At 35.5% G+C, this 144,179-nt stretch overlaps 1 protein-coding gene and 1 long non-coding RNA gene across 7 annotated transcripts; one reads left to right on the top strand and one right to left on the bottom strand.

Annotated features, from left to right (window-relative positions):
- The first annotated feature begins 44,197 nt into the window (after positions 1-44,197).
- Positions 44,198-50,939, top strand: LOC149807176 (uncharacterized). Its single transcript, XR_016414539.1, has 3 exons — positions 44,198-44,744; positions 47,619-47,879; positions 50,691-50,939. It is a non-coding gene; the product is annotated as an uncharacterized LOC149807176 (long non-coding RNA).
- Positions 50,940-62,602: 11,663 nt separating this feature from the next.
- LOC149807175 (uncharacterized) lies at positions 62,603-107,516 on the bottom strand. 6 transcript variants are annotated; one of them, XM_089963111.1, is made up of 20 exons: positions 107,310-107,516; positions 101,930-102,036; positions 100,000-100,066; positions 98,392-98,439; positions 94,438-94,698; positions 92,882-93,005; positions 92,214-92,328; positions 87,590-87,662; positions 82,628-82,767; positions 80,185-80,347; positions 79,039-79,133; positions 76,370-76,586; positions 75,750-75,913; positions 75,119-75,311; positions 73,492-73,653; positions 72,805-72,951; positions 69,501-69,527; positions 67,133-67,159; positions 65,412-65,478; positions 62,603-64,858 (listed from the first exon to the last, which is right to left on the bottom strand). In XM_089963111.1, exons 3-20 carry the CDS (start codon positions 100,034-100,036, stop codon positions 64,171-64,173), a joined length of 2,748 nt encoding a protein of 915 aa, XP_089819237.1. In that variant the 5' UTR covers positions 100,037-100,066; positions 101,930-102,036; positions 107,310-107,516; the 3' UTR covers positions 62,603-64,170. The 6 variants fall into 6 exon arrangements, with proteins under 6 accessions (XP_089819237.1, XP_089819225.1, XP_089819233.1 ...); XM_089963099.1 differs by having other exon boundaries at positions 62,604-64,858; positions 100,000-100,070; XM_089963107.1 differs by lacking the exon at positions 107,310-107,516 and adding an exon at positions 104,860-104,948 and having other exon boundaries at positions 62,604-64,858; positions 100,000-100,070.
- Between the last annotated feature and the right edge of the window lie 36,663 nt (positions 107,517-144,179).

The raw sequence follows: 144,179 nt of genomic DNA, 5'->3' as shown, positions 1-144,179 counted from the left end.
TCATGCTCATAATTATGAACGTAGCAGTTTGTTTTCAAATCACGTTTAATTTCAGAGCATTTTGACATTTCATCCTTTACCAAGACTGTTGCTCTATCATCTACTAAGACGTCCATCAACTGACGACTTGTCAAATGTTCTGCAGACACATATGAATGTACTTCGTGTTCCTCATTTCTATTTAGATTATGATGTCTCCAAGGTTCAACATCCATGGAAATGTGACCTGACGAGAGGCTTTCTCCAGCTTTCAACTCTTTGCATGGAAAATGTGATTCATAAAAGTTTGTAACGCTCCTTGACATCCCTCCATTTTTCTGTAAAGTAGATACCTCCAGTTTCTGATCACTGCGAAATTCATCTTGATTAATGGCCGATGGACCGAACAGAATGGCATCAACACTGCCTACAACAACGTGGCCATCTTGACCATCATCATACGCCTGATCTATGTTTAATCTTCTCTCCTTTTCTTTGGTGTCAATTGTCCTTGCTCTTGGTTCTATGTAGCTGTGATCCGCGTCCTCATCTTCGACTTCTCTGGATGTTACTTTGCCATCCGAAACCTCGATCATATTAGGAACTTTTAGCCGTGCCGTGTGTGGAACGTCAATTGGTGGCCCGCGGCATTTTTCCTTGCACGTTCTGTGCATATATATTCTGAAATGGAGCCAAATTCACAAAAGCAAGTCTATAAGAACCAAATCTTGGATTCAAATATTTGACTGTTCAATATTAAGTCAGACTTAAATTTGAACCAATCAGATTACTGGGTTCTAGACTACAGTTTAAATATGGAGTTAAGTTTGGTTAATGAAATCCAGGACTATTTTATTTTTATCTTTAATGAGGTTTCAGGTACATAAAACAAACAGAATCAGTTCAGCATACAGTTGGATGCGTCTACAGATTTTCCACCAATTACCCGTCTCATTCTTATAGTTTCAAAAGCAGTAATAACGAAAAGTAGTAACCATGAGGATAATTGAATATGTTAGAAAGATAGATCAATACTAAACGTCTACAAGGAGGAACTAGATAGATAGATAGATAGATAGATAGATAGGTAGGTAGGTAGGTAGGTAGATAGATCTTAAACTTACAAAAAGAGATTATATATATATATATATATATATATATATATATATATATATATATATATATATATATATATATATATATATATATATATATATATATATTGGACGTACAGGAAAAGAAAACCGAGCATGACGATGAGTATGGGCACAGTAATTCCTATGATGATGGCATATTTTGGATCTGCAAATAAGAAAATTGTGCCTTTTACAAATCAAATACAAGCGTTTTCTTGGTATATGTTGATAGAAGTCGTATGCCGCTTGAACATGCCCGCTCAAATATACCACTTGTACTGGCGTAACAACGAGAAAAATAGTACGTGGAAGTTAACAGACTTATGAATTTTGTACATATGAATATTCAGTGTGGATCAATACATTTGAATCTAGCGATATAGAAGTATATATGTTGATACAAACTCGACTATACTTATTCGCCCTTCTAGAATGCACACATGCAATATCGTTTACACCATAGTGGCATGGCAGGTACAACTTTATCGTCCTGCCGGTCGTATCCATTTAGTAGTCGATATGTTGCGAGTTGTGGCTCATAATGAAATTGAACATAGTACGATGTTTTCTCGCATGGTTTGTAAAAATATAAAAAATAAGTTGTGAAATTTTGAGAATTGCATATTCTAGTACGATCATTTTATACATTAGAGAAGCTGTAACGTATTAATATGTTATTTACAAGCTTACTGAGATAAGTGGAGATGATACAATCAGCAAACATGATAAAAGCAGTGATCATGCAGAGTACATGTACCTAAAATACAAATACCAGTAAAACACACTTCTCTACTCGTATAGATTCAACAACGCTAAAATAACAAATCGATTCTCATCGACATGATAATAATATGTACATTCTTACGGAATTCGATATTAATTCCAGGGTCTGCACAACTTGCTCAGAAAACCAGTTACCGCCCATTAATATGTACCATAGTGCTATTTGAAAAACTGAACCAATTAAATGAAGATTAAACCGTGCTACAGTTGTTGTCTTGAAAAACCAGCAAATATAAATTTATCGAAGTTATATTTAGTTTTAATTGTTAAAAGTATTTGAACTGCTTTTTAGATATTGGCCTCCAATGACAACGACGTGCGTCTCAATTTTACAGAAAACAATTTCACCTCTAGTAAGTACCGAACTGCTGTCTTTTCAGTCTGAATATTCGCACTAAACTCATAGACGACGAGGGCCTGGTTACTATGGAAAAAATGTATAAGCTTTACAGGAATACTGTAATTCAAATATCACGACAATAGAAGTACACGTCGTCTGCATAGTACTAAAGGCATTCATGCAGAGCACAGTATTAGAAGTACACGAGTCTGCATGGTACGAAAGATATGCATGAAGAGCACGATAATAGAATAAACCTGTCTGCATGCTACGAAAGGTATGCATGCAGAGCACGATAATTTCATTAAGCTGTCTTGATGGTACGAACGGTATGTATGCAGAGCATAATAATAGAATAAACGTGTCTACATGGTACGAAAGGTATCCGTGCAGAGCACGATCCTTCCACGTACGTAAAAGGGTGTGCAGCTTTTCAAACTGACGAATGCAATATTGATTCATCTTCATTTATTGAATTTTGATGTTAAAAGCACCATAATATGGCTCCGATTAAAGGTGTGCGACAATTGTCGCACGGAACAAATTTCCACATCGTCACATATTCTTGACTCTGAGAAATATAGTTTGAACAAGTAAAGGGCAACAGTAACACGTAATGCAAATGATATATTTATCTGCAGCTAGCAAACACACAATATGGAATCTTCAACAACAAACATTTCAAGTAGGTTATATGCGACAACTAGTGTATACCTTATAAAGAAAATAGTCCTTGTAAAATAATATTGTACTTTTAACCTTTTTTGGCAACATTGGGGATGGTACGGTAGGCATAGTTTACGACAGTTTATAAAAATGGTAACGGTACGAAGACGAAAGCGTACTATTAGGAGGTTTGATCCTGATCCCTTCCCACGCGTGAATCCGTGCCTGCACAGAGTCTTAGCGTTGGCGTCTGAAACGCATATTAAACATTAAAATTCTCGACTTCTTTAGTACATTCGTTTCTGTATTACTACAGAAACAACAAAACACAACCTAGTACCAACTGTGTTTAGTGATGGATACTTACCAGTGGGTGAGTGTGTCATCATCGCACCTGCAAAAGAAGAAAGAAGTTCACATATTAGAAAAACTTAAAAGTCGTAAATGAATGTAAAAAGTTATCAGTCTCTACCTTACAAAAATATGAAACACAAATCAAACCAATGTCTTTAATTACACAAGTCAGTGAGACAGATGAAGCATAATCTTAGACAAGCTTGCATAATGCTAATCATTTTATACAAAAATCCAGAGCCGGCCTGAGACCGACAGGACTGATCGGGACCCGCGCTTAAAAGGGTCCACTCGCGTTAGTAAGTTTTAAAAATATATCTATAGAGAGAATGTAATTTTAAAGCAATGAAAGAAACGTTTGAGTTAAATATCTCAGAAAACTTGTTTAATAGTTTATTTTTAAATGCCATGCTCATAGAGGGCCCCAAACCTGAATCCAGGGCCCCAGCTGAATACTGTGCCTGTTACAAATCAAATACAAGCGTTTTCTTGGTATATGTTGATAGAAGTCGTATGCCGCTTGAACATGCCCGCTCAAATATACCACTTGTACTGGCGTAACAACGAGAAAAATAGTAGGTGGAAGTTAACAGACTTATGAATTTTGTACATGTGAATATTCAGTGTGGATCAATACATTTGAATCTAGCGATATAGAAATGTATATGTTGATACAAACTCGACTATACTTATTCGCCCTTCTAGAATGCACACATGCAATATCGTTTACACCATAGTGGCATGGCAGGTACAACTTTATCGTCCTGCCGGTCGTATCCATTTAGTAGTCGATATGTTGCGAGTTGTGGCTCATAATGAAATTAAACATAGTACGATGTTTTCTCGCACGGTTTGTAAAAGTATAAAAAAATAAGTTGTGAAATTTTGAGAATTGCATATTCTAGTACGCTCATTATATACATTACTCTAGAGAAGCTGTAACGTATTAATATGTTATTTACAAGCTTACTGAGATAAGTGGAGATGATAAAATCAGAAAACATGATAAAAGCAGTGATCATGCAGAGTACATGTACCTAAAATACAAATACCAGTAAAACACACTTCTCTACTCGTATAGATTCAACAACGCTAAAATAACAAATCGATTCTCACCGACATGATAATAATATGTACATTCTTACGGAATTCGATATTACTTTCAGGGTCTGCACCAGTTGCCCAGAAAACCAGTTACCGCCCATTAATATGTACCATAGTGCTATTTGAAAAACTGAACCAATTAAATGAAGATTAAACCGTGCTACAGTTGTTGTCTTGAAAAACCAGCAAACATAAACTTATCGAAGTTATATTTAGTTTTAATTGTTAAAAGTATTTGAAATTCCTTTTATGTATTGACCACCAATGACAACGACGTGCGTCTCAATTTTACAGAAAACAATTTCACCTCTAGTAAGTACCGAACTGCTGTCTTTTCAGTCTGAATATTCGCACTAAACTCATAGACCATGAGGGCCTGGTTACTATGGAAAAAATGTAATAGGTTTACAAAAATACTGTAATTCAAATATCACGACAATAGAAGTACACGTCGTCTGCATAGTACTAAAGGCATTCATGCAGAGCATAATATTAGAAGTACACGAGTCTGCATGGTACGAAATATATGCATGAAGAGCACGATAATATAATAAACATGTCTGCATGCTACGAAAGGTATGCATGCAGAGCACGATAATTTCATTAGGCTGTCTCCATGGTACGAACGGTATGTATGCAGAGTACAATAATAGAATAAACATGTCTATATGGTACGAAAGGTATCCGTGCAGAGCACGATCCTTCGACGTACGTAAAAGGGTGTGCAGGTTTTCAAACTGACGAATATAGTATTGATTCATCTTCATTTATTGAATTTAGATGTTAAAAGCACCATAATATGGCTCCGATTAAAGGTGTACGACAATTGTCGCACGGAACAAATTTCCACATCGTCACTTATTCTTGACTCTGAGAAATATATTTTGAACAAGTAAAGGGAGACAGTAACACGTAATGCAAATGATATATTTGTCTGCAGCTAGCAAACACACAACATGGAATCTTCAACAACAAACCTTTCAAGTAGATTATATGCGACAACTAGTGTATACCTTATAAAGAAAATAGTCCTTGTAAAATAATATTGTACTTTTAACCTTTTTTGGCAACACTGGGGATGGTACGGTAGGCATAGTTTACGACAGTTTATAAAAATGGTAACGGTACGAAGACGAAAGCGTACTATTAGGAGGTTTGATCCTAATCCCTTCCCACGTGTGAATCAGCGCCTGCACAGAGTCTTAGCGTTGATGTCTGAAACGCATATTAAACATTAAAATTCTCGACATCTTTAGTACATTCGTTTCTGTATTACTACAGCAACAACAAAACACAACCTTGTACCAATTGTGTTCAGCGTGGATACTTACCAGTGGGTGGATGTGTCATCATCGCACCTGCAAAAGAAGAAAGAAGTTAAGATATTAGAAAAACTTAAAGTCGTAAATGAGCGTAAAATGCTACCAGTCTCTACCTTACAAAAATATCAAACAGAAATCAAACCGATGTCTTTAATTATGCAAGTCAGTGAGACGGTTGAAGCATAATCATAGACAAGCTTGCATAATGTTGATCATTTTATACAAAAATCCAGGGCCGGCCTTAAACCGACAGGACTGATTGGGACCCGCGCTTAAAAAGGGTCCACTCGCGTTAGTAAGTTTTAAAAATATATCTATAGAGAGAATGTAATTTTAAAGCAATGAAAGAAACGTTTGAGTTAAATATCACAGAAAACTTGTTTAATATTTTATTTTTAAATGCCATGCTCACAGGGGGCCCCAAGCGTAAATCGAGGGCTCCAGCTAAAATGATTTTAATCGGACCCCGTGTTGCTTAGGCCGTTACCGCAAAAATTATTTAAGTATCAAATATATTTGGTCAAAAATGAAAATTATAAGTGGTTTACTCTTTCAAATTTTACAGTGCTTCATATTATCTATATTTCTAACATACATTTTATTTAGTTCACTTTATCTCTTTTATAGTTATCATGTGTTTTTGGGAGCAAAGACAATGTAGCACATACATGAGAAAAGATACTCCCGAAACAGAACAAAACGGCAAAAATAACAGACGACAAATAACAAACCAACACATCGAAATAAACAATTCAACGCTTAAACGTATAGCAGTTCGGTATCTTTTAATCCAAGAGTCAATTGACATACAAGTAAAAACTGCGGTGCCTTTCAGGCCAATAGTATATTGACATATAAGAAAAAACAGTACGTTACCTATCAGGCCAATAGTCAATTGACATATAAATAAAAACAGTACGGTACCTATCAGGCCAATAGTCATTTGACATTGAAGAAAAAACAGTGAGGTATCTTTCATGCCAATAGTCAATTAACATATAAGTAAAAACAGTGCGGTATCTTTCGGGCCAATAATCAATTGACATATAAGTAAAAACAGTGCTGTACCTTTCAGGCCAATAATCAATTGACATATAAGTAAAAATAGCGGTATCTTTCAGGCCAATAGTCAGTTGACATATACATAGGTTGAATCTGTGCTTACAAAATGTTATAATAGTCTACGTGTGGATGAAGGTTAGCAATAAGAAACAGAGTAATACGGTGTAAAAAATGCAGCCTAAAAAGGTTAGTAAGATACAAGCTGCGTAATACATTGTTGCATATAAATAGTAAATGCAAGAACAGATACAGTCCATACAAATTTCAATGAATGTTCAGAGGACTACATTCCTCAACTACAATTTGAATAAATCTGGTAAGGTCACTTCAAACTACAAAAGGTCTCCACTTTACAAGTAAAATATTTCCTTATATCAAATAAAAGGGATTTTTTACATTATGTGCCAATAATTTACGGCTGTATTTCTACATTGTTAAACAGAAGTTCTGAAGTTTTACAATAAATTTAGGACGGCGACCTTTTATAAATTTAGCTTTTATATACTGACATATAAAAAGAAATATATAATGCATCAAATTGTGTATTTTGTCAATTTGATAACCGTTTTCCAAGATTTTGAAGGAAAAAAAATTTCGTTAACACATTTCTTGCGCGGATTGATACAATGAGTTGTTGGGGGTGCTGTAAAAACATCACAGAGCGTCGCATCTGACAGATTTCAGAGCGTAGCATCTTTAAGATAAATCTTTCAACAATTGTGGGTTTGCTTGTATGGATTTTAGTAGTTTATTTTGTTGATTTCTGAATTAATACGCGAGTAGTTGGACTTGGCAAGCTTGCAGTCTAGTTTGGTAATAAAAATAGAAATACATATTTGGAACAACATACACAAGGTCATATATATTTCCTAAATTAGAAAAGAAAGTTGTTCCGAAAGTGACCGAATAACTGCACATTGTTAAACTTTGATAAATAAGATATCGACTTTGCTATTACACTTTGCGTCATAACGACTCTTCTACCTGGCGATTTATATATCCAATTTTGGATATTTTGCGTCATAGCGACTCTTCTACCTGGCGATTTATATATCCAATTTTGAATATTATCCATTCGCCGGCCAACTCTGAGGTCACGTCTGTATGTTACGGGCAACAAAGTAGTTCCAAACGCGTGGCCCGATTAATTGGTAATTTTCTTGACCTACCGAAGTGAATCTAATACATCTATTGGAAGTAATTTGAAACTAAGCACAATTCGTTCCAAAAAAGTGTGCTAATGTGTGTTTTTGCGAAGCGTGAAATTGCCGATGCTTATTGCACAATATCCGTTGTAAAATCTTCATTTTCGGAGGTGTGTAATTTTGCAGTTTGTAAAGCTCTTCAATTTCGGAGTTAGGTAATTCTTGCTTGTAGTTCAAAATCCCATGATGCCTAATAAATAAGTGATCGGTTCTCAAAAGAAGTCTGCCTGCTACTATAGATAATGTTTAATGTGCATGATGCAACACAGCACACATTATTACCAATAATATAATTACTTTGTCCACGATTTGTATAAGAAATGACACGCATCCAAGTTCTACATACAGCATATAAAGGGAATATGCCTTTTTTAAATTTAATAAAAGATGCAACTAAATCGATGCGAAATCTGTATCATGACATGATTTTTAAATGCCAATAATTTGCACCCATGTATCAGTATTTATAATATCGTTTGGTCATAAACGTTTTAATTGACAATCTCTTAATAAATCTAAATTTGGAATTCTTTTCTTCAATAAAACTCAGGTCGTTAGCATGGTTAACGAAGTTTGTAATATATCTTCTAAATCTCTCGTTTCATTGAAAATACATTTTGAGGCACTTATTTTCATATACTGTTTCTGTTGACACATATTTTATTTGTGTGTTTAGTAATCAACAATACATATCACGTTTTTCTTCAGATTCCCACAAAGTTTACAAAATCACAAGACATGGTAAAGCATCTAACATTTGCTCCAAAGAAGAGATTATTGAACACGTGGAATAAACACAAAATTCCCACTTTGCAATACCTATCAAAATAGATATTTGTTTTAACAATCTGTTTTTAGAACATTGACAGCTACATGTTGTTGGCAGATGAAATCCCTCTGCAGTATACCTGTCTTTACATTGTATACGGTGCTCTTTTCACTTCTGAAGAACCTTCCTATTATTGCGAGGGAAATTGAGTATTCTGTGCTTGCTTCAAGACCATCGAGAAGGAAACTCTGCAACCAAGGCGTGGCAGTAAAATTTCTGACTTCAGCTGAAGAAAGAGGAGATTCAGACAGAATGAATACTTTTGCATTACTTATTTTTTATGATATGATCTACCAAAAGATGACACGTCGTCGTCTGGATTTCAGGGCTACATATTCTTCTTAAAATTGAATTTAAGACATTTTGCTTTCACGTTTTTACCTAGACATCGTCTTGGCACCTTCATGTTCTGTAGCAACCTAGAAATTCTCGAGAATTGGTTATTAATGAATGCAAATACACCGATCAATAACCACACACACAAAGACACACACACACACACACACACACACACACACACACACACACACATATATATATATATATATATATATATATATATATATATATATATATATATATATATATATATATATATATATACACACACACTGGCAAGACTTGTACGATTCACTGGGTATATATTATGATACAAAGAACAAAGATACAAAAAAAACGTTTCTTTACGTGATTTTAGGCAAAAGAATATGTCGCAAATATTATAAATAAAAGTTAAAGACATGAATATTGTATTTCTTTGTGATTTTTCAGAATGCATGTTGGGAACGCAAACTTACTTTTTGTGTCGGTGTCATTCTCTGATGACATATTTTTGCTGAAGAAAACTTGATATACAAAGGGCCTCATCTTTGAATTGCAGAAACTGACTAATAAAAATATCTCAACAACAGTTTCGTTTAGAGTGCTTGGTTGGACATTTATTTTTGGGACATCATCATCTGAAAAAGACATGATATAAGACAACACTTTCTGTGTATGTGGTAGACGTGTACAGGTGATGTGAAAATGACAATTCCAATATAAAAATGAAGTGAAGAGGACAAGTAGAACATTACGTTGCAGTGTCAACTTAATTTGCACTGAACAACAGCTCACTTTTTCAACGAGGGTCCCCCATCTCCAACCCGTTCTGTGTTAGGGTCGTTGTCTTAAATTTAGACTGACGTCATTCTTATTTGCTTACTGTTTTTGACGAGAATTATGAACTCATTTAATCGATTTCCTGCACAGTTGCTTGCCTTGATGTCTAATCAGTGTCATGGAACACTTGCAACACAGGTCAAGATAGAAAATTGAAGTCTGAGGTTTCGGTTGTTTGGTTGGTTTGCCTATTTGATAAAGTATGATTCGCGAGATGGGATATTCTACTGGCATAGTGTATAGGCTATGGAGTGACTAGCGAATGGTTTGTCGGGGAACGAATAATATATTAATTAGCCAATGAATAGATACTATAATATGCGTACTTTAAAATTTGCAGAGTATTTTGATATCTAAAAAAGTTGAGAATAGAATAATAAGAAAATAAAGGTAACTTATTTATTAATTTTAGTTTGCTCTACATGATCGTTGAGTAACTCAAATTTCATGTGCAGTCGAACATCAGTTTTGAAAGGGCGTTGCAAAAGAGGTCTTAGATTAACGTTCATTCTTGGTTCCAATCTGTCAAATTTACTAAAATGCAAAAGTACGCTGCATGTCTCTAAGAAGAAGCATTATGCTTCGACAGTATGGTGTCATCTACAGGGTCAATACTTCAACAGTATTGTTAAAAATACAATGTCAATGGTTCTACAATATAGTGGAATATAGTGCTTTGGCAGTATGGCATCATCTACAACAAAGGTCAAACTGATTATTGTATTGAAAACATGTCAAACAATTTTGTTCACACAGTGGTATATATGCTGTAAATCACTAATATTTCGTATTAGATTTCTCATCTTGTCTATTTGGGAGGTGCTTCAATTGTAAATTCGAATATTTGTTTAATGATGAAGTCAGGACAGAAATCGAATAGACTGATCACTAGAATTTCTCTTCAGCAATGCAATGGTGTAAAATAACTCTAATAACTAGTCTAGTTCCTGTAAATTTAAAAAAGAAATCATGTGAAAAATGCATAATTATTAACATAAATCAACATATATTCCGTGCAAGGCAATTCATTTCATTTGCAATGGCTTAAAAACCGCAAACGGATCTGCGCAACAATCTCCAGGATGTCATGCAATTTCACATAGCTTTCAAATGATGCAACGAGAAATCGGCTGCATTCAAGGTTTGCTTGTTTCACGTTACCCATTAAAGAAGTTTCAAGAACGAGGTCTATCTAGGCATGGTCTCTGCTTTGAGGACTTTCACTAATAGCTCCAAACATATTATGCTAAATCTAACTTACATTGACCATCATAAGGAAACACGCAGTCTGACCATGATATAGCAGTCTTTACACTATTCCAAGTTTCTATGGAAACTCCAAACTGCCAATTATTATTTTCTGTCAGATTTATCCACTTGCTGTCAGTCTGGGTAGCAACATCTCTGCACTTGCTGTCAATATGGGTGTCTACTTCTTCCCAATGAATATCAGTCTGTTGTTAACAAAATAAATATATTTAATTTGCACATTCAAGATGGCTGAGTTTATAAATGTAGCAAATCCTTATCAGTCTTGGCGCTATGTGTTGGGAAAACGTAGAATCCGGCTGCGGTCAAATCATACTTCATTACGAAATATACTATATGAAACATGCAATCAGATTTTAAATATTATTTATTACTTATCCTGGATGCTGTTCTGATTTTTGTTTCTTTTTAAAAAATAGTATTTTAGCGTCTTTCTGTTCGTTTTTGTTAAACCAATTACTAAGAAATTTTCATCAAGATTACTTGCAGCATGCAGAATTCTTTTACATTTTAAATCAAATTAGATTCCTATTTTAGAGATGTCTACTTTGCATTAATATATTTTTTTTTAACTGATCATGTTTTGTTTCCTTGTCGTTATAACGTACATATCTATTACATACCATATCGGCAGGTGGGCAGATTTGTTGATACATGTGGCAACACTGAGCCCAAAAATATGTAACCCTGGATATGGATTGATTCTGAGAAGATCTGGCAATCCACGTTACCAAATATTTACTTCCTTGATTTTGCTCGACGATAACTTTGTCCGGAGGGACAATGTCTGGAATGATACACATCACAACGAATGAAAAGTGCGGCCTGTCCGTGTTTCGATAGGGTGAATGGGTGAGTTATTGACTTTTTAAAAGGAGTTCATAACAATAGTACATATTCATAGCGAAAACATGTGTTTATGAAGTTAAATATGTACACGTATCTTGATAACAAAAAAGTATACATGTGGCATTTAATCATTTTTCTTTCAGTGATGAATACTTTTTTCGTCTTTTTCATCGAATTTATCAATGTTTCCAGTCACAGATTAAAACAAATACTATTTAGAAAATTAAGTTAATAAACATGACTCAATCTTAGGGAATATTTTCTATACAAATCACCAAAATAATTATGTTACCTTTCTAGAAATGAAACTTAAACTGGATCCATCGAATCTTCGCAACTATTCCTGCTTACAATTTTGAACAGAAAATCTATGAAGCAAAGGAAACAATATTACCTTCATGTACCTCGATTGTATTCATGTTTCTGGAGAAACCGTTATCGTTATATGATGAAATTGAAATCGTGTAGGGTTTTCTGATATCATCCTTTAGCGCAAATTTAGCCAAAGACTGGTTACCAGAAACATTTGTTTCTGTGACATTATAATTTCTGTCAAGCAACTTGATATTATACATCAAGTTCGGGGCATTCCATTCCCAAATTGGAAGCGGCTGAAAATATCAAGAAAAGTTAAGTCATACTTCAGGTATACTTCTTATATTACATTTTCTCACCTCGATGTTGTGAACAAATTATCAATGACATTACGATAATAAGAGAGCTAATAGAAGGTAAATCTAGCAGATGTTTCAGTGCAAATATTATGTTTCGGATATAATTACAAGGCCCGATTGTAATCAAATGTTCTAAGTAAAAACTAAAAATAATTATGTTTTGTGCCAGTAATCACTCATAACAAGTATTTGTCTCTTCTACTTACGTTTCACTAGTCCTTAACTTGGCACAGTATGCGATGATGACCATCAGTGTTCTGTTATCTCCAGTCAGAGGAGACAAGTTGGATCTTATCATTTGGATTATCTGTAATCTTATAAGCTGCCCAAAGAGGTAATTTCTTTTGACGGTTGACATTCATATCCTATAGTATTTTTGGGCCAAATCCCCACCCATTGGCCAAACATTATATCATTATTTGAAGCCATTTCTCTTAAACATTTTGGTTTTCTTATTCCAGATGTGTTGCTTAAAGCAGATGTAATTGTAAATGTTTTGTAACTGATCTTGTCCAAAACAAAATTCATGTTGTACCTGACCAGTGACATTATTTCTATAAACAACATAATACATAGCTAATTTCTGTATTAGTGTGGATTAAATATTCCACATGAGGTAAACATGTTTATTTTATTCTGAATCTAGGACATGGTTTGCACTTCTAAATTCCTTAACTTCCTGACAACGTTTAATGTTTTATGGAGGAGGCTGGTCTTAGTTATTCTTATATAATGTTGTTTGCTTGATTAATTACTCATTCTTGCCTTAACATTTTGATGCAGAATACGTCTTTTTGTTGTTTATTTTTTCACTTGGGTGGATTTATTTATTAAAATTATTATTCAATGGAATTACAACGTTGTCTAAAATATCCTTGGACTGGAACATTAATTTGGAATTATAGTTAATTCAGAGAAGAACATTTTTGATCATATTATTGTTTTACAATAAAAGACTCTGAGCACATCGCCACACTCCAGGCCATTTAAACATTAGAGATTACAGGCATCATTCAGTGTTGGAATTTCATTGGAATACCACTGGAATTCAGTTGGGACTTCTTAAATTTTGACTTGTGATAGAACATGTAGTACTATTTTGGATTTAATTCACAATAACGTAAGTTCTTTTTTAATTTTCACTTTGTATTCAATGAAATTGATTATTTGTTGAATTTTACAAAACTTGTTGGTTTTCACTCTTTTCTGTTTCATAGTTTAAGACCATAGAGAAGTAACACTGGCGATAGACTAGTAATAGCGCAGTCGTCTTGCGTCCATTGCTTCCTGGTGTTGTCATGTATGCAGGCATTATTGTATTGCAATCTATAGTGTGGAACTTTCTGTGGTTTAATCAAATGCCCAGTCACAAGGTACATCCCTCAATAAAGTGACAAAGCATGACGCATAAACTAACGGAGATGTCCCACGCCTTCAAAATGAATCATAATCATCCATCGTCTCTACTTGACACTATTTTACAGCTTTTGAATTGTCAAGGTGACGACAAAGGTCATCTAGAACATCTTTGGATTTTACTTGCTTAAGTAACTCATGGTCGTTTATCTGAGTCTAAAAAGACCCAGCGTATTTCAAACAATACAGAGACAACGTGCACGAAAATAGACAAACACGTGGTACAGTTGTGCCTCAATTAGCTGCCAAGAATTTATTAGTACAGTTTGTTTACTCTATACGAATAGCTGTCGGCTATCGGATTTATTAACCTGAAAAAGGCATTTTTTAAATAAAAGAGTATGGCATAGAATATAAGCAGCCATAGTTTTATTACGTATCCATTTTGTCTACAGTGGCTTCTCTGGCTATTGATACTATGTTTAATCCATATTTCCGTATAACAGATTATTACTTGGATTATATAGGCGAGTTCAGTGACGTCCGCGCGGCATTATTCTTCGACATGTTGGCACGAACTCTTGTAACAAACATTTCTTTTGACTTTTATGCACATTGCATAGCTAAAATAATGTAACAACATTAAATAGGTGTATTAATAAAAGCTGCGTTCGTGCTCGGAAAGAACGAGTTTTAAATTACATAGGAATACGTCTCAGCCTGGCAGCTTCGACGTATCAGTAAGCCATATAAAACCTGTTCCTTCCACCAACACTGAAATAAAGTCTGCTTTCTGTGTGTGTGTGTGTGTGTGTGTGTGTGTGTGTTTCAGACTGCAAGTGGGTCAACTCCTCAAAGTCAGCATTTCTTAGATATTTCATTTCAGTTCATAAGTGCTTACTTTCTGGTGTGTGTGTGTGTGTCTGTGTGTGTGCGTGTGTGTGTGTGTCTGTTTAAGACTGCAAATGGGTCGAACTCCTCAAAGTCAGCATTTGTTAGTGATTTCATTTCAGTTCATAAGTGCTTACTTTCCAGTAGACGTACAGGCAGCTTGTTATATTCTCCGTACATTTAGCCACTTCTGTGAAGGATCCATTAGTAATGTCTGGCGCTCTGTCGGGTGCTGTAAAATTTCAATCGGCAATAGAATACGCATTGCTCACAATTCTGTGGTGCAAATGTTAGAATTATAAGATTTGTCAAAATTTAACAGCAAAATGGATGATCTATTAAAGTTACATTAAAGTGACTACTTATGTTACAGCGACTGAATAATGAATCCGAATTATTTCATGCTGACAATAATTAACTAAGTGTGTGTGTGTGTGTGTCTGTGTGTGTCCATGTCTGCAGTGTGGCAGTTTTTTTAGTGATGTCTAGCACTGGGGCATCATGCCGCAGACATGTAGTATGATGTTCCACTCAGTCACATTATCCTGACACGAGGCCGACCAGTCCTAACACTGACGTCTTAATGCTGAGCGCCTAGCGAGGCAGCTATTAATACCATATTTTATAAGTCTTTAGTACGACTCGGCCGGGGTTAAAACCCGAGACCTCCCGCATACGAGGTGGACGTTTTAACCACTAGGCCATCGGAGCGGTCCCATTAACGTAAGAATGGGCGAAAAGATATTAAGTTGGCAACTGGTTTTAAAGTCTTTGCATTAAATTTTATAAAGAGATTTACAAGCTGTCCATATAGTTCTCCCGAGAAATCTTGTGACTTCCTTTGTTCCTGGACTTGGTGTTAAAGGCATTGACCTGAGTCCTGCATCGCCAAGCATCGGATATAATTGCTTTGTATTGATTATCATTAGAATGTTTTGTTCCAGAGATTTGGCCCAACCATTAATAAGTTGTTAATTTGACTGGTCATTCAGGCTTTAACTTCAGCCAGTTGGACCACTGACTTAATGTCTTAATTTTAAGTCCAGATTTTGCTTGGTGAAATCGAGGTTAGATTCTATTTGATTACCATATATACTCGCTTATTAATTCAGTCCCATAACGCGCCGGCATATCTGAGACTGTGCAGTTTGTCAGGAATAATCAAAACAAACACTTTAGACCATGATCTGCTGGCGCACTATGATACAGCAGATCAGGATCATTGTTGTTTGCAATTTATCTTGACTTATAAGTCTGTACATACGGTACTCAATTTTTACCTGTCGGACGAGTTTTCTTCCTTACAACAGTCGCTTTGCTCCAGTGATTGCTGCTGAAGAATCGACAGGATATGTTGACTGTGTAGCAGGTATTGCTCCTCAAATTGCTAATTGTGGTGGACATCTTTTCAATATCGCTTGTAAAATTCAGCAGCTTTGACTCCTGCATAAATGAATAAAATACCGTGATTCATGTGATATTAATTAATGTGTTATATTCATATATTTTATTTATTTATATATGCGTGGTCTTTGTAAGCTGCCTAATACAACGACATTATCTAAAATAAAATACAAAATTAGGCATTGTCACTTGCATGCTATTTGTAGGGACCCCAGTAATTTTATGACCTACAATATTAGTCGAAATTGAAAATTGAAAGATAAATCACAAACGAAAACTCATTATACATCGTGCAATTAAATGTATCATTTATTCGTGGCGGTAGATCAGTTAGGAAAATTATATATATATTGCTAAATCCTTATATATATATATATATATATATATATATATATATATATATATATATATATATATATATATATATGTTCCTTTTTGTCTCCGTTAACTTTACATTGTCAGAATCGTGCAATATTTTACGATATTTAACACCTTCATATTGCACAACATGTGTATCCAATAGTAGCATAGTGGATTAGGAACTACTTTGTAAACAAATCATGTACACTCATGTAGTTGACACTTTACATTTTGGTTGATTAAATTTCTTTCTGAATGAACTAAAACAGCTGTTTTGTGGACTGCCACATGCCAACTGTTTAGCAAAATTCCGCGTTAACTTTTTGATACAATGTCTCGGACTTAGGCAAGCGATAGACGCCAGATAGGTTATAAAATTGCTGGGGTCCCTACAAATAGCATGCAAGTGACCAGGCATAAATATGTCTTCTTTAGCTGGTAATAAGAATGATAAAAAATATACTTACAGTCTTACATCCTGAATTTCATCAAAATATACTTTCTTAGTTCTGCAAATCCGAATTACATGAGCTATATCATGGGTTCTAAACCTTGATTACACATTTAGAAATTGTACTGCAATTTCGACGACATTCATACATAAGTGCACTAGCATCTTCTTTACTTATATTCCACAGCGTCTTGTTGATAATTACAATTGAAAGACATGATATTTTTTCCACATTATGATTCAAAACATTCAATGATAGAAGAGAGACACACATGCAAATGAGTCAAGACGCTGCTCCCTCACTGCACAAATCAGATCTTACGCCATGTAAAATTGACATAGATAAAGCCAGTCCATAATCACGAACTTTAGTAGAATCGACACAAATACCAAAATCTGTTCATTCCAGACCAAAAGCTGCTATGCGCATTTATTCATGATATGACTCTAAATTTCAGTTTTAAGTAGACCCAAACGACAATTTCTTTTTAAAGTGATGTCGAACGCGCGACTAAGTTCAAATGTATCTGGGCTGAGTTATGTGCGCATTGATAATGTTGTTGTTGTGTGCTGATGAATCTGCACTTGTGTATTTAGTTTGGAATACAGCATAAATTCAGTTATTTTGCTTCTCGTAGTGTATATTTGTTTATATAATTAAGCCTTAGGTAGAATAAGAAAATGAGCATATAAAATAAAGGTTACTGTATTTGCATTGCAAAATATGAACTCGTTTTATCGGATGGATATACTTCACTCCCAAGGTCGTGCAGTATATCTATTAGTCCAAGTTTCCTCTGATCCTTACCACCCCATTTTTGATATTTGGACATTTATCAAAAATGGGGCGGCAAAGGTCAGAGGAAACTAGCTTTAAATATACATCCGAAAAATCCGTTCATATTTTCCCACGTAAATGCAGTAACCTATACATATATACACATAAGTATGTACCCTATCTTCGCACACACACACACACACACACACATCACTTGCTGTCATAAGCTGTTAGCACATATATACACACAGGTATTTACCCTATCTTCGCACACACACACACACACACACACACACACACATATATCACTTGCTGTGATAAGCTGTTAGTGCTGTGAAGTGATATATACACGTATCTTCAACGCACTATGCTCAAGAGTTTACCGCGAGAGTCGCTTTTAGTTATAATAATCACGTCGACGATTGCAGTCAATGATGGGCTCAGTCAGAAACGATATAATATTGAACCTTAGAATCTACAGGCATACGAAATGTCGCTGGCCATCCATTTGCTACTTTTGTTTTCCTATGATTATTCTTCCTTTCTCCACCAAAAAGACCAGAAGCATCTTCATCTCTTTCCTGGGCATATTGAGTGAGTTGGTAGGACAGTCTTTCAGATATGAATAATAAGTCTTCTACCCGTTTAAAGAGTTTGGTATTATGTAAAATAAAGATATGCAATGAGCATGTATTCTAGTACAAACCCAGAATGTAACCCATTGTGAATTCCAGGAAACCAGGCATGTATTGTTGTCGAAGTAACGGTTACTTGCTTTCCAGGAAATGTTTAGCTCGTTATTTTTTGATGCCTTTGCGTACTGGATTTCCACCGGATTCAGTTTGACTGTAAAAAAAAAAACAAAAAAACAAAAAACAAAACAAAACGGAGGGTGGTATGTTTGTTTTGGAGTGAATGGTGCTGCACTCTCAAGTACATGTGATTACATACAGAATCTATTTGTTAATAAGCGGTGTCATGCATCATACATAGTATGTAAATAAACAAAGGAAGCAATTTAGGAAAATTGCGAAACAATAATTTAACACAAATTCATTTTGCGACATCAAATGATATGATTGATTAGTAAATTTGTGTTTAAGGCACATCGGCACATGAAAGACATTTTTGTGCCGAGGCATTCTGAGTAAAGTATATTGCCCATAGACACGCCACGGCAGCCGACATAGGCTTGTCTGGGCAGTATTCAAACCCACGACCTAATAATTATTGGTCCAGCATGCTAACTCATGGGGTTCCACTCCACAGTTTCGTATATTGCAAAGGGGTAAATTTACAAATGAAAAGTCAACTCCAACTTTTGAACAAAGGGAGCATGTGTTATTCAAAGTGGACTCCAGGAATACATATGTTGACAGGAATCAGTTTTGTTTGACATTTGGATAAATGCCAGATGCAATGGGTATCTAGCCTCAATATGATTACTTCAGTATTCGAATGTGAAGCTATGCGCACGGAGTGAATGGCCATTTTTAAATCGCAAAAATATTTTAGATAAAATTAAAAATGATAACCGGTCATATTTTCTTCATATTTTGTCTATAGAAAGACTAATTAAGGTACTTCAAACTATGTGAGTATAATTAATGGGAAATCGTTTGTCTGAACATGGACAGGGCAAAATTAAAATTTCGTGTATTTCTGAAAGATGGTTGATTGCACACAATCTGGATTTATACGGATGCTGACTAATTCAGTTTTAAAAGTACAATTAAATAATACGCTAGACAGAAACACAATTTTATTTTGGATAGTTAGAGATTAAAAGTTCGGTATTGAGCAGTTTTCTCTTCAAAGACTGAACCTCATGCAGAAGACTTAACTCTGAGTCGACTCGTGGCTCATAAGTTGAAGCTGAGTACGAGTTTAGACAGGCTGACCTGCGTACGGATTCGAATACTGCGTCCAACCATTGTGTCTCCGGGTGAAACACTTACTTGCCTTTGCACGATCTAACGTTTATTTGCAAATGTGTAGAAACACTAAACAACCAAATCAAAGTAAACCTAATCTGGTCCTCGTAACTTCAAGTCACTAAAAGTCAACGTTACCCCTGGAACTGGGATGAATGAGTTGCATCTAGGACGCGCGATTATGAAAGTCCAGTAAAATTGAAACTTTAGCGCATAATTTTGAATATGTGCAAACACAATAGCGCAAAAAAATAAGGATTCAGCACATAGTTTCATGAATCACGCGCCTTTTATGTCTAAGAAATCTAGCAATTACCCATTTTGCTCCTGTGTAGTGTTACTACTGTTGACAGCACTTTCAGCTTTTTGAAGTGCGATGATAGCCAAGGAATGCCGAATTTGTTTGAACTAACGCTCACGTTTCTTTACCAAAAAGAATATGTTTATTTGGGTGAATATCATCAGACATATTGATTTCGTTAAAGAAAAGGTACATCTGGTTTAACCGCCCTCTACATTCATCTGCTACTCTTCAAACAACTGAAATGGAGGTAAACAGAGTTTGAAAGAAAAATGCTACCAAATGACTTCGTCTGGACTTTCCCTGATAAGAAAAAAGCTGTTACAGCAAGTATTGGACAAATAAAGTAAGTAGATTCTAAGCTGTACAACAGTACCAATGTGGGCGGCCAACTATAAGTGACATCCTTGAAAATTATACCACTGTCGACGCTGTCAGAACAGTGCCACACAACAATGATTGTTTTAGCAGTAAGATGTCTCCTCCCTCTCTATACATATCAGGGTCGACGTCTTACTTGTATGCCTAACGTCATATAATACATCAGCAGGTCTTGGTCCACGCCGTTTTGTTCTGTGCATGAATCTGAATTATTCTATGCTCATTTTTTTTCTCAGTTAACTTTACATTGTCAGAATCGTTCAGTATTTTACGATATAGCACACCTTCATATTTCACTCACGTTCAGGACAAGTGTGCCCAATAGGAACTACCTTGTAAACAAATCATGTAATCTCCTGTAGCAGACGCTTTACGTTTTGATTGATTAAATTTGTTTCTGAATGAACTGAAGCAGATGTTTTGTGGACTGCCACATACCAGCTGCTTTGTTACATTCCGCGTTAACAATTTTGATACAATGTTTCGGATTTTGGCGATAGACGCCAGATTTCATAAAATTGCTTGGTACCTACAAATAACATGCAAGATATAAAGGCGTAGGCTGTCTCGTTTAGCTAGCAATAAGAATGGCAAAAAATATGCTTAAAGTTTTACATTCTGATTTTCCTGAAAATGTACTTTCTAGGTTCTGCAAATCCGAATTACATGAGCCATGTCATGAGTTGTCAAGCTTGATTACACATTTCGAAATTGTACTGTAATTTCGACTATATTCCAAGTGCAATTACATCCTCCTTACTGCACTCAAAATGAAATAAACATTAAATTCAATAGCGTATTTTTGATAGTTGCAATCGAAACACTTCATATTTTCCCATATTATGATTTCAAATAGTCAATGACAGAACAAACACACTTGCAGATGTAAACACTCTTCTCTCGCTGTTTCAATCCGATGTATTTCATGTACAATTTGTACAGATGAATCCAGTCCATAATCACGAAATTTCGTAGATTCGACAAAAATACCAAAATCTATTCATTCCAGATCAAATGGAAACTTGTTGCAATGTGCATTCATTCACAATATGACTCCAAATTTCAATTTTAAGTAGACAAAAATGTCATTTTCTTTCGAAACTTATGTCTAGCGTGCGACAAGTTCAAATTTATCTGGGCGGAGTTATGTGCGCATTAATAATGTTGTTGTGTATTGATGAATATGCGCTTGTGTATTTAGTTTGGAATAAGTCATACATTCATTTATGTTGTTTCTTGAACTGTATTTTATTTATATAAATAAGCCTTTGCTAGAATAAGAAAATGAGCATATAATAAAAAGGTTACTGCATTTGTATGGGAAAATATGAACTCGTGTTGTCGGATGGATATACTGCACTCCCAAGGTCGTGCAGTATTCCATAAAAATAAAAATAAATCTCGTTCATATTTTCCCATACAAATGCAGCAGCCTATAATTATCGACATAGACACTAATGATGTCGGTGCATCACACTTAATGTTTAGTAGTATATTGATTCGCTGGCTATGAATAAATAATTATGTCATCAAAATTTATTTGTAAACTCATCTCACTCAGGCAGTGTGGTTTAGTGATAATAAAAACCTATACAGTTTTGTTTGTCATAAATATGTAACTATATAACGTCACCATCTTTGATTAATGTTTTACTTAATTTTCACTATAAACTCGATTTTCTCAACTCAGGTTGCCAACCAAACTACTTTGAGACAATAAAACTATTAAGGTTCGAGTTCCGCTAAAACATTTGCTGTCTGATCAATGATTTGAGTCTGAGTTTAAGCATAAGAATATTTGACCATGCGTCTCAGCTAATCGTCACCTGAGTGCCTGAAGTAACTGGTGCTACAGAATAAAATGATTTCGAAATACTGATAAGTGCAGCCTCCACTTGACTCTTCTGTTAATCATGGTTAGAAACCAGTAACTTAAACAGTACAAGAACCATTATTCGCCATGACAAGTTAAGTAGTCGGCTAGATTTGAGAATTACATTTTCGGTTGGAAATACGTCTTGTTTTATGCAAGCGACATGTATATGAATTCCTGATTAACAGAATAAGAATAACATTTAGCAATTTTCGTAGTGAACCTAACAAAACCAGCGAGCAACTGAAAACATACGTATTACGCGGTCTCCGTAAATGGCCAATGGTCGTGTGAAAATAAGGGAATTGCATTAAAATTGAATTTTGTATAGTCGCTACAGTTTATAAAGATATTTTTATCTATGTTTTTCTCGATGAGCAGAACGCTTCCATGTGCACTCCATCCCAACCACTTTTTGATGTTATAAAGTACTCGGGCGATTGTTAAGAAATGAAATTTCGCGTAATATTTTTTGTATTTTATAAAAAAATAAAATTGGACATTTTACAATGAAATTATACAAATATATGGTAACATCCATTAAACTAAATTATGTCTAATAAAACCGATAAGAAAGTGTGCTACCTTTAACGTAATGCAGATCGGGGCAATGTAGATGTGTAGTTATTACTCACGAAATGTTCAGATATCGTTGGGACATTGCCAAAGGGAGGTAATTCGGAAATTGAATATTGGTAGATTAATTATGCAGTCTCATACAACGCATACATCGTCAATGCTTAATACAACCGACTGAACATCAGTATATTGGACAAATACACACACACACACACACACTGTAAAATCGTTAGGCTTTTTCAAATAAGATATGCTAGATATTACCGAGGAGAACTGTGCATTGCCCAAAGAGAAGCAATTTTTTTTAGATAAACCGACTGCATAACCATCCATCTTAGGGACAATCCGACTTTCGCTCATGTTTGCAGTCGGAATGCAAGCAGAAAAAATAAAATCGCAGAATATTAAAAGTGATATATTATATATTATAATATTATTAAAAGACTGAATTTCAAACATAGAATTAGCAATACAAATTTTTAGAAAACATAAATATAAATATAAGCACCATCCAAAAATGTTTAACGCCCAAGTTTACTAGCGGAATTAGCATATTCCAAATGATGTTATCAAATATTGGTTGCTTACCTATTTGGGAGCCTGTATTCACGGTATAGTTCCACGTTTTCAAACCAAATACGTTCTTCCCCGTCAAATTCATCTGGAAGCATCAGTAGGCGATGGGTTATATGAAAAGTCTAAATTATTGGAGAAAGAATTACGATCCCAATCTTGAAGCTCACAAATTAATTAATTTCCTCTTTTACGAAATGTCTCCCATCAAAATTAGATGTCCCGTATCTTGATTCACTTGAACCATGTAATTTTACATCCACCCAACTTGTGACAAAGAAGAAATTTGTTAAGAATTTTAATGTTCGAGTCTTTTCAGGATCTATCTTTTTTTTATCAAACCTTCAAATATACCGCAGTAATTGCTGTCAGCATACATAGCTAGGCAAGAAGTTTTAGATTTATCAATATTTATAACATTTTATCTTTGTAAATAGTCATATTGTTTCTCCCAACAGCTAATTATAACATCTAATTATCAGGCACGTGATTTTGTGCAAGTGCCAGTAGGGTAAGTGATCAAAAGTTGAATTTATTGCATATGCATTCCTCTACTTGTAGTAAATGTCATTTCAAAAAAGTAAAGAATAGCTAAAACAGGAAAAAACATAGTTTTAGTTTAAAAGTTCATATAGAAAAAAGCACATTTTATGATGTGAAATTGATGTTTGTGGCTATAAATAAAACTGATCATGAAACAGACGATAACCACTCTGGTAAATTAAAAACTTTTGCCTACACGCTATATCTCTCTGACACAATCCACGTACTAACACGATCCGTGTACTGTCATATCAGTACATGCATGTATGTATGTATGTAAGTAGGTATTGGTATTTCAGATGGTCCATATTATTGACTTCTATTTAACTCTTAAAATTATATTTCAGTGTATTCGAGGGTTGGTTAACACTGTTTTCACGCAGATATGTATCGACAAGTGGAACAAAATCACTATCAATTTTAGCATCAATGGTTAGCCGATCCAAACCCCGGCATTAAATTCCGCATCCTCATCACCACGATCAGAATCCACTTATACCTAATACCAAGTCTTAAACACAGACGCAGTACTGTTAATACCACTTCAATCACGCAATCCAACCAAGGTATTTTTATTCCTTCATCTTTATTGATCTCAAATGAGTCTACAACCGAAAAAGGTTTAAGTGACTTGTCATGGGATCTGACCTAAATAAAGAATTGATAGATTTTAATATTTTAGCTTCAGTGGAATTGGGATTTTGTCCCAATGATTTTCTTTGTCCTACTGACTGAATGAAAAATAGACCCCTATGTGATAATAGACGTGTATGCTACACAGAAATAATATTCGGATCTATCAGTAGCAAGACTGAGGAGACCACTAAGGTAAAACCGTTTATATTTACATCTGATAAACCAAACATGCTAGCTACTAGTTTTGGTAACTCACTCACCGTTACAAGTTTGGACAATTCGGTTTTGCCAATCACGACCCTGATATCACTGACTTTTGCACCATATATGTTTCACTGCAGCCGCAGCTGCATCAAAGCAATTCTTGATGAATGCATTCGACTTATCAGAGTTTCTGAATCCCCCAATTTCGTTAATTTTAGCCATGATTTGCGCTAGGGCACATATCAGCTTCAAAGCAACATCATGAATGTCCACATTAGTCAACTTTTTTTCTTGTTTAATCTTCCAAAAAATCGCAAGCTCACCCGGGTCGACATCCACAGCAACCAGGCTGGTAAACGCAGTCAAACCAGGCAAACCTGGTGAGATCCATATCAGGACCTCGTCGACGGGTGTTTCAGCGTCCGTAAATATCAACAGACAATTTGCATAATATTAGACGTAGTTTCTAGGTGACTAAGAGACTAGGTAATCAATAAGCATGTCCGGGACTGGTGAGCGTTTGATGCATCCAACTCTTTAAAAACAAAATGTCCACATATCCGGTCGTCCAGCCGAGTTTATATCGACGGAGTAAAATAAATCAGGGGTTGTGTCTCACCACCTCTCAATAACTTCAAGTTGCGCTGCAAGCACTGGGCTTTTCCGGCGCGGAGAAGTCAATGCGGCGAAAGCATCTTCGATTTTTCTTTTTTATGATGCCATGTTAAAAGTAAATTGATGTATAGCACACACACACACACACACACACACACACACACACACACACATATATATATATATATATATATATATATATATATATATATATATATATATATATATATATATATATATATATATATATATATATATATATATATATATATATAAAGACAAAGTCTTCTCTCGGGTTGTGCGTGCATTTCTTTGAGATTTTAAGCACGCTGCCGCTTGTTAGTTATTAATCGCGAAGTTCTTGCGATCAAAATATGTGTGTAGTTAATGTAAATTACGTCGTTTTGAATTTGTAACCCCAGATGAGCCCTTAGAGTGCGAATGACAAACTAGTAGGCTCAGTAGCTGTTTCAAACCAAATTACGTCTAAAGAAAAGTATACGTGTCTCTTCATTATAATCGGCGGAAACCTTACTTAGTCAGATTTACTTTATTTTCATGCAAATCCAAATTATTACAGAAAAATATTATTTTCCGTGTGTGTGATTCAAACTTGCAATGTCCCAGTTAGAAGTATAAAACGGTAATTGATTAGCTCACCGAGAACAGGAAACAAGTAACTAAAAGAACTCATATATTTGAAGTTAATGGGTTTGTGGTGAGACATAGGTGCCCCCATAAGTCAGTGTGAAAACAACGGTAGTTTGAATTACTATTCCATAACTTATTAAATGCAATTCATGAATGGAATAACAATTCTAAGTCTCTCAGATATTGTAAGCCCTACCATTAGCAACAATTTAACTAGTTTTCATATTGACAACCATCAATTTTCCTGACTCTCGAATAAAGACATGAACCGTACAATGCCGTTTGGAAAGTATATATATATATATATATATATATATATATATATATATATATATATATATATATATATATATATATATATATATATATATATAGTCAAGAAATATCGATCTATTCTTTGAGATTTGAACAGCACACAGGAAATGTATTTAATACATCTGTATCCAAGATACAGCAACTACTGCACTGATGACTGAGAACTACGTCATTTGTGTGTAATGCTAATCCAGTAAAAGTGGTCGGTTTGTTTACCACATGAGCATTCATGGGAACCATGTAAATTCACGTATATTTTCGCATATGGATTCACATATGTATTCGCGTGTGTCGTCTTGTATGTACTTGTCAAGTATACCATGTTTATGTGACAATCTCATAGACTTGTATATAGTAGTATAGTAACAAGTATGATACACAATCGTGGGATTAAACAGTCAACCGTTGACATGGGCGTGGACCATGTACGTGCAGTACTCACGCCCAAACCAACACTTGTACTGCTGACATGGACGGACAGTTTCAGAAACGTATATATTAGTAGTACAATAAACTATTGTGGAGCAGGCGGCGATCAGAAAACGCGGGGGTGGACAGTGGATGATGCGTGGATATTGTAATTGTGAACAGCACAGTGGACTGTACATATATTTTTTTATTTATTTTATTTTATTTTTGTTCGTTCTACCTGTGATTGTGCGTTGTACTTGTACTTGTGCATTGCACTTGTACTTGTATTTTTTACTTGTAATGTCGCCGGACAATCTCATACACGTGTAATGGTTTTGTTAACTATTGATCTAAGTTGAGATCTTCTGCCCAATATAACCTAGCTCTGGCATGTACGCGTCATAGTAACTATCATGGGGTTTGTGGGTAACTTTAGTGGGTTCGCATATGTGCATGTGTGATATGAGCACGAAGTCATTGGAGGATAGAAGGCTTTGAGCTAGATCTGTAACAAAAATACAACAAATGCTATTATCGTTCTACTTGCGATCAAAATCGGCTATACCCGCTTGCTGATCTGTTACATTGATAACTGGGATCAGTGGATTGCTGCACCTGGATGATCATCGGCCTTTTCCTGCCAAGATGAATAACTAAAAACAACAAACCTCGAATGGAATTTGCTCCCTTTAAGAACTATATTGAGAACTACTTTTGTTCTCATGAAACAACAAGGCGGCGGTAGGAAACAAGCCTTTCTGTCGCAACGTTTGTGGTGGAAACCGCTGTTAACAAATGGTTAAGCGTATCAAAAATATACGTATTCCTACAACTATTTCCTTCGTTATTTCTCCACTTGAATGAAATTGCTAAGCGACGTTCCAGTTGCGATGTGCTCTTTTATTCTGCGACTGATTTAACTATTTCCTATGTGAAGCTTTGTTAATAATAGCGTATACACATCTATATGATATCAAATACTTGATGTGTCAGGAAGTGCTCTCAACCGACGTTTATAACCAGCACGTGTGCTAACCTAAGTTTAAATGGCAAATAATAAAGCTAATGCATGAAAACATTCACTGTTTTGTATGTGAGTACGTAGACACCAGACGAGCTTTTGTTGTATTGAAATTTAGCTTCAGTCTGTTTTTGTACAAGCCAAATTGAAAATAATTGCGTTACATACTCGGAATAAAATAGATCATCCAGAAGTCGTTGCCTGTTTCAGTTGGAGTACTAGTTCTTAGCATTGAGTGGTGGCAGTATATTATGATAAAAGTATATAATGATAAAGGAAACACTTGAGACAGCTGCACGTTTGACAATTTCCTTAACGCAAAATTCACCGTTTGTCTTTTAATCAAATAATTACTTTCAGACGTTTTAACACCTCAATTACAAATACTAACTTGATAATCCTCATACTGAATGAAATCCAGATAACTCGGAAAATCACACCTTGGCGAAGAAAGGAAGGAGCAGTCTCTGTTTTGCTGTGAATACGATGGACAGCACTTCCATTTTCTTTAACAAAATATACACAAAAATGTATGTCAGAAACTGGAAAGTCAAGAACTTAATTAAACTATGGTATATTTTGCATTAAGATATTAGGAGAGGCCTTTCATTTAGTCATCTTAATCAAAGTGTAATATCTACATGGGCCAAGGGCTCATCAGTGTTACTGCATAGACAAGAAATCAAGTTCTAATCAGGATATAATGGAGTGGAGGTGGTGCCCTTGATTAACAGACGGATACATCGATACATTATATTGTATATCTTTTCAAGATTTTTAACCCGAAGATTATTAACCCAACCTAGATGCGATGAAGGTGAACAAATGTGCTACTTCCTGTTTTGCAATCACAATTTCACGACACCTAGAGTTTGTCATTAACAGAATAAAAAGGAATAAATCAATCAGTCGTTTTATTTGCGGGAATAAAATTTTAACTGAAAAAGCAATGTGATAAAATAATTTATTAAAGGCTATTAGTAAATTTAGAACTCAGCATGTAGTGGAATTTATCGTGGCCGTACAAATTAAATTCATGAAAATGAAATCAAAATACCTACAACGATTTATTTATATTGTATTCAAGTTTCCATGAAGTTAAAGTGTCATTTGATATCCAACTGCACGACATGTTGAAGAAATTGAAAGAGATGCACTCGAAATCGACTGGCTGCTGCGGCAAATCTGGAATTAATAGAATTTTTAAAAAATGAAACCTGCTAGAGTCGACAGTGCAACTTGTACACATTGTTATGTTCATGTCGTCATCAAAAGTGGATGCGAGTTGTTTAAACTACACTAAATCCAATCTAAAAATCTGAGATCGCAACTGCAATGATTCCATGTTGAGCCTAGAGGGGACTACCATGTCCAATTTCATACTAACAGCTCCAGACTCTATTCTTGCTGATTGTAAGATACTGGTCATAACAACAGGGGCTGAACCAGGAATACCATGTGTTTTTGTATGTGTGATTTCTAATCAAGTAGTCATGGGATTTATAAGTTTTGATTGACTTCGAAACACCCAGTCCCACTCCCTCATCCCCCGCCTCGCCCAATGTGGCACAGAAATATAGGCATCTAGGTTGCCACTGCTACACGACCACTACATGATAGTAGCGAAATAATATCTTGTTTAAACAAGATATTATTTCTCTTAAGCAAGATATTATTTCATTTAAACAAGATAATATTTCATTTAAACAAGATAATATCTTTCTTATAATATTTTGTTAAAACGAGATATTATTTAATTTATGCAATATAATATCTTGGTTAAAAAGACATTATTTCATTTAAACACGATGATCTTGTGTTTAAGCGCTATTTTATCTGTTTCAAAGAAGATGTTATTTTTTGCGCTGGATGTGCGTTAAGATAGCTGTGTTCTATGTTATCCATTATTTGTCTCTTAGGCGGCGCTCTACACACATTTTGAATTTCTGTGAGAGTTCTCGGTGTAAGGTGAAGTTGTTTACAATTGCAACATTCCCAATGGAGAAAATGTATGTATACCTCGATATTATTTTCATGTACTGTGACTGAAATTTCTTTCGATATTGTGCTTATGGAAATTGTACATGATCTAAGCACGCTGCTTTTGCAGCCATTAAAATAGGGAAAATGAAATTTGCCAGACTAGAAAATACCAACTTCTAACAGTGCAAAGAATGAATTACCAAATATATGATGTTTAAAAAAAGTCCAGAAAGTGAAAATGACCAAGCAGTGCAAATAATATTTTGGAGAGATGCACATCTGAAGCAAGGTCATGATGTCTAATCCATAAGCCACATTAAACCCATCAATCAAACGGCAAAATAAAGGGAATTAAAGATTATTTCAACAATACCTAAGATATACAAGGTCTTTTTAAAAATAGCCATTATAAACAGTGAGGAAACTAGGGGAAATTGTTTTCCTCTTTTTATATTCTAACCCTACACAAAATATGGAACTATAGAGCGCCACCTTATGTGCAGATATGAATGGTTCTGATTTTTACTACCAATCAAATCTTTTTCCGAGAATATGTAACTGTGTTAAGGCAACCTTTGCAAATTGTTGTACAGTTGTCAAGGATATCATTCTACAAGAAAGATTTCAAATTTAAAATCATACACGGCTGATAGATACCTCCAACTTGAATTGTTTTCCAACTATCGAGTGATAACGTACAGTCGCCATGGTAACATTGATAAGTTCCACCATCTTCTTTTCGAGCATTTTTTACCAGAAGCTGGACCGTCGTACCGTTGACTGTGGAGGACGGTGAAAGGAATTGCCCCTCTTTTTTACGGAAGAACAAGTCTTTTGCATTTACAGAAGAATCCTTAGATGTACACGAGATGATGATGTCATCTCCCGATAAGTAGTATTTCTTTGTGGAGCCTAAAGCTGTGCATGGAAAAAAAATGTTTTTATCGCATTAACACCTTTCATCCTAATTTCAATGGATATTGTACAGTTATATTTATTTGGTATCTAAACTTTCGGGCGAATATCTTTAATCGGGTGTATGGGTCAATGCATATACATGGGTGGATAAGTGGGAAATTAAATTCAAATTCGAACATGTTACCAAAAACAGACGTTTGTATAATTATTGTAGTCAAATAATATTAACTGTAATTATTTTTTTTTAAAAAGACACTTATCTTTTCTCACAAACTTGCAGTATAGCACGAAGTTTGTATATAATGGAATTTGAGACAGTCAAATCGATTTCTGCCGCCAGGCCCAAAACGTCTTAGGGATTCCTCATAATTTGTTCCACTGCGGATTTTTGCACACGTGTGCATATGTGATTGTAGCCCATGTGAGGAAACGTGGAAGCTTTGCTTGTCATGGATTGGGAGCTGCAGTGCTGTGAGCTGTCGATATTTACTTGATTCCGTAATAATGGATTGCAATTGCATATTATGCAATATCATTACACACCAGTTTGATACATAAAGTGTGCTATGCGGGAACGGAATTACCAGTAGAACGGTATTTTTGTCACGTCACAAAACGATAAAATCACTATTTAGTTGAATGTGTCATATCGATTCGTCAAGTAGATCCAAGAGAAACAATATAATCTTTCAAAGACGTATCAGGAGCACATTGTTTCATTAACCGATATTGCTACCGACTGTATTTTTTAACCTGGAGCTTGGTGCTCCTGCGATAGAACTGGAGGTTTTCACCAAAGTGAACACCGGATGCATATTCTAGCGATTGCGGCTATGTCACAACGGATCGGAACCCCGAGGTGGATTTGCATTTCGAGGTTACATGCGGCATCGTTGTCGTTCCCAAATACAGATGTATTATTGTGATTCTCTCTTATAAGATACTGTTTTGGAAGAGTATTGACGGCGAGAAGAGAATGATTGACTCTCTTGTGCACATCCAGTACTTTAACACAAACGTGCAGCTGTTGTAATTAAACAGTATTATTAAAAATAATATCATATCACCAAGTTAATGCTGAACTTATTCAAAATAAGCTTGCGAAAATAAAGAACGCAATTAAAACCGATTGCGGACTCACACCGTGACTGACCCAAACAAAACTATATCATCTCAAGACGGTCAAAGAAAAATACACCTCGATGACAGCAAAGTTATTAAACTCAGTGATGACACAAATGCAAAACAATCGGTGGAATATTTCCAATTCTCACGGCGTTTCTAACCATGCTGGCAGCTGCGTTCGGGACCGTCGGAAATGCATCTAGCATGGCTCTGAAAAAGGTGGTTCGTGGATACATAGCGTCTCATAGACGAATATAAAAAGGAATACGTCTTAGATTTCCAGGGACGACTACAAAATGCCCTCACAGAAGTCTTTGTCTACCCGTGAACACTCCAAAATGTCTTCGGTTGTGGCTTTGCCGTTGACAGTAAGGAAAGCGAGTTCATAACCCAATTTAGATCCTCGCAATAACAAAAAAATCAAATTTCCGAGTTGTTTTTTTATGCAAGATGAGCATGCGTAGATGATCATCTGACCCAAGTGGGAAACCAGCGTCGTTAACCTGGATTCGACAATGTGACCTGGAAGTTACTGGGTCGAATAGATGATAACACTTCCACATCTTTGAAGTTTGACTCATACAGGCTTTCACTGCCACGTCTAGTTGTTGACTATTTACATAGACATTTCCGGAGCGACGGCACGCCACCTCTTTCTTATTTAACGCTACGGTTACAAACTCGGATGAAAGGCCCAATATGTACCGTCTAGTTGTTAAAGCACTGCATGCGCTCGCGGTCAGCCCGGAGCCGCAATCACTTATTGATGCATTGAACCATATACGAACCGTATGTTGATATATTTTCATACACGAAAGACCACCGACCCAACGAGGAAGCGTAGACCTGAATAGCTTCGCTACCAAAGCCGATTTGATTTAATTTACACGCCGTTTCTTTATTAATATCCAATAAGGTGAGCTTTGTGTATTTCACGACCAAATCGGTAAAGTGAAAATAGTCATCGAGGGCATCAACGATGTTGCTTGAAGTCGCAAGGAGCCATAACGAAACAATCTGGCCGAAATCACTGAAATGAGGAAATCAGAGGTGCCAGCCTGTCGGGTGCTTATATAAGTGATTAGCGTCGTTTCGGTTTATTGTGTACCAGTATGCCATATCGATCGAATCTGCATTTTTTCAGAATTATTCACATATATCATATCAGCATCAATGGAGTATCCAAAGTCTATCCGGAAGGATACTTAATCGTTCTTGGTTATTGTGTTTAACAGTTATTGTTACATATACGTCTTGGATTCTCAACACGCACGCGGTGACGATGTTGCGGAATTAACAGACAGATTGTTAGACCAGATGACAGTGGATGCTAACAATGATAGCAATTTTGTTCCACTTGTCGACGAATATATGCTATCTGCCAGGCTTAAAAACACCATTGTATTATTTCTACAATGATAGAGTGGAATTCACTAACCCCGTTACATTAACCGTCGATTACGTTAAAAAAACTCGCATTGACTCAACTAAGCAAAGAAAGATCTCGAATGTTATTAACAGTACGCTTGCTGGTATAATACTTCCTGAGGAATAACAAGAAGAATCGTTGCTCACAACAAAGACCGGAGTAATTTATTTGTTTCTAAATGAACGTTCGGCTAAACCCCAGAAACTCACAATTGCTGAAGACAACAATTTTCAGGAAGATGTTTTAACAATTGTATGGCAGTCATTCCAGTGAAGAAAGGCAATTAGTTATATGTGTATTACACCCGAACTAGGATAGCCTGTCAAACATTTGTACTTCACGATTACTGCAGGGCCGGCCCCAGACTATCTGGCGCCCTAAGCAAGGTTAGATTCTGGCGCCCCCACCCCGAAAATATCAATTTCAAAATTTATAAACAATATATTTTTAATTTTTTTCTTCAACATTTGAAATTTTCGTATACGCGCAATTTTCACTCACTCATTTTGCTTGTTCCGGTCAGCCTGGTGTTTCGATCAGGCTGAATCAACCCGATTATTTGTCCCTGTATAAAATAAGCCAGGATAAAAAATTACCCCCATTAAAACTGAAATTTATTTATTTATATTTCAAAACTATTGTTGATTTGGAGAAATGCGCACCCTGAAATCAGCGCCCTTGGTGGCTGCCTAGTTTGCCTATATGGTAGCGCCTGCCCTGGATAACTGTATAATAGAAGAAATGTGACGGACCATCAAAGTTACAGACACGATAAAAATAATCAAACCGGAACAACAGCTGGTAGATGAAATCACCAATAATAGAGATTTACTCTCGAAAGCAAAATAAATGTGTGTGATCGTGGGTATTATTTACGAAATCATCACCGCGATCACCACTTGACCGATGTGCTGCTGGAATTGTGACTACATCAACTATCATCGGTACACCAGTCGGATTTGCTTATATTGATAGTCACTGTTGACGCAATAATTTCCGGATGGCTGCATTGGCGAATAATCGTCTATTCAGAAATTCTCTCTGTGGAACAAACAGCTTCCGCACAATTGCAAAACTATATTTTGTGTCTTTTGAAGATAAAACGATTAGCATGGCTGCGTTCGAATTAGTACTTGTTGTAATGGAAAGTCACCGACAAATTCATGTGCAGATATTGAACCGGGGCGCTAACGACCCAAAACAGGTAACTGATTTACATACAGTGAAAATAGAATAAATGGTTGCCTCTGTATATCAAACTGTCTGCGAGCTCCCAACACTGCAGCTCAGCTCCCAATTCATAACAAGAAAACTTCACCGTGGACACACGTGGACTGCAATCATGAAAGCATAAATGTGCATAAAAGTCTCATTGTAAACGTTCTGGCGAATATGTAATACTGTAGAAATACAACTAAAACAGAACTTCACTGATGCGTAAATGAGACAAAGCATTACGGACACTATAGTTAATTAAATACTCTATTTGTTATTAAATAAAATAGTTTAGACACTTACATGTTCTGCAAAGTGTTCCGTTCGTCACGCCATTGACCGAGGCCAAAACTGATATAAAATAAAACAACCGAGATGGAGTTCATTTATCTCAACTCTCGCAAATGAATGCAACACAAATATGATTAAGGCCACCTCTATTTTACCAACAAAAATTCACGGAATTTTTTCCACGAACACGTAATTTAACATCAAGGAGGGAGAAGGGAGAGCGAGAGAGAGAGAGAGAGAAATCAGGAATAAAAAAGTGCTGTAACTGAATACACAATATTTCATGTTTTTTCTTTTCAAATTGTGACATCTAAATTTAACAATCTATCGAGCAGAAGGCAAAATGCTGATTACTTTCGGGACTAGTTTTATGCATCCTGGTGTTGTTTATGCACTTTACGCCATTTTCAGCGCAAGATATTATATACATGGCGGTCAGTATAATTGGTGGAGAAAGAACCCGGAAAAATGTCGGTAAGAACCACCGAACCGCAGGAACCTACCGACAACACTCTCACATGCCCACTCCAACCCATGCAGGAACCTACCGACAACACTCTCACATACCCACTCCAACCCATGCAGGAACCTACCGACAATACTCTCAAATACCCACTCAAACCCATCCATGCAGATTAAGATCAGATGGCAGTGATCGGTAATGGCAATCGTTTTAGACCAATCCACAGTCCTTGTATTCCTGCAGAATATTGATTACTTCCAGGTCTGGTTCTATGCATGCAGAGGGAAGAATACTGTTTTCTTCCAGAACTAGCTCTATGCATGCAGAAATCAGAAGATTGATTACTTCACGACTGGTTCGAACTCGAACAGACAGTTATATTTCCTTCATGCGACAAATATTGTGTCTAGGTTAGCTATTATCCATCTCTTCTCAATTTGTTTCCAAAGAATATACTTGAAGTCTTTCTGTTGTAAAGTGTAAGTACTGTAATTTTTATCAGCCTGATTTTTTTTCTTCTCACTTTATACAGAAGTTCATAAATAGTGCCGATGTCAAATTGAGCATGTATATTCAAAGACTCTTGAATTCAAAATACAGTAAAAAGAAAATAAATGCCTGTCGTTTTCTTTTGCTAAAAATGATTTCAAAGATTGCAAACAGCAATGTGTAGACTCGTTGCCTTTAGTGGTTGACCACAATCAGCGTGCAGACCAAAAACATAGCATTTGTATTAAGGAACAGAAAATAAGTAGATGTAAGGTGAGAGAGATGTGGTGGGATATTTAACAGCTCATAAAAATGTATATCGTTCCGAAGTAATTGGAGTTAGTTACCTTGTACACTCATTTGAGACAGACAGGTAGACAGGAAACAAGTGAAAATAATTACCTTGAGAGATACCATATAAAAGGAACTGTAATTTCATTTTATCCGTCGCTTTGGATTGCTTCAGTAACTGGCTTTGTCCATTTGCAAGAGATCATATCAATAAATAAATAAATAAATTCAATTGTATGTTGTACGCATGAAATGAAGAGAAATATTCGATTTCTTATAATTCAGTGCGATTATTCTTTCAGAGACAAATTCATGCAAGAACGTAATTATTATAACAAATAACAATAATATTATACAGTCGTTCTTTTAACGTAATTTGCTGTGTAACGATGTTAATTTATGTGAGCGCATGCGTAATTATATCGTTGTATTCATTCTTGAACATGTTTCATGTATTACAAGGTTCATGTTTTATATTTTTAGATGCCACTGGGAATTGTCGAACTCTGGGGTTTTGTGTAATGTCACTTGTGACGCTGATTCTAAAGACGGTATTGGTTTACTCAGTGTGATGGGCTAAAGGTCCTAGACCAACGTTTCTGCTGACCAATGATTTTCTCCATCAATCCTTCAGCAGTTTGTGAGGAAAGAACCAAACAAGGTCGTTCCTTAATCATTTGACAGGAGCTGTAGAGTTGGAAATATCTGATGAACATTGACATGATGACACGAGATACCTAAGGCTCAATGTCATTATATTTGTGAAAATCAATCAAATTCATGTCACTATATATGTGAAACTCAGTCATGCGTCCATCACAATTGTATATGAACCACACATTATTCAGTTTCATACACTGATAATGTCGGTTCACATGAGACCATGTGTGATTCCAAGATTTTCAACGTATTTATGTAATAAATGTATTGTTTTGTTCGATTCGTTGGATTTTGTTCGCATGAACAGTGTTAGATTCGTTAATCATTCAATTGTATTATACATAAACATCTCATTCAAGTAATCTTGTTGGGCGTTTTCGTTAGATCCAATCCCAGCTTGTGTCATACTGGTCTAAATTGTCAAATTTATTTGTAAGGGTATTTGCACTGTTTTAATTTTTCCTGCGTACGAAGTCTAAAGGCATACTTAAAATGAGCTCTAGTTTGGGCATCTGGTCCCTGTCATACGCCCTATAAGGTAAGCATTTAGTGGTATCACGCCCAATAAGATCATCTGACAGTTTCTATGACAGTCACTCCAACCCGGTATAAAAACAGTGACCAGGTTTGAATTTCCTCTCTAAGTACCAGAGCTGGACAAAGATGTTACTGTGAGTCAAATATATTTCATAGGCACGAGGTTAGTACGGCCATGGTCATTAAAGACTGCTACACATCATCAGATCTCAATCAATTTTAATAGTAATGCATATTTTTCATTTGGTATAACTCAGCTTTTGTCGGCAATGAGGTTTGACCCATTAATTTTATGCTTCAAAAGTAAGGGTTCATGTACGCATGAATCAAGACCGGGAAGTTGGTCAGCATTTCTAGTTATTAAAGCAGGGCGAACCGTACTAAGGTAGGAGTTACCATCTTATCACTTACAAGGCAATGAGCAGATTGTGTAGAGACATGAGTCAGTTATGTATGTGTGAGGCACTGAGAAAAGTAAACATTTCTTGTATGGCCAACTGTATTTATTGTATTTGTAAGTCCAATATGACATTACCAAACTTATCACACAATTAGAGATGCTCACCTGTAACGGGAGTGGATCTGAGAATATTGACATTCATATTTCCTGAGATATAAACATGTGGTGTACTAGTTTTCTAATATAGAGTTAATTTACCCAATTAATCGACAACACTTTTAACAAGATTACAAGGTAAATAGGCATTTACAAACAAGGCAAAGAGGAATTGCGCCTTAACAGTAACACCAAATGATCTGGGATCATCGTGGAGTTGTATTTATATAATCTTTGCAAGAGATCTACGATATAATACACCGAAAACCTTATTTAGTCTTACCTATGCGTATGTCTTTAAAAAACTGGATCGATGATACACCTGATTCATCAAAATCCTCATGCACTGATAAACGACTGTCTAACTCACTGTCCAACATCTACAACTCTTCCTAAAAACAAAAGATGTCAGATATATGGCATAAACCTCTTCCAACTTTGGATATTTTTAGCTATAGAACGGCAGTTATAGAAAAAATACTTACGATAGTCATTATGTATAGTTCAGTCCAATGAATGAAATTTCAAAAAAATAGGGTTTAGTTCTGACTCCGATATTAGTCTCTAATCGCAATGTATTTCTTGGTCAAGCAACCACATTCATTATCATAGGTGGTTTTGAAGCTGGCGCAAGTATATTATTTCATCCGTACATTCTCCGCCCTAGTTGACTTTAGTATCATATTTCGCCCGTACCTTCTATACCTTAGTTGACTTAAGTATTATATTTCGCCCGTACCTTCTCCACCTTGGTTAACTTCAGTATCATATTTCATCCATACCTTCTCCACCTTTGTTGACTTGAGTCCCATATCTCGGCCGTACTGTTTCCATTTGGTTGCTTGAGAAGAAATATCAAGTTCTAAAGTTTTATGGGGAAATCTTGTCATAATTATACATCTCTCTCAAATTGACTCACTGTACGCAAGGGAGAGTACGCTGCGTTTAGTACGTTACCGTTACAGCTACTTTGAAAATTTGGTACTTAATGGTAAATTTGCAGATTCATTAGTCCGTCGCCAACATAGATTTTTGTGCAATTGGTTGCAATTAGAGCTGGTTACCATGAAAGAGATTTGTACCGCGGTATACCGGGATATTTCTGAACATACCACAATGTGTACCACGGTATACAGCAATTATATTAGGGGACAACAATTTAAAGTTCTAAGACAGATGCTTGACACGTTTTTCAAGATTTTGTGAGTCAATATCCTGAAAAATATCTCGTTCCGATTCATAGCAAGATAATATCTTATTATAACCATTATATTATCTGAAGAAAAATTATTTTTAGATAAAGAAAATGGGATATCTTGACACAAATGAAATCGCACCAACCGATCCACCCACAACGAAAGTTAAATGGTCAGTATCTTATATTAGATGAAGTTGCTATGTATGTATTAATTGTTGCATAAATTGCAATCTAAATTCTTGAACTAAAGTTGGATGATTAGGTTGACACTATAGCGACAAACACTGCTGACACGGGAGAGCTTGTTGACAGTGATAAACGTGTTTAATTATAGTGTCCTTTAAAATTAAACATGCTGCTAATATCTTTAAATTTGTAACAATATTGCTCTATAATTTCAGTAGAGTCCTTACAGATGAAAACTACCGAAGTACCATTACAGTGAACAATTACTCTGATTCGTACCACCTAAACTAATTACCGAAATAAACCAATATACCGGTAATATCGTGCACCTGTAATTTCAATATAAATCCAGTCCTGTTGCAGTTGTTGCTCAAGAAGGGAACTAAGTAAATCCTACTCATTGATGTCTTCTAACGATGCAATAAAACATAATTTAATTGCGCTCTGATTTACTTCACGATTATCTGAAATAATATAATCCTGGGTTTCTGATGTTGTGTCCGAAAGAGCAGTATGAACTGACAACGTCAAAATCAAAATGAAATCTAGAATCAACAACAGCGCTTCTATATTGGCAGTGTGAAGACTGCAAAATGCCAACGAGTTCGTGCGGCAGAGAGCATGAAACGTGAAGAGATGAACAGTACATTAGAAACGAATATATCTGGAAGGTGAAGAAACAACTGGGATTGAAGCAGCAATCATCACTTGGCAGTCTCTTTTCCAGCCACACGTCTGGCAAAGCAGGTATGACACTCCTTTCCACATCCCACACCCCGCAGCGAAAGAGAAGACTTGGATGAAAAGCCAAAGAGCTACCGTCTGTTCATGATGCACTGCATCTGAGAGCTTATCTGAACAGATTGGAAAGTCTGTAGACTTTAACCGCCAAAACGTTCTATCTCGCAGTCACATGAACAAACCCTTTCATAAATAATGTGCGAGCGAAAAATGTAAAAGATTCTATTCCCGTGGAACTTTCCACGGTCACCAATCACTCTCATTCATAGTGTGAGGCTATGTCAGTAAAACTGTGAGAGGGACCTTTAAGGGTATGCAGAGGTGAGGGATTACGATTGAGAACTGGCAACTGGCAAGCTTTCTTACGTGTCCACATTGGCTAAGCCCGTGACTCGAACCCATGCAGACAGAGGTGAGACCACAGTGATCCGTAACGGTGTGCGCATTAGACCAATCGGCCACATGGGTCCCCGTACCTTAAACTGCAATAACTCTCAGTGGAAAAAGAAGAGTGACTGAATAGGTCCAATCCAAAATTCATTGATTTTAATTACAGTGTTAATATAATATCATAAATGGATATTTCTTAGTGTGCAATAATTTATATTGCAATTCTAGATGAAAGAAAATTAGCATTACTCGCTAAAATCTTTTGATTTGCATTCACCCCGACAATGAAATATCTTCAATTTATTTCAAATAGACGAGTGCTCAAACAGACGTGTGCTCAAAAAGAATTTTTAAAAAAATACAAGAACCGTGAAATATATTTTGAAAGGTCTGTTAGAATCGAACTTTTTAAGTAGACGAAAAGTATTTGGTCTGTTCCTGTTTTAGTTAGAATGTATAGCGGCTGTGCACAACACTGCTTAACACTTGTAGTATGCTACTTCTAGATCACTGACGTTTCCAATCGCACAAATTGATAAGTCTGAGAAGAAACAGCATGAATCGAAGTTTTTCAAAATCTTAATACCAGTCTGTGTCAAATATTATCTGATTAAAAAAAGTAGTATCCAAACAAATCTTCTGTGTTATTACCTTATCTAAATTTTTCCCACCCTACGCCCGCGCTCGAAACCATTACGTACCACAAAGACTCTGACTGCAGGGATACAACTCGAACGCTACCTTATGGTCGAGTTTTATATACTCCGTCCCCAATCCTTAAACCGAATCCCAACTGACGTCACGAATCTAAAACACAACACATATTTTTGTCTGCACCAGAGACTTCGGATACGAAACAGTTTTATGGGAGACTCTCATCATTGCTAGCCAAAATTCCGATGTGTTGAACCGATCTACACCTTGGCGTATCGGTCAGATATTTCGGTGCTTCGAATCTGTGAATTTCTTTTGATACCACGGCAAGCCACCGCATTCAATCAAAATGAAGATCTTCAAATCCGAAAACTGTACAACACCAAGACAAGGAGAGCACACAACTGGAATGGACTTATAAATAAGTAATTTTCCACTGCCGATCCGTGTTTGTACAAATACATCCTTTTCCTTAAATACACCTGTAAAATGGTTTCTGTCTGGTATATAGTCATACTTTCGATGTTAAACGTACAAAGAATTATTACCGCCACTATTTTCAACTGACGTACAATGCAACACTGTTACACGCTATTGGTTAGTTGGCATTATATAATAAGGGAAGCAACTCATGAAATCTAATAGATGTCGCTATGACAAGGTTCTGAAATAAATGAAAGATCCGCCAAGGTGAAGATAGGGTTAACAAAACGGAACATTAGCTAGCGAAGATGGAAAACCCTCAGCTTGTAAAGGAGGACAAGATTCCTCATGACTTGTTTTCTATGAGAATGGAACTTTTACTGTTTCTTTAACGCTAATACGAGGTTACAATAAACATTTATAATTAATTGCCCCTGCGACATAAAATAAATTACCAACAATTATTGCATATAAGTTAATTCGAGTTCGCGAATAACGCAACAACGAGCACATGTTTTGAATAGACTGCAAATGGCGAAGCTCTAGGTCTTAAAACATGTAACAGAAACGAAGTAAAACGAACAGTTAAAGTAAAACCAACAAGTTATTTATTTATCCACAATACAAAGTTCAAATTCAAGAGACATAGTATCGTGCATAAAATCCTACATAATCCTAAACGTTCTATCACAAGTCCCAAAATATGGAATGTTCTGAATGAATTCCAATAGTGTTGAATTGCCTGATATGACACAATGATACAATCCTGATTGTCTTTAAATATGTTCACAAAAGTCCAAAGTAATGTACTAGTCCAAAAATCAATGAGCACTTTAGTGATTCTAATAAATATTTTAAATAAATAATTCCTCTCGAATTATATATGATGTCAAGAACACAACTATAAGCTTTGATCATGGATTCCTACAGACTGATGCCGAAGAGGAACGAATTATTTGTTTAACAAATCCCTATTTATACACATTTTCACGTGACATATATGTGAATCATTTAAAACTGGAGAAAATAAACAAAACTGAGTACAGGTCGAATTTCCATTCTTAAATTTTGGAAAGCTGGTATGTAATACGAGATAATCGTTTTACTTGAAAACCTACTATGTTGTAAGAGTTCTTGATCGTCCCTTAAATAACCTGAAAGATTCCCTCCCACGAATTAGTCAATATAGCGGAGCGCTATGTATATGATTTACCTGCTTACCAGTTCACGTTATATACTATCAACAATTTGCGAGTAAAGTAAATATTATCGGCGATAAAAAGATTTGAAGAATAAGATGATCACAAGCAGAAGATATGCGAATTTCAGACAACGCAGACAACAAGTATTTAGTCATCTGCAACTTCTACCTCTATTGATTTTCTACTGATCAAATGCGGATAACAACCTAAATGACAAGAATATAATAGACGTATATATGTATGCACACTTCAGTTAAATCTTTTTTGGCTTCAAAAATCATATTTATAGTATTTAGATTAGAATCCAATGCGTCATGCAAAATCTTTGATGTGTGTGTATGTGTGTGTGTGTGTGTGTGTGTGCTAAATTATTGCCAACATTTGTTTTCAAAATGATTGATTTTTTACAGTCCTTCACTATATTGTAGCATACTTTCTTCAATACGGACACAGATTTTCTCTTTTATTACTGTATTCCTCGTACATCGTTTTTCCTTGGTTAAAGGGGTGGGATGAACAGAAAACGATTAAAGGTATGTGAATGTATTCATTTCTTGCTTGCAATGTTGTGTTAATTTTATTTTCTTGTACGGTTTGTAGCTAAGGAGGAAACACCCACAATTTGACTAAGTTTTTATGTTCTCTCCCCCATCCCACCCACTCGTCTCTCTCTATATATCTGTCTCTCTGTCTCTGTCTCTGTCTCTCTCCCTCAACAAAATCATATCCTCATTGAAGGCCAAGCGATATAATTTACGTCATTTATCTTCACCGACACATTGGACTGATAACGTCAAACATTTTATTTTTCAACGCTGGAGCTTGTCTACAACACAGTTAAGATGGCCATTCTAGTTTCGTAGACTGTGCACTTAACCATTTTTAGACTGACGGTTATATACATATAAGGGAATTACGTGATGATAGACTGCGTTACCTTGTTTGCATGGAAAATGACGTTCATCCGGCTTGTCTCTTGCTTCAGCACATTCATAGAAAAGTTTTTCCTCAGTTTCTCATTGTAGTTCATCAGTCCATATTACCAAGGAAACTAGTATTCCAGAGAATGAAACTAGTCCCAGAAATTTTAAAGAATTCTTTAAAACATGTTTCCTTAATTTTATATTGACAATTAAACTGCCGTCGCTAAAGTTTTGCTTCAGAGTGAATTTTCATCTGATGGTTGAGTATCCTTTGTCCTTCCGTAAGATAACATGAGCTACACTTGAGAAGGGTCGAATTCTGTCATTCTGGCAGTGGTGATATCTCTTATCACGTTTGTACCCGTCATCCGCTGATAAACCGCATAGAGTGTGCGCCGTACTGCCCTAACAAATAAGATTATAATACTTTATCAGGAAGTTTACCTGAGACAATTCTCGTTGATGTGTGCCGGTGGGGGGTGGGCAGGGGTGGGGTGGGGTGTTGGTATACTACTTGCGAGAACCTGAGTTGGGATGCACACCAACATCTCGAGGACCTGACTACATTGTGAGGAATTACACACCAGTCCTCGAAATGATTCTACGGAAAATGGTTGAGAATGATCATAAGAGGTAAACTACGTGTTATTTTGAAAGTCCTCACAAAGTTTGTAGTGTCTGACAGGCAGTTACACTCAGTGTGTATATTTCACACAATTTGCGGATTTACTCTACGCTAATCAATCAGAAGGCGTGTGCCTTCTGAATGTTGGTCATCCAATCAGAACATCGCTTCTGTGCAGTGTCACTTTAAATTTCGTATACCGATAAATACGGCTCATACAAATAACTGCTAGTATTATTAGTGATTTTTAAAAAGAAATAATTTTGTAAAATGGTAAAGTGGTGATGCCAGCAGAAAGTGCGATATTTTAAGCCCGGTGCGGCTGATATAGTGCGGTATTTGTGGCGCGTGATTTGATGTGTACATGGATTTTACTGCTTCGAGACTTAATGCACCTAACTCTCGGAAGATGGCAAGACGTACTCGATTAAACTGGTAAGAAAGAAATATATTCTTTATAAAATTGTTTATTTTATTCGTCCAAAAGAGCTGTTCGTTCTTTCGTTAGTTATCAGCCGTGACAACTTGATTGTAATACGTTTCACCAATGATGCACAGGCCCTCATATCATTGTTTATCTTTAACAATGAGTCATACACATAGGATAAAAAAATATTATCACTGACAGTGAAAGTTTAAGCAACGATACGAGCCCCTGTGCGAAGGTCTTGATTATTATATTCCCATGTGAAAACAGTTCACTTTGATGTCATAAGAGTTGGTAAACGAAGAAGCGGTTCTCTCTCTCTCTCTCTTTCTCTCTCTCCATTTCCATTTCAACTTGATTGTTGAGAGAGAAGCATAGCAGAATGAACTTTAAAGTAAAAGAAGAATATTGCTCTTTTTCTTGTTTATTTTATTCCAAAAAAAGAAAAAGATTTTTTTTTAATTAAAAAAAGTCAGAGAGGCAAGGAAATGAAAATGGAATACCCCTGCGTCAATACCTGATACCTTGAAAAGTAAATGGTTGTTCCCTTTCAAACTAGTACAGTTCTCACTCTTGATGAAACAATATATCCCCCAACACAAAATAAGGCTCTGTACATCTCACAAGCAGAAGTGTTCCAAAATCATGTTCTAATGAACTAGTCAGTTACAAGTAAGACCTAGTGATTCTCATGGCTATGCCGGTTGATGTTCTTTATCTCATCGTCACTACGGTAGCCTGATTGTTCTGAGTATGTAGAGACGAACACATACACTGACACTTTTTTTTACTCATTTCTGCCTTTCCTCTCATTACTCTTCTGACTGTCCTATCACTTCCGTCTTTATTTTATCTTTGACTACACACCACCCGTTGCTTAATAGTCAAGTGTGACTGTGTCGACATATTTATAGATAGATATAGCTCCTCGTTTGTTTGTACCCCGCCACCGATTTCAATAGCAAATCTTTAATGTGATAAAAAGTACACAGAACTTAGACATTTCATTCTTTGAATTTCTAACCTGACTGTGACCCGAGTGGCAATAACACTAGCATCCTCTGCACCTTTCAAGCTTAACGGTCTTTCCATCCTATCACGGCAGCATATTGCATACACTGTGGGTGAGTCTCTTTTCCTCAGACAGCATTGTGATGTAGTTGATCCTATTCGGTAACTGCCGGATAATTCCGTAAATTGCCATAATGTTGAGAGTTTAGTTTTATATCTCTTTCCACTCATGAATATAAAAATTGTTAAACCCACGAGAAAAGCAAATTTGTAATTGTCATTGTTTGGTGTGTGCTTGATTCGACGTTGTAAATGTCGGAAGCAGACAACATAGTATTTTCCTACTATGTACATACAAGTGTAGTCCTGCATCTACCACTTCGCTGAAAATGGACTTGTCCAGGAACTGGAAATTACTGACCAGCATGGTCGTCTTTCAAACTGAAAACTTCGTTTGAAGTGAAATGCTCCGATGATAACTGTTAGGGCCACCCCGGGCATAATCAGGTTTGAAATTGTAAATCAATAAATGAACTGATTAAGTTCTGAGCATCTCTGATCTCATTTGTGCCTTTTGCTTTATAAATTCGAGGAAGGGTTCACAAATAAACTAGGAAGTATATTTAGACTATAGTTTAAACTCCGTTAAGTGGAACTTGATGTTGTTATTGAATGGGATGGCCATGTCAGTATGTGATATGTCAGAGCACTTTCACATCAACACGTATATTCCTGCAGAAAATTAATTCTTAAATTTGGAAAACTCTGCATATTGCTATTTATATTTCTACATTTCCACACTAAACCCTAACGAACTTTATTCGACTTAGGACTATCCCATACATATATATGGTATTCAGCAGCATCGCCATTGCTATGAGTCAGCTGTGAGACTGCAACTTTAATTAATGGCCACCATATTGCTTACATCAGCGTACAGTGTTGACAACAGCTTTCTTGTGCAAATAAGTCTGTTGTAATAATTGTTTCACTGATGTTCTATTTCACTGATACAGAGTTATGGACTATTACATGTGTTATCTCCCTGATATTATTAGCACATGATTGATAGTTGGCCTAGATTGGACATCAGAAGACGTCACTGTCCAGTGCCATAAACGTATACACGTATTATCCATACACAGAGATAGGTGATATTTGACCATACAAAAATAGTTCCTACATACCGATCTTGGTGATGTCATCCATAAATATATGGCTTCCAAACTACCCAAGTTAAGATTTGTCGAACTTCGCACCATCACCAAGTCTACTACACCCTGTGCCACGGTTGTAATATATGCTCCAGTAGAAAACAGTGTTTAAAAGTAACAACAATAGTACATTAAAAAATTACATTTACCACAAAAATGAGACAAAAACTCGCTTTAACATTTCTAAAGGTTTTCTTATATTTATTATAATTTTGATTGGGGAGAGATTTTGTCTTGAAAACCAAAATAATAAAATTTGGAGGAAATCATGATGGTATTATAATAAAATTGCTTACTTATTAGTAAAAAAATAGCCTAGAAGATTTCACTTGTGACCCGTTTTTAAAAACATTAATGGGCACTGGGCATATGCATCCATCATAACTCATTCCTCGAGAAGTGCAGATAATCACAGACAAAAGACAAAGTTACAGGAGAAGATTTTGATTTCAATTTATTATCATTCTTACCATTATCATGGGTATCTTCAAAGGAACTAAATTATATAGGTCAGATTAAGATAATTATCAAAATTCTGTTAAATGATTATTGAAAATTGACTTTTAAAGTAAAATTGCTTTTATCATCAGATTTAAGATCATAGTTCTTTCAGATCTAACAAATGTTGTTTTTGAAGGATTTAATGCCATTTTTCAGCACAAGATAGGCGATACATGGCGGCAAGTATAACTCGTGGAGGAAGTACCCTGGAAAACCTTAGGAAGAACCATCGACCCACGAGAAGCTGCTGGCAAGCTATCTCAAATACCCACGTTAGCCGTGTCTGAGACTCAAACCCATGCAGACAGAGGTGAGATGGCAGTGATCAAGCAGGTGATTGCTTATAGACACTGGCCACTCGGGACTCCTAAAGCAAATATAAAGGACACTTATACAGCTATGAAATGTATTACAAAGGTATTTATAGTAACAAAGAACCACCTAAGCAAATCGGTTACGACAGCTCCTCATTGAACTTGGGATTTCATTACAGTATTCTGAACAGTGTTACTGATATAGGTGTCTACAGTCTGTTACTTTGCCAGCACGTTTAATAGCTGACTGTTTTAGGTAGAGGTTGTTTTGCCTCATCGAAATAGTTACTAAGGACTTTGATTAAAACTTTACTGATTCAAAACAGGATAAGTAGTGTAATAGATTTTTATGGCAAGTAACTTTTTTGTCACAGATATTCATTCTCATGAGAACTGGGAGTTTATGACTCTGAGTCAAAACAGTGCATAGTCCAAATGGGGTAGGATGATACTCTTATTGTATCTGCTGTTGTTAGACCATGATTTCTTTTGCATAAAGCAGACTAATATAACTGCAATATCGAAATTTATACAGCATAGTGTTAAGAACGATTTAAATTACAACCTTTGAGAAGACATATAATGAAATGCCCTTGAGATTTTGGAATTAATTGTCAAATGATTCTTTAGTTTGGAAATCTGTTGAGAACACTGCTTCTGTGTGTAAGGAGGGCATACCTTGTCAAAACAGTTGCATGATTGTTTCTATCTTGAGATTCCTTATCGCAGCTTCCTACAGAATCAAATGAATAGTGCACAGTTTTTATTACATATGCAGTATTTAATGTGTTTTTATGACTATCTTTATTTTGAATTTTAAATGGTGTTCATGAATTCAGTTACAGGTCTATACTCTTAACAGGAAAGAGTGAAAAGCAATAAGCTTTGTAAAGTTCAACAAATAATGTATTTCCCTAGAATGCAAATAGAAATTTAAGTAAAAGGAACTTATGTTATTATGAGTTAAATCCCAAATAAATCCTAGAATTACAGACACAAGTCCTAATAATTTAAAGACCTGGACAAGTTAAATCCAAAACTGAGGGTGTTGCTGTGTCTGTAACAATTTGTAGAGTGTTCACGTTCCAACAGTCTTTTGTTGAATCAAAGTAGCATAATTCCAGGTTTGAATTCACTATGTATTCCAGTGGCTGTCTCTATCCAAGAATTTTGTCAACGCACTTTTGTATTTCCAGAGAAAATACTCACTTGAATTCAATAATTTGAAGAAAAAGATTCCAGCCCGAAATAAAATACTAAACACAACTTATAATTCAACTTAAAAGTGCTAGATCTTAAAGAATGACTGAAACATCCTCTCAGTTACAAGATTACATAGTACTCTACTTGATCTTGGGTCACTATTAGCATTTGCTAAAACAAAATCTAATACCTAATTGACAGTAACCTTCTAGAATGATCCTGATGCTTACAAAATAAAAATGATAATTATTATTAGAAAGCAGAACCTGAACTATGTGAATTACACTAAGGGAATTTCAAAACCTTGACCCAGACCCAAACAAACATATTTACTTCTTCTGTCAATAATGATCCTGATATTAAGCCTATACACATAGAGAAAATTTTAGCTATGTATTATTTGTTTACAAAATAAAATTTAAAAGATGTCAATTAAGGTCAAGCAGAAGATGAACTCAATTTTGCACAAGGTCAAGTCCAACATACAATGTTACATTACAATAGCATGTAATGTAATACAAAATTAACAGAAAATAACAAACAGTGCAATTTAAATTTACATAACAGCATAATTTGGTGAACATAATATATTAAACTTCTTGCCCCTGGAGTTTAGCACTTGAAATAAATTGATGTGCAATGTTTAAAACAAAACCAGATGTGATCAGAAAAACCACCAAGGCTGTGATTTCCTTTCTTGATACCATTTGAAATAGGAATTGTTGAACTGTTTACCATGTAAGGGCTGCTCCATTAAAACATACATGGAACCCAGGGAGGACACGTTTAAACAACTAATTGCAAGAAACCGTGATAATCTGTATTGGAAGACGAGCTCATGTATGAAGGATATCCACTTAGTAATATCTATAAGTTGAAATCACATGATTATAGCATGTTATTTAAATGTATCATACTAGATTGCTTGGACGTTTTGTTGTATCAAATACTTATATTTCAGAACAGTATAGCACCAACATAAATATATTTATTACAAACTACAAGCTTTTCACATGAAAATAAAGAAATCTTTGTTAATGCTAACATCTGTACTTTCAAGATTCTTTAACAAAAATTGGTGATAACTATATCCCACATTATTAAACTGAATTCATCTTATGTTGAAACTAATTGTTCCAGTATATGTAAATCATATTTAGTTAATGGCGCATTTTTCCATTTTTGATTTGATATGTTACTTGAGATGTTAATAATTAAACTTGTTTACTTACTTTTACTAGCAACAACTCATACACTTTATGGATGTGATTATGAGGTTAAAACGTTTACATTTACTATGCTTGTAGATGATATTCACTGGAAGCTGTTGCTGTTAAAACAATTTAATAGATACAATAATATATTTGTTGTGTGAACACAAGACCCTAATGTTAATATTTCCTATTGTCAGTATTGGTTTCTTTACATTGCTTAGAGTTGTTCCATTTGAACATACATGGTACCCAGGGAAGGCAGTGTTATAAAAGTATATGCCACTGTACTTTGATTTCACAGAGTTCATATTAAAATAAGAAAATTCTAAATTGTATCTTTGGGTGAGCAACCACTTTAAAATTGCCTTCCCTGGGTTCCATGTATGTTTTAATGGAACAGCCCTTACAGGGTAAGCAGTTGAACAATTCCTATTTCAAATGGTATCAACGTTTGGGGAACGTAAGATCTGAAAGTAAAAGAGAATATTTCGTTTTAGGTAAAAACTGCAAGTCAAGCGTGAAAGCAGAAAGGAAGAAAATGACTAGAATATCATCGTCTAAAAAGGTGAAAGCATCTGTAGAAAGACAACTGTGACAATTTATAAGAACTGCTACACTACCAGGAAAAGCAACATGTGGAGAGGAAAAGAAGAAGGAACCTATGATGGCAAGGTGTCCATGGAGCCAGATTAAATTCTATTAAAAATTCAAAGTCTAAAGCAATATTAAAGCTAAAACAACTTGAACCTTTACCTGCAAAATTCAAACAGATGATAAATATTTGCTGGCTTATAAATTGGTACTTTTGGAATAGTAAGTCTCGGCTTTGTCTTATACTTCAAATCAACGTGTATATGGATTATGTAATTCAAATCGTATTTTCGTTCATCGTGTAATTTTTTGTTACGTAAAAATATATATATATTTCTCCAAAAGAATGGAAAATAATGTGTCAGATAATTATCATTTTGGAAAGAGATCGCGTACTAAAAAATTAGCCGCCAACATTGAGAAGGATTTTAAAATATCTACATCATTTTCTATATTACATTCATGTGCTTCAGATGTAATTCCGCTAAAACAGTATGTACTAGTACTATATGTTGTTTTAATTTGATTACATATATATGCATTAGAAAATGACTACCCATGACAAAAACAGGTATTCCATCGCATTTTTCTTCTTGCACCTCGTGATCAAATAAAATATGCCCTGATATGAGAGAAAGGTTTGTGGACAATTGAAATCTGTATTTATTGTTAATTTAGTTGGCAATAGTGAGCATACTCCTGTACAAAGGCAATGCTACATTCCATTATTAATTGATACCACTGTGTCAACAATTCTTTATAGTTTTAATTATGATATCCATTGTCTCAGGAAAAAAAACAGCTTTGCAGTGTTATTTACATGCTAATTAAATACACTAATGCTTTAGTCTAGTCGTTCCAGTTAAAACCTGTTTAAGGTTAATGTTCTGCAGACCAGGTCAAATCGGGAAATGAGACTACCCATAGGGTGTTATGAATACAGTACCATGTAATGCCAGGTGCTTACTTGTGCACGTTTCTGAACCAGTGACACATTTTGTACTAGCTGACAGAAATGTCATTCAGACTAAGAACTAGCCTGAGCAAAGCTGAAAACCACATGCCACATAACTACAGGCAGTGTACATGAACATACTCTTATTTCTTGGGAAAGGATAGGTCATTGTGCATACAAAGAATCTTACACAATATGATTCAATTGTCATTTTCGGGATTTGATCCACATGGAGTCCATATGTACATAAATACTGTGAATATTTAAATTTGAAACTGAAAGATTATGGTATGTATTTTGTTTTACATTTACTATTTAGTTTATTACTGTTTTCTCTTTCACAATTTTCAAATAAACAGGGCAGTAATGTACAAAAATAACATGAAATACATACCATTAATATTCCTGAAAAAGAAAGTTGCTAAAGTGCATTTCACACAGCATTGCTAATTTTATCCTATCTGTAACTCGTTCAATTTTCAGGTCATCTGTAGCTAAAAGTAGCTAATTTGTTTTAAATATTTTGTTTGAAACGAATTTGGTACTTTTAGATCCATTTGACTGTGCTGATCTGCAAATTTATGGACAATTCATGATTCTATATGGAACAAACATCATCTAAAAAGACAACTGAGGTATTGTTCTGGCCTTGTCTTATACTCAGCATCTACTTATACATGGATGAAGGATAAAAACTCTACAAAATGGGCAAATTCGACTTAAACTTCACAGTGACTTATAGGCCGATAAATAGGGTAGATTTTCCAGTTGTGTTTACAATGTGTTCTTAGTTTTCATTATGGTTGTTTGATTAATTTGCAAAACCTGACAAAGCCTGACTTTACATCCTGAATAAGAACACTCTGACCAGATTTTTGTCTCAGATACGGGCGATGAACCTGATAATAAAAGACTCTGATAAGCTCCTGTGTCCCTTATATTTTAATCTGGATAGGTTTGGTAAGTTTGCCCACAGGTGATATAGAACCTTTCAACATAGATGGCTTATAATTCTCAATGATAAAATCAGACTGATTTGTTTGATCTAACAAATGTATTCTTTCAGTACAGGACTGTGACCTTGGCTTCTTAAAATAGGAGCCTTTGGAAAAGTCTGTCTTTTATATGTTACTTATTTTTCAATCATTAGCAATCTGAAATAGCATGTAATTTCTTGTTGCAATATAGGTCTATCCAGTTTCCATTTTGAAATTCCTAACCTGTGTTGATATACGTCAGGTACCAACTCATCACTCCTCAAGATACGTTCCTTAACCACATCATAATTAACACTTTGTTGCAATGACGATGAAGTGTAGATTTTATTAGTTTTTCCAAGAGGTACACTTTGTACAAACATATTTCAATGCTCTCTTGGCCATATTGAACTACTTCCTCTTCTGTAACAAGTGATACTAATATATTATGTATGATAACATCAAAACACAAACGTGCATGTACAGGGAGGGTCGCTTTTCACTTTTCAGTTCTAATCTTTTAATCTAAATTGGATTTCCCCTTTTTCTGTTTCTCTCTGTATTTTCATCTCTTCTTTTTTATTTTCATTTGTCTATAGACCACTCCGGTGGTCTAGTGCCTAGAGCGTCAGTCCTGGATGGGGGAGGTTGCTGGTTCGAACCCTGGCCGAATCATACCAAAGACATAAAAATGGTACAGCTTCCACGCTATGTGCTCAGCATTAAGAGTTTAATGTTGGCACTTGTTATCCTGGTTTTAGGAAAATCTGTCTTGGTAGGACAGCAGCATGATACCCCAGTGCTAGACATCCCTATATACTGCCACGCTGCAGACATTGTAGCGATATGACTGAAAATTTTTTCATTCTATGATAAATATCCAGTTATGTGGAGACAAAATCTCATATTTTAGAGTAATATGGATAAAATCTCGTCTTTGCAAAAGTATTATGGGAACAAAATATCATAAGTGTTGAAGTAATATGGAGAAAATCTCGTCGAGTAGTATGGAGACAATATACCTTGTTTGTAAAACTAATGAGGAGAAAATATCTCTCATACGTATTAGAGTAATATGGGTAAAATATTACATTTGTTGCAGTAATATGCTGACAAATTACACGTTTCTAGGAGTAATATGAAAACAATATATTTTTGTAATAGTAATGTGGAGACAGTATCTCATGTTTTGTAACAGTCCTAAAGGTGTTTTACATAGTTTTCTATTATGGATCGAGAGTGAGTACCGTCAGCTGGTTTATTGTAATCTTATAACTAAGAAGGTTATACTTAGCGTTGTTGACAATGTATTAATTTATTTTATCTTGCAGCTGAAAACCAGAATAGTTATATAGCGGATAGAATATAAAAAAGAAGTCAAGCCTTTATATCTTGCGCCAAAAAATATACTACCTCTATTACTTATGGTAGGGTAGCTTTTGGCAAAATATGGGTATGACATATAAAAAGACTTAAAAAACTCTGAGTAGTATCTAATTGTGTGTGTGTGTGTAAGTGTGTGTGCAAAACTCATTTAAATCATTTATACTCAATGCCCTTCTCTTTGACTAGTATGTATCATATACACAGGTGTATTTGGAAATATTATTGTTTATCGTTCTTTATTCTTAAGTTTTGTTCTGTCCATCGTTTTTCTTTCCTTTTCTTCGTTTTAATTTGCTTCGTCTCCGATACTAATAGCAATGACTATATGACTATTACATTTGATATATGTATGATTTTAAATTTGATTTACGTATATATATATATATATATATATATATATATATATATATATATATATATATATATATATATATATATATATATATATATATATATATATATATATTATTCAGTAATAATGATGTACATTTGAATATTCATTGTACATAGTTATACACGATGACGACATGGCTGCACAACTCTGACAATGATGAGTGAGTGTATCGGGAAGTTGCAAAAATTTAAATTTGGGACGACAACAAGACTATGAAAAACACAGAATCATACATATGGAAGGCCATCTGAAATTTGATACGATTTAAGTAAAAATCCGTTACAAGCGTCTTAAGAAGGCCAAATTCAAGCTACTCAAATCACTTATCACAAGATTCCAAAGTTTAATGATGCTATTACATTTTGTGGATATATAGATTTTGACGTTTCACCATTTGACCCGCATACATATATATATTAAGATTTATTTTTGACTTAACCATCTAGTAACGGTTGCTTCTTTTCAGTATAATTACCACCAAAGAGACAAGCTAAATAACGTATGCATTAGGCTATTCTAGTTTTTTTTAAATCTGAATGTTTGATTCAAGTTTCAACCTTTTTATATGTATAACCATGGATGTAAAAGGAAGTAACTGGGTAAGAGAAGACTCGAAAGAGAAAGACAGACAGTCATGGAGATCACTCACTGTCTTACAATACTTAAAATAGCACCTGCTCTTAGTGTTTCAGAGAAAGCTGTTAATGATGCAATTTGTAAGATTATATTCAGAACATTCCTCCTACTTTTAGATATAATTGGCCATGGTCTGAAATAAACCCAAAATTATTCGCTAATGCGGCCACATGCATTATTGTATCCATATTGGAGTATATCGTATTTTATCGTGTGTATACCTCACGTCTAACCGATAACAAGGTAGACTTTCATCTGCCGTCGCAGAGTGCTCCAAAAGAGCACAGTCTATAGTCAGTTTTAGCCAATGGCGTTGACTTTGAAATGTCCAGGTTTTACGACTTTGTTGTCTTAAAGTAAGTAACAGAAGAATGAAAACCAACAAGTTTTGTAAAATTCAACAAATAATATATTTCCATAGAATATAATGTAACAGAATTGTAACAGAGTGGGTTTTGGATTAAATGAATAACGCAAACACAATGTGATGGACGATGGAGATTTATAAAATGAAGAAAAAATATATATATATGGAGTATAAATACAATGATTCTCTCACGCTCTCAACATACGATTGATCCAATCACTCTACACAAACATTCACAAATTGAAAAACGAAAATATGATTCATGTAATCTTACGTATGGAAAGTGAGATTCAAATAATCTCATGGACTGCAAATACGTTTCAAATAATATTAAGCAATGTAAGAGAGATTCACAAAATCTCACGTATGGAATACAATTAAGATTCAAATAATCTCAAGGAATTCAAATATTTCAAATAATACTATGTACTGTAAGTGAGATTCCCATAATCTCCTAGATTATGCAATGTAAGCGAGATTTCACATAATGTCCTATAATACCAACAAGATTCAAAATAATCTCATGCAATTGAAAATGTACTCAATTGAAACATCAACTGGAACAAAAATATGCCTCTTGACACTTGTACAGTCGTATGATTCCTAAACAGATTAACCACACAGTTTCACCGAGTCCTTGGGTTGGCCCACACTTTAATCGGCCGCTCACACCCTTCACGGATCCACCACATATACAGACATACGTATACAATAACACATACGTACAGACAGCATACATCACCCTTGTATTGGCTACGTCTACATTTGTGGCTCCACCATGTGTACAACCGCCCTGAACAACTTCAGACAGCTCTACACAGCCCTGAACAGCTCTGTGGCTGGAGAACACAATGGAGAACGTTCACTCCTTGACAAGATCCAAAACGACCAGTGTCGGTTAGAAATGGAATCTACCTTAAATCCATAGGAGAGTGAGTAATAGTCAAGGCAAAATACCCGTGCATATCGTGGTTTTAATGTCTTTCGTCGCAAGTAATTTTCGACGACATACATGCTAGTACAGTCGCTTACCTGGAAAACAATTCACCCTAGGTAATGTTGTACGCATTTACAACGAAAGATGGTCAAATCGTTTGAATGCAAAACCAAGTTATTTCTTGCCTTATGCTGTGACATATAAATTGAAAATTAAAAAAAGAACTTACAGTATCGTGAAATAAATCCTAAATGGTTATAAACGTTTTATCACAAGTCCAAATGTTTGAATTTCTACTTCAATTCTAGTAATATTCCAATAATGTATAATATTGGATGTGTTGATGTGCCTGTAGTCTCGAATGTGATAATGTGCCAAAGGCCTGGATTGTGGTGATATACTAACAGTTTTCTGATGTATCACAATAATATAGTCCAAAAACGGTTTTTCTGAATTCACTATAATCTCAAAATAATGTTTCTGTCCAAGACTATTATTGATGTGCACTTTGTACTTTAAGTGAACAATAATTTGAAAAACCTAAAAAAATAAACTTTAAAGGTACATGTCGAATTGTAACTACTCATTCTCTTTATTCTAATCAGGGTGACAAACTGCAATCACTTATCGTCGAACAGAAAAGATCCTGAGATCCCCTGTTTGTTTCAGATGGCTATTAGTGAAACAGAGTCACGGAAGTACCCTGTTTCTTATTCTTTTTAAAATATGGTCCTTATGAGAAAATGGAGACCACCTGAGGTACGCGTTGGTGATGAGTAGCCAGTTACCTATTAAACTGTTTTGCCTTAATCATATCGAAAGTCTTAGCCTAACCCATGAAATGCAGTAATCTGATCATTTACGGGTCAGTACGTCTTGTCACAAGATCTCGAATCATTTTTCGTAACCGAAAATTATAAGTGATATTTCTGAATAATATAGTCATTGGCACGCTTGTCAAATGATAGCAAATCACAGTCAAAAGATACCTAAGACTCATCTACAACCTATTCCTGCATTTGACGAACCATTAAGTAATGGTAAGTTATGTCAGTCCATTACCTAAGACCAAGTCAGGCAACCAATACTTATTGAACACAATGGGTGCGTCCATGAGATTCCAGAAGCTATTCCTTAGAGGAATAGCAAAACTAAAACCATAGTAAAAGCGTTGGTAAAGTTTTTTGCACTTTTTGGCCCTCCCACGTCTCTCCATTCTGATCAAAGGTCTAATTTTAATTTTATGTGTAGAATTTTCCAGCAAGTTATGCAAGAATTAGGCATCAAACAGTTTCAGTCTTCTATCACCGTGAAAGCCATTGCGATACACATGGATATGAGCTACTTTTAATAAAAAATAATCTATGCTGTGCTTTCGAATTGTTAATAAAAATTATTTCATGAAGAGAAATAAAAACTAATTACTAATATTTTAATGCTACGTTGAACTTATTGTATAGTATAGGGATTAATTTAGTGTTAAAGGTTTCTAAAGTCTTTCTAGAGTCTTTTTCTAAAGTCTTGACTATTACTTTTATATTTTCATTTATTTACATTTTGTTCCCGAGTGAATTCTGTGATTTTCGAAAAACTGATACACAATATATATTGGGATGTCCGATACATTTGCAGAGTTAGAATGAAACCTCAAAGGGACGTAAAGTCTGCAAGTAATTTTTTGGCACTTTTTCTTGAACAAGGGTTGTCCATACAGGAAAGCTTGCAAGAGTTACTCTTCGTTCTTTCTTTCCATTTTTATTTTTTTTTTAATATTTTAAATTTTTCCGTTTATTTGCGGGAGATATTTCCTTTTTTCGGTTCGTTTGGGGAAGGGGCTTTTTTGCTGTTGTTTTTCATTTTGCTTTTGCAGAATGAGGAAACGTTTAAAAATTTACTGTTTAGATTATTTGTTCCCTAACACGGTCAGCAATCGTGTTATTACCTTTAATATATTCAACACGTCATAATCTTAGATAGCTTGCATTACACATGTATAGAATACCTCTGAAACGTACAAGTTACGTATGATGTGTGTCTTTCCAATAATTTGTAATAATTTTGTGAAAGGGCATGTTGATACGTAATGCGATGAGAACAGCAGCATGGATTTAAAAATGCGTTCATCCAGCTAAGTTCAAGAGTGTATAAACTATTTGTGTCAAGAGTTGTGTAGGCAAAATTTGTCTCTTATTGTGCTTTGTACTGTTAATTTATGAATGTTACACATTGTGAATATTCCACAAAAGGATCAACAACTTTGTGCATCTCCGTTTGTATATAAACAGGGGCTACATACACAGTAATTCTAATAAAAAGGAAAAGAAAAACACCTTGCTATTAATTTCCTACTTAGAATGTATTTTTGATGAATGAGGCAGATGCTGACGTCTTTAAAAAGACCGTTTATTCGTAATTAGTGATTTATGGTTTTTTTTATGAATGCAGAGGCAAATGATGACGTCTTTAAAAGGACCGTTTATTCGTAATTAGTGATTTATGTTATTTTTATGAATGCAGAGGCAAATGCTGTCGTCTTTAAATGGACCGTTTCGTTCCAATTAGTGATTCGTGTTAGTTTTAATAGATGCAGTTGCTGACGTCGTTAAAAGGATCGTTTATTCCTAAGTAGTGATTCGTGTTATTTGTTATGAATGCAGAGGCAATTGCTGACTCTTTTTAAAAAGACCGTTTCTTCCAAATAAGTGATTCATGTTATTTTTTGACGAATGCAGACGCAGATGCTGATTCCTTTAAAAGGACCGTTTCTTCCCAATTTGTGATTCATTTTATTACATGTCATAATGAGATACTGAAATACATCAGTGGTCAAAAAGGATATCGCCACAGTGGCGAAAACACTTAGCGCCACAATGGCAATATCTATTTCGGAACTACATTTTTTCCATTTATGAAGTTTATCTCCCCTTAGGTATGTTCTTCAGATGTGCATTTCCATATTTAGACCTATTTTAATTGTTTCTTCTTTTTTCACCTCTCAGTCACCCTCCACCATCTCCCAATCAGAATGAATAGAACTTAAAATGTGTCAAAACTGTTGATCATCTAGTATACAACAAAAATGAAATGTAGGTTTCAAGTAATAAATTGTTTTAGTGTCAAATGCCTAAACTGACTCGAAAACTGCCATTACACAAATATTCACGACTGAATGCAGAAATAAATAAAATAACAGCTCAAATATATACAAGTAAATTCAAAAGCATTCCAATCCGTTGTTTAATAATGTCACACTATTGGACCGTTCTGCCACTTTACTAAAGTATCCCCAACCCCAATATTGTTTGCAATGTTCACTGTATCAGTCCGCGCAATAAACGTGTTAACAAAAATAACATCTCTAAATTTAAATCTATGCAAATCGAAGGCTGTTGCCTTTAAATATATAATAAAATGAAAATCTACGTTTATGAGCTTATATAAGGAAATATTTTACTCGTGAAGTGGAAACTATATATCGCCACGTAGATATTCTTAATTTATAATACGTTCTTCTATTAAAACCACTGATGTTGCCAGAATTGGTATTTAAGAACAGATATAATGAAGGAAACCTCATACAATATCATTCAAAACGTAACATTCAAAATTACCATTATCCTGCCTCTTAATGTCCCATTGTACAGTTTCATCTAGTCTTTACTCTGAATCTGTTATTTAGGAGCTAGCTGCGCTGGTGGAATTATTCACAAAGATATTTCGCCTCAATATTCGTACATGATCGGCTCGTTCCATCTGGTTGTGACATCAGTTGTACTCAAACCGCTAACATTCACGTGCTACAAATAGCATATTATTTAAAATCTCCTGTGTGTAAGTATTTGGTATACATCGTCTGTGCTAGTAATTGATGATATAAGAAGAAAGATATCGCATGGATTCATCTGTCAAACCATTAACATCTTACAGAAAGAAGTATTTCCAGCCCGCGGATTGATTCGCATTGGCATATTGTTTTATATAGTTCTAATACTCAGCTGCAGCGGGAGGAAGAAACTTTGAACCCGAGGGTTTCGAGTCTTTTTCTAGTACCTGCAAACTCTTAGAGTTTGAAATTTAAACATTTTTTCCGTGCTTAAATTAGTATATGTCCTTGGCTGTTATTTTCATGCAGTTAATTTTACGAAAGTGCTTTATGAAAACAGATATTGAGTCTCCAAAGATCCGTTGATTTGATTTTAATTTATTTTACAGCCAAATCATAAATCTAATGTAACGGGGCTCGAAACAATGTTACCCACGAAAATATATCCTTCTCTGATATTGCATAAGTACACACAATAAACCGAACTGACATTGAAACTAAACGTATAAAACCTATCACGCTGTCGTAACATCAGTACATGCATGGAACAGGCAACATGTGGCAAGTGGAAATATAGGGATGGTGAGGTAGACACCCAGATAAACTTATATGCATTCATACATGTGCATGTACCTACGAACACGCACATGCATACTTAAGAGATTTGCAAATTTTCTAAAAGTCAGCTTGCGCTGGGTAATCTGACTAGAAAATTGAACTTACCCTTGGAAAAATTCAGCTTGTCCCAGAAATGGTCAGGTAGAAAATGGTTGGTGGGGGGGTTGGTTAAACAACAAATAACAGAGCTGCATTAATGTTCTTTTAATCATATTCATACATAACCTTATTCATTATTAAACTAAAGTTCAAAGAATCATGCAGATTTTAATTATGCACCGAGGAGGATAAAAAGGTGAAAATTAGTCCATCACTGAAATAGTCACAAAATTGTCAATGATTTCACTCTGTTATATTCTTCTGGAGTGTATTTTATCCACTCACATATCTGCTTTCGTTTAATTTGTCAATCTCTATGGAAAACAGATTTTCTATCCGGTCTTTGCCTTGAGCAGTGTTGGGATATTTTCTGCAGTGGTTGCAGAATATTAATTCATTTGCTGAGTCATGTCCTAGCCATGGGTACTCATTAATCAACTATGGATACTCATTAGTCCACGATGGATACTCATTAATCCACGATGACGATTGAAACTTTCTTGCAGGTTTAGCAGCATCATACTACTAATTTTTCTGTAAAATGGATTCATTAGAGCTAGAAACTTTGTCAAGTTTCATTTTCCTGCTTAAAAAAGATAAAATACTCATTTCATCAACTGCATCAAGAATAATGAAAGTTAGACTCTTTGTAATGATTAATTTCTACTCGCAACTGAAAGATTTGTGAACATAGATTTTATCAGTGTAATTAACAATTATCAACAAATCATCTTGAAATCAACGACATGTATAATAATATTTGACAAGCCGAATTCTGAGACTGAGAGCACTTATATTGTCCATTTAATTGTTTGCCAAGAAGTATTTATCATAATTCTCCTGTTAATTAGCACATAAACAATGTGTGGTTGTTACATTTTCGGTTCATCGATCATACTTTGAATGTTAATTGTTGATGGTGATTGTCTATTTTTTCCAAACACATCTGTCAATGAAATCTCACAAGTTATATATGATAATATGTATTTCTTATGTGCCAAAACTGGTTTCATTTAGTAACGGAACAGTAAAAAAAAAAAGTTCAATATTTTAGACTTGCCCATGGGCAAGTTACTTGATAACTTGAGCTTGCCCGGGCCGAACTTGAGCTTGTCGCGAGAGTCGGACAAGTTGATTTGTATGTAATGTACTTGGTTTTGATTTTTTCACGTAGCTTTAACAATTTTTCAGTCATATCGCTACTATGTCTGTAGTGTGGCAGTTTATAGTGATGTCTAGCACTGGGGCATCATGTCGCAGACATGTAGCACGATGTCTGACCGTGACATTATCCTGACAGAGGGATAACCAGTCATAACACTAGCCTCTTAATGCTGAGCGCCAAGCGAGGCAGCTGTTTTAAGTTTCTGGTATCACTCGACCTGTGTTTTAACCCGCGACCTCCCGCATCCGAGGCGAGCGCTCTAACCAGTTAGACCACCAAAGAGGTGAAGTTTAGTAAATCCCTGCATATATATATAAATATATATATATATATATATATATATATATATATATATATATATATATATATATATATATATATATATATATATATATATATATATAGATGCATGCACGCGTACGTACGTACATACATACATGCATGCATGTTGATGATTGTAATGCAAATGAAATATTATTTAAATTTCTATAGATAATTGATACACAGAAAATACAATATATGACGAAAGTGATTTAAAGGTGAAAATTGAAATGATATTGAAATAGTTAGTTGAAAATGATATTGAAATGGGCAGTTGAAGATGATATTGAAATGGGCAGATGAAAATGATATTGAAATGGGTAGTTGAAAATGATATTGAAACGGGTAGTTGAAAATGATATTGAAATGGATAGCTGAAAATGATAATATAAAGATAATATAAAGGGTAGTTGAAAATGATATTGGGTAGATGAAAATGATATTGAAATGTTTAGTTGAAAATGAAAATGAAATTGGTAAATGAAAATGATATTAAAATGGATAGTTGAAAATGATATTGAAATGGGTAGTTGAAAATGACATTGAAAGGGGTAGATGAAATGACCTTGAAACAGATAGTTGAAAATGATATTGAGATGGGTAGTTGAAAATAATATTGAAATGGGTAGTTGAAAATGATATTGAAATGGGCAGTTGAAAATGACATTGAAAGGGATAGATGTAAATGACATTAAAATGGGTAGTTGAAAATTATATTGAAATGGATAGATCTAAATGACGTTGAAATGGGTAGTTGAAAATGATATTGAAATGGGTAGTTGAAATGATATTGAAATGGATAGATGTGAATGACATCGGAATGGGTAGATGAAAATGATGGTTTCGTTCGAGTATTTTGTTGCTAACATATAATTCCTTTCAATTCTGATTCTAGGTGAAAATTCAACAAATTAAAATAGTTTTGCAGCCAGAATACACCTCTGTAGAATGAGATCATCGATATATTTACTCCAGTTACCATAATTAGAAAGGGGGTTCCAAAGGTGCTGATGTTTTTATTAGCAACGTGATTGGTGTGCCATTATATATTGAATGTGGGATGATAGCGGGGCAAGCATTTGCGTTATTGAACAAAATGGCCTGAAGTTTTGGTGTATTTAGGGTTCCAAGACATTTTTTGGTCTTTTTATTGATTATTTACAGGCTTTCACTAATATTATGTTCTATGTCATGACTATCTGATATTTGTTTGGTCGGGGGAGGGACTATTAGAGGTAGCTTTTTCTGGATGTTTGTGATCAATTCATCTGTTCATTCAATAGCATTTCGATGCAATTTACTTTATATGAGAGTAGGTCTTTTTCGCATTAAAATATGTTTGTATGGAGTGGAATTCTGTTGATGAATGATAAAATATATCGAAAATCATTTCTTGAAGTGCATTCGTAATGTCTTCAACCTCATCTTCAACGTCTCTAATGTAAGAGTTTTTATGATTTTCTTGCTCAAAATTGGAAGAAATTATAAATGGAATTCCACTTGGTAATGTGAGCACATATGTATCGATAGAAGGAGTGCCACATGTATCAATGACTGTGTCTTGCTGTTCTGTATCACATATTTTAGTAACTGTGACGTACGGTTCTGTATCATTGTTCAGCTTACTGTGATACATCCCATTTATTTTTTCAAGGTCGTCGGACACCGATTCCTTCATTTCGATGTCCTCATTGGCGGTTCTGCGTATTTATGTTGCAAAGTCCTCGTCGTCCATCTCGTACTCATAATTATGAACGTAGCAATTTGTTTTCAAATCACGTTTAATTTCAGAGCATTCTGACCTTTCATCCTTTACCAAGACTGTTGCTCTATCATCTACTAAGATGTCCATCAACTGAGGACTTGTGAAATGTTCTGCAGACACATATGAATGTACTTCGTATTCCTCACTTCTATTTAGATTATGATGTCTCCAAGGTTCAACATCCATGGAAATGTGACCTGACGAGAAGCTTTTTCCAGCTTTCAAGTCTCTGCATGGAAAATGTGATTCATAAAAGTTTGTAACGCTCCTTGACATCCCTCCATTTTTCTGTAAAGTAGATACCTCCAGTTTCTGATCACTGCGAAATTCATCTTGATTAATGGTCGATGGACCGAACAGAATGGCATCAACACTGCCTACAACAACGTGGCCATCTTGACCATCATCATACGCCTGATCTATGTTTAATCCTCTCTCCTTTCGTTTGGTGTCAATTGTCATTGCTCTTGGTTCCATGTAGCTGTGATCCGCGTCCTCATCTTCGACTTCTCTGGATGTTATTTTGCCATCCGAAACCTCGATCATGTTAGGCACTTTTAGCCATGCCGTGCGTGGAACGTCAATTGGTGGTCCGCGGCATTTTTCTTTGCACGTTCTGTGCATATATATTCTGAAATGGAGCCATATTCACAAAAGCATGTCTATAAGAACCAAATCTTGGATTCAAACATTTGACTGTTCAGTATTAAGTCAGACTTAAATTTGAACCAATCAGATTACTGGATTCTAGACTTTAGTTTAAATATGGAGTTAAGTTTGGTTAATGAAATCCAGGACTATTTTATTTTTATCTTTAATGAGGTTTCAGGTACTTAAAACAAACATAATCACTTCAACATACAGTTGGATGCGTCTACAGATTTTCCACCAATTACCCGTCTTATTCATATAGTTTCAAAAGCAGTAATATCGAAAAGTAGTGACCATGCGGTTATTTGAACATGTTAGAAAGATAGATGAATACTAAACGTCTACAAGGAGGAACTAGGTAGATAGATAGATAGATAGATAGATAGATAGGCAGGTAGGTAGGTAGGTAGGCAGATAGATAGATCTTAAACTTACAAAAAGAGATTGCATATATATATATATATATATATATATATATATATATATATATATATATATATATATATATATACAGACGCAAATACTGGACTTACAGGAAAAGAAAACCGAGCATACTCATTATGGGAACAGTAATTCCTATGATGATGGCATATTTTGGATCTGCGAATAAGAAAATAGTGTCTGTTACAAATCAAATACAAACGTTTTCTTTGTATATATTGATAGAAGTCGTATGCCGCTTGAACATGCCCGCTCAAATATGCCACTTGTACTGGCGTAACAACGCACACATGCAATATCGTTTACACCATAGTGGCATGGCAGGTACAACTTTATCGTCCTGCCGGTCGTATCCATTTAGTAGTCGATATGTTGCGAGTTGTGGCTCATAATGAAATTGAACATAGTACGATGTTTTCTCGCATGGTTTGTAAAAATATAAAAAAATAAGTTGTGAAATTTTGAGAATTGCATATTCTAGTACGCTCATTATATACATTACTCTAGAGAAGCTGTAACGTATTAATATGTTATTTACAAGCTTACTGAGATACGTGGAGATGATAAAATCAGCAAACATGATAAAAGCAGTGATCATGCAGAGTACATGTACCTAAAATACAAATACCAGTAAAACACACTTCTCTACTCGTATAGATTCAACAACGCTAAAATAACAAATCGATTCTCACCGACATGATAATAATATGTACATTCTTACGGAATTCGATATTACTTTCAGGGTCTGCACCAGTTGCCCAGAAAACCAGTTACCGCCCATTAATATGTACCATGGTGCTATTTGAAAAACTGAACCAATTAAATGAAGATTAAACCGTGCTACAGTTGTTGTCTTGAAAAACCAGGAAACATAAACTTATCGAAGTTATATTTAGTTTTAATTGTTAAAAGTATTTGAAATTCCTTTTATGTATTGACCACCAATGACAACGACGTGAGTCTCAATTTTACAGAAAACAATTTCACCTCTAGTAAGTACCGAACTGCTGTCTTTTCAGTCTAAATATTCGAACTAAACTCATAGACGATGAGGGCCTGGTTACTATGGAAAAAATGTAATAGCTTTACAGGAATACTGTAATTCAAATATCACGACAATAGAAGTACACGTCGTCTGCATAGTACTAAAGGCATTCATGCAGAGCACAGTATTAGAAGTACACGAGTCTGCATGGTGCGAAAGATATGCATGCAGAGCACGATAATATTATAAACATGTCTGCATGCTACGAAAGGTATGCATGCAGAGCACAATAATATGGCTCCGATTAAAGGTGTGCGACAATTGTCGCACGGAACAAATTTCCACATCGTCACATATTCTTGACTCTGAGAAATATATTTTGAACAAGTAAAGGGAAACAGTAACACGTAATGCAAATGATATATTTGTCTGCAGCTAGCAAACACACAATATGGAATCTTCAACAACAAACATTTCAAGTAGGTTATATGCGACAACTAGTGTATACCTTATAAAGAAAATAGTCCTTGTAAAATAATATTGTACTTTTAACCTTTTTTGGCAACATTGGGGATGGTATGGTAGGCATACTTTACGACAGTTTATAAAAATGGTAACGGTACGAAGACGAAAGCGTACTATTATGAGGTTTGATCCTAATCCCTTCCCACGCGTGAATCAGCGCCTGCACAGAGTCTTAGCGTTGACGTCTGAAACGCATATTAAACATTAAAATTCTCGACTTCTTTAGTACATTCGTTTCTGTATTACTACAGCAAACAACAAAACACAACCTAGTACCAACTGTGTTTAGTGATGGATACTTACTAGTGGGTGAGTGTGTCATCATCGCACCTGCAAAAGAAGAAAGAAGTTCACATATTAGAAAAACTTAAAGTCGTAAATGAATGTAAAAAGCTATCAGTCTCTACCTTACAAACATATGAAACACAAATCAAACCAATCTCTTTAATTATACAAGTCAGTGAGACAGCTGAAGCATAATCTTAGACAAGCTTGCATAATGCTAATCATTTTATACAAAAATCCAGAGCCGGCCTTAGGCCGACAGGACTGATCGGGACCCGCGCTTAAAAGGGTCCACTCGCGTTAGTAAGTTTTAAAAATATATCTATAGAGAGAATGTAATTTCAAAGCAATGAAAGAAACGTTTGAGTTAAATATCAGAGAAAACTTGTTTAATATTTTATTTTTAAATGCCATGCTCATAGAGGGCCCCAAGCCTGAATCCAGGGCCCCAGCTGAATACTGTGTCTGTTACAAATCAAATACAAGCGTTTTCTTGGTATATGTTGATAGAAGTCGTATGCCGCTTGAACATGCCCGCTCAAATATACCACTTGTACTGGCGTAACAACGAGAAAAATAGTATGTGGAAGTTAACAGACTTATGAATTTTGTACATATGAATATTCAGTGTGGATCAATACATTTGAATCTAGCGATATAGAAGTATATATGTTGATACAAACTCGACTATACTTATTCGCCCTTCTAGAATGCACACATGCAATATTGTTTACACCATAGTGGCATGGCAGGTACAACTTTATCGTCCTGCCGGTCGTATCCATTTAGTAGTCGATATGTTGCGAGTTGTGGCTCATAATGAAATTGAACATAGTACGATGTTTTCTCGCATGGTTTGTAAAAATATAAAAAAATAAGTTGTGAAATTTTGAGAATTGCATATTCTAGTACGCTCATTATATACATTACTCTAGAGAAGCTGTAACGTATTAATATGTTATTTACAAGCTTACTGAGATAAGTGGAGATGATAAAATCAGCAAACATGATAAAAGCAGTGATCATGCAGAGTACATGTACCCAAAATACAAATACCAGTAAAACACACTTCTCTACTCGTATAGATTCAACAACGCTAAAATAACAAATCGATTCTCACCGACATGATAATAATATGTACATTCTTACGGAATTCGATATTACTTTCAGGGTCTGCACCAGTTGCCCAGAAAACCAGTTACTGCCCATTAATATGTACCATGGTGCTATTTGAAAAACTGAACCAATTAAATGAAGATTAAACCGTGCTACAGTTGTTGTCTTGAAAAACCAGGAAACATAAACTTATCGAAGTTATATTTAGCTTTAATTGTTAAAAGTATTTGAAATTCCTTTTATGTATTGACCACCAATGACAACGACGTGAGTCTCAATTTTACAGAAAACAATTTCACCTCTAGTAAGTACCGAACTGCTGTCTTTTCAATCTGAATATTCGCACTAAACTCATAGACGATGAGGGCCTGGTTACTATGGAAAAAATGTAATAGCTTTACAAAAATACTGTAATTCAAATATCACGACAATAGAAGTTCACGTCGTCTGCATGGTACGAAATATCTGCATGAAGAGCACGATAATATAATAAACATGTCTGCATGGTGCGAAAGGTATGCATGCAGAGCACGATAATTTCATTAGGCTGTCTCCATGGTACGAACGGTATGTATGCAGAGTACAATAATAGAATAAACATGTCTATATGGTACGAAAGGTATCCGTGCAGAGCACGATCCTTCCACGTACGTAAAAGGGTGTGCAGGTTTTCAAACTGACGAATATAGTATTGATTCATCTTCATTTATTGAATTTAGATGTTAAAAGCACCATAATATGGCTCCGATTAAAGGTGTGCGACAATTGTCGCACGGAACAAATTTCCACATCGTCACTTATTGTTGACTCTGAGAAATATATTTTGAACAAGTAAAGGGAGACAGTAACACGTAATGCAAATGATATATTTGTCTGCAGCTAGCAAACACACAACATGGAATCTTCAACAACAAACCTTTCAAGTAGATTATATGCGACAACTAGTGTATACCTTATAAAGAAAATAGTCCTTGTAAAATAATATTGTACTTTTAACCTTTTTTGGCAACATTGGGGATGGTATGGTAGGCATACTTTACGACAGTTTATAAAAATGGTAACGGTACGAAGACGAAAGCGTACTATTATGAGGTTTGATCCTAATCCCTTCCCACGTGTGAATCAGCGCCTGCACAGAGTCTTAGCGTTGATGTCTGAAACGCATATTAAACATTAAAATTCTCGCCATCTTTAGTACATTCGTTTCTGTATTACTACAGCAACAACAAAACACAACCTTGTACCAATTGTGTTCAGCGTGGATACTTACCAGTGGGTGGATGTGTCATCATCGCACCTGCAAAAGAAGAAAGAAGTTAAGATATTAGAAAAACTTAAAGTCGTAAATGAATGTAAAATGCTATCAGTCTCTACCTTACAAAAATATCAAACAGAAATCAAACCGATGTCTTTAATTATGCAAGTCAGTGAGACGGTTGAAGCATAATCATAGACAAGCTTGCATAATGCTGATCATTTTATACAAAAATCCAGGGCCGGCCTCAGACCGACAGGACTGATTGGGACCCGCGCTTAAAAAGGGTCCACTCGCGTTAGAAAGTTTTAAAAATATATCTATAGAGAGAATGTAATTTTAAAGCAATGAAAGAAACGTTTGAGTTAAATATCACACAAAACTTGTTTAATATTTTATTTTTAAATGCCATGCTCACAGGGGAACCCAAGCGTAAATCCAGGGCTCCAGCTAAAATGATTTTAATCGGACCCCGTGTTGCTTAGGCCGTTACCGCAAAAATTATTTAAGTATCAAATATATTTGGTCAAAAATGAAAATTATAAGTGGTTTACTCTTTCAAATTTTGCAGTGCTTCATATTATCTATATTGCTAACATTCATTTTATTTAGTTCACTTTATCTCTTTTATAGTTATCATGTGTTTTGGGGAGCAAAGACAATGTAGCACATACATGAGAAAAGGTACTCCCGAAACAGAACAAAACGGCAAAAATAACAGACGACAAATAACAAACCAACACATCGAAATAAACAATTCAACGCTTAAACGTATAGCAGTTCGGTATCTTTTAATCCAAGAGTCAATTGACATACAAGTAAAAACTGCGGTGCCTTTCAGGCCAATAGTATATTGACATATAAGAAAAAACAGTACGTTACCTATCAGGCCAATAGTCAATTGACATATAAGTAAAAACAGTACGGTACCTATCAGGCCAATAGTCATTTGACATTGAAGAAAAAACAGTGCGGTATCTTTCATGCCAATAGTCAATTGACATATAAGTAAAAACAGTGCGGTATCCTTCGGGCCTATAATCAATTGACATATAAGTAAAAACAGTGCTGTACCTTTCAGGCCAATAATCAATTGACATATAAGTAAAAATAGCGGTATCTTTCAGGCCAATAGTCAGTTGACATATAAGTTAAAATAGCGGTATCTTTCAGGCCAATAGTCAGTTGACATATAAATTAAAATAGCGGTATCTTTCAGGCCAATAATCAATTGACATATAAGTAAAAATAGCGGTATTTTTCATGCCAATAGTCAGTTGACATATACATAGGTTGAATCTGTGCTTACAAAATGTTATAGTAGTCTACGTGTGGATGAAGGTTAGCAATAAGAAACAGAGTAATACGGTGTAAAAAATGCAGCCTGAAAAGTTTAGTAAGATACAAGCTGCGTAATACATTGTTGCATATAAATAGTAAATGCAAGAACAGATACAGTCCATACCAATTTCAATGAATGTTCAGAGGACTACATTCCTCAACTACAATTTGAATAAATCTGGTAAGGTCACTTCAAACTACAAAAGGTCTCCACGTAACAAGTAAAATATTTCCTTATAACAAATAAAAGGGATTTTTTACATTATGTGCCAATAATTTACGGCTGTATTTCTACATTGTTAAACAGAAGTTCTGAAGTTTTACAATAAATTTAGGACGGTGACCTTTTATAAATTTAGCTTTTATACACTGACATATAAGAAGAAATATATAATGCATCAAATTGTGTATTTTGTCAATTTGATAACCGTTTTCCAAGATTTTGAAGGAAAAAAAATTTCGTTAACACATTTCTTGCGCGGATTGATACAATGAGTTGTTGGGGGTGCTGTAAAAACATCACAGAGCGTCGCATCTGACAGATTTCAGAGCGTAGCGTCTTTAAGATAAATCTTTCAACAATTGTGGGTTTGCTTGTATGGATTTTAGTAGTTTATTTTGTTGATTTCTGAATTAATACGCGAGTAGTTGGACTTGGCAAGCTTGCAGTCTAGTTTGGTAATAAAAATAGAAATACATATTTGGAACAACATACACAAGGTCATATATATTTCCTAAATTAGAAAAGAAAGTTGTTCCGAAAGTGACCGAATAACTGCACATTGTTAAACTTTGATAAATAAGATATCGACTTTGCTATTACACTTTGCGTCATAAGGACTCTTCTACCTGGCGATTTATATATCCAATTTTGGATATTTTGCGTCATAGCGACTCTTCTACCTGGCGATTTATATATCCAATTTTGGATATTATCCATTCGCCGGCCAACTCTGAGGTCACGTCTGTATGTTACGGGCAACAAAGTAGTTCCAAACGCGTGGCCCGATTAATTGGTAATTTTCTTGACCTACCGAAGTGAATCTAATACATCTATTGGAAGTAATTTGAAACTAAGCACAATTCGTTCCAAAAAAGTGTGCTAATGTGTGTTTTTGCGAAGCGTAAAATTGCCGATGCTTATTGCACAATATCCGTTGTAAAATCTTCATTTTCGGAGGTGTGTAATTTTGCAGTTTGTAAACCTCTTCAATTTCGGAGTTAGGTAATTCTTGCTTGTAGTTCAAAATCGTATGATGCCTAATAAATAAGTGATCGGTTCTCAAAAGAAGTCTCCCTGCTACTATAGATAATGTTTAATGTGCATGATGCAACACAGCACACATTATTACCAATAATATAATTACTTTGTCCACGATTTGTATAAGAAATGACATGCATCCAAGTTCTACATACAGCATATAAAGGGAATATGCCTTTTTTAAATTTAATAAAAGATGCAACTAAATCGATGCGAAATCTGTATCATGACATGATTTTTAAATGCCAATAATTTGCACCCATGTATCAGTATTTATAATATCGTTTGGTCATAAACGTTTTAATTGACAATCTCTTAATAAATCTAAATTTGGAATTCTTTTCTTCAATAAAACTCAAGTCGTTAGCATGGTTTACGAAGTTTGTAATATATCTTCTAAATCTCTCGTTTCATTGAAAATACATTTTGAGGCACTTATTTTCATATACTGTTTCTGTTGACACATATTTTATTTGTGTGTTTAGTAATCAACAATACATATCACGTTTTTCTTCAGATTCCCACAAAGTTTACAAAATCACAAGACATGGTAAAGCATCTAACATTTGCACCAAAGAAGAGATTATTGAACACGTGGAATAAACACAAAATTCCCACTTTGCAATACCTATCAAAATAGATATTTGTTTTAACAATCTGTTTTTAGAACATTGAGATCTACATGTTGTTGGCAGATGAAATCCCTCTGCAATATACCTGTCTTTACATTGTATACGGTGCTCTTTTCACTTCTGAAGAACCTTCCTATTATTGCGAGGGAAATTGAGTATTCTGTGCTTGCTTCAAGACCATCGAGAAGGAAACTCTGCAACCAAGGCGTGGCAGTAAAATTTCTGACTTCAGCTGAAGAAAGAGGAGATTCAGACAGAATGAATACTTTTGCATTACTTATTTTTTATGATATGATCTACCAAAAGATGACACGTCGTCGTCTGGATTTCAGGGCTACATATTCTTCTTAAAATTGAATTTAAGACATTTTGCTTTGACGTTTTTACCTAGACATCGTCTTGGCACCATCATGTTCTGTAGCAACCTAGAAATTCTCGAGAATTGGTTATTAATGAATGCAAATACACCGATCAATAACCACACACACAAAGACACACACACACACACACACACACATATATATATATATATATATATATATATATATATATATATATATATATATATATATATATATATATACACTGGCAAGACTTGTACGATTCACTGGGTATATATTATGATACAAAGAACAAAGATACAAAAAAAAACGTTTCTTTACGTGATTTTAGGCAAAAGAATATGTCGCAAATATTATAAATAAAAGTTAAAGACATGAATATTGTATTTCTTTGTGATTTTTCAGAATGCATGTTGGGAACGCAAACTTACTTTTTGTGTCGGTGTCATTCTCTGATGACATATTTTTGCTGAAGAAAACTTGATATACAAAGGGCCTCATCTTTGAATTGCAGAAACTGACTAATAAAAATATCTCAACAACAGTTTCGTTTAGAGTGCTTGGTTGGACATTTATTTTTGGGACATCATCATCTGAAAAAGACATGATATAAGACAACACTTTCTGTGTATGTGGTAGACGTGTACAGGTGATGTGAAAATGACAATTCCAATATAAAAATGAAGTGAAGAGGACAAGTAGAACATTACGTTGCAGTGTCAACTTAATTTGCACTGAACAACAGCTCACTTTTTCAACGAGGGTCCCCCATCTCCAACCCGTTCTGTGTTAGGGTCGTTGTCTTAAATTTAGACTGACGTCATTCTTATTTGCTTACTGTTTTTGACGAGAATTATGAACTCATTTAATCGATTTCCTGCACAGTTGCTTGCCTTGATGTCTAATCAGTGTCATGGAACACTTGCAACACAGGTCAAGATAGAAAATTGAAGTCTGAGGTTTCGGTTGTTTGGTTGGTTTGCCTATTTGATAAAGTATGATTCGCGAGATGGGATATTCTACTGGCATAGTGTATAGGCTATGGAGTGACTAGCGAATGGTTTGTCGGGGAAACGAATAATATATTAATTAGCCAATGAATAGATAATATAATATGCGTACTTTAAAATTTGCAGTGTATTTTGATATCTAAAAAAGTTGAGAATAGAATAATAAGAAAATAAAGGTAACTTATTTATTAATTTTAGTTTGCTCCACATGATCGTTGAGTAACTCAAATTTCATGTGCAGTCGAACATCAGTTTTGAAAGGGCGTTGAAAAAGAGGTCTTAGATTAACGTTCATTCTTGGTTCTAATCTGTCAAATTTACTAAAATGCAAAACTACGCTGCATGTCTCTAAGAAGAAGCATTATGCTTCGACAGTATGGTGTCATCTACAGGGTCAATACTTCAACAGTATTGTTAAAAATACAATGTCAGTGGTTCTACAATATAGTGGAATATAGTGCTTTGGCAGTATGGCATCATCTACAACAAAGGTTAAACTGATTATTGTATTGAAAACATGTCAAACAATTTTGTTCACACAGTGGTATATATGCTGTAAATCACTAATATTTCGTATTAGATTTCTCATCTTGTATATTTGGGAGGTGCTTCAATTGTAAATTCGAATATTTGTTTAATGATGAAGTCAGGACAGAAATCGAATAGACTGATCACTAGAATTTCTCTTCAGCAATGCAATGGTGTAAAATAACTCTAATAACTAGTCTAGTTCCTGTAAATTTAAAAAAAAAAATCATGTGAAAAATGCATAATTATTAACATAAATCAACATATATTCCGTGCAAGGCAATTCATTTCATTTGCAATGGCTTAAAAACCGCAAACGGATCTGCGCAACAATCTCCAGGATGTCATGCAATTTCACATAGCTTTCAAATGATGCAACGAGAAATCGGCTGCATTCAAGGTTTGCTTGTTTCACGTTACCCATTAAAGAAGTTTCAAGAACGAGGTCTATCTAGGCATGGTCTCTGCTTTGAGGACTTTCACTAATAGCTACAAACATATTATGCTAAATCTAACTTACATTGACTATCATAAGGAAACACGCAGTCTGACCATGATATAGCAGTCTTTACACTATTCCAAGTTTCTATGGAAACTCCAAACTGCCAATTATTATTTTCTGTCAGATTTATCCACTTGCTGTCAGTCTGGGTAGCAACATCTCTGCACTTGCTGTCAATATGGGTGTCTACTTCTTCCCAATGAATATCAGTCTGTTGTTAACAAAATAAATATATTTAATTTGCACATTCAAGATGGCTGAGTTCATAAATGTAGCAAATCCTTATCAGTCTTGGCGCTATGTGTTGGGAAAACGTAGAATCCGGCTGCGGTCAAATCATATTTCATTATGAAATATACTATATGAAACATGCAATCAGATTTTAAATATTATTTATTACTTATCCTGGATGCTGTTCTGATTTTTGTTTCTTTTAAAAAAATAGTATTTTAGCGTCTTTCTGTTCGTTTTTGTTAAACCAATTACTAAGAAATTTTCATCAAGATTACTTGCAGCATGCAGAATTCTTTTACATTTTAAATCAAATTAGATTCCTATTTTAGAGATGTCTACTTTGCATTAATATATTTTTTTTTAACTGATCATGTTTTGTTTCCTTCTCGTTATAACGTACATATCTATTACATACCATATCGGCAGGTGGGCAGATTTGTTGATACATGTGGCAACACTGAGCCCAAAAATATGTAACCCTAGATATGGATTGATTCTGAGAAGATCTGGCAATCCACGTTACCAAATATTTACTTCCTTGATTTTGCTCGACGATAACTTTGTCTGGAGGGACAATGTCTGGAATGATACACATCACAACGAATGAAAAGTGCGGCCTGTCCGTGTTTCGATAGGGTGAATGGGTGAGTTATTGACTTTTTAAAAGGAGTTCATAACAATAGTACATATTCATAGCGAAAACATGTGTTTATGAAGTTAAATATGTACACGTATCTTGATAACAAAAAAGTATACATGTGGCATTTAATCATTTTTCTTTCAGTGATGAATACTTTTTTCGTCTTTTTCATCGAATTTATCAATGTTTCCAGTCACAGATTAAAACAAATACTATTTAGAAAATTAAGTTAATAAACATGACTCAATCTTAGGGAATATTTTCTATACAAATCACCAAAATAATTATGTTACCTTTCTAGAAATGAAACTTAAACTGGATCCATCGAATCTCCGCAACTATTCCTGCTTAAAATTTTGAACAGAAAATCTATGAAGCAAAGGAAACAATATTACCTTCATGTACCTCGATTGTATTCATGTTTCTGGAGAAACCGTTATCGTTATATGATGAAATTGAAATCGTGTAGGGTTTTCTGATATCATCCTTTAGCGCAAATTTAGCCAAAGACTGGTTACCAGAAACATTTGTTTCTGTGACATTATAATTTCTGTCAAGCAACTTGATATTATACATCAAGTTCGGGGCATTCCATTCCCAAATTGGAAGCGGCTGAAAATATCAAGAAAAGTTAAGTCATACTTCAGGTATACTTCTTATATTACATTTTCTCACCTCGATGTTGTGAACAAATTATCAATGACATTACGATAATAAGAGAGCTAATAGAAGGTAAATCTAGCAGATGTTTCAGTGCAAATATTATGTTTCGGATATAATTACAAGGCCCGATTGTAATCAAATGTTCTAAGTAAAAACTAAAAATAATTATATTTTGTGCCAGTAATCACTCATAACAAGTATTTGTCTCTTCTACTTATGTTTCACTAGTCCTTAACTTGGCACAGTATGCGATGATGACCATCAGTGTTCTGTTATCTCTAGTCAGAGGAGACAAGTTGGATCTTATCATTTGGATTATCTGTAATCTTATAAGCTGCCCAAAGAGGTAATTTCTTTTGACGGTTGACATTCATATCCTATAGTATTTTTGGGCCAAATCCCCACCCATTGGCCAAACATTATATCATTATTTGAAGCCATTTCTCTTAAACATTTTGGTTTTTTATTCCAGATGTGTTGCTTAAAGCAGATGTAATTGTAAATGTTTTGTAACTGATCTTGTCCAAAACAAAATTCATGTTGTACCTGACCAGTGACATTATTTCTATAAACAACATAATACATAGCTAATTTCTGTATTAGTGTGGATTAAATATTCCACATGAGGTAAACATGTTTATTTTATTCTGAGTCTAGGACATGGTTTGCACTTCTAAATTCCTTAACAACGTTTAATGTTTTATGGAGGAGGCTGGTCTTAGTTATTCTTATATAATGTTGTTTGCTTGATTAATTACTCATTCTTGCCTTAACATTTTGATGCAGAATACGTCTTTTTGTTGTTTATTTTTTCACTTGGGTGGATTTATTTATTAAAATTATTATTCAATGGAATTACAACGTTGTCTAAAATATCCTTGGACTGGAACATTAATTTGGAATTATAGTTAATTCAGACAAGAACATTTTTGATCATATTATTGTTTTACAATAAAAGACTCTGAGCACATCGCCACACCCCAGGCCATTTAAACATTAGAGATTACAGGCATCATTCAGTGTTGGAATTTCATTGGAATACCACTGGAATTCAGTTGGGACTTCTTAAATTTTGACTTGTGATAGAACATTTAGTACTATTTTGGATTTAATTCACAATAACGTAAGTTCTTTTTTAATTTTCACTTTGTATTCAATGAAATTGATTATTTGTTGAATTTTACAAAACTTGTTGGTTTTCACTCTTTTCTGTTTCATAGTTTAAGACCATAGAGAAGTAACACTGGCGATAGACTAGTAATAGCGCAGTCGTCTTGCGTCCATTGCTTCCTGGTGTTGTCATGTATGCAGGCATTATTGTATTGCAATCTATAGTGTGGAACTTTCTGTGGTTTAATCAAATGCCCAGTCACAAGGTACATCCCTCAATAAAGTGACAAAGCATGACGCATAAACTAACGGAGATGTCCCACGCCTTCAAAATGAATCATAATCATCCATCGTCTCTACTTGACACTATTTTACAGCTTTTGAACTGTCAAGGTGACGACAAAGGTCATCTAGAACATCTTTGGATTTTACTTGCTTAAGTAACTCATGGTCGTTTATCTGAGTCTAAAAAGACCCAGCGTATTTCAGACAATACAGAGACAACGTGCACGAAAATAGACAAACACGTGGTACAGTTGTGCCTCAATTAGCTACCAAGAATTTATTAGTACAGTTTGTTTACTCTATACGAATAGCTGTCGGCTATCGGATTTATTAACCTGAAAAAGGCATTTTTTAAATAAAAGAGTATGGCATAGAATATAAGCAGCCATAGTTTTATTACGTATCCATTTTGTCTACAGTGGCTTCTCTGGCTATTGATACTATGTTTAATCCATATTTCCGTATAACAGATTATTACTTGGATTATATAGGCGAGTTCAGTGACGTCCGCGCGGCATTATTCTTCGACATGTTGGCACGAACTCTTGTAACAAACATTTCTTTTGACTTTTATGCACATTGCATAGCTAAAATAATCTAACAACATTAAATAGGTGTATTAATAAAAGCTGCGTTCGTGCTCGGAAAGAACGAGTTTTAAATTACATTGGAATACGTCTCAGCCTGGCAGCTTCGACGTATCAGTAAGCCATATAAAACCTGTTCCTTCCACCAACACTGAAATAAAGTCTGCTTTCTGTGTGTGTGTGTGTGTGTGTGTGTGTGTGTGTGTGCGTGTGTTTAAGACTGCAAGTGGGTCAACTCCTCAAAGTCAGCATTTCTTAGATATTTTATTTCAGTTCATAAGTGCTTACTTTCTGGTGTGTGTGTGTGTGTCTGTGTGTGTGCGTGTGTGTGTGTGTGTGTCTGTTTAAGACTGCAAGTGGGTCGAACTCCTCAAAGTCAGCATTTGTTAGTGATTTCATTTCAGTTCATAAGTGCTTACTTTCCAGTAGACGTACAGGCAGCTTGTTATATTCTCCGTACATTTAGCCACTTCTGTGAAGGATCCATTAGTAATGTCTGGCGCTCTGTCGGGTGCTGTAAAATTTCAACCGGCAATAGAATACGCATTGCTCACAATTCTGTGGTGCAAATGTTAGAATTATAAGATTTGTCAAAATTTAACAGCAAAATGGATGATCTATTAAAGTTACATTAAAGTGACTACTTATGTTACAGCGACTGAATAATGAATTCGAATTATTTCATGCTGACAATAATTAACTAAGTGTGTGTGTGTGTGTGTGTATGTGTGTGTCCATGTCTGCAGTGTGGCAGTTTTTTTCAGTGATGTCTAGCACTGGGGCATCATGCCGCAGACATGTAGTATGATGTTCCACTCAGTCACATTATCCTGACACGAGGCCGACCAGTCCTAACACTAATGTCTTAATGCTGAGCGCCTAGCGAGGCAGCTATTAATACCATATTTTATAAGTCTTTAGTACGACTCGGCCGGGGTTAAAACCCAAGACCTCCAGCATACGAGGTGAACGTTTTAACCACTAGGCCATCAAAGCGGTCCCATTAACGTAAGAATGGGCGAAAAGATATTAAGTTGGCAACTGGTTTTAAAGTCTTTGCATTAAATTTTATAAAGAGATTTACAAGCTGTCCATATAGTTCTCCCGAGAAATCTTGTGACTTCCTTTGTTCCTGGACTTGGTGTTAAAGGCATTGACCTGAGTCCTGCATCGCCAAGCATCGGATATAATTGCTTTGTATTGATTATCATTAGAATGTTTTGTTCCAGAGATTTGGCCCAACCATTAATAAGTTGTTAATTTGACTGGTCATTCAGGCTTTAACTTCAGCCAGTTGGACCACTGACTTAATGTCTTAATTTTAAGTCCAGATTTTGCTTGGTGAAATCGAGGTTAGATTCTATTTGATTACCATATATACTCGCTTATTAATTCAGTCCCATAACGCGCCGGCATATCTGAGACTGTGCAGTTTGTCAGGAATAATCAGAACAAACACTTTAGACCATGATCTGCTGGCGCACTATGATACAGCAGATCAGGATCATTGTTGTTTGCAATTTATCTTGACTTATAAGTCTGTACATACGGTACTCAATTTTTACCTGTCGGACGAGTTTTCTTCCTTACAACAGTCGCTTTGCTCCAGTGGTTGCTGCTGAAGAATCGACAGGATATGTTGACTGTGTAGCAGGTATTGCTCCTCAAATTGCTAATTGTGGTGGACATCTTTTCAATATCGCTTGTAAAATTCAGCAGCTTTGACTCCTGCATAAATGAATAAAATACCGTGATTCATGTGATATTAATTAATGTGTTATATTCATATATTTTATTTATTTATATATGCGTGGTCTTTGTAAGCTGCATAATACAACGACATTATCTAAAATAAAATACAAAATTAGGCATTGTCACTTGCATGCTATTTGTAAGGACCCCAGCAATTTTATGACCTAAAATATTAGTCGAAATTGAAAATTGAAAGATAAATCACAAACGAAAACTCATTATACATCGTGCAATTAAATGTATCATTTATTCGTGGCGGTAGATCAGTTAGGAAAATTATATATATATTGCTAAATCCTTATATATATATATATATATATATATATATATATATATATATATATATATATATATATATATATATATATGTTCCTTTTTGTCTCCGTTAACTTTACATTGTCAGAATCGTGCAATATTTTACGATATTTAACACCTTCATATTGCACAACATGTGTATCCAATAGTAGCATAGTGGATTAGGAACTACTTTGTAAACAAATTATGTACACTCATGTAGTTGACACTTTACATTTTGGTTGATTAAATTTCTTTCTGAATGAACTAAAACAGCTGTTTTGTGGACTGCCACATACCAACTGTTTAGCAAAATTCCGCGTTAACTTTTTGATACAATGTCTCGGACTTAGGCAAGCGATAGACGCCAGATAGGTTATAAAATTGCTGGGGTCCCTACAAATAGCATGCAAGTGACAAGGCATAAACATGTCTTCTTTAGCTGGTAATAAGAATGATAAAAAATATACTTACAGTCTTACATCCTGAATTTCATCAAAATATACTTTCTTAGTTCTGCAAATCCGAATTACATGAGGTATATCATGGGTTCTAAACCTTGATTACACATTTAGAAATTGTACTGCAATTTCGACGACATTCATACATAAGTGCACTAGCATCTTCCTTACTTATATTCCATAGCGTCTTGTTGATAATTACAATTAAAAGACATGATATTTTTTCCACATTATGATTCAAAACATTCAATGATAGAAGAGAGACACACATGCAAATGAGTCAAGACGCTGCTCCCTCACTGCACAAATCAGATCTTACGCCATGTAAAATTGACATAGATAAAGCCAGTCCATAATCACGAAATTTTGTAGAATCGACACAAATACCAAAATCTGTTCATTCCAGACCAAAAGCTGCTATGCGCATTTATTCATGATATGACTCTAAATTTCAGTTTTAAGTAGACCCAAACGACAATTTCTTTTTAAAGTGATGTCGAACGCGCGACTAAGTTCAAATGTATCTGGGCTGAGTTATGTGCGCATTGATAATGTTGTTGTTGTGTGCTGATGAATCTACACTTGTGTATTTAGTTTGGAATACAGCATAAATTCAGTTATTTTGCTTCTTGTAGTGTATATTTGTTTATATAATTAAGCCTTAGGTAGAATAAGAAAATGAGCATATAAAATAAAGGTTACTGTATTTGCATTGCAAAATATGAACTCGTTTTATCGGATGGATATACTTCACTCCCAAGGTCGTGCAGTATATCTATTAGTCCAAGTTTCCTCTGATCCTTACCACCCCATTTTTGATATTTGGACATTTATCAAAACTGGGGCGGCAAAGGTCAGAGGAAACTAGCTTTAAATATACATCCGAAAAATCCGTTCATATTTTCCCACGTAAATGCAGTAACCTATACATATATACACATAAGTATTTACCCTATCTTCGCACACACACACACACACACACAAACACACACACACACACACACATCACTTGCTGTCATAAGCTGTTAGCACATATATACACACGGGTATTTACCCTATCTTCGCACACACACACACACACACACACACACACACATATATCACTTGCTGTGATAAGCTGTTAGTGCTGTGAAGTGATATATACACGTATCTTCAACGCACTATGCTCAAGAGTTTACCGCGAGAGTCGCTTTTAGTTATAATAATCACGTCGACGATTGCAGTCAATGATGGGCTCAGTCAGAAACGATATAATATTGAACCTTAGAATCTACAGGCATACGAAATGTCGCTGGCCATCCATTTGCTACTTTTGTTTTCCTCTGATTATTCTTCCTTTCTCCACCAAAAAGACCAGAAGCATCTTCATCTCTTTCCTGGGCATATTGAGTGAGTTGGTAGGACAGTCTTTCAGATATGAATAATAAGTCTTCTACCCGTTTAAAGAGTTTGGTATTATGTAAAATAAAGATATGCAATGAGCATGTATTCTAGTACAAACCCAGAATGTAACCCATTGTGAATTCCAGGAAACCAGGCATGTATTGTTGTCGAAGTAACGGTTACTTGCTTTCCAGGAAATGTTTAGCTCGTTATTTTTTGATGCCTTTGCGTACTGGATTTCCACCGGATTCAGTTTGACTGTAAAAAAAACAAAAAAACAAAAAACAAAACAAAACGGAGGGTGGTATGTTTGTTTTGGAGTGAATGGTGCTGCACTCTCAAGTACATGTGATTACATACAGAATCTATTTGTTAATAAGCGGTGTCATGCATCATACATAGTATGTAAATAAACAAAGGAAGCAATTTAGGAAAATTGCGAAACGATAATTTAACACAAATTCATTTTGCGACATCAAATGATATGATTGATTAGTAAATTTGTGTTTAAGGCACATCGGCACATGAAAGACATTTTTGTGCCGAGGCATTCTGAGTAAAGTATATTGCCCATAGACACGCCACGGCAGCCGACATAGGCTTGTCTGGGCAGTATTCAAACCCACGACCTAATAATTATTGGTCCAGCATGCTAACTCATGGGGTTCCACTCCACAGTTTCGTATATTGCAAAGGGGTAAATTTACAAATGAAAAGTCAACTCCAACTTTTGAACAAAGGGAGCATGTGTTATTCAAAGTGGACTCCAGGAATACATATGTTGACAGGAATCAGTTTTGTTTGACATTTGGATAAATGCCAGATGCAATGGGTATCTAGCCTCAATATGATTACTTCAGTATTCGAATGTGAAGCTATGCGCACGGAGTGAATGGCCATTTTAAAATCGCAAAAATATTTTAGATAAAATTAAAAATGATAACCGGTCATATTTTCTTCATATTTTGTCTATAGAAAGACTAATTAAGGTACTTCAAACTATGTGAGTATAATTAATGGGAAATCGTTTGTCTGAACATGGACAGGGCAAAATTAAAATTTCGTGTATTTCTGAAAGATGGTTGATTGCACACAATCTGGATTTATACGGATGCTGACTAATTCAGTTTTAAAAGTACAATTAAATAATACGCTAGACAGAAACACAATTTTATTTTGGATAGTTAGAGATTAAAAGTTCGGTATTGAGCAGTTTTCTCTTCAAAGACTGAACCTCATGCAGAAGACTTAACTCTAAGTCGACTCGTGGCTCATAAGTTGAAGCTGAGTACGAGTTTAGACAGGCTGACCTGCGTACGGATTCGAATACTGCGTCCAACCATTGTGTCTCCGGGTGAAGCACTTACTTGCCTTTGCACGATCTAACGTTTATTTGCAAATGTGTAGAAACACTAAACAACCAAATCAAAGTAAACCTAATCTGGTCCTCGTAACTTCAAGTCACTAAAAGTCAACGTTACCCCTGGAACTGGGATGAATGAGTTGCATCTAGGACGCGCGATTATGAAAGTCCAGTAAAATTGAAACTTTAGCGCATAATTTTGAATATGTGCAAACACAATAGCGCAAAAAAATAAGGATTCAGCACATAGTTTCATGAATCACGCGCCTTTTATGTCTAAGAAATCTATCAATTACCCATTTTGCTCCTGTGTAGTGTTACTACTGTTGACAGCACTTTCAGCTTTTTGAAGTGCGATGATAGCCAAGGAATGCCGAATTTGTTTGAACTAACGCTCACGTTTCTTTACCAAAAAGAATATGTTTATTTGGGTGAATATCATCAGACATATTGATTTCGTTAAAGAAAAGGTACATCTGGTTTAACCGCCCTCTACATTCCTCTACTAATCTTCAAACAACTGAAATGGAGGTAAACAGAGTTTGAAAGAAAAATGCTACCAAATGACTTCGTCTGGACTTTCCCTGATAAGAAAAAAGCTGTTACAGCAAGTATTGGACAAATAAAGTAAGTAGATTCTAAGCTGTACAACAGTACCAATGTGGGCGGCCAACTGTAAGTGACATCCTTGCAAATAATACCACTGTCGACGCTGTCAGAACAGTGCCACACAACAATGATTGTTTTAGCAGTAAGATGTCCCCTCCCTCTCTATACATATCAGGGTCTACGTCTTACTTGTATGCCTAACGTCATATAATACATCAGCAGGTCTTGGTCCACGCCGTTTTGTTCTGTGCATGAATCTGAATTATTCTATGCTCATTTTTTTTCTCAGTTAACTTTACATTGTCAGAATCGTTCAGTATTTTACGATATAGCACACCTTCATATTTCACTCACGTTCAGGACAAGTGTGCCCAGTAGGAACTACCTTGTAAACAAATCATGTAATCTCCTGTAGCAGACGCTTTACGTTTTGATTGATTAAATTTGTTTCTGAATGAACTGAAGCAGATGTTTTGTGGACTGCCACATACAAGCTGCTTTGTTACATTCCGCGTTAACAATTTTGATACAATGTTTCGGATTTTGGCGATAGACGCCAGATTTCATAAAAGTGCTTGGTACCTACAAATAACATGCAAGATATAAAGGCGTAAGCTGTCTCGTTTAGCTAGTAATAACAATGGCAAAAAATATACTTAAAGTTTTACATTCTGATTTTCCTGAAAATGTACTTTCTAGGTTCTGCAAATCCGAATTACATGAGCCATGTCATGAGTTCTCAAGCTTGATTACACATTTCGAAATTGTACTGTATTTTCGACTATATTCCAAGTGCAATTACATCCTCCTTACTGCACTCAAAATAAAATAAACATTTAATTCAATAGCGTCTTTTTGATAGTTGCAATCGAAACACTTCATATTTTTCCCACATTATGATTGCAAATAGTCAATGACAGAAAAAACACTTGCAAATGTAAACACGCTTCTCTCGCGCTGCTTCAATCCGACGTATTTCATGTACAATTTGTACAGATGAATCCAGTCCATAATCACGAAATTTCGTAGAATCGACAAAAATACCAAAATCTATTCATTCCAGATCAAATGGAAAACTTGTTGCAATGTGCATTCATATACAATATGACTCCAAATTTCAATTTTAAGTAGACAAAAATGTCATTTACTTTCGAAACTTATGTCTAGCGCGCGACAAGTTCAAATTTATCTGGGCGGAGTTATGTGCGCATTAATAATGTTGTTGTGTATTGATGACTATGCGCTTGTGTATTTAGTTTGGAATAAGTCATACATTCATTTATGTTGTTTCTTGTAGTGTAATTTATTTATATAATTAAGCCTTAGCTAGAGTAAGAAAATGAGCATATAATAAAAAGGTTACTGCATTTGTATGGGAAAATATGAACTCGTGTTGTCGGATGGATATACTGCACTCCCAAGGTCGTGCAGTATTCCATAAAAATAAAAAAAAAACTCGTTCATATTTTCCCATACAAATGCAGTAACCTATAATTATCGACATAGACACTAATGATGTCGGTGCATCACACTTAATGTTTAGTAGTATATTGATTCGCTGGCTAAGAATAAATAAGTATGTCATCAAAATTTATTTGTAAGCTCATCTCACTCAGGCAGCGTGGTTAAGTGATAATAAAAACCTATACAGTTTTGTTTGTCATAAATATGTAACTATATAACTTCACCATCTTTGATTAATGTTTTACTTAATTTTCACTATAAACTCGATTTTATCAACTCAGGTTGCCAACCAAACTACTTTGAGATAATAAAACTATTAAGGTTCGGGTTCCGCTAAAAAGTTTGATGTCTGATTGGCTAATACCTGGTCAATGATTTGAGTCTGAGTTTAAGCATTAGAATATTTGACCATGCGTCTGTGCTAATCCTCACCTGAGTGCATGAAGTAACTGGTGCTACAGAATAAAATGATTTCGAAATACTGATAAGTGCAACCTCCACTTGACTCTTCTGTTAGTCATGGTTAGAAAGCAGTAACTTACACAGTACATGACAAGTTAAGTTGTCGGCTAGATTTGAGAATTATATTTTCGGTTGGAAATAAATTTTGTTTTATCCAAGCGACATGTATATGAATTCCTGATTAACAGAATAAGAATAATATTTAGCAATCTTTGTATTGAACCTAACAAGCAGCGAGCAACTGAAAACATACGCATTACGCGGTCTCCGTAAATGGCCAATAGTCATGTAAAGATAAGGGAATTGCATTAAAACTGAATTATGTATAGTCACTACAGTTTATAAAGATATTTTTATCTATGTTTTTCTCGATGAGCAGAACGCTTCCTTGTGCTCTCCATCCCCAAACACTTTTTGATGTTATAAAGTACTCGGGCCACTGTTAAGAAATGCAATTTGGCGTAATATCTTTTGTATTTTAAAAAAATCAAATTGGACATTTTACAATGAAAATATACAAATATATGGTAACATCCATTAAACTAAATTATGTTTGATAAAACCGATAAGAAAGTGTGCTTCCTTCAACGCAATGCAGAATGGGACAGTGTAGACGTGTAGTTATTACCCACGAAATGCTCAGATATCGTTGGGACATTGCCAAAAGGAAGTAATTCGGAAATTGAATATTGGTAGATTTTTTATGCAGTCTCATACAACGCATACATCGTCAATGCTTAATACAACCGACTGAACATCATTATATTGCACACACACACACACACACACACACACACACACACACACACTGTAAGACCATTAGGCTTTTTTTCAAATAAGATATGCAGGTATTACCGAGGAGAAGTGTGCATTGTCCAAAGAGAAGCAATTTTTTTTTTTAGATAAACCGACCGCATAACCATCCATCTTAGGGACAATCCGACTTTCGATCATGTTTGCAGTCGGAATGCAAGCAGAAAAAATAAAATCACAGAATATTAAAAGTGATATATTATATATTATAATATTATTAAAAGACTGAATTTCAAACATAGAATTAGCAATACAAATTTTTAGAAAACATAAATATAAACATGAGCACCATCCATAAATGTTTAACGCCCAAGTTTACTAGCGGAATTAGCATATTCCAAATGATGTTATCAAATATTGGTTGCTTACCTATTTGAAAGCCTGTATTCACGGTATAGTTCCACGTTTTCAAACCAAATACGTTCTTTCCCGTCAAATTCATCTGAAAGCATCAGTAGGCGATGGGTTATATGAAAAGTCTAAATTATTGGAGAAAGAATTACGATCCCAATCTTGAAGCTCACAAATTAATTAATTTCCTCTTTTACGAAATGCCTCCCACCAAAATTAGATGTCCCGTATCTTGATTCACTTGAACCATGCAATTTTCCATCCACCCACTGCCAACGTCTGATTAAAATAACAAAGAGATCTTAGCATTCAAATAAAACACAAATCTATACAAAGAAATCAGAACGTGTGACAAAGAAGAAATTTGTTAAGTATTTTAATGTTCGAGTCTTTTCAAGATCTACCTTTTTTTATCAAACCTTCAAATATACCGCAGTAATTGCTGTGAGCATATATAGCTAGGCAAGAAGTTTTAGATTTATCAATATTTGTAACATTTTATCTTTGTAAAATATTCATATTGTTTCTCCCAACAGCTAATTATAACATCTTTTTATCAGGCACGTGATTTTGTGCAAGTGCCAGTAGGGTAAGTGATCAAAAGTTGAATTTATTGCATATGCATTCCTCTACTTGTAGCAAATGTCATTTCCAAAAAGTAAAGAATAGCTAAAACAGGAAAAAACATAGTTTTAGTTTAAAAGTTCATATAGAAAAAAGCACATTTTTTGATGTGAAATTGATGTTTGTGGCTATAAAAAAACTGATCATGAAACAGACGATAATCAATCTGGCAAATTAAAAACTTCTGCCTACACGCTATTTCTCTCTGACACAATCCACGTACTAACACGATCCGTGTACTGTCATATCAGTACATGCATATACGTATGTATGTAAGTAGGTATTGGTATTTCAGATGGTCCATATTATTGACTTCTATTTGACTCTTAAAATTATATTTCAATGTATTCCAGGGTTGGTTAACACTGTTTTCACGCAGATATGTATCGACAATAGGAACAAAATCACTATCAATTTTAGCATCAATGGTTAGCCGATCCAAACCCCGGCATTAAATTCCGCAACCTCATCACCACGATCAGAATCCACTTATACCTAATATCAAGTCTTAAACACAGACGCAATACTGTTAATACCACTTCAATCACGCAATCTAAAAAGATATATGTATTGCTTCATCCTTATTGATCTCAAATGAGTCTACAACCGAAAAAGGTTTAAGTGACTTGTCATGGGATCTGACCTAAATAAAGAATTGATAGATTTTAATATTTTAGCTTCAGTGGAATTGGGATTTTGTCCCAATGATTTTCTTTGTGCTACTGACTGAATGCCAATAGACCCCTATGTGATAATATACGTGTATGCTACACAGAAATAATATTCGGATCTATCAGTAGCAAGACTGAGGAGACCACTAAGGTAAAACCGTTTATATTTACATCTGTTAAACCAAACATGCTAGCTACTAGTTTTGGTAACTCACTCACCGTTACAAGTTTGGACAATTTGGTTTTGCCAAGCACGACCCTGATATCACTGACTTTTGCATCATATATGTTTCACTGCAGCCGCAGCTGCATCAAAGCAATTCTTGATAAATGCATTCGTCTTCGAGTTTCTGGATCCCCCAATTTCGTTAATTTTAGCAATAATTTGCGCTAGGGCACATATCAGCTTCAAAGCAACATCTTGAATGTCCACATTAGTCGACTTTTTTTCTTGTTTAATCTTCCAAAAAATCGCAAGCTCGCCCGGGTCGACATCCACAGCAACCAGGCTGGTAAACGCAGTCAAACCAGGCAAACCTGGTGAGATCCACATCAGGACCTCGTCGACGGGTGTTTCAGCGCCCGTAAATATCAAAAGACAATTTGCTTAATATTAGACGTAGTTTCTTGGTGACTAAGAGACTAGATAATCAATAAGCATGTCCGGGACTGGTGAGCGTTTGATGCATCCAACTCTTTAAAAACAAAATGTCCACATATCAGGCCGTCCAGCCGAGTTTGTATCGACGGAGTAAAAAAAATCAGGGGTTGTGTCTCACCACCTCTCAATAACTTCAAGCTGCGCTGCAAGCACTGGGCTTTTCCTGCGCGGAGAAGTCAATGCCGGCGAAAGCATTTTCGATTTTTCTTTTTTATGATGCCATGTTAAATGTAAATTGATGTATAGCATATATATATATATATATATATATATATATATATATATATATAAAGACACAGTCTTCTCTCGGTATTTCTTTGAGATTTTATGCACGCTGCCGCTTGTTAGTTGTTAATCGCGAAGTTCTTGCGATCAAAATCTGTGTGTAGTTAATGTAAATTACGTCGGTTTGAATTTGTAACCCCAGATGATCCCTTAGAGAGCCAATGACAAACTAGTAGGCTCAGTAGCTGTTTCAAACCAAATTACGTCTAAAAGAAAAGTATACGTGCCTCTTCATTATAATTGGCGGAAACCTTACGTAGTCAGATTTACTTTATTTTAATGCAAATACAAATTATTACAGTAAAATATTATTTTCCGTGTGTGTTATTCGAACTTGCAATGTCCCAATTGGAAGTATAAAACGGTAATTGATTAGCTCACCGAGAACAGGAAACAAGTAACTAAAAGAACTCATATATTTGAAGTTAATGGGTTTGTGGTGAAGCATAGGTGCACCCATAAGTCAGTGTGAAAACAACGCCAGTTTGAATTACTATTCAATAACTTATTAAATGCAATTCATGAATGGAATAACAATTCTAAGTCTTTCAGATATTGTAAGTTCTACCATTAGCAACAATTTAAGAAGTTTTCATATTGACAATCATCAATTTTCCTGACTCTCGAATAAAGACATGAACCGTACAATGCCGTTTTGAAACAATATATATACCAAAATACACGTTTCTTGGTTAAGTCAAGAAATATCGATCTATTCTTTGAGATTTGAACAGCACACAGGAAATGTTTAATACATCTGTATACAAGATACAGCAACTACTGCACTGATGACTGAGAACTACGTCAGTTGTGTGTAATGCTAATCCAGTAAAAGTGGTCGGTTTGTTTACCACATGAGCATTCATGGGAACCATGTAAATTCACGTATATTTTCGCATATGGATTCACATATGTATTCGCGTGTGTCATCTTGTATGTACTTGTCAAGTATACCATGTTTATGTGACAATCTCATAGACGTGTATATAGTAGTATAGTAACAAGTATGATACACAATCGTGGGATTAAACAGTCAACCGTTGACATGGGCGTGGACCATGTACGTGCAGTACTCACGCCCAAACCAAAACTTGTACTGCTGACATGGACGGACAGTTTCAGAAACGTATATATTAGTAGTACAATAAACTGTTGTGGCGCAGGCGGCGATCAGAAAACGCGGGGGTGGACAGTGGATTATTCGTCGATATTGTGATTGTGAACAGCACAGTGGACTGTACATATATTTACTTGTACTTGTATTTTTTACTTGTAATGTCGCCGGACAATCTCATACACGTGTAATGGGTAGTGTCATAATGGCGGTTTTGTTAACTATTGATCTAAGTTGAGATCTTCTGCCCAATATCACCTAGCTCTGGCATGTACGCGTCATAGTAACTATCATGGGGTTTGTGGGTAACTTTAGTGGGTTCGCATATGTGCGTGTGTGATATGAGCACGAAGTCATTGGAGGATAGAAGGCTTTGAGCTAGATCTGTAACAAAAATACAACAAATGCTATTATCATTCTACTCGCGCTCAAAATCGGCTAGACCCGCTTGCTGATCTGTTACATTGATAACTTGGATCAGTGGATTGCTGTACCTGGATGATCATCGGCCTTTTCCTGCCAAGATGAATAACTAAAAACAACAAACCACGAATGGAATTTGCTGCCTTTAAGAACTATATTGAGAACTACTTTTGTTCTCATGAAACAACAAGGCGGCGGTAGGAAACAAGCCTTTCTGTCGCAACGTTTGTGGTGAAATCCGCTGGTAACGAATGGTTAAGCGTATCAAAAATATATGTATTCCGACAACTATTTCCTTCGTTATTTCTCCACTTGAATTAAATTGCTAAGCGACGTTCCAATTGCGATGTGCTCTTTTATTCTGCGACTGATTTAACTATTTCCTATGTGAAGCTTTGTTAATAATAGCGTATATACATCTATATGATATCAAATACTTGAAGTGTCAGGAAGTGCTCTCAACCGACGTTTATAACCAGCGCGTGTGCTAACCTAAGTATAAATGGCAAATAATTAAGCTAATGCATGAAAACATTCACAATTTTATATGTGATTACGTAGACACGAGCTTTTGTTGTATTGAAATTTAGCTTCAGTCTGTTTTTGTACAAGCCAAATTGAAAATAATTGGGTTACATACTCGGAATAAAACAGATCATCAAGAAGTCGTTGCCTGTTTCAGTTGGAGCACTAGTTCTTAGCATTGAGCGGTGGAAGTATATTATGATAAAGGTATATAATGATAAAGGAAACACTTGAGATAGCTGCACGTTTGACAATTTCTTTAACGCAAAATTCACCGTTGTGTCTTTAAATCAAATAATTACTTTCAGACGTCTTAACACCTCAATTAGAAATACTAACTTGATATTCCTCATACTGAATGAAATCCGGATAACTCGGAAAATCACACCTTGGCGAAGAGAGGAAGGAGCAGTCTCTGTTTTGCTGTGAATACGATGGACAGCACTTCCATTCTCTTTAACAAAATATACATACAAATGATGTCAGAAACTGGAAAGTCAATATTTTTTTGAACCATTGTATATTTTGCATTAAGATATTTGGAGAGGCCTTTCAGTTAGTCATCTTAATCAAAGTGTAATATTTACATGGGTCAAGGGCTTATCAATGTTACTGCACAGACAAGAAATCAAGTTCTAATCAGGATATAATGGAATGGAGGTGGTGCCCTTGATTAACAGACGGATACATCGATACATTATATTGTATATCTTTTCAAGATTTTTAACCCGAAGATTATTAACCCAACCTAGATGCGATGAAGGTGAACAAATGTGCTACTTCCTGTTTTGCAATCACAATTTTACGACATCTAGCCTAGGTCATTAACAGAATAAAAAGGAATAAATAAATCAATCGTTTTATGTGCGGGAATCAAATTTTAACTTAAAAAGCAATGTAATAAAATAATTTTGAAAAAACTATCCGTAAACTTGGAACTCAGCATGTAGTGGAATGGATCGTGGCCTTACAAATTACATTCATGAAAATGAAATCAAAATACCTACAACGACTTATTTATATTGTATTCAAGTTTCCATGAAGTTAAAGTGTCATTTGATATCCAGCTGCACGACATGCTGAAGAAATTGAAAGAGATGCACTCGAAATCGACTGGCTGCTGCGGCAAATCTGGAATTAATAGAATTTTTAAAAAATGAAACCTGCTAGAGTCGACAGTGCAACTTGTTACGTTCATGTGGTCATCAAAAGTGGATGCGAGTTGTTTAAACTACACTAAATCCAATCTAAAAATCTGAGATCGCAACTGCAATGATTCCATGTTGAACCTAGAGGGGGCTACCATGTCCAATTTCATACTAACAGCTCCAGACTCTGTTCTTGCTGATTGTAAGATACTGGTCATAACAACAGGGGCTGAACCAGGAATACCATGTGTTTTTGTATGTGTGATTTCTAATCAAGTAGTCATGGGATTTATAAGTTTTGATTGACTTCGAAACACCCAGTCCCACTCCCTCATCCCCCACCCCCCGCCCAATCTGGGACAGAAATATAGGCATCTAGGTTGCCACTGCTACACGACCACTGCATGATAGTAGCGAAATAATATCTTGTTTAAACAAGATATTATTTCTCTTAAGCAAGATATTATTTCATTTAAACAAGATAATATTTCATTTAAACAAGATAATATCTTTCTTATAATATTTTGTTAAAACGAGATATTATTTAATTTATGCAATATAATATCTTGGTTAAAAAGGCATTATTTCATTTAAACAAGATGATCTTGTGTTTAAGCGCTATTTTATCTGTTTCAAAGAAGATGTTATTTTTTGCGCTGGATGTGCGTTAAGATTGCTGTGTTCTATGTTATCCATTATTTGTCTCTTAGGCGGCGCTCTACACACATTATGAATTTCTGTGAGAGTTCTCGGTGTAAGGTGAAGTTGTTTACAATTGCAACATTCCCAATGGAGAAAATGTATGTATATCTCGATGTTACTTTCATGTACTGTGACTGAAATTTCTTTCGATATTGTGCTTATGGAAATTGTACATGATCTAAGCACGCTGCTTTTGCAGCCATTAAAATAGGGAAAATGAAATTTGCCAGACTAGAAAATACCAACTTCTAACAGTGCAAAGAATGAATTACCAAATATATGATGTTAAAAAAAGTCCAGAAAGTGAAAATGACCAAGCAGTGCAAATAATATTTTGGAGAGATGCACATCTGAAGCAAGGTCATGATGTCTAATCCATAAGCCACATTAAACCCATCAATCAAATGCCAAAATAAAGGGAATTAAAGATTATTTCAACAATACCTAAGATACACAAGGTCTTGTTAAAAATAGCCATTATAAACAGTGAGGAAACCAGGGGAAATTGTTTTCCTCTTTACACAAAATATGGAACATTAGAGCGCCACCTTATGTTCAGATATGAATGGTTCTGATTTTTACGACCAATCAAATCTTTTTCCGATAATATGTAACTGAGTTAAGGCAACCTTTGCAAATTTTTGTACAGTTGTCAAGGATATCATTCTACATCAAAGATCTCAAATTTAAAATCATAAACGGCTGATAGATACCTCCAACTAGAATTGTTTTCCAACTATCGAATGATAACGTACAGTCGCTATGGTAACATATATAAGTTCCACCATCTTCTTTTCGAGCATTTTTTACCAGAAGCTCGACCGTCGTACCGTTGACTATGGAGGACGGTGAAAGGAATTGCCCATCTTTGTTACGGAAGAACAAGTCTTTTGCATTTACAGAAGAATCCTTAGATGTACACGAGATGATGATGTCATCTCCCGATAAGTAGTATTTCTTTGTGGAACCTAAAGCTGTGCATGGAAAAAATGTTTTTATCGCATTAACACCTTTCATCCTAATTTCAATGTATATTCTAAAGAATACAGTTATATTTATTTGGTAACTAAACTTTCGGGCGAATATCTTTAATCGGGTGTATGGATCGATGCATATACATGGGTGGATAAGTGGGAAATTAAATTCAAATTCGAACATGTTACCAAAAACAGACGTTTGTATAATTATTGTAGTCAAATAATATTAACTGTAATTTTTTTAAAGACACTTATTTAGTCTCACAAACTTGCAGTATAGCACGAAGTTCGTATATAATTGAATTTGAGACAGTCAAATCGATTTCTGCCGCCAGGCCCAAAACGTCTTAGGGATTCCTCATAATTTGTTCCACTGAGGATTTTTGCACACGTGTGCATATGTGATTGTAGCCCATGTGAGGAAACGTGGAAGCTTTGCTTGTCATAGATTGGGAGCTGCAGTGCTGTGAACTGTCGATATTTACTTGATTCCGTAATAATGGATTGCAATTGCATATTATGCAATGGCATTATACACCAGTTTGATACATATAGTGTGCTATGCAGGAACGGAATTACCAGTAGAACGGTATTTTTGTCACGTCACAAAACGATAAAATCACTATTTAGTTGAATGTGTCATATCGATTCGTCAAATAGATCCAAAAGAAACAATATAATCTTTCAAAGACGTATCAGGAGCACATTGTTACATTAACCGATATTTCTACCGACTGTATTTTTTAACCTGGAGTTTGGTGCTCCTGCGATAGAACTGGAGGTTTCAAAGAAAGTGAACACTGGATGCATATTCTAGCGATTGCGGCTATGTCACAACGCATCGGAACCCCGAGGTGGATTTGCATTTCGAGGTTACATGCGGCATCGTTGTCGTTCCCAAATACAGATGTATTATTGTGATTCTCTCTTATAAGATACTGTTTTGGAAGAGTATTGACGGCCAGAAGAGAATGATTGACTCTCTTGTGCACATCCAGTACTTTTACACAAACGTGCAGCTGTTGTAATTAAACAGTATTATTAAAAATAATATCATATCACCAAGTTAATGCTGAACTTATTCAAAATAAGCTTGCGAAAATAAAGAATGCAATTAAAACCGATTGCGGACTCACACTGTGACTGACCCAAACAAAACTATATCAGCTCAAGACGGTCAAAGAAAAATACACCTCGATGACACTGAAGTTATTAAATTCAGTGATGATACAAATGCAAAACAATCGGTGGAATATTTCCAATTCTCACGGCGTTTCCAACCATGCTGGCAGCTGCGTTCGGGACCGTCGGAAATGCATCTGGCATGGCTCTGAAAAAGGTGGTTCATGGCTACATAGCATCTCATAGACGAATATAAAAAGGAATACGTCTTAGATTTCCAGGGACGACTACAAAATGCCCTCACAGAAGTCTTTGTCTACCCGTGAACACTCCAAAATGTCTTCGGTTGTGGTTTTGCCGTTGACATTAAGGAAAGCGAGTTCATAACCCAATTTAGATCCTCGCAATAACAAAAAAATCAAATTTCCGAGTTGTTTTTTTTATGCGAGATGAGCATGCGTAGATGATCATCTGACCCAAGTGGGAAACCAGGCATCGTTAACCTGGATTCGACAATGTGACCTGGAACTTACTGGGTCGAATAGATGATAACACTTCCACATCTTTGAAGTTTGACTCATACAGGCTTTCACTGCCACGTCTAGTTGTTGACTATTTACATTGACATTTCCGGAGCGACGGCACGCCACCTCTTTCTTATTTAACGCTACGGTTACAAACTCGGATGAAAGGCCCAATATGTACCGTCTAGTTGTTAAAGCACTCCATGCGCTCGCGGTCAGCCCGGAGCCGCAATCACTTATTAATGCATTGAACCATATACGAACCGTATGTTGATATATTTTCATACGCGAAAGACCACCGACCCAACGCGGAAGCGTAGACCTGACTAGCTTCGCTACCAAAGCCGATTTGATTTAATTTACACGCCGTTTCTTTATTAATATCGAATAAGGTGAGCTTTGTGTATTTCACGACCAAATCGGTAAAGTGAAAATAGTCATCGAGGGTATCAACGATGATGCTTGAAGTCGCGAGGAGCCATAACGAAACAATCTGGCCGAAATCACTGAAATGAGGAAATCAGAGGTGCCAGCCTGTCGGTTGCTTATATAAGTGATTAGCGTCGTTTCGGTTTATTGTGTACCAGTATGCCATATCGATCGAATCGGCATTGTTTCAGAATTATTCACATATATCATATCAGCATCAATGGAGTATCCAAAGTCTATCCGGAAGGATACTTAATCGTTCTTGGTTATTGTGTTTAATAGTTATTGTTACATATGCGTCTTGGATTCTCAACACGCACGCGCTGACGATGTTGCGGAATTAACAGACAGATTGTTAGACCAGATGACAGTGGCTGCCAACATTGATAGCAATTTTGTTCCACTTGTCGACGAATATATGCTATCTGCCAGGCTTAAAAACACCATTGGATTATTTCTACAATGATAGAGTGGAATTCACTAACCCGGTTACATTAGCCGTCGATTACGTTAAAAAAAACTCACATTGACTCAACTAAGCAAAGAAATATCTCGAATGTTATTAACAATACGCTTGCTGGTATAATACTTCCTGAGGAATAGCAAGAAGAATCGTTGCTCACACCAAAGACCGGAGTAATTTATTTGTCTCTAAATAAACGTTCTGCTAAACCCCAGAAACTCACAATCGCTGAAGACAACAATTTTCAGGAAGATGTTTTTACAATTGTATGGCAGTCGTTCCAGTGAAGAAAGGCAATTAATTATATGTGTATTACACCCGAACTAGGATAGTCTGTCAAGCATTTGTACTTCACGATTACTGTATAATAGAAGAAATGTGACGGACCATCAAAGTTACAGACACTATAAAAATAATCAAACCGGAACAACAGCTGGTAGATAAAATCACGAATAATAGAGATTTACTCCCGAAAGCAAAATAAATGTGTGTGATCGTGGGTACTATTTACGAAATCATCACGCGATCACCAGTTGACCGAGGTGCTGCTGGAATTGTGCCTACATCAACTATCATCGGTACACCAGTCGGATTTGCTTATATTGATAGTCACTGTTGACGCAATAATTTCCGGATGGCTGCATTGACGAATAATCATCTATTCAGAAATTCTCTCGGTGGAATAAACAGCCTCTGCACAATTGCAAAACAATATTTTGTGTCTTTTGAAGATAAAACGATTATCATGGCTGCGTTCGAATTAGTACTTGTTGTAATGGAAAGCCACCGACAAATTCATGTGTAGATATGGAACCGGGGCGCTAACGACCCAAAACAGGTAACTGATTTACATGCAGTGGAAATAGAATAAATGGTTGCCTGTGTATATCAAACTGTCTCCGAGCTCCCAACACTGCAGCTCAGGTCCCAATTCATAACAAGAAAACGTCACCGTGGACGCACGTGGACTACAAACATATAAGCATAAATGTGCATAAAAATCTCATTGTAAACGTTCTAGCGAATATGTAATACTGTAGAAATACAACTAAAACAGAACTTCACTGATGCGTAAATGAGACAAAGCATTACGGACACTATAGTTAATTAAATACTCTATTTGTTATTAAATAAAATAGTTTAGACACTTACATGTTCTGCAAAGTGTTCCGTTCGTCACGCCATTGACCGAGGCCAAAACTGATATAAAATAAAACAACCGAGATGGAGTTCATTTATCTCAACTCTCGCAAATGAATGCAACACAAATATGATTACGGCTACCTCTATTTTACCAACAAAAATTTCACGGAATTTTTTCCACGATCATGTAATATAACATCAAGGAGGGAGAAGGGAGAGCGAGAGAGAGAAGTCAGGAATAAAAAAAGTGCTGTAACTGAATACGCAATATTTCATGTTTTTTCTTTTCAAATTGTGACATCTAAATTTAACAATCTATCGAACAGAAGGCAAAATGCTGATTACTTTCGGGATTAGTTTTATGCATCCTGGTGTTGTTTATGCGCTTTACGCCATTTTCAGCGCAAGATATTATATACATGGCGGTCAGTATAATTGGTGGAGAAAGAACCCGGAAAAATGTCGGTAAGAACCACCGAACCGCAGGAACCTACCGACAACACTCTCACATACCCACTCAAACCCATGCAGGAACCTACCGACAACACTCTCACATACCCACTCCAACCCATGCAGGAACTTAAAGACATCACTCTCACATACCCACTCAAGCCCATGCAGGAACCTACCGACAACACTCTCACATACCCACTCCAACCCATGCAGGAACTTAAAGACATCACTCTCACATACCCACTCAAACCAATGCAGGAACCTAAAGACAACACTCTCACATACCCACTCAAACCCATGCAGGAACCTAAAGACAAGACTCTCACATACCCACTCCAATCCATGCAGGAACCTAAAGACAACACTCTCACATACCCACTCAAACCCATGCAGGAACCTACCGACGACACTCTCACATACCCACTCCAACCCATCCATGCAGATTGAGATCAGATGGCAGTGATCGGTAATGGCAATCGTTTTAGACCAATCCACAGTCCTTGTATTCCTGCAGAATATTGATTACTTCCAGGACTGGTTCTATGCATGCAGAAGGAAGAATACTGTTTTCCTCCAGAACTAGCTCTATGCAAGCAGAAATCAGAAGATTGATTACTTCACGACTGGTTCGAACTCGAACAGACAGTTATATTTCCTTCATGCGACAAATATTGTGTCTAGGTTAGCTATTATCCATCTCTTCTCAATTTGTTTCCAAAGAATATACTTGAAGTCTTTCTGTTGTAAAGTGTAAGTACTGTAATTTTTATCAGCCTGATTTTTTTTCTTCTCACTTTATACAGAAGTTCATAGATAGTGCCGATGTAAAATTGAGCATGTATATTCAAGGACTCTCGAATTCAAAATACAGTAAAAGGAAAATAAATGCCTGTCGTTTTCTTTTGCTAAGAATGATTTCAAAGATTGCAAACAGCAATGTGTAGACTCGTTGCCTTTAGTGGTTGACCTCCATCAACGTGCAGACCAAAAACATAGCATATTTGTATTCAGGAACAGAAAAAAAGTAGATGTAAGGTGAGAGAGATGTGGTGGGATATTTAACAGCACATAAAAATGTATATCGTTCCGAAGTAATTGGAGTTAATTACCTTGTGCACTCATTTGAGACAGACAGGTAGACAGGGAAGAAGTGAAGATAATTACCTTGAGAGATACCATATAAAAGGAACTGTAATTTCATTTTATCCGTCGCTTTGGATTGCTTCAGTAACTGGCTTTGTCCATTTGCAAGAGATCATATCAATAAATAAATAAATAAATTCAATTGTATGTTGTACGCATGAAATGAAGAGAAATGTTCGATTTCTTATAATTCAGTGCGATTATTCTTTCGGAGACAAATTCATGCAAGAACGTAATTATTATAACAAATAACAATAATATTATACAGTCGTTCTTTTAACGTAATTTACTGTGTAACGATGTTAATTTATGTGAGCACATGCGTAATTATATCGTTGTATTCATTCTTGAACATGTTTCATGTATTACAAGGTTCATGTTTTATATTTTTAGATGCCACTGGGAATTGTCGAACTCTGGGGTTTTGTGTAATGTCGCTTGTGACGCTGGTTCTAAAGACGGTATTGGTTTACTCAGTGTGATGGGCTAAAGGTCCTAGACCAACGTTTCTGCTGGCCAATGATGTTCTCAATGAATTCTTCAGCAGTTTGTGAGGAAAGGACCAAACAAGGTCGTTCCTTAATCATTTGACAGGAGCTGTAGAGTTGGAAATATCTGATGAACATTGACATGATGACACGAGAAACCTAACGCTCAATGTCATTATATTTGTGAAAATCAATCAAATTCATGTCACTATATATGTGAAACTCAGTCATGCGTCCATCACACCTGTATATGAACCACACATTATTCAGTTTCATACACTGATAATGTCGGTTGACATATGAGATCATGTGTGATTCCAAGATTTTCAACGTATTTATGTAATAAATGTATTGTTTTGTTCGATTCGTTGGATTTTGTTCGCATGAACAGTGTCAGATTCGTTAATCATTCAATTGTATTATACATAAACATCTCATTCAAGTAATCTTGTTGGGTGTTTTCGTTAGATCCAATCCCAACTTGTGTCATACTGGTCTAAATTGTCAAATTTATTTGTAAGGGTATTTGCACTGTTTTAATTCTTCCTGCTTATGAAGTCTAAGGGCATACTTAAAATGAGCTCTAGTTTGGGCATCTGGTCCCTGTCATACACCCTATAAGGTAAGCATTTAGTGGTATCACGCCCGATAAGATCATCTGACAGTTTCTATGACAGTCACTCCAACCCGGTATAAAAACAGTGACCAGGTTTGAATTTCCTCTCTAAGTACCAGAGCTGGACAAAGATGTTACTGCGAGTCAAATCCATTGATCTATTTCATAGGCACGAGGTTAGTACAGCCATGGTCATTAAAGACTGCTACACATCATCAGATCTCAATCAATTTTAATAGTAATGCATATTTTTTATTTGGTATAATTCAGTTTTTGTCGGCAATGAGGTTTGACCCATAATTTTATGCTTCAAAAGTAAGGGTTCATGTACGCATGAATCAAGACCGGGAAGTTGGTCAGCATTTCTAGTTATTAAAGCAGGGCGAACCGCAGTAAGGTAGGAGTTACCATCTTATCACTTACAAGGCAATGAGCAGATTGTGTAGAGAAATGAGTCAGTTATGTGTGAGGCACTGAGAAAAGTAAACATTTCTTGTATGGCCAACTGTATTTATTGTATTTGTAAGTCCAATATGACAAAACCAAACTTATCACACAATTAGAGATGCCCACCTGCAATGGGAGTGGATCTGAGAATATTGACATTCATATTTCCTGAGATATAAACATGTGGTGTACTAGTTTTCTATAATAGAGTTAATTTACCCAATTAATCGACAACATTTTTAACAAGATTACAAGGTAAATAGGCATTTACAAACAAAGCAAAGAGGAATTGCGCCTTAACAGTAACACCAAATGATCTGGGATCATCGTGGAGTTGTATTTATATAATCTTTGCAAGAGAACTACGATATAATACACCGAAAACCTTATTTAGTCTTACCTCTGCGTATGTCTTTAAACAATGATCGATGATACACCTGATTCATCAAAGTCCTCATGCACTAATAAAAGACTGTCTAACTCACTGTCCAACATCTACAACTCTTCCTAAAAACAAAAGATGTCAGATATATGGCATAAACCTCTTCCAACTTTGGATATTTCTAGCTATAGAACGGCAGTTATAGAAAAAATACTTACGATAGTCATTATGTATAGTTCAATCCAATTAATGAAATTTTTAAAAATTAGGGTTTAGTTCTAACTCCGATATTAGTCTCTAATCGCAATGTATTTCTTGGTCAAGCAACCACATTCATTATCATAGGTGGTTTTGAAATTGGCACAAGTATATTATTTCATCCGTACATTCTCCGCCCTAGTTGACTTTAGTATCATATTTCGCCCGTACCTTCTATACCTTAGTTGACTTAAGTATTATATTTCGCCCGTACCTTCTCCACCTTGGTTAACTTCAGTATCATATTTCATCCATACCTTCTCCACCTTTGTTGACTTGAGTCCCATATCTCGGCCGTACTGTTTCCATTTGGTTGCTTGAGAAGAAATATCAAGTTCTAAAGTTTTATGGGGAAATCTTGTCATAATTATACATCTCTCTCAAATTGACTCACTGTACGCAAGGGAGAGTACGCTGCGTTTAGTACGTTACCGTTACAGCTACTTTGAAAATTTGGTACTTAATGGTAAATTTGCAGATTCATTAGTCCGTCGCCAACATAGATTTTTGTGCAATTGGTTGCAATTAGAGCTGGTTACCATGAAAGAGATTTGTACCGCGGTATACCGGGATATTTCTGAACATACCACAATGTGTACCACGGTATACAGCAATTATATTAGGGGACAACAATTTAAAGTTCTAAGACAGATGCTTGACACATTTTTCAAGATTTGCGTGAGTCAATATCCTGAAACAGATCTCGCTCCGATTCATAGCAAGATAATATCTTATTATAACCATTATATTATCTGAAGAAAAATTATTTTGAGATAAAGAAAATGGGATATCTTGACACAAATGAAATCGCACCAACCGACCCACCCACAACGAAAGTTAAATGGTCAGTACCTTATATTAGATGAAGTTGCTATGTTTATGTATTAATTGTTGCATAAATTGCAATCTAAATTCTTGAACTAAAGTTGGATGATTAGGTTGACACTATAGCGACAAACACTGCTGACACGGGAGAGCTTGTTGACAGTGATAAACGTGTTTAATTATATTGTCCTTTAAAATGGAACATGCTGCTAATATCTTTAAATTTGTAACAATATTGCTCTGGAATTTCAGTAGATTCCTTACAGATGGAAACTACCGAAGTACCATTAAAGTGAACAATTACTCTGATTCGTACCACCTAAAATAAATACCGAAATAAACCAATATACCGGTAATATCGTGCACCTGTAATTTCAATATAAATCCAGTCCTGTTGCAGTTGTTGTTCAGAGGGAACTAAGTAAATCCTACTCATTAATGTCTTCTAACGATGCAATAAAATATAATTTAAATGCGCTCTGATTACTTCACGATTATCTGAAATAATATAATCCTGGGTTTCTGATGTTGTGTCCGAAACAGCAGTATGAATTGTCAACGTCAAAATCAAAATGGAATATAGAATCAACAACAGCGCTTCTATATTGGCAGTGTGAAGACTGCAAAATGTCAACGAGTTCGTGCGGCAGTGAGCATGAAACGTAAAGAGATGAAGAAAACATTAGAAACGAATATATCTGGAGGGTGAAGAAACAACTGTGATGTGATTGAAGCAGCAATCACCACTTGGCAGTCTCTTTCCCCAACCACACGTCTGGCAAAGCAGGTCTGACACTCCTTTCCACATCCCTCACCCCGCAGCGAAAGAGAAGACTTGGATGAAAAGCCAAAGAGCTACCGTCTGTTCATGATGCACTGCATCTGAGAGCTTATCTGAACAGATTGGAAAGTATGTAGACTTTAACCGCCAAAACGTTCTATCTCGCAGTCACATGAACAAACCCTTTCATAAATAATGTGCGAGCGAAAAATGTAAAAGGTTCTATTCCCGTGGAACTTTCCACGGTCACCAATCACTCTCATTCATAGTGTGAGGCTATGTCAGTAAAACTGTGAGAGGAGCCTTTAAGGGTATGCAGAGGAGCGGGATTACGATTGACAACTGGCAACTGGCAAGCTTTCTCACGTATCCACATTGGCTAAGCCCGAGACTCGAAACCACGCAGACAGAGGTGAGACCGCAGTGATCCGTAACGGTGAACGCTTTAGACCACTCGGCCACATGGGGCCCCGTACCTTTTACTGCAGTAACTCTCAACAGGAAAGAAGAGTGACTGAATAGGTCCAATCCAAAATTCATTGATTTTAATTACAGTGTTAATATAATATCATAAATGGATATTTCTCAGTGTGCAATAATTCATATTGCAATTCTAGATGAAAGAAAATTAGCATTACTAGCTAAAAATCTTTTGATTTGCATACACCCTAACCATGAAATATCTTCATTTTTTTTTCAAACAGACGGGGTACGTGTGCTCAAAAAGAATTTTTTAAAAAATACAAGAACCGTGAAATATATTTTGAAAGATCGGTTAAGAATCGCACTTTTTAAGCAGACGAAAATTATTTGGTCTATTCCTGTTTTAGTTAGAGTGTATAGCGGCGGTGCACAACACTGCCTAACACTTGTCGTGTACTACTCCTGGATCACTGACGTTTCCAATCGTACAAATTGATCAGTCTGAGGAGAAATAGCATGAATCGAAGTTTTTCAAAATCTTAATGCCAGTCTGTGTCAAATACTATCTGATTAAAATAATCATTATCCAAACAAATCTTCTGTGTTATTACCTTATCTAAATTTATACCACCCTACGCCCGCACTCGAAATTATTACGTACCACAAAGACTCTGACTGCAGGGATACAATTTGAATGCTACCTTATGGTCGAGTTTTATATACTCCGTCCCCAATCTTTAACCCGAATCACCCCTGACGTCACGAATCTGAAACAAAGCACATACTTTTGTCTGAACCACAGACTCCGGATACGAAACGGTTTTATGGGAGACCCTCGTCTTCGCTAGCCAAGGTTCCGATGTGTTAAACCGATCTACACCTTGGCGGATCGTTAAGTTATTTCGATGCTTCGAGTCTGTCAATTTCTTTTGATGCCACGGCAAGCCAGCGCATTCAATCAAAATGAAGATCTTCAAATCCGAAAACTGTACAAGATCAAGACAAGGAGAGCACACAACTGGAATGGACTTATAAATAAGTAACTTTCCACTGCCGATCCGTGTTTGTACAAATACATCCTTTTCCTCAAATACACCTGTAATGGCTTCTCTCTGGTATAATCATACTATGTTAAACGTACAAAGAATTATTGCCTCCACTATTTTCAGTCGACGTACATTGCAGCATTGTTACACGCTATTGGTTAGTTGGTATTACATAATAAGGGAAGCAACTCATGAAATCTAATGATGTTGCTGTGACAAGGTTCTGAAATATATGAACGATCCGCCAAGGTTAAGATAGGGTTAACACAACGGAACATTGGCTAGCGAATATGGAAAACCCTCAGCTGGTAAAGGAGGACAAGATTCCTCATGACTTGTTTTCTATGAGAATGGAACTTTTACTGTTTCTTCAACCCTAATACGAGGTTACAATAAACATTTATAATTAGTTGCACCGGCGACATAAAATAAATTACCAACAATTATTGCATATAAGTTAATAATTCGAGTTCGCGAATAACGCAACGACGAGCACATGTTTTAAATAGACTTCACATGGTGAGGCTCTAGTCTTAAAACATGTAACAGAAACGAAGTAAAACGAACAGTTAAAGTAAAATCAACATGTTACTTATTTATCCACAATACAAAGTTCAAATTCAAGAGACACAGTATCGTGAATAAAATCCTAAATAATCCTAAACGTTCTATCACAAGTCCAAAAATATGGAATGTTTTGAATGAATTCCAATGGTGTTGAATTGCCTGGTATAACACAAAGATACGATCCCGATTGTCTTTAAATATGTTCACAAAAGTCCAAAGTAATGTACTAGTCCAAAAATCAATGAGCACTTTAGTGATTCTAATAAATATTTTAAATAAATAATTCCTCTCGAATTATATATGATGTCAAGAACACAACTATAAGCTTTGATCATGGATTCCTACAGATTGATACCGAATACGAACGAATTATTTATTTAACAAATCCCTATTTATACACATTTTCACGTGACATATATGTGAATCATTAAAAACTAGAGAAAATAAACAAAACTGAGTACAGGTCGAATTTCCTTTCTGGAAAGCTGGTATGTAATGTGAGATAATCGTTTTACTGCAAAGCCTACTATGTTGTAAGAGTTCTTGATCGTCCCTTAAATAATCTGAAAGATTCCCTCCCACGAATTTGTGAATATAGCGGAGCGCTATGTACATGATTTACCTGCTTACCAGTTCACGTTATATATTATCAACAATTTGCGAGTAAAGTAAACATTATTGGCGACAAAAAGATTTGAAGAATAAGATGATCACAAGTAGAAGATGTGCGAATTTCAGATAACGCAGATAACAAGTATTTAGTCATCTGCAACTTCTACCTCTATTGATAATCTACTGATCAAATGCGGATAAAAATCTAAATGACAAGAATATAATAGACGTATATATGTATGCACACTTCAGTTAAATCTCTTTTGGCTTCAAAAATCGTATTTATAGTATTTAGATTAGAATCCAATGCGTCATGCAAAATCTTTGATGTGTGTGTGTGCTAAATTATTGCCGACATTTGTTTTCAAAATTATTGATTTTTGACAGTCCTTCAATATATTGTAGCATACTTTCTTCAATACGGACACAGATTTTCTCTTTTATTACTGTATTCCTCGTATATCGTTTCTTCTTGGTCAAAGGGGTGGGATGAACAGAAAACGATTAAAGGTATGTGAATGTATTCATTTCTTGGTTGCAATGTTGTGTTAATTTTATTTTTTCTTGTACGGTTTGTAGCAAAGGACGAAACACCCACAATTTGACTAAGTTTTTATGTTCTCTCACCCATCCCACCCACTCATCTCTCTCTCTCTCTCATCAAAATCATATCCTCATTGAAGGCCAAGCTATATAATTTCCATCATTTACCTTCACCGACACAGTGGACTGATAACGTCAAACATTTTATTTTTGAATGCTGGAGCTTGTCTAAAACAGAGTTAAGATGGCCATTCTAGTTTCGTAGACTGTGTGCACTTAACCATTTTTAGACTGATGGTTATATATATATATATGGGAATTACGTGATGATAGACTGAGTTACCTTGTTTGCATGGATAATGACGTTTATCCGGCTTTTCTCTTGCTTCAGCACATTCATAGGAAGTTTTTCCTCAGTTTCTCATTGTAGTTCATCAGTCCATATTACCAAGGAAACTAGTATTCCAGAGAATGAAACCAGTCCCAGAAATTTTAAAGAATTCTTTAAAACATATTTCCTTAATTTTATATTGACAATTAAACTGCCCTCGCTAAAGTTTTGCTTCAGAGTGAATTATCATCTGATGGTTGGGTACCCTTTGTCCTTCCGTAAGATAACATGAGCTACACTTGAGAAGGGTCGAATTCTGTCATTCTGGCAGTGGTTTGATATCTCTTATCACATTTGTACCCGTCATCCGCTGATAAACCGCATAGAGTGTGCACCGTACTGCCCTAACAAATCAGATTATAATACTTTATCAGGAAGTTTACCTGAGACAATTCTCGTTGATGTGTGCCGGTGGGGGGGTGGGCGGGGTGTGGTGGGGGTGGGGGTGGGGGTGGGGGTATACTTGGGAGAACCTGATTTGGGATGCATACCAACATCTCGAGGACCTGACTACATTGTGAGGATTTACACACCAGTCCTCGAAATGATTCTACAGAAAATGGTTGAGAATGATCATAAGAGGTAAACTACGTGTTATTTTGAAAGTCCTCACAAAGTTTGTAATGTCTGACTGGCAGTTACACTTAGTGTGTATATTTCACACAAGTTGCGGATTTACTCTGGTGGTAGCTTGAAGTACTAACGCTAGTCAATCAGAAGGAGTGTGCCTTCTGAATGTCGGTCATCCAATTAGAACATCGCTTCTGTGCAGTGTCACTTTAAATTTCGTATACCGATAAATACGGCTCATACAAATAACTACTAGTATCATTAGTGATTTTTAAAAAGAAATAATTTTGTAAAATGGTAAAGTGGTGATGTCAGCAGAAAGTGCGATATTTTAAGCCCGGTGCGGCTGATATAGTCGGTATTTGTGGCGCGTGATTTGATGTGTACATGGATTTTACTGCTTCGAGACTTAATGCACCTAACTCTCGGAAGATGGCAAGACGTACTGGATTAAACTGGTAAGAAAGAAACATATTCTTTATAAAATTGTTTATTATATTCGTCCAAAAGAGCTGTTCGTTCTTTCATTAGTTATCAGCCGTGACAACGTGCTTGTAATACGTTCCACCAATGATGCACAGGCCCTCATATCATTGTTTATCTTTAACAATGAGTCATACACAGAGGATTTAAAAATATTATCACTGACATAGAAATTTTAAGCAACGATACGAGCCCCTGTGCGAAGGTCTTGATTATTATATTCCCATGTGAAAACAGTTCACTTTGATGTCATAAGAGTTGGTAAACGAAGAAGCAGTTCTCTCTCTCTCTCTCTCTCTCTCTCTCTCTCTCTCTCTCTCTCTCTCTCTCTCCATTTCCATTTCAACTTGATTGTTGAGAGAGAAGCATAGCAAAATGAACTTTGTAGTAAAAGAAGAATATTGCTCTTTTTCTTGTTTTTTTTATTCTAAAAAAGACCAAAAAAAGAAAAAGACTTTTTTAAAAAAGTCAGAGAGGCAAGGAAAGGAAAATGGAATACCCCTGCGTCAATACCTGATACCTTGAAAAGTAAATGGCTGGTCCCTTTCAAACTAGTACAGTTCTCACTCTTGATGAAACAATATATCCCCCAACACAAAATAAGGTTCTGTACATGGCAGACTCGTTGATTGTCATGTTTACCCCGACCCAGAGCAGCCCAGTTGAAACATGTATAATCAAAGTAATTCTGACAGGCCATTGCCGAAGGCTAGCACTAATCCGTTACGTAAGATTCTTGTGGCTAGAATTGAAGAGCCGGGCATCGGAGTTGCGAGGCCGCCCGATAGCCAATTATCACCTAGGTGTCGAAATGTTTCCAAGATCAAAAGAAGTTGCCTGAAGAAGTGGGAGTGTCTTAACTTCTTTCCCTGCAAACAGACAGACAGGTTGAACTGGCCACTAAGACGATTGGACAGGGGCACAGCGCCACCCAATCAGAATCGAGATAGGGGAGAGACCTTGATTTGGGTAGAATGATATCCCCGCATCTTCCGGCAAGAGTTAGTTCGCTGAGAGAAATTACCCATAGGAGAGGTTAACGTAACTCCGAATAGCCATTCGTTATTGGCGGGAAAATCTTAGAGCGGGAAATTCTAAGTACAGAGAGCTTCAAATAAGGAAGCTTTGAGGGACAGACCAGTTATAGTTTGGTCCCGTAGTCTCAGATAGAGAGACGGAGGAAAAGACAAGAAAGGAGAGAACTCAGGACAAGTTGAAGTCTAGGAGCGAATTGGAGGAGGAGATCGTAGAGACGGAGGAAAGGAGAAGAAAGGAGAGAAGTCAGGAGAAGTTGAAGTCTGGGAGCGAAATTGGAGGAGGAGATAGTAGAGAGGGAAACAGAGACAAAGGAGGAGTTAGAGGAACGGAAGAAGGAAGGAATCAGCGGGAAAGAAATAGATGAGTAGACGCAAGGACGGGGGAAAATCGAACTCACACTGTAAATCACGGGATGAATTAGGCTGTCACTTGGTCGAGGGAAAGACGAGTGATTGGAAGTTATCGTTTAAAATTATCACATTTATTAAATTGTTATTGATTGAATTTCATCTTAGTGTTCTTTATAATTTAACCGTCGGCAGTGCTGACTGGGGGCTCAGAGCTGTAAAACTACCTCGTCACTAATTTAACTTTCTAACCTCACGAGCCAGGGTGGAACATTCATCATAATTTAATTAAATTATATTGGAAGAACCCCACCCCAATACGTGCAAACGTCACATTGATAAACAAACTTGGTTACTATAGTCTCGATCCTGACTTGGTATATCACAAGCAGAAGTGTTCCAAAATCACGTTCTAATGAACTAGTCAGTTACAAGTAAGACCTAGTGATTCTCATGGCTATGCCGGTTGATGTTCCTTATCTCATCGCCACTACGGTAACCGGATTGGTCTGAGTATGTAGAGACGAAAACATACACTGACACTTTTTTTTTACTCATTTCTGCCTTTCCTCTCATTACTCTTCTGACTGTCCTATCACTTCCGTCAATAGTCAAGTGTGACTGTGTCGGCATATTTATAGATAGATATAGCTCCCGGTTTGTTTGTACCCCGCCACCGATTTCAATAGCAAAACTTTAATGTGATAAAAAGTACACAGAACTTAGACATTTCATTCATTGAATTTCTAACCTGACTGTGATCCGAGTGGCAATAACACTAGCATCCTCTGCACCTTTCAAGCTTAACGGTCTTTCCATACTATCACGGCAGCATATTGCATACACTATGGGTGAGTCTCTTTTCCTCAGACAGCATTGTGATGTAGTTGATCCTATTCGGTAACTGCCGGATAATTCCGTAAATTGCCATAATGTTGAGAGTTTTATACCTCTTTCCACTCATGAATATAAAAATTGTTAAATCCGCGGGAAAGGCAAATTTGTAATTGTCATTTTTTGGTGTGTGCTTGATTCGACGTTGTAAATGTCGGAAGCAGACAACATAGTATTTTCCTACTATGTACATACAAGTGTAGTCCTGCATCTACCACTTCGCTGAAAATGGACTTGTCCAGGAACCGGAAATGACCGACAAGCATGGTCGTCTTTCAAACTGAAAACTTCGTTGGAAGTGAAATGCTCAGATGATAACTGTTAGGGCCACCCTGGGCATAATCAGGTTTGAAATTGTAAATCAATAAATGAACTGATTAAGTTCTGAGCATCTCTGATCTCATTTTTGCCTTTTGCTTTTTAAATTCGTGGAGCGGTTTACAAGCAAACGAGGTAGTATATTTAGACTATAGTTTAAGCTCCGTTTAGTGGAACTTGATGTTGTTATTGAATGGGATGGCCATGTCAGCATGTGATATGTCAGAGCAGTTTCACATCAACACGTATATTCCTGCAGAAAATTAATTCTTAAATTTGGAAAACTCTCCATATTGCTATTTATATTTCTACATTTCCACACTAAACCTTAACGAACTTTATTCGATTTAGGACAGCAGCAGAGGGGGTGAACAGACCTTTGCCTGAAAAGCGTCGAAACGTCAAAAATAAACCTTCCTACGAACGATCGAAAAATAAAAAGCGTCGACAGAGTTTACAAAAGCGTCGACACTTTACTGAGAAAAATCTCTGGAATTTTTCTAATTAATATTACTCTATTGTCGTTGGTGATTTTTTCTAGTTTATTATGCATGCTGTTTACGCAATTACGCCTTCACTGAGGTCATCACCCCCTCTGCTGCTATTAATTTATCCAAATATTTTATCAAGTCCAATACGATATCTTGTTCTAGGATCGTGTAAATTTATTGTTATAAACCCATGCGGAGTAGCTTGCGCTTGTAAAAAGAAATTTCTGAATTTAATTATATCCATGTCAGGTTTGATGAATATTTCGCAACGTATGTGTGTCTACGCCATTAAACACAACTAAAATATTGCAGTTATCTCTGATCACTTTTGGTATTTGTGTGGATCGTTGAGTAACATAAATAACGTCGGTATTTTTATGTCTACCTCGAGAAAAAATCCTGGCTGGGTTTGATTGTTTGTCCAGCATCACATCGTCGTATACAACTAAATTATTAATAAGTCCGTCTATGGAATCAACTGATGGTGCTTCATCAATATCGGTTATAAACTCGATAACGTCGTTAGCGTTTTCATTAAAATCCTTAAGTACATTATAACATCGCTGATCATCAACTGACGGGGCTACCAAATATAATTTAGCCCATTTTAACCATCTCATTATAAGATTAAGTAACAACTGTGTCTTTCCACTTCCAGATGGTCCTATTATTATCATTCTGATGAAATTTGGTAACGCAGGATGGTGCTTGACAGGTTCTTGTTTTCTTGTCGCTGAGAAATCAATTATATCCATGTTGTATAAAATATCTATGGATTTATATTGCTTACGCTGTAAAGTTAAAACTCCAACTACTGATTTAGCTACGGTTATAACAAAAAATAAAAAAATAGCATATGGTGGAAAATGTTCTATATGCGGTAGAAAGAAATTTTCGTTTTTACCTAATAGGCGCGGAGGTGATATTGCAAATTTGATGTCAAAGTTTCCAGGTACTCCATGGGCTAAATACAGCGGAGAAAAACATCTACCAGGATATAATTATTGCGGTCCTGGTACTCGACTCGATATCAGGCTTGATAATCAGGATCAACCAAAACCAGGCGAGGAACCAGTAAACGCTATTGATCGAGCTTGTCATGTTCATGATATAGCTTATAAGAGTAAAAATCTACAAAATAGGCATATTGCAGATGTGAAATTAATTCATGCGTTAAATGCTATAAAAAATAATAATATCAAAGAAAAATTAGCTAATTGGTTAGTAAAATCCGCGATGAAAGGTAAATTAGCGCTGGGGGCTGGTAATATATAAATGGAATCGATTTATTATTCACTAGTTGGATACTGGAAGGGTAAAGCAGCAATTAGTAAACTTGCTGATGCAGCAGCGGTTAAACATTCTACTGCTAAAGCGTGGTTATCTAAACAGGCAATATGGCAAATTTATCTACCACGTCCTAAGCAAATTCGATTTGCTCATTTTAGTGTCAGTGTTCCTAATGAGGTTCATCAAGCTGATATTCTGTTTTTACCACATGATACTGTACGTAGAAAAACGTACAAATACGCGCTAACTGTTGTTGATGTTGCAAGTAGATATAAAGATGCAGAACCGTTAACGACTAAAACAGCAACTGAGGTAGCCGACGCGTTTAAACGAATTTATCAACGAGGTGGTGGATCACAAAGTGGTCTACGATGGCCACAGCTGCTACAGGTTGATCCTGGCAAGGAATTTCTTGGTCCAGTATCATCGTTGATGAAACAACATAATACCAAAATACGACGAGGACATACTGCAATTCATCGTGATCAGGCAATTGTTGAGCGATTTAATCGAACACTTGCTGAGCGGTTATTTGGATATCAGTACGCGAAGGAATTTATTCAGGATACGAGATGTCGTGAATGGGTGGCAAGATTACCAAGTGTGATAGCTGCATTAAATAATGAGATTACTCGAACGACCAACACGAAACCTATTAATGCAATTACAAGCGCGCACATACCTACACGACAACGTGATTTTTCAGCACAACCATTATTAGGTAATATCACTGTTAGGTATTTATACGAGCCCGGTGAACTTGAAGGCGGTAAAAAAAGAGCAACTGATCCTATTTGGAGCGTTACCACACATAAGATATCCACCGTGACAAGATCCTCAGGTAGGCCCGCAATCTACAGACTGGATTCGGCTGCTCCTCAACGTGGATTTGTGCGTGAACAATTACAGATAATTCCCGATAACACACAATTACCACCAAAATCACTTCAGTGATTTCGATCACTTAACTAGCACCCAAGGCGCTGGCGCCTCTACGTCGATTACATTCAAGACAGGTCAACATTATATTTTCTCGTGTATGACCAAGATTGTTATTTTTTCTATCTACGGTAAATTGTCTTGGATCATTTTTCAGATACCGCCATAGCATTATACAATTACAACTTGCGCAATGATTATTCTGTTGTTGTTTCAACGCATTAATAAAATCAACATCAAGATCAAAATTGCGTTTATGTTTTTTATCACACTGTTCATAACCAGATAATTTTTTTCTTATTATATCATCGTCAACAACATCATCACTAATCACTGACGAGTCCATGACGATTCGTCTCAATTGAGATATTTTTCTAACTCGAGACACTGCGAGATAAACCAAGTTCGACCATTCGATGTGATCATCAACGATCCAAACAACTGTATCAGTAATAGTTAATCCCTGAGATGAATGAATCGTCATCGCGTATCCAAGCGTCCACGGGGATTTATCAGCACGTAGAGCATCTTCAACAACATCAACATCAACTGCAACAATATCATTCAATACAAGATTCTGTTTCCTCTTTGACTTTCCTGGTATATCAACGTCGATATTTTGCCGTCGCGTATTCGCTGGTCGATAACATAACGGAACTGACAACGTTGGAAACTTTTCTCGTTGTAACTGAAACAATTCCGGTTGAAGTTTATCACGAACTATCTTTCTGCTTGCAACTATCAAATCGTTTGGTCGCCACGTTTGCAGAAAGCCTTTCATGGGTGTTTCTGAAATTATTTCACGCATTATTTCACATTGAATTTTATTCGGTTGTAGTCTGATTAATTTTTTTAATTCCTTCAAGTGCCTATGTTTAATCCTTCTAACAGTATTGAATGTTTTTTATTTATATAAAACGAATCAGTAGCAACTCTGACGGCATGCGCAGAAACCTTATTTATCATCGATAATAGATTTATTGAAACATACGCGAGCATCGATGATCTTAAATTAGTATACTGAGGTGACTCACCGTCCATGTAGCTCACAATTGTACCTAGTTTATTTCCATTTGACAAGAAAACTGTTTCTCGACTTATAAACGTGTTCTTGTTCGTTGTATCAACGATTATAAAATCTAACTCAGTATCGTCCATGATCAATCTTGCACAATGTCGCCTGTGATCATATGCTGCTCCTTGTGTAAACTTGCCAATTATTTTTCTACCAAGATCCTTCGAATCGGTTTCGTCCGAATGTGGTAACCAAACCTCGGTTTGTTTTCGATATGATATAATTGCTTCACTTACAATCAACCGTGCTAATATCGTATAAGCAAGCATATACCGTAATAGTACTATTGGTGTCCACATTTTTTCTGAAAAATGTTTTCCAAACCAAACATAACAAATTGGATGAAGTCCCATAGCAAACTCGAATGATTCGATACGAGCGAATCCAGTTAGGTCAAAATCCGGTAATGGTCCATTTATCGATACTCGCGTCATTTCGTGCGTCGGATGACCGAATCGCTCAAAATACACAGAACAATCTCCGTATCCAAGAAAACTTCCAGGATAACACGCAACCATATCAACTGAAATAACATCTCTGTGATCGTATTTAGTATTCCACAATCCGCCGTGTCCATATTCGACACAACTAGATACTATGTCATTGAGAAAATCAAACCGAGTTGGTTTCCACGAATTTTTCTTTCTAGCAAAATGAGCCGCAACTGACGGAACAGTAAAACAGCTGCTCAATAATTCGTCAGCGTCATCAGTATATTGCAGTGCAAGATTTTTCATTTTTTCGTGAAGAGGATTTGTTCGATAAATAACGCCATTTGGTCTCACAAACTGATCAAATTTCATATCTGATTCGTCGTTAGAACTCTGAAATAACCATACTGACACAGGATCGTTTTTGATTATTTCGTTAATAAAATCAAACATACCTCCCCCAGAATTATCTGGGGGATAACATTTAACAGTTCGATTTCGTGGAAACACTGTTACTGCGTTAGTCCACGCGTGTGCGTTATGATCAATAATTGTAATTGAGGCTCCTTTTGATTTATATTTTGATTCATGCAAAATCTCCCCTGTTATCGTCGCTACGGTTATTGGAAATTTTAATATTTTTCCTAACCCAGCTACATCTTTGATAGACGCACCGGTATCTTTAACCATATCTCCCCACGTGTTTATTATTTTACGCCTTTTATCCGTTAGACCGTTTCCACGGGCCGCGTTTGTAAAATGTTCTTTTACTCGTTCAGCCACACAATTTATTTTTGAAAGTTTCATCGGTGATAGTTTATCAACGCTGGGTTTTTCATTTATCACATAGATTCCATAAATAACCGCGGTCACAGGATATGCTCGTTCATAATACGGTTTGTCAATGCCAGTCAATAGACCTGGTTTGGAATTTCTACTTAGTACGACAGTTTTTTATTACCGTGGACAGGATCATATTTGTCACGGATAATCCAATCATCTGTTTCTGTCAACACGACGAATTTTATTCTGAAAAGATACTTGCGATTATCAAGATAGTTAATGATAATTGCTGCTCGTTTGTCTTTCATCATAGCGTTAATGATATTTTTGTTGCGTATAATCTTGAACGTTGACCAGACATAAGATGCACCATCTGTGTGAAATTCTTTCTTGGCGACATGATTTTTATTAATCAAACCTCTGTTTTTCGGATCAACCAAATATTTCATCGGTAGGCCAGGAGATATTCTGTCAAGATTAAATCTATTTCCACTTAAGGGTTTTATTCGGGATAATCTATCGAATTCGTTCATATATTTCAAACAAATATTTAAATAAAGAATATATGTATACAATGTCTCAATGCAAATGGCTCATGGTGGGTTCACTAACTCGTTGTAATAAATCTTGCAAAAAGGAATTTTGCGGACAACACATGCAGTGCGTTAACCGTGGAAGCTTAGGACCAATACCATATCTGCGATGTGGTGCTGGAGTACGAGGAAAAACAGAATTATGTGGAAAGTGCGGTGGTAAACGATACAGAGAGCTTAAAAGATATTATGACAAAAAAAATAATAATAGTGAAAATGCTATAAAATCCGTGGAGGATTATATATCAAGATTTCAGACAAACAATGATTTAAACAAATAATATTATTATAATGGAGCAAAATAAATTTGTCCCACATCCTGTTATAACAAACTATGAATCAAATATTAACGGTGTCATTAGACACTGTAAGTTAAAAAAAACCGGTTGGTTATATTACTAATGCTGGTTATCTAATGTTTACTGTTGGGAAGAGAAAACATTATCATTGTCATCGTTTCATCTACGAATGTTTCTTTGGAGTAATCAAAAACGGTCTTGTGATCGATCATACTGACGGGGATACTCAAAACAATAATTTATCCAACCTTCAGGCTATTACATATAGCGAAAACTGTGCAACGTGGTAATACTGGAAGATGTAAGACAGTTTCTAGAAGGGTGGTAAATTCTGCGAACAGAGAAACTGGCGAAGAAATTATATTTCGTTCGATGTGTTCTGCTGCGAAATACTTTGATATTAATCCGTCTTCAGTACAAAAAGTAGCAGAAAATATAACCAGATCTGCTTTCTCGAAAAAATGTAAACAGAAAATCACCTTTCAGTATCAATGATTATCATCTACTTCGAATTAGATCTATTTTTTTGGGGGGGGTCAGAAATTATCATTATTATACTACTTATTTTTTGGTTCATGAAAGGGAGGTAATCATATACAACATCCAAAGTCTGTGATGCCTACCCGTTTATGATTTCTAACTTACAAAAATGTACAGTTCGTGTATTTTTCTGTTCTTTTCGTGAAATATTTAGAACAGCGCAGCACGTAGAATACATCATGTATATTCCAGCTTACTGAGTGCAGAATCCAGCGTCTAGTCTGTATCGATCGTGGGGTTAATTTTAGATCTACAGTACAGCACAGGGATCCTGCGTGCATTTACTCGATTACAGAAATACGTGCATATAGTATTTGGAATTAAAAATCAGTTGCATTTTCCTTGTTCAGTGCAGAAATATAATGCGAGATTGTGTACGTGTGTATTTATGCGTATGTGTGGTTCGAGTAATATTAGCAACTAAATACTCCCTTGACTATGACACGGATTTACGAGTGGGAAATCTCGTAAATATATTTCTCCATTGAACAGTTATAGAGAGGACTGAAAATCTCGTATAGTCACAGGAAGGATGAAAACATCTAACAGTTATACTATAGGAAGGATGAAAACATCTAACAGTTAGATGGCGTGGTATAGTAAATAATCCAGCTTTTATAAATTAACTAGTTTGGTGAAAACGTATTTCTTGAACTCAGAATTGTATTGGTTCCTTAGCTATATATTAACTTCCGAAACATATGTCCGTAACAAGGTTCGATAGCTCAGTCAGTATGGTATTGGACTGTGATGCTCGCGGTCCAGGATCGAATCCCCATGGCTGACAATTTGTCGGTGGTGCGCATAATTGCGATTTTTATAATAATGGGGGAACCGCAAAAACCCCCCGCTCAGCAAAATTCAACCATCATATTGATTGATGCATATTTTCGTATCACCCACTGGATTAATTATTGTGGGTGGGATTTTGCTGAGCGTATATGTTTGTACCGTCCTTCATTCATTGTATATATCCATTTCATTATATATTCATCATTGTATATATTCATTTCCTTAATTAAGTTATATGTTTGTGCCGTCCAATGCATAATCTGAGCTCGCTAATACACTCGATAGGGGCTCTTCATTCATAATCTGAGCTCGCTAATACACTCGATAGGAGCTCTTCATTCATTGTTGTCCTTGAAACATCCCGACGAACTCGCTAAAGACTCGATAGGGGTTCTAGGGATAATTTTTTTTTTATTTTAAAGATTTATATACTAAATAATGAACCATGAAAATATCAATGATGTAATTGTTGCTATCAAAATACTAGAGGAAAACGGAGTTAATATATCTAATGAACTAAATCCTGAAAAAATAGTTTCTGATTTTGAGATTTTACAAGAACGTAAAAACCAAGGAATACACACACTATCATCTGAATACAAGCTCATGAAACGGATTCAGGCGGCAACGTTTCAGTCGCTAGCTACTGTAGAAGATAATCAGGTGAAGGAATTCATTCCTGTCTCTGCCGCCGAAGAAAGAATTAGATCGTTGTTATCCCACGAGTACGAGGAAAAGAAAACAATTAGTACTCGCATAAGACTATTGAGAAAAATTATGTTTGCGAGCAACCCCGTCCAAAGTAATAATTCTGGTGAAAATAACTCGCTCTGACCACGTGCAGATTATATTTATTTCTGAGGTTATATTTATTTCTGATATTATATTTATTTCTGAAATTATATTTTTTCTGAAATTGTATTTATTTCTGAAATTATATTTTTTCTGAAATTATATTTATTTCTGAAATTATATTTATTTTGTAATTTTGATGGGTTAGTTGGTACTTAGATTTATGCAAATCAATCAAATTTGTAATTTTGATGGGTTAGTTGGTACTTAGATTTATGCAAATCGATCAAATTTGTAATTTATTATTTTTTCTGAATTATTATTTGTCTATTCTGAATTATTATTTATTTCTGAATTATTATTTATTTCTGAATTATCATTTATTTCTGAATTATTATTTATTTATTCTGAATTATTATTTATTTCTGAATTATTATTTATTTATTCTGAATTATTATTTATTTATTCTGAATTATTATTTATTTCTGAATTATTATTTATTTCTGAATTATTATTTATTTATTCTGAATTATTATTTATTTATTCTGAATTATTATTTATTTCTGAATTATTATTTATTTCTGAATTATTATTTATTTATTCTGAATTATTATTTATTTATTCTGAATTATTATTTATTTCTGAATTATTATTTATTTCTGAATTATTATTTATTTATTCTGAATTATTATTTATTTCTGAATTATTATTTATTTATTCTGAATTATTATTTATTTATTCTGAATTATTATTTATTTCTGAATTATTTTTTATTTCTGAATTATTATTTATTTATTCTGAATTATTATTTATTTCTGAATTATTATTTATTTATTCTGAATTATTATTTATTTATTCTGAATTATTATTCATTTACGTAAAATGATCGAATGTATAACTTGATGGGCTAGTTGGTACTTAGAATCGAAGATTCTTATTTATGCAAATCGATCAAATGTATAACTTGATGGGCTAGTTGGTACTTAGAATCGAAGATTCTTATTTATGCAAATCGATCAAATGTTTAACTTGATGGGCTAGTTGGTACTTAGAATCGAAGATTCTTATTTATGCAAATCGATCAAATTTATAACTCGATGGGTTAGTTGGTACTTAGATTTATTTCTGAATTATTATTATTTATTTCTGAATTATTATTATTTATTTCTGAATTATTATTATTTATTTCTGAATTATTATTATTTATTTATAACTCGATGGGTTAGTTGGTACTTAGAATCGAAGATTCTTATTTATATGAAATGATCAAATTTATAACTCGATGGGTTAGTTGGTACTTAGAATCTTCGATTCTTATTTATGTAAAATGATCAAATTTATAATTTTGATGGGTTAGTTGGTACTCGATTTATCCTGAATTATTATTTATTTCTGAATCATTATTATTTATTCTGAATTTGATGTGTTAGTTGGTACTTAGAATCGAAGATTCTTATTTATGTGAAATGATTAAATTTTCAGAAAAAAATAAAATATTTCAACATTTTTAGTCGATTTCTCAAGGAAAATTTGTCAAATTACAGTTTTTCGTTAGGTCAAACCTCAAGCGGTTTTCTAATTGATTTATCGATAAATCGTTAAAAAAAACAGTAAAATTAGCTCAAAAATGAGATTTTTCATGTGATTTTCGTTAATTTGTCTGGTAATTTTCGAAAATAAATGAGGATTTTAACGATTTATCGATAAATCAATTAGAAAACCGCTTGAGGTTTGAGCTAACGAAAAACTGTAATTTGACAAATTTTCCTTGACAAATCGACTAAAATAGCTGAAAAAATAACAAATTTGACTAAAAATGCTGAAATATTTCTGATAAAATAAAATAAAATAAAAATATTTCCGATAAAATAAAATAAAAATATTTCTCATAAAATAAAATAAAAATATTTCTGATAAAAGATCTGTCATTATGGTAAAAGTCAGAAATCTAAGACTTTACATATAAATTTATCACAAGCTCTTCTCCACGTAGGTCATTTAAGCGATTAAGGTGGTCTGTGAGTTTGAAATTTATTCGTGACAAATACTGATTATGCGTGCGTAAATAAACAGGATTGGTTGATACTTGCACGATCAAATCCCCAGGGGGAACTTGTGGTGTAAATGTATATAAAATATATCCTTGTTGAGCTTGATTTGATTTTCCAAGATCTATTTGATAACTGCCTTCTATTACGTCACAAATTAGATTAACCGCGATTGTCGATGTTATATTAACGATTCCCGGAGATACGTGTCTTCCACCGCCGAGTGGATCATTATTATATCTAAGAACAGTTGGATGTGGTGCTAGTTTTCTCCACGCATCGAGTATTTCAGAAAAACTTTTCGTGATAAGATCCTTGAGCGTTTTTCTTAATTCGCCGGTTTCAAATACTGGTAGTGTAAATTTTAATAATTCTGCTTCAGTTATTTTATAATGATCAATGTATGCTTGTTTGATACTATTTTTTTTCTCCTGTATCTATAAAAGCATGAGCATTTACTATCTCAATAATGCTCTGATTAAAATATTTAAGATCTAATACAGTTTGATTTAAATGTTGTATCGTTGCAATGATCTGATGTTTTAGATCGTCATTAGGATACTCCAGAATATAGTTTTTAAACAGCTGTGCTAGTGTCGTTAATGTAATTGTGTATTCAGTTCTAATTCTTTTAGCATGTAATCTGAGATATCCTTCATAAACGATAACAACTGAAGTTTCTGTAACATCATAGATAGAAAACGGTGGTAAAGGATATCTTTTACCATCTTTCAAAGTGTAATAAGTATCCCTACCAGTCCATGGATACGAATCTCGGTATTCTGGAGTCGTTATAAAACTGGCTTCGTCAGTAAGAAATTCAATTAATTTTGGTTCTGGTGGTCCTTCATGTACCGGGGAAACATCAGGCCAACCTAGTACGGATCTGATTGAAGATTGATAAATATCAACGGCATATTCAGGAGATTATATCTCTACCGTCGAGGACAGCGTCGGTTCATGAATATTAATCGATATTTTTGCTTCCTTTCCTGTTATTGATGTTATTCTACGTTGAAATTCATCATTGATCTCCTCGATCTCATAACTACCAGTGGGTATTCCAACAACAACCCAGTCAGGTGTTCCATCGGGTTTGTTTTTATTAGCAAATACGAGCGAATTATTTGCTGGTGTACCATTAAATGATTTTGATTTGATATTTGGCCAGCTGTAATATACCCGTAATTGCGTAAGTGCAATTTCATTAGCGTGAATTGCAGTTGGAAAATTGATATTAAATTCAGGATTAATCGAGCTTACCGAGATCATCGTTGTCTTGTGCGGGGTTGTGTTAGTCACGATCTGCTGGAGTAATTCCGTCATTATTAATACTTGTATCTTTAATACCGATACCTTCGTCGTATATTTTAATTATCATTGAAAACTCGAAATCAGTTATAATTCCATCACTGAGACTTGCTGATAACAACGAGGATAATTTCGAGCATGCTACCGTCGCTGTGTGTAATTTTATTATGTAATAGGATAATTTTTCGTTCGTGCAAGTACATATTTTTTTTGCAATGATATTAAGTACACCTGCAATCGTTGTTGCTGCACAAACAGAAATAGTCACAGCTACTGGTGCCATCATTGTTACCGTGGATAATATTACTCCAGCTCCAGCAACAACAGTGGATACTGAATAAACAATCACGTCGACGATAACTAATCGTCGTCGATATTTTTTTACTTTCACTGTATATTGTTCGACTTGATCTTTTAGCGCCGCCTGCCATTCACGCGCTTGATTGTACCTGTATTGTGCACCGTCCATATATTTTTATGCAGTAACCAATTGAGGTGTTTTAGCTACAAATTCCAAACACCACCAGTAAGATGTTGCGGTTAATTTCTTATCAGCTGCTTCCAGAATAAATATTTCTTCAGTTCCGTTATTTAATATAACAGATACAACCCCGGAAAACCTGTCGGTGGAATGACGCCATGGATACGTTGTGAAGATCTCAAATCGCGCAGCACTGAACACGGACAACCTGTACACGCCAGTGACTGTTGCGGTATATTTGATTGTATTATTTTGCTGCGACCATGTTGCAAATCCCGATGATACTGTGTATACGATGTTTGTGATATGTCCGGGAGTTATTCCGGCTTGGATTTTAATCAGACTGGTTTTATTGACGATCTCAGGAATCCCGATGTCTTGCTGTGTTTGTTTAATCGTGTCTAGGTTAGTTTTGATATCAACGAGTTTCATGTCAATGGCGTGCGGAGTGCCGAAGAATTTATCTACGGCATCATCGGTTTTTTGAAAATTTCTTCGAAATCTTCCAAAAGCGCCTGCGTGAACATCATACTCGGCCCGTAACGTGGATAATTTACCGTCTACGGTGTCGATGTATTATTTTGTTGCTGCGTCTTCGTCGGATGTTGGATCTCTTAAAACTACTATTTTATTTCCGTTCATGCTAAGTTCACCTGTCATTATGTCACCGGTATTTTTTACGCGATTAGCAACACTTTTTGCAATTTCATCTCTGATGGTTTTAAGTGACATACTTGAATCCATGATTTTGCCGCTGTCAGTAAACACAGGAATATTATCCGTAATTGCACCAAGTACTCGTCGAATTATATCATTCCATTTGATATTGCTTGTTTTTAGTTTACCATGTCGATCTTGAAAAATAACAACCTCATCTGGGTCAACTCCAGCCAGGTTCATAACGTCAGCGAGGTCATCCTTAGTCGCGTACTTTGACAAATCAACATCGCCGGATTTTCTCTTAACGCGTGAAGAAGATCTTCCATAAATATCAACCATTATATAAGATCTGCTGTTTAAAACGCTTTACGCGCAACGAAGCGGTTGCTTGTATAATCATGCACGACTTTATGTGGTGGTTTGGATGATTTTGATATAGCGTTAAGTACATTAATTACTTCACGGCCGCATATTGGCGGATCTGTCATTGTTTGTGTGGGTAACGTTGAATACCAAACTCTGGTTGCTGCGTGGAGTGGTGCAACATACTTGATAAATTCAACAGGTGGAGCTAACCCGTATGAATCAAAATAAACGATTCCACGTGGGTCAACCGCGTATGATGCCCAATGAGTACCAGGTCCAGAACGTTCATCGAGATTAATAATACCTGTTTCGAGTTTGTTTGGTTGTTTTGGCAATTGATCTCGCATGAAAACACCTCTGAAGTTTTTTATTTTTAATCGTTCAGCAGCATCAAGTAAATCAAAATTTGATGCTGAAGCGTCTAACGTGGAAGCCTCAGACCCTTTCCCCAACGAGATCCTGGCAATCTTAAGCCGCATCCCTTTTTTTTGTATCCTTGCCCTGTTGCTTTCTTTAGAGCCATTGCAGCAGCTGTTCCAACAGCACCTAACGCGGCTGCTTTTGCTACGGCTGGCGCGGCAGCAGCTATTAATGCTGGTATAGCCGCGAGAAGTGGAAAAATACCACCGGTTTTAACTGAGTCCTTAATCGCACCCGCAGAGAGATTGAGTTTGACGCCTGTTTTTGATTGTTTAGCGCCACTGAAATGTTTAAGCTGGCGTTCTGATAATGATAGTTTATTTTGACCACCCGTGATCTGATCTCGCTTTAGTGATATTTTCATTCCACAATTTTTTGCTGAATTTGATTGAAGGTTTTTAATCTGACCAGGAGTCAGACTGACACTAACGTGATGATATGGCATTTTATGATAAATACTTACCACGCTCCAAATAATAATTAAAGATTTTCCACTGGTGCATCAACGACCCTCATTCGACCACTACCACCTTCAAGTAACATAGCTTTATCGCTAAGTATAACCGCGATTGCTCTGTAATCAACACCACCTGTATTTAATGTTGCTTTAAGATGTATATCAACGACAGATTGTTTTGATAGATCAAGATGCTCCAGTAAAAAATAATAAATCGGATACAACGTCCTGAAATCATATTGTGATATTTGCAACCCAGTATCTACATTTTGATCATGTCCCATGAATGACATCAAACGATGATATGCACGTCCTATGTGATTTAGTGTATAATTTAGTTGTATATTCTCTGTTGGTTCTTGTTGTCCGTTTATCCGCAAGGAAATATTTGTAAGACCCAGTTGGTCAAATATCATATGAGAGTGAACTTGATTACCTAAACGATTATGGTTTTGAAACGCAATAAAAATATGCCGTGGTGCAGAAACACCTTGTTGTGATGCTATATGCCATGTAAACTGACCGTTAACGTTAGTTTGCATACTATCTGTGTTTGTTGTTAACCAAGACAACAAGGATTTACCACCTGTGTCCATGAAAGAAATCAATTTTTGTTCTTCTGCGATCGTTGGAGTCATTACCGGCATCCACAGTGAAAGTTTCGATAATACTACTTTACCAACATCACCAACGGGTCTCCACAGAGCATCATTATCATCACCCTTTCTTACAAGAACAACCGTGTGTCTAGCTCCAAAAATAACCTTTTTAACATTCCTACAAAATCCAAAAATATGCGATAGTGGAATTGTACATGAAAATCTTCTATTGTCTCCTAGCAACATATTTCTACGCGCTGCAAATCCCAAGTTGAAATTTTCACTAGAACCATGAACCACCGACCACACATCAGCATCATTGTTATTGGCAAAATTTCTTTGTCGTCTTATATTATACGGATCACTTTCAGGGCTATTAGAATTATCTTTCACAAACATCATTGTGGGACCTGCTGATCTTGTATAATCATCAGAATATCTTGCCAGCCCTATTATTGTTGTAGCAACGTCTACATCCTTCTCAATCGATTCAATATTTTTTCCATCAATCATATACGTGGCGCTATCAAATAATGCCATGATCCCGTTGTTGACAAAACCAACTTTTACTTGATCTAAGTAATTAGTATTATCCGTTTTTATGATTGTACCTTCTACCTCAATAAAAGCCTCAGCGGGTAGAAAATATCTACTTGTGTCATGAACTTGTAGTTCAATTCTTCCACGTTGATCTGGTGTTCGTGCGTCATAAGAATAAAACTGGTAATCACGTACCGATTCATCTTTAAGGACAGGTGCTTCCATGTCAAATGCTGTGTCGGATACGCGCTTGAACATTTTATTATAATTATTTTCGTCTAACACGTTGATTACCGCGTTCGGAAAATTCCACTTCGGGAAGTTCCACTTCCTGATATTAAACTTGAAATATTATTTCCCGATTCACCGAGTCCCCGATCTGCTAACGCTGCTAGTTTTTGATTTGCAGCTTGATTTATTATTTTACTTACGTTTGCGGGCATAATTTCAGTACTTGCCAGTTTTACTGGTGGTTGTTGTTTTCGTCTTATTAATCGTGCTAGTCTATCTTTGATCGCCGAGAACGCCTTCCCAGCAACATTGATAATTGCACCAGGAGCTTTTTCACGAACAATATCAATAGCTTTCATCGATAATTGTTTTGCAATAGGCGCTGCTTTTGGGGCTAACCTTGTAAATAATCCCTGAATAACATCACCAAGTCCATCTCCTTAAATAACCCTGTAGATTGGTAATCGTGAGTTTACCGCTCTGACCGATACGGATTTACGATGATTATTGTGTATGATCATCTTATTTTATTTACCATTTATCTAATCGCGGTGACTAATCATCAACGAGCTCATCAATAAGCTCTCGGTAAACGCCAATATCCATGACACCACCTTGAAATAATTGCCGACAAATATCAGCTGCTTCATTGGTTATTTCTGGTGAATTATTTCCTGCACGTTTCCCCCCATAAGAACTTCTAACCGTGATACATCATTGAGGATATTATCAGGACAAACAAAATTATTTTCTCCTGATGCAGTCAAAAAACCACTTCCTACAGCGCCAGGAGGATCATCGTCAGGATCTCTTTCCTCTGTTGTCTCTGTGTCTTTAGATAAGGATCTTTTTGCTCTTTTAAGATACTTCTCTTTAAGTTTCGGCAAAGAAGACTGTTGTTGTTCCATCTGTTGCAGAGGTGGATGAAGTTGATACTGAGAGAGTTGTTCCTGTTTTAGTTGTTTTATTCTCTCTTTATAAAGTCTTTTTACTTCTTCATGAAGACTTTCGTATTCTGGACCTCTAGCTTGTTTTTTGTTGTAATATACGCGATATATCCATTTAATAAAATTATCATCATTTACTTTTTCATGACCAGTTGTTAAAATACTAGATTTATTAAATATACCAGATAATATCATTTCAGGTAATTTTTCTTTTTCAGTATTTCTAATATCTTCAATAATTCCTTCGTTAAATCTTGCAATCAATTCTAAGTTTTCTCCTGCTGGTTTGGATTCAGATGTATGTTTTTTTCTCACGTCGGCGACTTCAGTACGAAGTTTTCCAATACCTTCAAGTATTTCTTCACCGACAGGTGGAGGTTGAGCTGCAGCTATTTCCCTGGCTATGTCAGGTGGAAGATCTCGTAAAATCTTCTTTGTTTTTTTGGTTCTCGCTGCTATTTTTTCGGTTTGTTCTGCTGTTTGTTTTGATACCGGAAGAAGATCTTCCTTGATGACTGTTGTAACTTTCTCAGTAGCTGCAGTAACGGGCTTAAACAGTTTTTTAGTGTCTTCTTCGTACTCGATTTGTGCTTCTTGCTGCGCTTGTAGATTTTTTCTAAATGAATCTCTAACAGGAAGAAATTTTTTGATTGCTTCTAATCGTTCTCGAGCTATTCTTGCAGTATGAGATTCTGGATGTACCATTTTATTATAACATAATGATTTAATTATTATAGCAGCAGAAGGGGTGATGATAAAATTAAACTGAATTAAAAAGATATCATTAATATAATGAACAATTGTGCGTGGCTGCGTCAAGGAACCACTAATAAATGTGATAAAAAATGTCGTGGAGAATATTGCAAAAAACATAATTATCTTATAAAGAAAAACCCTCATGCTGGTCCACGAAGTTGTGTTGGATGTAACAACGGCGTTAGAGGATTATATCAGATTTGCAAAAATTGCGGTGGAGATCGATACAGAAGTTTAATGATATATTACAGAAAAAGAAAGAACATAAATCCAAAAATAGAAAAACCACCATCAGAACTTGAATATTACTTGAAACATAAAACAAATAAAGATGAAACAAATAAAGATGAAACAGATGAGGAGAAACGACAGCGAGAACGTGTTGAGAAATATTCATCAAACTTGGTATGGTGGTAAATTTGGATAAATTAATAGCAGCAGAGGGGGTGATGACCTCAGTGAAGGCATAATTGCGTAAACAGCATGCATAATAAACTAGAAAAAATCACCAACGACAATAGAGTAATAGTAATTAGAAAAATTCGAGAGATTTTTCTCAGTAAAGTGTCGACACTTTTTTAAACTCTGTCGACGCTTTTTATTTTTCGATCGTTCGTAGGAAGGTTTATTTTCGACGTTTCGACGCTTTTCAGGCAAAGGTCTGCTCACCCCCTCTGCTGCTAGGACTGTCCCATACATATATATGGTAGTCAGCAGCATCGCCAATACTATGAGTCAGCTGTGCGACTGCAACTTTAATTAATGTCCACCATATTGCTTACATCAGCGTACAGTGTTGACAACAGCTTTCTTGGGTAAGTCTGTTGTAATAATTGTTTCACTGATGTTCCGTTTCATTGATACAGAGTTATGGACTATTACATGTGTTATCTCCCTGATATTATTAGCACATGATTCATAGTTGGCCTAGATTGGACATCAGAAGACGTCACTGCCCTGTGCCATAAACGTATACACGTATTATCCATACACAGAGCTAGGTGATATTTGACCATACAAAAATAGTTCCTACATACAGATCTTGGTGAGTCATCCATAAATATATGGCTTCCAAACTACCCAAGTTAAGATTTGTCAAACCAAGCACCATCACACAAGTCTACTACTCCCTGTGTCACCGTTGTAATATATGCTCCAGTAAAAAACATTGTTTAAAAGTAACAACAATAGTACATAAAAAATTTACATTTACCAGAAAAATGAGACAAAAACTCACTTTAACATTTCTAAAGGTTTTCTTATATTTATTATAATTTTGATTGGGGAGAGATTTTGTCTCGAAAGCAAAAATAATAAAATTTGGGGGTAATCATGATGGTATTATAATAAAATTGCTTACTTATTAGTAAAAACAATAGCCTAGCAGATTTCACTTGTGACCCGTTTTTAAAAACATTAATGGGCAATGGGCATATGCATCCATCATAACTCATTCCTCGAGAAGTGCAGATAATCACAGACAAAAGACAAAGTTACATGAGAAGATTTTGATTTCAATTTATTATCATTCTTGCCATTAAAATGGGTATCTTCAAAGGAACTAAATTATATAGGTCAGATTAAGATAAATATCAAGATTCTGTTAAATGATTATTGGAAATTGACTTTTAAAGTAAATTTACTTTTATCATCAGATTTAAGATCATAATACTTTCAGACCTAACAAATGTTTTTGAAGGATTTAATGTCATTTTTCAGCATGGCGGCCAGTATAACCGGTCGAATAAGTACCCTGGAAAACCTTAGGAAGAACCATCGACCCACGAGAAGCTGCTGGCAAGGTATCTAAAGTACCCACGTTAGCCGAGTCTGAGACTCAAACCCATGCAGACAGAGATGAGATGGCAGTGATCAGGAACGGTGAGTGCAAATATAAAGGACACTTATACAGCTATGAAATGTATTGCAAAGGTATTTATAGTAACAAAGAACCACCTAAGAAAATCGGTTACGACAGCTCCTCATGAACTTGAGATTTCATTACAGTAGTATGAACAGTGATACCGTAGTAGGTGTCCACTGTATGTCGTTGTTGTTGTTGTGGGGTTTAACGCCATTTTTCAGCACACGATAGGCTATGCATGGCGGCCAGTATTAATGGTGGAGGAAGAACCCAGGAAAACCCCGGGAAGAACCACCGACCCACGAGAAGCTACTGGCAAGCTTTCTCACATACCCACATTGGCCGAATCCTAGACTCGAACCAACGCAGACAGAGGTGAGATGGCAGTGATCCGTAACGGAGAACGCTTTAGACCACTCGGCCACTCGGGCCCCCCCCCCCCCACTGTATGTCACATTGCCAACACGTTTAGTAGCTGACTGTTTTAGGCAGAGGTTGGTTTGCCTCATCGAAATAGTTGCTAAGGACTTTGATGAGAACTTTACTGGTTCAAAACAGGATGATTAGTATAATAGATTTTTATGGCACGTAACTTTTTGTCACTGAGAGATTCATTCTCATGAGAACTGGGACTTTATAACTCTGAGTCAAAACAGTGCATCATTAAAATGGGGTAGGATGAAACTGTTATTGTATCTGCTGTTTTTAGACCATGATTTATTGTGTATAAAGCACTTTAATATACTGCAATATCGAGACTTATACATCATAGTGTTAGAAACGATTTAAATTACAACCTTTGAGAAGACATATAATAAAATGCCCTTGAGATTTTAGAATTAATTGTCAAATGATTCTTTAGCATTTTCCCTTTTTCTGTTTCTCTCGGTATTTTCATCTCTCCTTTTTTATTTTCATTTGCCTATAGACCACTCCGGTGGTCTAGTGGCTAGAGCGTCAGTCCTGGATGGGGGAGGTTTCTGGTTCGAACCCTGGCCAAGTCATACCAAAGACATAATAATGGTACAGCTTCCATGATAGGTGCTCAGTTTAATGTTGGCACTTGTTATCCTGGTGTTAGGATAATCTGTCTTGGTAGGACTGCAGCATGATACACCAGTACTAGACATCACTATATACTGCCACGCTGCAGACACTGTAGCGATACGACTGAAAAAATGTTCATGCTATGATAAATATCCAAAATCACACACACACACACACCATTTGCATATATTCTCTCTCTCTCTCTCTCTCTCTCTCTCTCTCTCTGGAACTCCCTATTTCTGAAATTTTGGTTGTCTTTCTCTTCTTCAAATGAATTCCAGTAGTGATGCAAACAAATTCCAATACTGAACTGGATGTCAGTAGCCTCGAATGTGCTAATGTGCCAACATTATTCATGTATCTGGGTGATATAATCCAAAACTTCTTAAATCAATCCAGTACAATTCCACAATAGTGATTCAGTCTAAGAAGTAATAACCAGTACCTTAAAATTCCAGGAAATAATTTAAAGAAATTAATCCTCTGAAATATTAACTGAAATGCAACCTAAAGTGAGTCCTTAAAGCTGATGTTAAGACATGCAATAAAAAAGTTCTGTTACTTCTCCCATTGTAAAAAAAATCCTAAAATGTATTCACATAACCAGGTTGAAGGTTATTTTGAGAATATTTTAAGTTTTAAACAAGGTCAGGTCTCTTACTAAAACTTCAGTTAAGAACATGTAATGCAGCTAGTACACTTGGAATTCCCAAGAGGAACACCAGTGTCCTAAATTCAAACTCAAGTAAACGTTTATCTCAAGTAATAATGATCTTAATATATAATCTAAAATCATAGTTAAATATTAGTTATGTATTATATTGTTTACACAAAAATAAGAGTTTTGTCAGGTAGGCATTAAACTCATTTACTGACCAAGGTCATTATCACAATTTAGAGATACATAACAAATAATCATAAAAGCCAACAAATACAAATTAAATATACATCACAAGCGCTGTTACATGTTTTTAAAGTTGTGTTTTTTATGCCAGCGGTATCTAGAGTCTCGGCTACTTCCCACGTTTATATTAAGAGATAAAACCTTGCATTGTACCACCCGTATAATATGTACAAGGACAGGCCACCACCAGTTTTTCTTTTATTGCAAAATACCGCTGTAACAATGGATCTTTTGAGAACAGTGAAAAGGAACCTGAATTTTAGATACGGGGTTTCCCTGCTACCATTGGTCCAAAAATGTATTTAAAACTGAAAAAGAGTATGTCTTTAATCAAGGATAGCTGCGAAAGTGAATGGAAATTTACAACTGTACAGAACTCCGCTCCCATCTTTAGTCCAAAAATTATTGGTGCATAATTTAGAGCAATGAGATGGGGAATCCCTAGCACTTCTCATATTCTTCTCAGGTAATGCCTTGTTTTTCCGCGGTGGTATTTTACAATAAAATTCAATGAAATTGTTCAGATATTTACGTGCACCATCACTTTATGTGAACTATGTTCATTGGATTTATCATACAAAAATGTGAAGATAAAGACATTGTAAAGAAGCATTGTCTGCTGGTACGACTCGACCTTGAGAATTGCCATGAAAGTTTACCACACGTAGTCTAATTGGTTCTAAATATAAATGATGCCACTCAAACATTCAACATGGCAAACACAGCATCCATCTTGACAATATTGTTCTCGCTACTCTTGAGTGGATAGTCGCACCAATATAGGTTCTCACCAACAGACTTCTTGTAATATCTTGGTCCTAATTTGAAATGGTGCCGATCTAATGCTAATTATGGCCACCATGGTAGGCATCTTGAAAATCGATTTGCTACCCCATAATAGAAACTTATATAGCCAGAAATGGTGCTGATCTGGTGTCTAATATGGATGCAACAGTGTTGCTTTGGTCCTATTAGTTTGATCTTCTTGGGGGATCATGAACTTGTTAGATATGTGATCTGAAACTGTTTCCCTGCAATATGTTACATGTAAACAACTGAATATTGATGATGTCAGATGTTCAGAAAGTATGAATAAAAAAGTGAATCTGATTGTATGCTCTCCTCCTCACCTATCTGGTACAATTGTTATAGTTTTACATCTCGGCATCAGTTACTAGCACAAGTCATCAATTTGATACAGAATATAATAAACACTTGTATTATTGTTATTAGGACTTTATGAATCTACTTGCCTGATGGATGCCAGGAAGAAGTTTATATTAGTCTCGGCGATTATTCCATAGGCAAGGCGAAAACAAATTAAGAGAGGTTGTGTACAGTTAGTAATTCTTTATGATTTACAATTTTCATACTTTGCGATCTCCCCAAAGTACATATATCATCATCCTTGTGTATGATTACATACATCGCAATCTTCTTTTACATAATGGTCCACATTTTCTATAATCAGTCTGAAGTGATACAGGTATTGCCTGACTTACAGTTAAGCTTACTTTCAAATTTCTAACATATACTTTCATTCCTTGTTATGGTCCTCGAAATGTAGTCATATGTCAAGGTCCTCACAAGCATATGAATACACGTGTGTGTGTGTGTGTGTGTGTGTTAAGTGATTGAAATGTGAAGACAAGAACGAAGACAGTAATTCCCTTTCTAAATAATGTAAATTCATCTATTACTAAGCTTGGACTGAATTTGACCAATAAAACCTAAACTCCAGTAAGAATTCAGCGATCTGGCTGAGCGCAATTTAAGTCTCACTTACAATTTATCAATCATAACAATCTAACTTTACCTATTGCACTTATGTTGGTAAAAATGGAACTTGGTCCCAAACATTACGTCATATCCGCCATGACTAACGGAAAGAAATTATAAAAGGCAGTGGTAACTACATACACCTGTTCATCTTCAGTACTTAGAATGTAATGTTTGTCACTGTGTTGGTCTAGCTTGCTTAGTAAATAATTCGCAAAACTTGTTATGTACTGGTGTCTGCCAGGGTAGCAACTTTAACTTTTTGAAATTTAATTTTCGTCATGAAGTAATATCCATCTGGTTTCTGCTAGGGTATGAACTTGAATTTGAAAATCCAGTTTACTCACGAAGTTCAATCCATATGGTTACTAACAGGGTAGGAACTTGAATTTGAAAATCCATTTTACTCATGAAGTTAAATCCATCTTTTGTTTCCGTTACAGCTGATACCATCTTCCGTGACATTTGATGTGCGTGTTGCAAGTATATTTTTTAACCCTAGGGAAAGCATATTCTTAAGATTCAGGCATTTTTTACCTGGTTTTACCCGTGCGAATATTTTTTCAGCTTCTGCTGAATTGCAAGTTAAGCTTTAGTGCATTCTTGCCTTTTTTCTTTCTTCTTTTAAAAGTAAAACTCATTTTTATATAATTGACGTACATCTTAATTGACCATATGTGTAAGAATGAGGATCGTACACGGTTTGTTGTGTACAAACATTTGCCGGAGCATTTACGAAAGGTTATGGAAGTCACAGGCTTAGTCTCTTCCGCCGTGATTAGTCAAAGACCCTTTCTCAACGAAAATTTTTTGATGCTTATATGTTAGAGACCCAGTGTGTCTGAAAATTATGCATTTCCTTGGAACAAGGAAAGAGTTCTTGTCGCAGTATTATTGTTGCTAGTTACCACTCGCATAAATATAGCTTGGTACAGGAAAGCATCACCAGTCTTGTATTATCCATATAATGAAAAATGTCCGAGTAACATATAGTATATTTAGAGTTTTTGTTTTCTCTAACTCTCCTTAAGACGCGAAGTGGGTTGGATATATGTTTTCGCATCTACATACTGAATAAAGCTCTTGGCTGCTTCTGGTAGGGGTTACCATCATTTGAAATGTAATTTCAGAAAATAATTATATTTTATGGTATTTTATACACGATGATATGTTAGTTATTCAAAGATGAAATATATGGTTGATATTATATTTCATAATGGATATATGATTCCAGACTCTTAGTACATAATGGTAGTTAACGCATTTCTGAAACAGGGTAAGGGTCCAAGATTTGAAGCGGAACTCCTTACCAACAGTTTTTGAAATAAATGTTGCCTATCTCCTCTCTGCCTGAAATGGACATCTAAACTATGAACAAATAATTATTTCTATTGGAAATTGATAACAGTTTAGGTATTGTTCTTTTAAGCACGGAAGTAAATTAATTAATTTACAATATAAATTACAATTGATGAATGGCCGAGTGAGGCCAACTTCGGAACCCCTAACACCACTTCTGTCAAGCTTACTCCAAAGATGGTGAACGGTGGGTACGCGCGCACAACGACACTTAAGGGTTTGCTTCCTTAATATATCAGAAAATTATTGGAAAGGTATTGAAATCACACTAAAGTCTAGACAGCAATTATTCAAATATTTTAGCGACCTCCTTCCTGCAAAAATATTCAAAACTTTTATAGACAGTCATGTGCGGTAACTCATGGTGTCACCACCATGGACCCCCTTCCAGCACAAAAATTCAATAATTTTATAGACAGTCATTTTGGTGTCACCCCCTCTGATGGTGTCACCCGGTGCGGTCCGCATCCCCCGCACCCCCATAGTGACGCCACTTATGTTGCATGATCTACCACCCAATCACATTATCCTGATACCAGACCGACTGGTCCTAACACTAACCTCTTAATGCTGAGCGTCAAGCGAAGCAGCTGTTAGTATCATTTTTATAAGCCTTTGGTATGATTCGGCCCGAGTTCCAACCCGCGACCTCTCACACCGGACGCTCTTTCCACTTCGATTGAATAGCATAGTTCATAATTTCTTGTGGTCAGCATTGATGAATATCAAATCCGTTTAGTGAACAGAACATTTTGATGTTATGTTAAGAGAATTCCTATTATAATATATGGTTATTATGTGAACATGATAATATATTTTGCTGAATAGGCAACGTGTAGCCATTCCGTCATAAGCGAGGATAAATCCTGCAATTATACGTTGAAACCTTCTGACAACTTGTCATTTTTAGAAAGCATTTGTCCAATCTAAATTGTATACCAGATCAAAATGTTATTGTGTATCTAGGTTGTTTCCCTTAGAAACACAAGCAGACTTGTGAGATAGAACAGACGGCAATGCAAACTGAGCTAGAAATGGAAAAGTTACAGATAGAGCGACAGATGTCATGGAAAACGTCACAAAAAGAGCGGCAGATAGAGAACGGAAGAATGAATTTGAGAAAGAAAAGATGAAACTAGAAAAACAAGCAGAAAAAAAAAACAGATATCATTTAAAAATGAAGTAAAGAATAGAATAGTAGAAAATCAACCAGAAATGGAAATAAACTGGTGGGAAAAGAAGCAGGAAGAGAAATATTTGTATAGAACAACAGGTGAAAATATCAAATTAGAGGAATGGAAATTAGACAGCTGGAATCAAAAGGATGCATAAACGGGAAGTAGAGTTGTTTGAGGTTTAATAAATAGTTAGAACATGAATCCAAACAAGGAAAAGTAAATTACCCCCTTTCAACGATGACTGCATAAAATGGATAGTTACGTCGATAAGTTTGAGAGATAAGCCACTGCGCAGAAACGGAAGACAACTAATAAGTCGCTTCACCCAAGTGCGCTGTTTACAGAATTAAATATTAGATATTCTCGTCTTTCCTCGAGTGACGCATTTGATTATAATAAATTAAGGTCAGCACATTTCAAAGATTTCAATTAGCTCAGTGAGGGTTTAGAAAGACGTTAGAATACAGCAAATAAGAAAGAGGTGAAACGTTTAATAAGTTTATGGTTAGGTAAGGGAACTATTTGCAAGGATGGATAGATTGTGGTAAGGTCGATGGAACGTTGGATTGATTTCTTGCTAAGAAAGCAGTTGTTGTGGTAGTGAATTATACTTGATCTTGAGGGAATGTATGTTGTACGGTTTTGCATGCGGATTAATTCACAGAAGCCTTAGAGAAGAGGTACAGAAAACGTGGTCTGGAAGAACAATACACATGATAGGCGGCCTAAAGATCTCGAAGCAGCCATCAGAAACAATAGTAACTCCAAACCAGGAAGAGTTTCACATGTAAGGAATATGGGGCCACATTTCCTCCGACTGTCCAAAAGGTAAAGAATCGTACCAAGGGTAGCAGTCTCTATCAAAAGTAGGGGTTGCTTTATACTGAATAGTCGAGATTGTTTTTCTCGCTTGATAATTTTCAAGTGGATAACCTGAGCATTGGAAGATCAATCGAAATGTGATAAAACGGAGTCTCAGGAGCGGTGATCGAAGGGTTATTCGGAAATCCCCGTTAATGTTATCAGATCCAAAATTATTATATTCACATTGTTCTCTTCACTTTGTCAGATATGACACTGTTCTGTTTACTTTGACACATAAAACTGTTTATCCAACTGATGTGAAATTGTGAATCGATGTTGACGTCATGACCTTATGAAGCTACTATATTCACAAAACAAACACGAATCTATGATAGTGTACGTTCACAATCACGTATGGATTTTTAAAAAATATGATAATACAATGTTCAACAACGGATATGAAGTCGTGATACCATGACATTTCTAAAACGAACATGAAATTATGAAGATCTACAACAAGAACGAAAATAACATCTCCTTATTCCATTATAAAGGACGCACAAAAAGTACCGATCCCATGAAGTGTATTCCTTTCACTACTGCCGAAGGACCCGCCGGGAACTTTACTTCTGAGCAGATACAGAATGAAGAATGAACCTTTGATATTTTAGATGCTAAGTCGGGCCGCACCACTGGTTCCAACCACTATAACTGGAGTCAGCTAGCAATGTACGAAGCTGAACCGTTTAGTACATCAACCATGAATTCTATCGTGTTTTAGCACAAATATCACTTTATATTTTGTGTATGCATACACAAGGAAAGACATGATTCAGCATAAAAACGGTTTAAGAACGACCGTAGGGAAGAACATGATAGCCATGTTTCCACAACAACAATAATCACGCAGTTACTATATACTACATACATACTTCAATATAACTTGTTTATTCTAATAAAGTACGACTGTAACCTGAAGCAGACTATATTCAGTTTGACAGCATTGTGTTAAACGAGATTGGTCTAGCGTAATTGTAGTGAAAATTCCCAATCATATAACGTAAGTAAATTACTCTAGCAACCATAAAAAGAAAAGAAGCACATCTATAATTGTTACGCACATCTACAGCTGAAAGACTGTTCTGGTAGAGAAGACAGCTTTATGAGAAGGCATCAATGCAGTGTAACTAACAGAAAAATTAGCAACCTATATAGTTGTACATACAGGAAACCATGAATGGAAAACATGCAGTAAGTGTGCTTCTATCGCCTGTACTTTGCACATGTCATCGTCTAAGTCAGTTGCCCAAGTGGGTACATTTGTCTCAGTCATTTGACAGAACTAGAAGATAGACAATTGGCAATGGTGTACGTAGCAATACTTACATTAAAGTATAATACAGTGGTAACTTTGTGCACACATTTCCGTGACAGGTCACATTAATTAAAAATAACGCAGGAATATTGGGAATAAGGAAAACTACTGGTCGAGTGCTGGCGAAATTGTACTTGTCTGGGAAAAATAAATGATATGGCTCGATTTTGTAGATTGTATGACGTCAATAACGAAAATAATTTCGATGGGCAGGCTAACCAGAGTACCAACAGGCCAAATGCTTTTGTAAGATACCCTGTTTAATAGGGTGATTAGTATCCTACGCAACCTGTGGTCGGGTGATGCCGCGGAAGATGAAATAAAGTTAACCTGTCAGGACCTCATAGACGCTGGAGCATTCATTTCGGTTAGCGCACGAAGAACACGCGAATTCGAGTAGGCGATACGTTTTGTAAAACAATCGTGGCATGAGCATTAGGAAGTTTGAAGCAGGTGATAAGGTGTTCGTGCCTCTTCCAAAGTCCGTACGAGATTAAAGAAATCAGGTGTGAGACGGGTTTTATGATTCAATGTAATGATAAATTTGAAAACGCTGAACGACAGCATGCCGAACTGTACGTGGAGATGGTCTATGTGAATCGTAGGCAGAAGAGTGTTGAATGTAGAGGATGAAAATCGTGATCACAAGAAATTCTCACAAAATTTCCGACCATGGTGGAGATGGAGAGTGTTGGAAACTTTGATGTATGCCCAGTTATATATATTGACTAAATACCCTTACATGTATACCTATAGACCAGATCGAACTTATTTGTTACATAAGTAATATAAATATTTCACTAGTTAAACATGAAAGTAAAGTAAAGTAACGTTGTAATCAAGAGTTAATGCTATTTTGTTTGCAAGTTTGAAGAGAATATAAATGTAGATAAATCTCGTTTGTGTCGGCGAATAATAGTAAAAGGATAACAATATTAACTCGTTGATTTAAAACATTAGAAAATATAGGTGTAGAATACTATTCCTATCGAATTTTGAAATTCATCTCCTTACTGTACATTCAAGACCTTGTGTAATGTAAACTGCAAATGATATTCAGACTTATATTTGAATGTTATTGTGTACACACGTTTTCGTCCATTTTATTGCTTTAAAATATAATGTTATCCCCAACTGTATTACATGCCATCTTTGCCAGCGTGTTGAGTAGTGTTAGTCGTTTTAACTGATGTGTATATGTACGTTGTTTGAATACATTTATACGAGGACCTTTTGTAAGATTAACTTTGATGCTAAATATAATATTCTATTTAAAAAATAAAGATATTATAGTTATTAATAATATATAAAATAAAATAGAATTAAGGTACATAATGAATGTTCTTGACCTTTTGCACTCCCCATCAGATTCCATCAATCTTTGTCTAGACACTTTGTCCATGTAATATTCTTGGCTTGTTTTGGACTGTCTTTGTGGCATCATGTTAAGTCCATCTCGTATTCCACTTGTGATCATCAAGAACACGCCATAGTTTGCAAACAATGCATGATTTGCACCTGATATCTTTGACGGAGCTCAGAAATACTGTAAGAATAAACTAAATATAGTTTGTAACTGTTAATACGAACATTCCTATAATGTCACGTATTATCGATGTATGAAGTTCATCTAATGTTTGAAGGTCAAAATGCTAATGACACTATGCACATACAGCAAAAATCATCATTTGATTCATTCGTTTCAATTTAACGCGACGAGTAAAACATTTCTACTAGCGATATAGCCTTTCCGGGAAACATTTCAACTAGCGATATAGCCTTTCCGGGAAACATTTCTACTAGCGATATAGCCTTTCCGTGAAACTTTCCTACCAGCGATATAGCCTTTCAATGAAACTTTTCTACTAGCGATATAGCCTTTCCGTGAAACTTTTCTACTGGCGATATAGCCTTTCCGTGAAACTCTTTATACCTAACCATCTATTAATATCTACTGACGATATAGCCTTTCCGTGAAACTTTTTATACCTAACCATTTATTAATATGGATAAATATATTTTCTCAAATACATAGATACCGTACTTGTAAAATGTTTCTGTGTTTGTGTTATTTGTCAATGTTAAGATTTTACTAGTTGTTCTGAAGATTGCCCCGTGAATCTAAAATCTAAGTCTGTCAATTATGAAATCCTTACAGTCTATATTTTTAATCGTCATTTTATATTATTTTTTCTTCTTGATCATTTTTAAGGAAGGTCTGCATTGTATTCATAATATTCTGAAACTCCATTTTCTTACGTGATAAGTGATGGTGGTTACGAACCTTTTCCTCTTGTACCTCGGGTCACGCTTTTGGCGTGGTCTCATTTCAACAAATATGACATGAATTCGTTAAGTTGAAATGTTGATAATCTTCAACTGTGAACATGGGTTTTGATTTTTTTGGCGTCAATTCTTCATACACTAGTTTTGCAATTATACTGAACAATAGTAAAATATTTGAATACAATCACTATATGTTGGCAGAATATTGTTTTGTGTGCCGTGTTGGCTGATTTGAGATAAATAAATAAACAATGATGGAATATGATTTACTTTATTTGGTCCAGTTTATGTTATAATGTTCCTTCAGAATTTTTAACGTAGTTTTAACAATTTTTCAGTCATATCGCTACGATGTCCGCAGTGTGGCAGTTCATAGTGATGTCTAGCAATGGGGCATCATGCCGCAGACATGAAGCATGATGTCCCACCCAGTCACGTTATTCTGACACCAAGCCGACCGGTCCTAACACTAACTTCTTAATGCTAGGGCAAAGCGAGGCAGCCGTTAATACCATTTTTGTAAGTTTATGGTATGACTCGGCCGGGAATGGAACCCACGACCTCCCGCATCCGAGGCGGAATCTAACCACTAGGCCATCGGAGCGGTTCGTTCCAATATATATATATATATATATATATATATATATATATATATATATATATATATATATATATATATATATATATATATATATATATCCAAATTGTATTTGGATCATCTCTGTGCTTTTCTTTCGGGACTATCAAAAATTTATTCCACAGCGTAAAAGAAGCATTTAGCATTCGTACTGTTACAGTGATACAAACATTTTAACCTGACACCATTCAGATTCATTTCTGTGATCTACATTTGAGCGGGTGATACCTATATATGTGCATCGTTAAATATTCTAACCTGTACTTCTGGTACTTTTGCTTAGTTCCTGCCCAAATCTTGTGTGTAAAATGTGGAATAAAGTTTCAGTGACGTTGTCCATTTAGACTTCTGGTCACTGTGTTAAGAAAGCCTTGTTATATGGTGAATATTTCTCACTCAACGTTTAATACTTCTTAATTTGTGCTTTGTAAAGACTCTACTATTGCCCCTTTCATAAGCTTCAACAAGGTCATTGATATTCTTAATTGTTGCCGCTGTAAAACAAGCACTCGTTTAAAGATGTACCAAATATATTTCCAAACATTTTCGATCAAAAACAGTTTCCTGTCTAATCATTATATTAATTCTTTTATAATCGAACACGAAATGAAGTAGTATGTCATTGCTTTGTTCCTCACTTATTTTGGTATTGACATATAACATATCGAAGTATTGATATCTGTATTTGTCTGTTCGCTCTCTGCTAAAAGCGTGATTCACACTGATTGTTTAACTGAAAAAAATATAAGAAAAAAATGCAATAATGTATGATAAGCAAATGAGGAAAACAATAGAAAGAAAAAAGAACGAAGCAATGGAAAAGAAAAAGGAAAGAAAAATGATAAAAGTAAAGAGAAAAGGATAGAACAAATAAAATGAGAAATGTGATGACATAAAAGAAAAAACGGTGATGTAGAGGCAAGCGAGAAACACAGAGCTCACAAACATAAAATGAGATTTGTAATTGGGTTTAAAATGAAATGTTTAAAAGTATGAAAACGAAATACGTTTAAGCCTGCGAACTCCAAACATGGCAGGCATTGAAAATCTAGGATTTAACTTTATTTTACTCAGAATTATATTAAAAACGAATCAAAACATGAGTTTTATCATTCGGAAGTGTATTTTGTAGGTAACATAAAAGCAAAAGTGTGTCATTATTTTATGAGCTCATATGCGTCAACACAACTAAACTTCGGTCCTGTGAATCTGGAAATGTGTTGCTGTTATCACAATTGGTTCATGATAATACAACAAAGGGATCTATGTTTGCTTTGTTACAAATATAAAATGATATTAGCCTGCTATATTGTTAGATATACTTGTCAAATCATAATGTGTATGTTGTGGATGGGTGGGTTTTTTTCCAATAACACTGTAAAGAAGAGTGCACGTACAAAAAGTTCAAAATGTATTTTAACAAAATTTAAAAACCAAAAGAAGAAAAATTGATTATTGATATAATGGCCTGTAAATCTAAGCATGTGATCTACAAGTAGATGCAGATATGCCTATCACACCTAACTTGCATAAGTTAAAGAAATATTTGAAAACGTTAAATAATTGCTATAATGGCCTGAAAATCTAAACATTTCATCTACATTTATCAATATACACCTATAACATTTCGTGACCTGTACACAATCTTCCTAACAAGCTTTTTGAGACATCATTCGGTCACGACGCACAAGGGGGACATGAAAACTCAAATCCTGTTAAAGTAGGTTTACAAATCTACAAATTTTTAAAACATCTATTGGCCTAAATATGTGCATGTGGACAAATTATAACTACATATTTAAACGTTCATTCTAAAATTTTGATGCTTTTGAATATATTCAATTTCATTTTCAAAGAAAGAATTATTGCATTAATTACTTAAGCTTATTAGTTCTGTAATCTAAATAATAAATCCAGCTATGAGAATAAGACATGACTGCTAATAAACTGCAAGCAACACTCAAAAAAAAAGGTTTAATATTGTACAATTCTTAAACCATCCAATAAAGTAGGAAATTGTGCATAAAAAGGTCTGAGCAAATCACGCCAGTTAGTTTCCAAGAACTAATGGGTATTATACACGTATTGCTCTTTTAAAGTGAGATATCAAGATTTATTCACCCAAGAAAGTCGTGTCTTACGGGAGTGAAGCGCTCGTCGAACGTGATTTGTCGCGGGTAAACACAAATCTTCATATTTCCACATAACACAAGGTCATTAGGTTATTTATTATACCGAATTAAACAAGGCAGGTAAACACGATAGCGTGAGAGAGCTATTATGTCGCCTGTCGCCTGACATCATATGTGTCAGCCATTTACAATGTTACTTTTATATAGCATAATCCTATACAAGTATTGCCCTTGCAAGCGAGAGATGTTTACCCAAGAGAAGTCATGTTCCACTTGGGCAGCAAAATATGTTCCACGGGCGATAAATTTCATAGACAAGACAGGGAAAAGCGATCCTTTGAGGCGGACACAATCGCACGACTAATAATTGCGTTCGAGACACACGTTGCGTAGGGGAGACATGATGTTTTGCTCACAGCCAGGTGACATCCTGCGCGCCGATTATTAGCACTGTTCCTTTGTTGATGAGAGCTGAGGAAGTCAGAGACGACACTTGATGAAATTATATCCTTGAAATTCCTTCATCGCAATCATTGTCGGTTGCATGTCTAAGAGATTAAATTCAGTTTTAGCAATTACAAAATCCAAATATATGACGGTTCTCTCCTTCTTGCTCTGTTTCTGGTAGTGTATTTGATGTATAAATGTTATTTGAAGTCTCTTTAGCAGCATCAGGGAGGGTGAACAGACCATTTTAATACTGGAAAGTCCATTTATGAAAAATAAAGCTTCCGACGAAAATGAAAAATACAAGGCCAATAACGTCAAACCGAAGCCTCTAACCAAAATCGAGAGTTACTCTATTTGGGTTAGCTCATTTTGTTACTTCATCTTTGTCGTTCGTGTTTTTAAAATTTGTAAGTGTGTTTTGTCCCTGCCGCTGTAATGTGTGAGTAATTAAAACATTATTATATCAGTATCTCAACCAAATATTTTATCGAGACCAATACGATATCGCGATCGAGG

The sequence above is a fragment of the Sinohyriopsis cumingii genome, chromosome 1 (genome assembly GCF_028554795.1).
Source record: "Sinohyriopsis cumingii isolate HCF-2022 chromosome 1, ASM2855479v2, whole genome shotgun sequence".
NCBI lineage: Eukaryota > Metazoa > Mollusca > Bivalvia > Unionida > Unionidae > Sinohyriopsis > Sinohyriopsis cumingii.
This window is presented reverse-complemented; position numbering and strand designations above follow the sequence as displayed.

Excerpts from the sequence above, each read along its gene's own strand:
- LOC149807175 (XM_089963111.1), bottom strand. The coding sequence starts at position 100,036 with ATGAAATTACAGTTCCTTTTATATGGTATCTCTCAAG. Across the intron at positions 79,134-80,184 it reads GAAGAAAACTCGTCCGACAG|CACCCGACAGAGCGCCAGAC; the intron begins GTAAAAATTGAG and ends GAAATTTTACAG. Across the intron at positions 67,160-69,500 it reads GATGACACATCCACCCACTG|GTGCGATGATGACACACTCA; the intron begins GTAAGTATCCAC and ends CTTCTTTTGCAG.